This window comes from Momordica charantia (genome assembly GCF_013281855.1).
Source record: "Momordica charantia cultivar OHB3-1 chromosome 7 unlocalized genomic scaffold, Mcharantia_2.0 BLBB01000007.1, whole genome shotgun sequence".
Classification (NCBI taxonomy): domain Eukaryota; kingdom Viridiplantae; phylum Streptophyta; class Magnoliopsida; order Cucurbitales; family Cucurbitaceae; genus Momordica; species Momordica charantia.
Genome location: NW_028275165.1, coordinates 7,652,150 through 7,770,858, shown reverse-complemented (window position 1 = coordinate 7,770,858; position 118,709 = coordinate 7,652,150). Strand labels below are relative to the sequence as shown.

Below are 118,709 nucleotides of genomic sequence, written 5' to 3'. Positions count from 1 at the left end.
ATGCAAAATTTTAACATTTATTTTATATTAAAAAAGTCATTTGTTTCTGTTGACGCTGAATTTTGGAGAGGTATACGTACGTGTCCCTCAGATGAGTGTGTTTGTCGAGGAGCAAATGAGCCTGCAACCAAAAAACTTGACATCGATGCAGTGTCCCGTCTAATACACTCCAACCATCAAGTCAGTAATCAGAGTAAAAGAACATAGGAGTAGATCGTAAGATTTAAGTAACACGGTTTTCACTCACTTGGTGTTGATAGGGGTCCTTCCCTTTTATAGGTGCAAGCGGTCGACCAAAAAGGACGACGATTTTGGGCGTAGGTGCGCGTCAAGTTGTATGAGGTTTTGATGGAAGAGTAGACGCCTGCAACAGCCATTGGGTGGCACCTCTGTCTACAAGCTTGTCCCCCTACACCTACAGGTTGTAGGTTGCAATCCTCGACATCTCCCCTATACAACTATGGTGGTGACGTGTCCATACGCGTGAATAGGGTACGGTGATAACCATCTGTGGTCCCGTTGATAGGACGTTAATCCCGTAGCGGAAACGAGGAACGTGTTCATGAATTTAAGGGAACAAATTGACAACACAATAAACAAAACAAGGAAGAATTGGTATCTACCTTTGAAGTTCTCTGTTAATCCAATCGACACCACCACGAGAGCCTTCCCTGCTATATCTCCAGTGAGAATCCGGCTTGTGGGAACCAAGAAAGAGATTGGAAAAGGGAGAGAGATTCTTGAGAGAGTTTCTCTGTATTTTTCTTTCTGTAGGTTGAAGAACAATAGAGAACCTTTGCGGAGTCCAATGAACGGGAAGGTGACATAGGGAGAGTTACCCCACATCACAGGAACTATGCACTCCCCTACATTATGCAAAGGAGTTAATTAATTATTAATCTTATTAATTATTAATTTAATTAATTAAATCTATATATTAATTAAATGAATTATTAACACTTAATTATTCAACTTTATTTGAATCATATTCAAATGCATTTATCTTGTTATAACCTATAGTTTTAATATGAACCCAATTCATATTAATTATTGTTTGAATCTCATTCAAATAATTTCTCTCATAATATATAGTTTTAATTTAGAATTAACCATATATTATAATATATCAACATACATATATATAATCCCTTGAGTGATTTGAACATTTCAAATCATTCCAAGAAACTTGATTCTCGTTTTACCCGTTGTGAGCTATAAAATGGACCTAATAAACCTATAGATCAGAAGCTCCAACGATATGAGATTTATCGTTCAAACTCATTAACCGAGTTAAGAAACATTCGTTAATTGCTGGTCACTCCACTAAAGACCTGTAACTGCACTCTTCTAACTGCAGAATATTTTTGTGTCCACAGATATACGACCATCAACGACAAGTCAATCATTCATGAGTGCTCGTAATTGTAGCTGGGTCAAATTATCGTTTTACCCCTGAGTTACATCTTGCTCTTTAAATACCACTGCTCCTCTAATGAACAACCCGGTTATAGTCCGACCAATAACCGAAAGTCCCTCTCGAGCCAGTGAGAGGGTGGGACCCCTTGTTCAAGTCCCAAAGTCAGCAGTTAAGGGAACTCTCATCTACTCCCATAAAGTCTAGAAGGAGTGAATTTCATCTTGTGTAGTTATGTTCCAAACTCCCCACTTAGTCTCATCCTTAAAATGGTAGGAATGTTGAGTCGACGACTCGGGCAACTCTCACCCATACAGATCAAATGACGAGCCCTCACGAGCAGGAGTCCATAACTCACTCAGGATTAAGAGTGAGTTGTCTAGTCATCCTATGAAATAACAATCTATTAGTCAACGATGTTACATCTAAAGATTGACTATTTCGCGGTCCGGTCTTATACAAACTCATTATATATGATGCCTCCAATTGCATGTCTCCACACAAACGACTTAGATCGAGCCGTTTGCAACATTTACAAAGTGAGTCGTATCCATAGTGTTGCTAGGATAAGGTACCCAACCTTATCCATATACTATAGACCCTAAAGGTTATTCCCGGAACATGATCCACTTGTATATCGATGGTATATCAAATATATATCCAGTATATATACTGTTTCGACTACATGATAATAACCTTGGATGGTTAGTTTATTGGATTTGGACAATAAATTCAACAACAATTTGATTGAATATGAAAACATAACTTTATTGAATATAAATTTACTACGAGTTTAGGGCAACACCCAACAATCTCCCACTTGAACTAAACTCTAGTGGGGTGTACAAGATAATAAAGCAAGCGGACAAATACAATAAACTAGGCATACACTATACCCATTACATTTCTCCCACTTGCCCTAGATTAATCGTACAACGCTCAAAGACCAAGACTTTCTAGATGACCCTTAAACACTTTAGCCGTGAACGCCTTCGTAAAAGGATAAGCAATGTTGTGCTCTGAAGCGATCTTTGTGACGATCACATCCCCTCTGCACTATCTCCCGTATAAGGTGGTACTTCCTTTTGATATGGTTGTCCCTTTTACGGCTTCGATGTTCTTTATAATTTGACACGACATCACTATTATCACAATAAAGTGTGATGGACAAGTTCATGTTTGGAACGACTTCCAAATCGGTTAAGAACTTCCTAAGTCAAACCGCTTCTTTTGCTACTTCACAAGCTGCAATGTACTCAGCCAACATGGTGGAGTCTGCAATGCATCCTTGTTTAATGCTTCGCCAAACTATTGCTCCTCCATTAAGAGTGAATACTGACCCTGACGTGGATTTCCTAGAATCCTTATCTGTTTGAAAGTCAGGGTCAATGTATCCTGTAAGGATCAAATCCTTATAGCCATACACGAGTTTGTAGTCCCTCATTCTCCTAAGATACTTGAGGGTTCCTTTAACATCAGTATAATGATCATATTCTGAGTTGGATTGATACCTACTGACCATGCCTACTGCATAGCAAATGTCAGGCCTAGTACACAACATAGCGTACATCTGGCTGCCCACTACTGAAGCATAGGGTATGTGTCTTATATTCTCAACTTCTCGAGGTGTCTTAGGACATTGTTCCTTAGACAAATGAATTCTATGCCTAAAAGGCAATAAGCCATTCTTGGAATTTTACATTGAATATTGAACAAGCATCTTATTGATATAAGTTGCTTGAGACAAGACTAACGTTTTGTTCTTGAGATCCCTTAGAATTTGGATGCTAAGAATATATTTAGCTTCTCCCAAATCCTTCATTTGGAACTCGGTAGCTAGCCACTTCTTTATGTTAGTTAGATATCCTATATCATTCCCAATGAGTAGGATATCATCCACATACAACACTAAGGGGCCGTTTTGTTCAAGGTTTTAAAAAGATTACCTAAGAATAAGATGCCTGGGAATAACAAGCTTGAGAATCATATGTCTGGGAATGAAAGATATCTGTGTTTGGTTGTGCATGAGAATGGTATCATAATCTACTTTCAACAATTAATTTATATGAACTAATTTTAAATAATTAATTGTTCTTAGACAATTGATTTTTATTAGGCAAATTACTTAGAATAATATGAAACAATTAGATTTGAAATTTAATTTTCATTCATTAGTATAATTATTATAAATTAATATATTTTTAATCTTTTGTTTAGAGATAAATCTTAAAATTAAAAAAAGGTTATTTAACAATTTTATTTAGAATCTTTTAATTATAATTAATGAGTACAATAATCAAATTGAAGAATTAATAATCAATGTTATATTTCATAAATAAAATAGAATCTGTATCAAAGTGACTGCTAAACATACACAAAATTAATCATTTTCCTCATAGTCGTACTATCGCAAGAAGAACAAAAAAAAAAAAGAAAACCAGTTCTATTTTCTTTTGTCTGAAAATAACCAAAAGAACAAAGGAAGAGAGAATAGCATAGAATAAATTTGTTCTCAAATCAAAATAACAAGTACAAAAAAAAAAAAAAGAATAGAGGAAGAGAAATTAAAAAAATAACAAAAAAATAGCAGTGTAAAAATGATTCACTTGAAAAAGAAGAAGCTTCGAATGAAAGTGACAAGAAAACTGGAAAGTTACACAACAAACAAGAGAGAGAAATATGATTTCATAAGAGAGAGATTAGGGCTTTCAATAAACCCACCTTTTTCCACGGGATTTCTTGTCCTTCCATTTAACGTATTAATGATGCCTGAGAATATTTTTTTCCTAGGCAAACAAATTTTAATCCTCCAACCAAACATGAGCTTTATATGCCCAAGACTATTCCCACCCTTAAAACCTTGAACTAAACGGCCCCTAAGAAGGCTACAGTGTTGTTGACGATCTTCTTGTATACATAAGGATCATCAACGCGTTGGTTAAAACCATAAGATTTGATCGTAGTATCAAACCTTATGTTCCAAGATCGAGATGCTTGTTTCAATCCATAAGCTTGCAAACATTTTGCTCTTGGTCTCGTGCTATGAACCATTCAGGTTGAGACATATAAATACTTTCTTCCAGATTGCCATTCAGAAAAACAGTCTTGACGTTCATTTGCCAAAATCTCATAGTCATAATATGTGGCAATGGACAAGAGTATTCTTATGGACTTGAGTATATCTACAGAGGAGAAGGTTTCTTCATAGTCCACTCCTTCTCTTTGTGTGTAGCATTTTGCCACAAGCCTTGCCTTATAAGTCTGTACTTTTCTTTCGACGTCTCGTTTTCTCTTATAGATCCATTTGAACCCTATGGGTTTTACCCCGTAGGGTTGATCTACAAGTTCCCAAACAGAATTGAAGTACATAGACTTCATTTCTAAGTCCATCGCTATGACCCATTTGTCCTTGTCCACATCTTCCATTGCCTGTTTGTAGGTCAATGGATCCTTGATGCCATCATCAGGTATGATAACTTGGATTTTAGTTAAACCCACGTAATGGTCAAGTTGTGACACAACCCTCCCACTACGTCGAGGCACCCTCAATTTATGAGGTGGATGTGACTGACGTGATGTACTGGTTCATCAACAACTATTGTTGAAGTGCTAGCATGATCAACAACTCTTATTGACGTGTTTGTAGTCTTTTCAGAAATCTCGTTTATCACTACTTTGCTTCTTGGTTTATGATCTAGAATGTGGTATTCTTCCAAGAAAGTGGTGTTTGTCGAGACAAACACTCTATTTTCTTGAGGGTCGAAGAAGAGTCCACCTTTCGTTTCTTTAGGGTAACCTACGAATAGACATACTTTTGGACGAGGCTCCAGCTTCTTTGGGTTGGTCATAAGCACGTGTGCCGGACATCCCCAAATATGGAAGTGATGTAAACTAGCTTTACGACCCTTCCACAGTTCAAAAGGTGTTTTATAAACACTTTTCGGATGAACTACGTTCAAAATGTATACAGCAGTCTCTAATGCGTAACCCCAAACGAGTTAAGCAACTAACCATAGCTCATCATTGACCAAACCATGTCTAACAGCGTTCTGTTTCTTCTTTTTGATACACCGTTCTATTGAGGTGTACAAGGGCTGAGAGTTGAGACGTGATTCCATGTTCTATCATATAGTCATGAAATCTCAAGTCCATATACCGTCCACCCCGATCGGATTGAAGTGTTTTAATGGTTTTGCCTAATTGATTTTCAACTTTGGTCTTATACTCAAACTTTTCAAGGGCTTCAGGCCTGTGTTGCATTAGGTATGGATAACCATATCTTGAATAATCATCTATAAAAGGTATGAAGTATTCATACCCTCATCGAGCTTTAACATTCAGTGGACCATAAAGATCAGAATGTATAAGTTTTAAGGGCTCTTTGGCTCTGTAACCTTTTCCAGTAAAAGGTCTTTTAGTCATCTTGCCTTCAAAACAAGATTCACATGGTGGTAAAGAGTCGTCTTCTAACTCGCTTAGAAGGCCATTCTTAACCAACATCTCAATCCTATTGAGATTAATGTGACCCAGTCTTAAGTGCCAAAAATAGGTATTTTCTTTTGGAGAAACTTTTTGCCTTTTAGTTTGAGTTTTAACACTTTTAAACAACTCAGTATTTAAAACTGTTTTAGTAATAGTTGGTCATAACACATACAAGTTGTTTTCTTACTTAGCAGAACAAATGTTAACACTGTTTCTAGAAATGAACACTTCATTTAACGAGAAAGAAACATAATACAATTGTTCTAATAGACAAGAAATTGAAATTAACTTCCTCTTATTTTAGGAACAACATATACATTATCTAATAAAATATATGATTTATTATCTAAAAACAACTTTAGCTCTCCTACTGCCACAGCTGAGACAACTTCTCCCCTTTCGACCTTGAGAGTCATCTCACCGACTTCAAGCTACCTCTAGGAACTGATACCTTGAAATAAAGAACAAATATGATTATTGGCTCCTGAATCAAGTATCCAGGCAGAATAATCATCCTCCACTAAACAAGTTTCCAATATAAGTAAATCGTATTTACCTTCGTTGGCTTTCTTCTTTTCGACCAGATATTTCGGACAGTTGTGCTTCCAATGCCTGTCCATGTTGCAGTGAAAACACTTTCCCTTGTCTGCAACCTTGGGTTTGCCTTTCTTGGCAATGGCAGTAGAAGAGGGTGTCGATTTGCTTTCAAAGGTCGAACTTCGATGGAACCTTTTGGAGGTTGCAACGTTCGCCTCCCTTCTTGTCCCTTATTTTTCATAATTGATTGGTAGGTCTGCAGCTCGTTTAAGAGCGTGGTAAGAGTGTATTCTAGCTTATTAATAACTACATTGTTGTAGAATTGCAGGAAACTCTTCAGAAGCAATTCTAGAATGAAGCTGATCTGAATCTGCTTGTCTATGACGACCTCGTTCGTCTCCACCACATTGAAGTGGACCATCAGGTTGAGAACGTGTTTGTTGGGTGTGTTGCCCTAAACTCGGAGTTTGTAATTAATGAAAAAACAAATTGATTAAATAAAAAAACAAATTTATTCAATAAAGTTTTATTTAATCAATTTGTTGTTGAATTCATTGCGTTGCATTGTCTAAATCCAATAAACTAAACATCCAAGGTTATTATCATGTAACCGAGACAGTATATATACTGGGTACATATTTGATATACTCTCGATATACAAGTGGATAATGTCCCGGGAATAACCTAAAGTGTCTATAGTATATGGATAAGGTTGGGTACCTTATCCTGGCAACACTATGGATACGACCTACTTTGTAAATGTTATAGACGACCCAATCCAGGTCGATCGTGTGGAGACATGTGAGTGGGGGTATCCTATACAATGAGTTTGTATAAGACCGGACCACGAAATAGCCGATCTTTAGATGTAACGTCGTTGACTAACATATTGCTATTTCATAGGATGACCAGACAACTCATTCTCAATCTTAAATGAGTTATGGACTCCTGCCCGTGAGGGCTCGTTCTTTGATCTGTATAGGTGAGAGTGGCCTGAGTCACCGACTCAACATTCCCACAATTTTGGGGACGAGACTGACTGGGGAGCTAGGAACATAACTACACAAGATGGAATTCACTCCTCCGCGACTTTAGGGGAGTAGATGAGTGTTCCCTTCAGTGCTAACTCCGGGACTTGAACAAGGGGCCTCACCCCTCACTGGCCCGAGAGAGACTTCCGGTTATTGGTCGGACCTTAACCGGGTTGTTCATTAGAGGATCAGCGGTACTTAAGGTACAAGATGTAACACAGGGGTAAAATGGTAATTTGACCGATATGTGGTTACGAACATTCGTGACGGATTGACTTCCAGTCAATGGTCGATATCCGTGGACACAGAAATATTCTATAGTGAGAAGAGTGCAGCTACGGGTTTTTAGTAGAGTAACTCATAGTTAACGTATGTTGATTAAGGTGGTTAATGAGTTTGACCAATTAATCTCGTAACGTTGGAGCTTCTGATCTATAGGTCCATTAGATCCCTTTGCTAGCTCGTAAATGGATTATATGTATATTGATACATTATAATATATGATCGATTCTAAATTGAAACTATACATTATGAGAGAAATTATTTGAATGAGATTCAAATAAAGATCAATATGAATATGATTCATATTCAAACTATAGGTTAAAAATAATGTGCATGAGATGTACATTATAACTATAGGTTATATGAGAGAATTACTTTAGAATATGATTATATTTTGGGATTGAATAATTAAATGTTAATTAATTATTTAATTAATAATTAATTAATTGTTAATTAGATTTATAATTAATTAATTAATAAGATTAATAATATTAATAATATTAATTAATATTAATATTTATCACTCCCTTGCTTAATTGCAGGGGAGTGGGTGGTTTGTGATGACATGGGGTAACTCCCCACGTCATCTGGTTTTTTGTAGAAATGTTATGCACAAGAAGAACAAACGGAAGAAGAAAAAATTTTCCTCTCATTTTCTCTCTTAAGCTCTCTCAATTTTCTCTGAGCTTCCAATTGTTGTTCCCACAAGCAAAGATCCTCACCAGAGACATAGCAAGGAAGATCTTTGGTGGTGTCAATTGGGTTTTGTTGAAGAACTGTTCATCAAAGGTAATACCCAATTCCCCTGTATTTAACTTTTGTTTTGTGTTTTTGTTCCTAAAAAAATTCAATAACAAGATCCGTATTCACTGTGGGATTAACATCCCATCAATCGGTATCAGAGCAGTGTTTACGTTACGAGTTTTTTGGGATCAAAATCATGCTTTTTGGTGGATATTTATCTTTTTTCTAAACATGGGTATTGCGGGTTGGATGTTTTCGAATTTTGGCATATAGATAGCATTTTTCTTCATGATTCGATCATGTAAGCGCCCGTTGTTTTGGTCATTTTGTTTATGTATTGAGTTTATAAGTCCAGGTCGCTTGAAAGATGTTCGTGGCGTCGGATTGGGCGAATTTTTGCAAAAAATAGCGAAGAAAACGAAGTAGGCCGCGCAGACAGTGTCATGGCGCCTTGCAGCAGCGCCATGGCGCTGCGGAAGAACAGCAGACAGTGCCACAACGCTGTGCTGCGCCATGGCGTTGGCGTTGCAATTGCAGGTTTTTGTTGCTGCAGCATTGCGGCACTGTCCCGGGTGTTTTCCGACGCAGTTCCGTTGTCCCGGTTCGCGGTTCAAGTGTTGTTCGGGCGTTTTCTTCAATTTTTAATTATTTATTTATTTTGCTTTCTTAAATGCCAAAATTTGGTCCAACTTTGCTATTTAATTATTTTATGCATTTGGAATGTATATTGCATAATGCATGCCATATAGTTTTAAAATCTCACTATAGGATACATGCATAATCTGTATATTTGATATATAGCATGTATGTATAATCATGCATCATATAGTTATAAATCTTATAATGTATGAATGTTTGTTTTATTTTCATGATTAATTAATATAAGTGTTATGTTAATTAGATGAAAATAAAGTTGCATTGAACATGACATTTCTTTAGTTAATATAATTGTTATATTAGTGTATGTCGTCAATGCATGTTTATACGTTTAATTTCTAAAATTTTGGTGGATAGAAATTAAAATCTATAATAAAGAGTTGCATGCAAATATAGGATCTAAGTTAATTAATTTTAAAGGGGTTTATAATTAATTAGACCTTAGGTTATATCTTCTAATATGATTAGGGGGTAGTCTTTTATTTTGTTTTAACTAGGTTTAAAATGAAATAATAAAAGACTAAATATAAAATATTGGCTATAAGGAAACCCTGTCTAAGGAAGGTTCTGTCTAGGTTGAGGTATTTAAGCTGACCGTAAGAGAACATCTCTACCTGGGAACCGACCCGGGGGTTAAATTAATCAATATTTTATATACATGCAATAATGTCATTAGTTTATTAAAACGTTTGATAAACTAAAACATTAGTGTACAACTTCCAATATAAATGGTTATATTGGGCCGACTAAAAATTCACTTAGTTAATTTCACTTAGCCGGGATTTAACTAAGTAATATATCCTAGTCTTAGAATACCAAGTGGGAGCAAAAGAGAATGTGTTATATACCACGTATATTTTTTATATACAATGTATATATGACATATTTTTTTCTCTCACGTTTCTCCTTTATATTAACACTATGAGTTCCATGCTCGGCCTCGTGTCGCCCTAGAAGCGGCCTCCCTACGGAAGGTGTTTACATGATTCAATATCGAGGTGAACGGAGATAGGATTCATAGTAAGTGGAAGAATGACGTGTGACAACACATCCTACGGTCTCAACCATTGGTTTGCACAGTGAGAATTCATACATGACCTGCGTGTCGTCCTGGTGCGGCCATCCCTACGGAGGGTCCATTGTATGGAATCGAAACCAAGGCAAACTCCGGAAATGGATAAGGGTTTCTTAGGTTTTGCTCCAATATTTTTCTTCCCTACGGCGGGATTATTGGAGCGAACCTCTGAGATCCAAAAATGATGGGTCACACTTATAGGGAGTTGTTAAGCTAGTTAGAAATTCCCTGACCGAATAAACAATGACTAAAGATTATAGGAATAAGAGTCATTTTGGTGTAAGATTTAGTTGAGAACGTCTCAATTTTGTGAAGGGGTAGCTGTCTATCCTACGGTAGCTATTGCTCTAAATCACTGAAGCATCGTTGCAAAAATTTTTTGTTAAGGTGCTTAATTACTTTTGCTAAAATTTGATTGGGTTTAAAGGATAATGCATTAAACTAATATAAGTTTGTTTTTATTTTCAGCATGTCTACTTCTATTATTGCCTTGTTAGCCGCAAAAAAACTTAACGGCGCTACAAACATAGGAATCGACCTAAACACTATACTAGTGATAGATGATCTTAGGTTCGTCTTGCTAAAGGATTGTCCTCAAGCTCTTGCGCGTAACGCCACTGTGGCGATGTGCAACGTCTATGACAGATGGATCAAAGCCAATGAAAAGGTCAATGTCTACATCTTGGCGAGTATATCTGATGTGCTTGCTAAGAAGCACGAGGACACGGTCACTGCTAAGGAGATCATGGACTCGCTGCAGAGCATGTTTGGACAACCGTCTTTATAGGCTTGACATGAAGCGATTAAGTTCATTAACAACTCCCGTATGAAGGAGGGCTAACTTCCCAGTGCGAGAACATGTTCTCAACCTGATGGTCCACTTCAACGTGGCAGACTCGAACGGGGCCGTCATAGAAGAGCATAATTAGGTCAGCTTCATTTTGGAATCTCTTTCGAAGAGTTTCCTGCCATTTTGCAGCAATGCGGTTATGAATAAACTAGAGTACACTCTTACCACGCTCTTAAATGAGTTGTAGACCTACCAGTCTCTTATGAAAAGTAAGAGACAAGAAAGGAAGGCAAACGTTGCCACCTCAAAGAGGTTCCACTGAGGTTCGTCCTCTAGAACCAAGTCTGCACCTTCTTCTTCTGGAAATAAGACTTTCAAGAAGAAGAAGGCTGCTGGTAAGGGGTCTAAACCTGACTCCACTGATGCCGCTGCCAAGAAAGGCAAGGTCAAGGTTGCAGACAAAGGAAAATGTTTTCACTGCAACGTAGACGGGCATTAGAAGCGCAATTGACCGAAATACCTGGCCAAGGAAAAGAAAGCCAACGAAGGTAAATATGATTTACTTGTTTTGGAAACATGTTTAGTGAAGAATGATGACTCCACCTAGATATTAGATTGAGGAGCCACTAATTACGTTTGTTCTTCGTTTTAGGGAATTAGTTCCTGGAGGCAGCTTGAAGCTGGAGAGATGACTCTCAAGGTCGGAACAGGAGAGGTCATTTCAACTGTGGCAGTAGGAGAGCTCAAGTTGTTTACGAACAAGAATTTGTATATATTACTAGATAATGTGTACGTAGTTCCAAAAATAAAAAGGAACTTAATTTCAATTTCTTGTTTGTTAGAACATTTGTATTTCATTTCCTTTCAATTAAATGAAGCATTCATTTCTAGAAATGGTGTAAATATTTATTCTGCTAAGCTTGAAAACAATTTGTATGTGCCAAGACCAACCATAACTAAAACAGTTTTAAATATGGAGTTGCTTAAAAATGGTACAACTTAAAATAAAAAGCAAAAACTTTCTCCTAAAGAAAATACATATCTTTGGCACTTATGATGCATGACCATGCTTAACCTATAGTGGGATTTTAAACTATATGGCATACTCTTAGGCAACATTTATTTAATTAAACATACATTCACAATGAATAATAATTAAATAGCAAAATTGACCAGTTTTTGACATCCTATAAGAAATGGAAAAAAAAATTCTTCCCGGCACCTATGCCCCACTGCAGCACCTCGGGTTGAGGCAGCAAATGGGCGGCACCTAAGCGCCCTGCCTTCTTTTCTTCTCGGGTCTTCTTAGGCTAGGCGCCACCAACCAGCGCCTAGTTGGGTTAGCGACTTAGGCCACATATTCTACAATGCGAAGAGTGCAGCTGTAGGTCTTTAGTGGAGTGACCTACAGTTAACTAATATTGGTTACTTTGGTTAATGAGTTTAATCATTTAATCTCGTATTATTGGAGCTTATGATCTGTAGGTCCATTAGATCCCCTTGCTAGCTCGCAACGGATAAAACGAGGATCAAGAATTTTGAAGTTTTTTAAATGTTCAAATTATATATAAAGGAATGTATATAATATATATATGTAGATATATGTAGATACCGTATTTCGTCCGATCATTTTAATTTTATTTCATATTTGTTGTGCAATATTTGTTATTTGTTATTAAAAATACTATATATATATATATATATAATAACAACAAAAACTAAAATAATAATATATTTGAAATTAAAATTATGAAATTATGAATTTTGAAATGAGAATTTTAAAGAGAAAATTTAATTTTAAAAAGATAAAATATCTCCCTTTAATTTCTCTCCATATTTCCTCTTCCCTAATTTTCTCCTGGTTCCCTTTTTTTCTCATACACACTCTCACTCTCCCAATTATACATAACTTCCCCCTCTCTCTAAAAAGTATCTCCTTCTCTCTCACATTCTCCCTATTTCGGACTAGTTTTCTTCTCTCCAATTTCCTCCTTCACATTTTCCACCTGTTACATTTTCCCATTCCTCATCTTTTCCTTCCACAAAAAATGTCCCACATTCTTTTCTATATTCCTTTCTTATAAATGGGCTTCACATCAAAAATATGAGGAGAGGAGGGGTATCTCCAAAGAAAAACACACAGGGGGAGAATGAATTGTTGGGAATGACAAAGTGTATTGACAAAAGGCAAAATAAATATTTATTTTAGGGTTTTAAAAAAAAACGTTTTATTTCCTTTTAATTATTTGAATGTTACAAAATTAATTATTTAATGTTTTAATTAATTAATTAATTGTGTTTTGTAACGTTTTAATTAATAAAGTTAAAACGTTTTTCTCTTTTTAAACAAAATCAAGCTTTCTTATGCATGGGGGAGGATTATGAGCTTTTGATAGAATTTTTGAGCGAGTTCTTCGATTCCATCCGGCTCTAGTGAGTGCACGCCTGAGTTCGGAGTTGACACCTTGGGGAGCAACCGGAGTACATACGATTTAGCACCATGGTCGTGCCGAAATTGCTTTTCAAGGAAGTGGTTCTTCCACGGCACAACAGTCGTTTCCATCTAATTCTTCCTCCTATTTCCAACAATTTGAAAGCAATTTTTGGAAAGAATTGGATGAAAAAATAAATAGAAAATTTACCCAAAATCCCAAATTCGCTAGAGGGAACTATCCGTGCTCGAATTCGAATTGGTTAATGTTTGTGATTAAGGAGGGGTGTACCGAAGTCGAATCTGAGATTTTTGGCGATGCTGTTGGTGCAGATCTAGTTTGTGAAGCATGCACTTGTGGCGTTACAGATCTGATCATTGTTCGCGTGTTCATGGATCGGGTTATTGTGTTCGGAATGCAAATCATAGTTGGCAGATCTATGCTGCTTCAAATAGATCAACACGAAAGAAAAGAAAAAGTAAATTAGAAATCGTGGAGATTGCAGTTCTCACATGGGCTATTCGTGAAACACAATATGTGTTTGCTATTTGTGAGATCTGTTCAAATCTGCTCTTCGTAGATTGACTCGGATCGTCGCAGATCTGGATGGAGTAGATCTGTTCGTGGAATGGATGTTCACAGATAGGGTCGGTGTAGTCGAGATTTCATGTGAGTCATTGTCATACGTGTTGGTCGTTGTGTTTAAAGACGCCACCAGAGAAGGGAGGCCATTACAGATGCAGATCTGGTCGGGTCACCATGTTGATGTTCGTGGGCTGCAGATCAACACCAAAATGCTTGTGGTTGTTGCGCCGTTGCTGGATCTGGTGGCTTTGGGGGTTGCAGATCTAGTGCTGTCAGCCGCTCGTGGTTGGTTGATTGAGGATGTCGGAGAATAACAATTAAGTGTCCACTAGCTAATGTGTTTCCATGAAGTGGAGGAACTATATTTCATGAAATCAACAAACTGCCATAGTGATTATTTTATTATACTTATGTGTAGAAATGTATGAATAATTGTTATATCACAGAATATGTTAGGATTGTGGGGGAATTTGTACTAATATACCTTTATTATGATTCACAAGTTGTCATAGGGATTGCCAAAAATAGTATGTACAATGCCAAGAAATGGAGTTGTGAAGCAGTTGCTGAAAGGTGAAGTTATCTCCTTGGAGTATGTGAGATCTAAGAGAAATCTGGTAAATCCTCTCACCAAAAGCCTAACAAGAAGGGTAATTTTTCAGTCGTCAGTATGGGATTAAAACCCTAATGAGATATGTGAATCCATAGCCTTTCTTTTTGGGTGATCTATGCGTAGATTTGATGGATTATTGATGCTGTTCTGTGAATCCATAACCATTCGTTTTTGTGGTCTATGCGTAGACTTGAATTATGTTGTGATATACCGTGAGAATCCATAGCCCTCTATTTGGGTAATCTGTATGGACTTAATGGATAATTTTTCAAGTCTTCATAGCTCAGTTTTTTGAGTGGTTTATCTCTAGATAGACTTGATGAAGCAATAACGTGATTGTGAAGGTGAACCACCTTCTATGAAAGAGTTAAATGGTTTCTTTCTAGAGCTTTCACGATGACCCGAGGTTTTATGTGCATGACCATTAATAGCACTTGATTTGTATCGCGAAATCGAAAAACAAAGGATCTTAAATGTGTTGTGGGGGTCTCAATCATAATTGTTGAAAGTTCAAGATTAACTCACTTTCATCACTTAGATTGTTGCCTCATTCACTACGCGTTAATTCAAATCGAAAGATATTAATGCTTAAGTTTATTTCCTTTATTGCTCAGAATACCTTTTATCTTTACCATTTGTCATTCGTGGGGAATTGTTGGGAATAACAAAGTGTATTGACAAAAGGTAAAATAAATATTTCTTTTATGGTTTTGAAAAAAACATTTTATTTCCTTTTAATTATTTGAACGTTACAAAATTAATTATTTAGCGTTTTAATTAATTAATTAATTGTGTTTTGTAACGTTTTAATTAATAAAGTTAAAAAGTTTTTCTCTTTTTAAACAAAATCAAGCTTCCTTGTGCATGGGGGAGGATAATGAGCTTTTGATAGAATTTTTGAGCAGGTTCTTCGATTCCATCCGGCTCTGGTGAGTGCACGCCTGAGTTCGGAGTTGTGTTAACCTTGGGAGCAACCGGCGTACATACGATTTAGCACCGTGGTCGTGCCGAAATAGCTTTCAAGGCAGTGGTTCTTCCACGACACAACAATCGTTTCCATCAAATTCTTCCTCGTATTTCCAACATGAATTTTCTCTCCAAAATCTAGTCCTCAAGGGAGGGAAGGTCTTATTGTTAGTTTCTCTAGAATATCAAACGTCTCTCTTCTCACCTTCCTCAATTTCCATCTTTTTCTTTTGCTGTAATACAGAAGAATTCTCTCCAAAATCTTTCTCATCATCCATTCCAAGATACTCTCCATTTTCTTTCTCAATACAGAAGGTTTTCTTCCTCAAAATTCTCTCCCAACTTTCTTCGTATGATAGAGGGAGAAATACATAAGGAATAAAGAGGGGAGGAAGGAGCACACAAAACAGACAGATAAAACCGTGAGATTCACCATATCTTTTCATCTCTCCAAGTTTATTTTTAACTAAATGCTCTTTTTATTTCCTCAATTGGTGTATTTTCACTCCTCCAACTAATTTGCAGTTGAACTCAACATTTATTATAAGGTTTGAAATTTCCTTATTTATTTATTCTCTATTGTAAATTGTGGAAATGCATGCCATTATTTCAAAATGTTAAATAAGGGGATTAAATTTCATTTTACATTATTGTATAGGAGATGGTTGTTTGTATTTGATTTTTGTTATACACTGTAACCTGCTTCTATGTAATATTGGTATCATTTATTATTGATTTTGATGGGAAATTTGAAATTTTGACCCATCCCATAATCCACTTTGGATTTATAACCCCATTCTGAAAAAAACTAATCTATGATCCCACTCTTTCCTATTTATTAATAATTTCATAATTTTTAAATGTGAAATTACCGTAGTATCCTCATATTTCAAAATCAACCATCTCTCCCTCCACAAATCTCTTTCCAATCTTTATTCCGTCCACAAATCTCTCACAATAATTAATTACAACCCTAAAAAATCTAACTTTTAAGAAAAATATCTAACTCAAATAGTAAATTAAAAGTTTAATATGGAAAAAATAAAAAAACGTACATAATTACGTAAGATTTGTGCAAATTTAATTACAAAAAAAGTCAAGATTACAAAAATCTCGGGCCAATATTGCATTAAATGCCCGAGATTTAATTGATAACAATAGGACTAAGAGGAGAGAGAATGCAAAAAAAAAAACTGAAATTTTCAGATCTCAGTCCGGGATAGAACAATCCCGGACCGTGATTGCAGAATCCCAGACCTGCTACTATTTGGTCCAGGATTCTTCAATCCCGGTTCGGGATCCGCAAATTTTGTTTTTTTGTTTTTTTACATTATTTCCCCTCTTAGCCTGTGTTGTCAATTAAATCGCAAATCTTTTTTTCACCCTAATTTAGTTATTGGAGGATTTAATCTACATAATTTTTTGTGTGGATTTGTTTGTTAAGTAATTGATTGCTAAATTAATCCATATTAGATTCAAATTAAAAAAAATGGTAAGGGTTGAGAGTAGAGATGTTCACAGGTTTGGTTGGGTTGGGTCGGGTTAGGGGTATTTTTGGGACCAACCCGAATTTTCGGGTTGGCCATATGGGGGAACCGATGAGTTAAAAATTGACGACCAACCCAACCCAACCCAACCCAAAAATTTCGGGTTGGGTCAGGTTGGGTTGTCGGGTTGTCACGTTATGAAATAAATATCAAAAGAAAAAAAAATTAGCTACTGTTTCAAAAGAAAAAAAAATTACATGGCAGATGGTGACAGGCGGAGACAGGACACAGGGGTGACGATCTGTGAGGGGAGTAGGGCGGCGACGATCTGCGATAAGACACAGGGGCGGCGACGGCTACGGGACACAGGGGAGGCGGTGGCCACGGGACGCAGGGGCGACGACGGATGTAGCGGGTAACCGGTGGCTACGGGTGTAGCGTGGAGCTTGAGTGAGGAGACAGTAATGGAAGAGAGAAAACTATGGAGGATGAAAATTAATCAAAGTGAGGTATATATATATATATATAATATTAAATAAGTCTAATTCGGGTTGGTTCGGATCAACACGAATTTTTAAAAGGCTAACCCGAGACCCGACCCAATCCGGTCGGATTGTGAATTTTCCAACCCAACCCAAACCGAGGTTTAATTGAACCCAATCCAACTCAGGGTTGGATTGGGTTCGTCGGGTTCGTTAGGTTGTCGGGTCTTTTGAACACCCTAATTGAGAGAAGAGATTGGTGGGATAATTTTACTTAAAATAAACAAGGATATTTTGGTAATTTTATAAAAGACAAAAAGTGGGAAGGGGTCACAAATTAGAACAGTAGTCACAAATTAGGTTTTTTTAAAAAGGGATAAAAATCCAAACGAGTTATATAATGATGTTAGAAACCCCAATTTCCCGATTTTGATCTTGATTTGCTTTCCATTTTAATTTTACAGTTAGAATTTCAGAGATTGGTTCCTTGTGTTTGAATTTTGAATACCTGACATCTTCTCATTTTGTAGATATTATTAGTTTGAATTTGATTTCTTTCTAATTTTCAAAATTGCAAGTGACAAGAAGAAAATAACTTTTGGATATGTAAATGATTTTATTTTTATTCCATAATTAGCTTTCTAAATTTGAAAATAAATTGATAACAATAAATATTTAATTTTAGGGTGGAGTAGTGTTTTGTTTTATGGTTTTTTAAATACATGAGATTCTTCATCAAAATTAATTTTATAAAAATCTAAAAAGCCAATAAAAACTCAAATTTGAGAATGAGTAGTGTTCTCTTCGTGGATTTTTTTAAAAAAATTCATAAATATATGAAAATTCTCGTAAAATTATCAATTTCCATAATTTTGGAAAAAGTAGTGTTCTCTTTATGAATTTTATAAATTCCATAAATACATGAAATTTCCATTCTAAAATGAATTTCAATAATTAAAAGCAAAATTTTCATTAAACAATTAAAAATTAAATTAAATTTACTCACAAATTTTCTAAACAAATAAGAGGGAGATTGATCAGTGTTTTTTAAAAAAATTATTAAATACATGAAATTTCTCCTAGAAACAAATTTCAATATTTTGAATGACATTTATGTCACCCATAATTATTACCGCATATTTTACTTCCAAAATGTGGATTAATAAACATGGGACATTTAAAAATAAAATAAATAAACTTTTATGAAATTTTAATAATTTAATAAATTGGATAATAAACAAATAAAATACAGGTAACCATTTTCACAGGTGTTGTAGGGTGCTAATACCTTCCCTACACACAAATGACTCCCGAACTCAATCTGATTTGCGTAGATCATTTTAATTTTCTTCTAATTGGGTGACCAATCACACCCTCAACATGATTGGTGGCGACTCCAATTTCTTTTATTTTTAGAGACCCTTAAAAGAGGATGTCAGTCGCTCCACATCGCGATCACGTTGCAACATATTATTTTGAATAAAGATTCAATAATTAAAGAAATATTTGAATAAGATTCAAATATTATTTATATGAATTGGTTTCATATTAAGACTATAGGATAAGAGAGATGCATCTGAATATGATTCAAACGCATGGTTTTAATTAAATATATAATATTTAATTAATTAATTAATTATTAATTAGATTAATAATTATTAAATAAAATAAATTTATTTATTTTTTAATTAATTAATTAATATTAATGTTAACTTCCCAACATAAGTGTTGCAAAAGTTGTTCTGCACAACTCTCTCTTCCCCTATGTTTTTTTAATAGAAATCCTACATCTCAAATTCTCTCTTGCTTCTGCTCGAATTCAATCTCTTCAACTACCATCTTCCATATCATAGACTCTAAGAATACTTTCAAATTATTATTAAGACGCCCTTGGATTCATGAGAGTAGGGTGATAACTTCCACGTTGCATTAATGCTTCAAGTTCTATCAAGTTGGAGTTAGAAAAGTTGAGACTGATACTAATCCATTATTGATGGTAGAATCTCATTTCGCATATGCTAAATTCTATTTGAAGAATGACAAAATAGAAGAAACTATATCGACAAAGATTTCTTTAACTAAGAATTGTACAAACAATTCTAGCTCGAGGCAACAAACAAATAAGATAGAAGAACTTGTTAAAGAGTTAAATGCTTTCGAAGCTATTTCAAATGAAACATCTACTAGTTCTTCAAAAACAAGAGCTTTAAAGAAAGAAGTCTCACATAGCTCTACCATCTCGCGTTATGTCCCTTTGTCCCAATCAAAAAAAGGTGAATCACCGTTCATTGAGTACTCGAAGAATTTTAAGTTCATCGATGTAGACATGCTGAAGGGGAATTACACTTTGCCTCTTACTAAGATATCAAAACAAGAAATTAAGAAGTTTGGAGAACTCCACATGAAACAGATTCTTCCTGAGAAATGAACAAAGGATGGCTTCGATCCTAAAGCATAAAAGTTTCTAGAAAAAGCAGACTATGACTTCACAACTCACACTGAGTTCAAAAGCCAAAGGATTTTCAATGACAGGTGGGAACTTTCCACCGCACAAAAAAAAAAAAAGACATTCGAAGGTTATAACATACATGCATCAAAGGCTTGAATTAATTATAAACCACCAGAACCATTATATATAGCTAAGAAAGGGGGAAAAGAGTCGAGAATGTCAATCATATCATGTTTGACGAGATCGATGACTCAAAGGAAAAGAAACATCACAATAGTCAAATAAATGCTATCTTCAATTGCATTGAAGTTCCGTCTATCCGTGCCTCAGTGTGTCGACATCAAAGGTTGAATACGGGGTCAACGAAAATGGAAAACCGACATTTGAGACATACTCTTACATGACTTTCGACTTTTCAAAGGGTAAGTGTGTTGGCATCAAAGGTGAAAGATCAACAGTCAAGATATGTTTTCAATCGCCTCGAAACAATAGGCGATCAACATGAATGAAAGTAAGTCAAAGACCACGAAAACAAGTCAATTTGGTGAAATGAATAATAACAATGGACTTTGTAGTTATGTCTCATCATGAATGAAAATAAAGCTTTATGTTCTTATAAACATACAAGCTTTTTTTGAAAGTGAAGCGACAATTAATCATTTTAACTTATCTTGCCGAGGAAAACCAAGAGCATGGAGAAAACAATGTGTCAATTTTTGTCACATCTCTTTTGACAAAATGTCGCTGAGACGTTGGAAGATGATGTCGAAGAAGTGTCATCATCACTAGAAAATGATAGTCAATCAACTTTACGAACTTAAAGAGGTGAACCTTAACACGATGAAAGATACTTTTGCTTGGTTTTACAAAGAGATGTAAGGATTCGACGTAAATATAGCAATCCATCACCTTATAATTAAGCAATCGACGAGTAAAACAAGCACAACAACAAATTTGCTAGAATTTATACCTCAAATTGAAATTACGGTCAACGAATTGATAAAGGCATGTTTCATCCGTGAAGTGAAATATCTGACATAGATAAGTAACACTCGTCCAGTTAAAAAGAATAATGGTCAACTTAGCATGTGCATTGACTTCCATGATCTAAACAATGCATGCGCTAAAGATGATTTTCCACTACCCATCATCGAAATTATGGTTGATGCTACTACGGGAGATGAAGTCTTATCTTTCATGGACGGGTCGTCATGAAATAATCAAATTCGAATGACCCTTGAAGATGAAGAAATGACTGCATTTCAAACCTCAAAAAGAATATACATACAAATATGATGACCGTTGGAATATATTATATAATCTAATAGTTTAGTATATATCGATAAAATATATATATTATATAACATTTTGGAGTAGTATATGTATATCATCCCGTTGAAAAAAAAAACAACACAATCGAAAAAATAATGAGGGAAAGAAGATAATTAAAATATGAAAAAAGTATTTTGGAGAAGTATATGTTTATGATACTATTAAAAATAAGATTCCGCTAAAAAAAAATACACTGAAAAAATAAGACATCGAGAAAAATAAGATTTTATGCTTACATTGTTTCGGCAAAACATTATAATTAGCCCCAAATAAACATTTTTAGTACAATATGTGGGGTGGGAGTTCGAACTCATGACCTTTTGACCAGAGATATGTGCCCTTACCTCTCGATCAAATAGATAAATGGTCACATCGTATTGAACTAAAAAATAAAAAAAGAAGAAGAAGAAGCAACATTATAGCTAGGGATTAGTATATTGATAGGCTATTTAGAGACTATAATTCAATGTCATGAAATAACCCTATGGTACCCATCACCAATTTACCATTATATCCTTTTATATTTAAACCTAAATATTAATTAATTGTGGAAATTCAAAATTGGTTATTTGGAAACTTACATTACAAATCCCTTATTTTATGCCTAATTAGACTTTCCAAAAATAACAATTACCAAATCCCCAAAATCTTCCATTATTGCAAATTTTCGAAAAAACCATCCTCCTTCCGCCGTTTCTTCTTCCCGTCTCGTTTGCTCTCCTTCCACAAACTTGTTTCCATCCGTTCGAGCTTCTTCTTCATCGTCGGAGCAGGCCGTTATAGCTTCTTCTTCGTCGCCAGTCGCCCGTCGACCGTTCGAGCACTCTTTTTATCTCGAGGTTTGTTTAGTCGCTGATCGGAAGGCCATAGCAAATCCATCGTAAATCAGTGTGTCATCGAATATGTTCGTTTGTCGCGGGTGGTCTTCAGATTTTTGTAGAGAACACTACCATCTACAAAGGGAACCACACTGCCGCTGGGTCGTCGGATTTGAGTGGTACGAAATTTAGGTGTGAATTCTTCTATATATGCAGATATAATATATATCTACAACTAAGTACCATTTTGGTAGTTATAGGAACTCAATAGTCGAATATATTTTATATCTATCATATAGGTTTATCTTGTAATTGTATTGGATTGCATTTGTTAGGTTAATGTTAATAAGAGAAATTCGTAATAATGAAGCATGTGCTAGGGTGTCTAAATTGATAGAATAGATTAATGTTATATACAGATATAGTATATATCTACACTATATAAGTTTATGAGATTGAAACTTCAATAGTTAAAGATTATATCTAGATATATTTTATATCTATTATTAAATACCAAATTACAAGATACAATCCTGTTGCTTTTTGTTGTTGCTGAAAACTTTTAATGTATACTTCCTAATATCATTAAATCATGAATATATTTTTCAACTATTTTGAATTTGAAATTAAGGATAAATCTACACATTAATTAATTTAGAAATTGAAATAATGATAATCTTTTTGTAATTAATATAGGCTATTCATATACTAATCCCATTAATATATGAATGAGCGAATTAAGGAATTAATGAGAAAATTGGTATGGGACTCACAATAATTAAAAGATTATGACTACAATTTAGGGATTTAAATCAGTTAGATTTCAACCAAAAAAAAAAGAGAAAGAAAAAGAATAAATATAAATGCAATAAATAAGAGTAAAATCGGTATTATAAAAAAATCCTAATATAGAAATCTAAAAATGTAAAATTGGAAAACTTTAAACATCTGTGAAAATAAGTTTTTAAAATAGCCCTCGAAGACATTAACTCTTATAGCTAAAGTTGTACTTTATAATCTATACATAACTGAACTGGTTAAGACATATTTTCAATCATAAGATCGTGGGGTGAGGAAAATAAGTTTTTAAAATAGCTCCCGAAAACATCAACTCTTGTAGCTAAAGTTGTACTTTCTAAACTGCACATAACACTGAACTCGTTAAGACATATTTCTAATCATAAGGTCTTGAGATTGAATCCTCACCCTCACATCGTATTAGAAATAGCAGTCTCAATATATTTTTTTTATTGATTGAGGGAAAAAATTTAATATTGCAAAACTTTAATTCCTCATAATGATAAATAAAGTTAACATGCCTACAATAATAATAATGCTACAACTAAATAAGAGCCTCAACATGATACATAAACATAATCATTCTATTAAAAAGAATGATACAGAACTTGTTACAGAGCCGTACAATCTTCATTCAGCCTATAGTTTCTCTTCCAATGGCTTCAGTTTCCTTCAGCCTATACTTCTTTTTTGCTTTATCAAGTGGTTTTTGTGCCTAAAATCCCGACAAAACCGAAAGATCCGCTATGCCTCTTGGAAGATCTGCAATTCTTTTGAGAAGAGCGAGCCTATTATTACGGATTTTTTCATCATCCTGCATGCAAATGGTAGCAAAAACAAAGACGATCAAATCTCTTTCTATGCATTTTGGTTGGAGTTTGATAAGTATTCCTTCAGAAGTAGAAGAATTTACAAGCGAACTTCGTAAATTCAAGTTAGCAATTACAGATATCATGAAACATATTCACTTTTGAAATTAAAGAAAAAACTAGTGTAAACTTTACTCATGACTCCTTTCGATATACCACCCTAATTATATGTAATTTCTTTTTCCAACTTTTGAACAAAGTACGATTTGTTCTAATTACTACAACCTCTACATGATTGTTTCAGGGAAGCACAATCCATCTTTCAATCTGATCAAAATTAGTAGTAGTCCACTTCATATATGCATTAGAACAACAGGTATAAAATTCAAATCCAGCAATGACTTCAAAGGATTATGGAATTAAGCATCTAGAAATGCTTAATGGTAAAGCTACTGAAACTGCGCAAGGCCATCAAGAGCAAACATATTTTCACTGATTTTTACTGATTTAAATTACGGAGTACACGATTGCATGTAAAAGATATATAACATGGGCATAGTCGCACATCATTTCCTAAAAGTTTAGAATATGAACACAATAAGGACATGTATATTAAATAATATTTTATGTACAAATGATTATTTTTATGAATATAAATGATTCTCCAGGGAAGTTTCCTTTGGTTTATTTATTTAATAATATAAAGGACATCTAAAAAAAAGCAATGAAATATGCAATACTACTTGAAAATAGTTCGAAGAAACAAGATACAGCTCCTTGTATCAAAATATTTTCTAGAAAAATTCAAACCCTTTCAACACTCTAAATGGGTTAACATCTTACTATTTCAAAGGAAATTTAAAGTTAATGATGCATATGTGTATATTCTTTTAGACATTCCAATTTTGCTAGAGCTACATGGCATTAAGGTACAACAAAACTGTCATTTGATTAACTTTCAAACTAGAAATTGAAATCTAATAATGCTTAAAAAAATTTGAAGATTTCAAAATTCGAGTATGGATAAACAACAAGATAAGGAAAAACCAGATAAAAGGATGCAAAAATGTATTAGTAGTTAATGTAGCCATTTATGGCTTTAGGTAGTTTTAAAAGCTTTAATGATATAAGCTTAGTTTTTAGATTACAATCCCTTTTACTGTATAGTAAGTACAAGTTACTATTGTTTTGTTAGATACTGTTAGTTACTTTTAGTTATTGTTAGTTGTAATCCCTATATATATATATAGAGGATACTCCTTCAATTAATGGATAGATTGAGATTCTTCTTACTTTGATCAAGAGTCTCCATCAGTAGTGTTCCATATCTCTTATGTCTACAAATTGTTATATACAACATGTGGGGGCGGGGGATCGAACTCCCAACCTCTTGATTGGAGATATATGTCAATTACTGCTAAGTTATGCTCGTTTTGGCTATGTCTACAAATTGTTATGATGTAATAAAAACATGTTTGTTTCTAAACAAATATCTGCTTGATGGTGGATAAAATACCAATATTACTATAAACTTAATTTAAAGGTAAGGGCAACATACCACCATTACAAAAACATGCTCGAAGAAATCTTCAAGTGGTTCTATGAGCTTTGAAGATATTTCAAAAAACTCATCAACCTCAATGCCTGAGTGAAATGAGAAAATAAATCAATGTTATATGAACAAGAGTTACCATCACCTCAACAATAGTTATGGAAGAAGAAAGATGTAGAATTGCCAATAAATTACAATTAACGAATGAGAATATACCAGGGTGAACTTGGTTTTTAATTGACAAAAAAGTATTCCATAAAGCTCTCTCTTCATTCGACTCAAATGCAGCTTCATCAACCTAAAAGAACATTTCAATGAAGATAAGAATAAACGGCAAAATAGATGTGCAATGTTAAAAATATTAACTTTAAAAATTAAATATGTCCTCACTTGTCAACTTAAATTTTTGGGTGTTGGATTTTGTGAAAATTAATAGTCGAGTCCTCATGTGAGGAAAAATGTCAAGAATATATATATATATAATACTAAATAAACCCCGACCTATTTAAGCTTTTGGGTTTCACGGTAATTTAACATGCATAATCTCTGAGTAAAATATATCACCGATAATATCTCTAGGTAACAATAATTTTGAAGCAATAATGAGAGACGTAAATTTTCAGCTATAAGTCAAAAGAAAGAATTTAAATTGTGTTCTGTAGAAATATGATAGCTATGGTAGCCATGAAGTGTTGTAATGCCTAATAGAAAACAGAAGAAAATAGCATTAAAATGTAGTTCGGCCTTGGGTGAGACTCCTGCATTGTTCCATCAAGCATTATTAGTAATTTTTATTCTCTTGGTTTATGGTGAAGTGTACTATAGTAAATACTATAACTAAAGAAATTTATGACCAATCTATTCATGACGGTATCTTAGACAGAGTCTTATTAACTTGATTGATTCTCACGAGTCAAAGATCTACATTTTGATGGCTGATTTCAATTGTTGCATTCTTTCCATGTTTCATTACTACTTTTCATATTAGGCATTTTTGCCGAGAGACAAATTCAACTGCATCGAATTTCGAATCACGGGAACAGAAAATTGGTATTTCCAAATTCCACCTATTGTAAATTATTAATTGGTTGAAAAATATAAATTTAATCAAGTAACATTCATTTTATGTTGTCCAAAATAGAACCAATAAAGAACAGGAGTTCCTAGAGTGTGAAACAAATTGACCTAATGATTCATAATTCAATAAATGAAGCAAATCCGGATAAACTTCTAATTTTGCAACAAATAGATTTTCCTTATTCAACAGAGAACAGGAACAGGGTACCTCGATAGTATGGTCAACATCCTTCCCATAAATGATTCTTGTCGGACGTGCATATGCTTCTACAATCTTTGGGAACAGATCGCCTTTTGACATAGCATTCATCTAAAATAATACCAGAACCAGAGAAACAATATTTAATCAAGAAAAGTAATTATGAAAAAGAAAAAACGATTATTGGTACTTTCTCATTGACCGTCAACCGTCAATTGTTGAAATATATGATAAATTAATCTCTGTTTGTTCTGACACAAAAAGGTGGGAAAAAAAAGGAAAAAAAAAGAAAAACTATGGAAGATGAAGCACTCTAGTTTAGGTGTCTAGCAAAGGTCATTTTTCTGAGAAGGGTCGCTAGTAGATATGTAACTAAACGAAAGTTTTTATGATTCGTATGATCCTTCAATATTTAATGGGATAGCTCTCAACTGCAATTTTTTGAAAGATTAGTTCAGAATTTGACCTTATAATTGAGTAATTTAAGTTAGTAGAAAGCAAACCAAGTAATGGTACCATTCAAGATGACTATTACAAGTTTATAACAAAATTTCAGAAGTTCAATTTGGCTTAGGTTTGGGATCGTGAGGCTACAAGCAACATCACCTAACTGGAGTTAATCGGCCGCCTAAATCTAACCTTCTTTGGATTAATGGTTTCAAGGCAATTATTTCAGAATTATGGTTCAAGAGGAACCAAGGGTTTTTGAAGATTCTCGTCATTCGTCCTTGAAATTTTTTAATCTCGCCAAATTCAAAGCATCACAATGGTGTGCTCTTTCCGATCTTTTCTTTTCCTACCCTCCTATTATGATTTGTATGAATTGGGAGACATTTATAACTCCTTTCTAGTTTGATGTTACTTTTTATTTTTCTTTTTCACTCCTTTGGGAGTTTGTATCCTTGAACAATTTTGTTCCTTTTCATCTCTCAATGAAAAGTTCGTATCTCGTTAAAAAAAAAAACACAATTTCACAAAAGCAATTTGCACCAAGAATTAATAATATAACTCCAAATAATTCATTAAGGAATATTTACTTTATGAGCAGTCTTTGCTGCAAGACATGGAAAATTTGAACGCTCTGTGAGAACTGAACGAACTATTTCTGAACTTAAATCCTTATCCACCTGCAAACAGATCAAAAGAAAACATCTCAACTTATCTCCTTTGCTATTTAAGCATATGTTGGTGTAAAAGTATATAAAAAGAACGTTCAATTAGCATGAATCATCAAACTTGTGATCAGATAAAGAAAAGGGATGCACAGCATGTCGGATAAAGAAAAAGGAGTAAAAGAATATTCGCATCTTGCATTGCTGGAAACCAAATTTTAGGGATTCTCAACTATAGCAGCTAAAAATGTCAATAATATGATACTATGATTGCTCTTTGTAGACTTCCCGTGACTTGCATTTTACTAATTTTCTTTGGGTGGGATGGGGCATGATTAAGTTCAGAAGTCACTTCCATAACCAAATAATTTGTGACTTTTAAAAATTGTCACAGTTCAAAATCTTCTAGGACAACGGAAATAGTGAAAACAATCTCAAATTAAGAAAATATCTGTTGAGATAGTATTGCTATAGAAAAAATATAGCGAGTAATATGGTGAGCTTACAATGAAAGGACATCTGTCTCGTATTGTGAACTAAAATACAAATAGATGATACTTTCATTCGAAGATTATACATACCAAAAATTGTTCAAGCCTTCGAGTAACAAATATATTTACCTGAAAACAGAACACACAATATTGACAATAGAAACACTTTAGTAAATATGATCATAAAGTTTATTTAATGTTAATTTGCAAGAATAAAAATATTCTGCTGTGTATCATATATGCAACTTAGGTCTCCTTACATAGGAGAAAGATCCACTACAATATAAGGAAATAAATAAATGTCATAAATGGTAAATATTGACCATTAATATTTACACAAAAATATTGAAATATCCAACATTTAATAACAAAAGATATTAATTATACTTAATTTAAACATTTATATTATTCATATTGCAAATGTATACAAGTTGAGCATACAAACTTTTACATATAGGAAAAACAAGCAAGCATCAGCAACAGCATGTGAAATGAAATTCACAGCTACGGCTGATTGCACTTATTTTATATTTCACAGAAGTTTATAGTAAAAGAGTACGACATAACTTGCAAATATGAGAGTAAAAGAATAAGATAACCAATAAAATAAATATCACCAGTTAACCTTTTATTATCATTATTATCACTAACATAACTTTCACGGAGCAAAAAAAAAAAAAAAAAATGCCTCACATTATCAATAATGTCGGTATCAACTTTAATGGGTTGGACATCAGCTGCAAGTCTCAGTGCTTGCGCTAGATCAAGATTTTTATCCTTCTCCACCAATATTTGGACCTACAAATTGGAAGTCAGCATTACCAACTTGATAATACAAGTGTAATTGTTGTATTTCATGATGATTTCTAAATAACTTACAAGGCCATAAGAAATTCTCCGAAGGCCAAATGGATCACTTGTAGAACTAGGCTGACAGCCAACAGCAAATAAGCCAACAAGACTATCTAATCTGCAGCGCAGATAAAAATATAGAACGTTATGTATACTATTTCAGCAGAATAAACCACTATATGTTGTCTTTTCTTTTATCACAGATTTTACCTATTATCTATTTCATATAAAAATGACATATGGAGAAACATCTTTTGAACTATTATATCCTAGTTCAGATCATCAAATTACTAAACATGCAGTGACATATCTATTTCTATGTTTTATTAAATTTCCATTTGCATTTAATTTCAATGTACAATACTACTTAATAGTGGTTTATACTTTCTCTCTCAACACTTGAAATAGTATTTAAAGATGAGAACTAACTCATCAAAAATGTAAATAGTACTCTACCACTTTTTAAATATTGAACTACCCAATTTCTCAAACAATTTGTGACATAAAAGTTACATCAATGCATCTGTCAAAAAGAAGTTTTTACCATCTAAAACTTCCATTTTTTTTAAATCTAGTTACTTCCGTAACATACATATTCAATGAAATATTGACTGTCAGGTTCCAACACGAACAATTACATAGATTTAAAAGGGTATAAATAAATACAAAATACACTTCCGCACATTAAGCAACTGTTACCTTCAGGAATCATCTTATCTGTTTTTCTTCCTCTTTTTTGTAAGTTGTTAGCGTGACACATAATTTACCTATTATATCAAAATTCTTGAGCTAATTGACGTGTGGAACTATTATTTGTTGCGAAGATATATTTACTTGGGTATTATTGCCAATGAAAGGACATTAGTTTTTCTTGAGAATTTTAAAAAGAAAACAGAAGTATGAAGAAAGTTGAAATTAACTCTAATTACTGAAGTTAAATTCAAGCAGCCAAGTTAACTATTTACTAATTTGAACTCTATTGATTCATTTAGCCCTATTGACCTAAATCTACCTACATCTGAAAAATCTGAATGATAAATAATTATGAATAAATGAAAGAATTTTTAAGAAATAAGTCAAGAATAGAATAAATTGAATATAAAAAATTTCAAAGAAAACTGGAAAAAACTAAACCCTAATTACTATTTATTAATCATTCAATTGGTAAAATATGAATTACTACCACTTAAGGTTAATTAAGTCACTTATAATACATAAATTTGATTAATATTATCTACAAAATGCCTATGGGATTAGTTCACATGTGTTACAAGCGCCAAATTATGAAGATAGTAAAAAGGGACATGTAGATGTATTTTGACCTGTCAGCAATAGCCAGAACTATCCCAGCATCACTCTTTGGAAGAATATCTCCAGAAAATCTAGGAAGTGTGATCTCATACAAGGCTTCTGCTATCTGCAAAGAGCACAAAAAAAAAAAAAAGAAAAAAAAAATCCAGGTTAGAATCATAATAGAAATAGGGCTGGCAATATTTATAACAAGCATCTAGAGAAGTCACATTGCTTTGATTTCTTTAACAGGGGGAACTAAGAGAAATATTAGACTCAAAGATATCATGGTTAATTGTTTAACTGACTAGGTAATTAGGTATGCAGCTACCGTGCTTTTTAAAGTGTGACGTGCACTCAAAAAACCCTTGATATCTTTCGGGTCTGGGCCTTGAGGTGGGTGCAAGTGCCCCCGGGTATAAGGGAGGAAAGCTTCTTGATTATCCAAAAAAAAAAAAAAAACGTGTAAGGTGCACTAAAACAGATTATTCTTGAATGCAGAGCACAAAAAAAAAAACAGGATATTCTGTGAGGTGTACAATAGAAAAATGAAAATAATAATTCAAAATATGGAAAAAAAAAGAAAAAAGAAAGTAGTATGGTGATGACAGGAATACCATTGGGGTAGTTGGAAATATTATTAAGGTATTAAAGGCATATTAGTAATTAGCCAAGGAGTTTGTTAGTGGAGTTGATTATAAATAGAGTGAATGGAAGAGGATAAAACTAATAGCAAGACAGTATATGTTTAAAATAGTAGTGTTTAGTTCTTCAGGTAGATTTGGGGGATAGTTGGAGTTATTGTATTCCTTTATCCTTTTTATCTTTAAATATTATTCCCGCAATTTGATTTCTATGAGATGGTGAGTAAGATAATTTGTAAAAGATTGCAGAAAGAAATGAACTTTTTTAGGAGTATTTAGGTAGTATCTAGTAGTTTCTTTATATATATCTAAAATTTAAATATTGGCTTCTGGGTGCCTCGCTTCAACACTTTTTGGAAAGTATGCCCATGTGCGCTTTTTGAAAACACTGACAGCAGCTATCCCCTAAGAATCCCCAAACTTTGACTGTCTATAGAAATTCTGAACTTCAACACATGTATTATTCTGACAATTTATTGGAGGCTAAAATAAAAACACCAAGAACCTGCTCTGAAAAGCCCTCCCGCAAAGCATAATGTCGTGCCATTATTCCTGCAAGTGAAGTAAATTCTGTGACAACAGCAGTAGCAAGATCTGACATGGCAAGGGATGCAGCTTCCTGTATAGTTTGAAGCAAATCTTGATTAATTCCCATTGCCAGGCTTAGTTTCACAACCATAGTTTCCACACGTGTCATCTTGTCAAGCATTGATCCCAGTTTTTCCTGCTTAAAAGAAAAATTCGGCTATTAGAAGTAAAAACACATAGAGCCGAAAAACCTTCAACAAGTTTGTAATGACGTTTTATAAAAGTGACCCAGAACATGTCCACAATTGTATGTAACCAATAATATTTGGTTGACAGTGACAATTTGAGACGGATGAAATTCTGGACTTCGTATCAACAATTTCCCCCACAAACACCAACGATAATACTGAAAAAATAAAAACTTACATGAAACAGAATACCATTAAGTTGACTTCGAAACTGAGAAAACCTTTTACTTGTATCCATCTCATAGAAAAACTTGGCATCTTCATAGCGAGCTCTAAAAAGGTAAAGAAAGGCTTCAACTTTTAGATCTGTGTATGAACTACTAAACTTGGTGAACAGAAATAATGTTCGACATCAAGGGACAAACATGAAGATATTCATGAATCACAAAAGATACTTGTACAACATCTAGACTTGGATACAATCATTGCTCCTGTAACCAATAGCTGGGAACAGACAGATAAATAGAATGATGCAGTAAAATTTCTAAAAGATGGACAAATTGGCAAAATAACCAATACTATGTATTGGAGTTTGAATAGTGAGGGGAAAAATTAAGCTTCTCATATAATCTATTAAAATCTAGAACTTTTAAATTTCATCTCTTGTAACTTCAGTTAAAATCATTTAAAAAATCAACTTTCTATAATTGATCTATTAATTGATATTTTTTAAAAATGAACTACTAAGTATATAAAAACAATAATAGTAAATAAAAAAAATAATTATAATTCTACTTTTTGGGATTTCATTTACAAATTGAGATTTTAGTTATCAACTTATTTAGTAAGGAAGACTATAAGTAATCCTTTATTTATTAAAAAGATTTAAAAAATCCTATTATTTTTTTTAAATTCCCTTTGAAGGACTGAGAAATAGATGACTTTTATGATGAACATGAAATATACAAAAAAAAAAAAAACAATGAAAACTGAAGTAAAATAATAATATTTAAATTTTAAAAATCATTTTTATTAAAATAAATTCAATTTTTAATCATATTTAACATAATTTGTCATATTTTATTTAGATTATTATATCTTATTTAGATATGTTAAAATTAATTCCACTACATAGACAATTAAATTGGCTTTTAAATAATTAGCACATTTATATAAAGCTTATTCATTATTGATAAGTTTTAAAAATAACTTTTCATAAAACTAATAATTAGCAATGGTTTATACAGCATACAATTCACATGACCAAATTACAACTCAAGATAATAAGGAATGTATGTATCAAAAATTACCGAAGTACTGCTTCATTTCCTGTTCTTACAACTTTCTCATCAATTTCTCCATTTGATACCTAAAAGAAAAATCCGAAGAAAAGATGAGTTAACAAGAGGTTCATTTGGGGATGGTGCAATAATGGGATCAAAGGAATGACAACGTGACTCTCACAGCAATGAAGTACGGCAACAGCTTCCCATTAGCATTTCTAATCGAAAAATATTTCTGGTGCTTCTGCATAACCTGCATAAATAGTAAAAAATGAAATTTCACTGCGATCTACAAAAGCAGCATGTACTGAGCATGATAATAGACATAAAACAGAGGTTGAATACTGCAAGAGAGAGATTCCTAAATTTATCATAAAAAGAATGATGAAAATTAAATAAATTTCTATAAGCTGACATTCTTTTGCGTAAGGAAATATAATAAATATTTTATAATTCTGATAGAAAATTAAAGGAGAAAGTAATGGAAATATTCTATTGATTTCAGAGGGAAAATTGCATAGTTACAATTAACAACGAAATAAAGATTGTCAACCAAATTATTGAGCCTACGATAAAAACCTTACCATTGTTAGAAGATCTTCTGGAAGCTCCAAGAAGGAATTATTGAACTTTCCAAGTATTGAAACAGGTGTCTCGATGAGATTGGAAACCTAAGACATTATCTTTAGAGAGTTAATAACATGGTTAAAAGTAGTCAACCTGACCTGATTAAAACGTATATCCTCGACAAAAAGACCGAGGGTTCAAATCCCCACCCCCAGAACATGGTTAGAAGCATGAAATCAAGAACCTCATAAGTACATCACCTCATCAAGTAAGACCTCCTGAATAACAGTTTTCCCTTTGACGCTTTCTGCCAATATGGAAGACTGATCCAAAATTTTTCTTTTACGTTCCTGTGAAAGTAAATAGCCTCTTGATTACAAGAAAAAAAAAACACATAAAATGAACTAATGAAATAGGATGAGATTTCAGAAGCCCCAAAACAGGAAAACATTTTAAATACATATAATAGATTTAGCTGAAACACTAACGTGTAGATTAAAACAAATGGCAGCTTATAAAACTTAAAAACCTGGGCATCTTTTAAAGGAATAAAAAATAATGTTTCCCACATGCACGCGTTTCTGGTGAGAGAGTAATCTAGCTAACTGTATACTAAAGAATGCTTCATGGTCATCAAAATTACTTAATCACACCTCAACTTCAATATTGATTTTAGCATTCTTCATTGCCCCCACATAAGATTCTGCACTATTGACCTGTGACACAAGTCCAAATCCACGATCAAATATTATAAACACAAGAAAATATTGCAATACTTGGATTACGTGATGCATACTAAAACATTGATTAAATGGTCAACAGCTTGTGTGTTCAAAACATCAACCCGATCATAACTTACTATTACTTGATCTAATAATGCTTGGTAATTTAGAAATCACGTAATATATAATATCTTAATTAAAAGGCCCCACAGGATTTAGCACTGAACTCTTGACTCAAGCTGTATCTTCACTATTATGGTTAAACCTTAAATAATTTAAGAGGTATTAAAAGAATTACATCCAAAAGCAGGCAAAAACAAGCCCCTTGAAAATGGAAGTTACAAAAAGGAATCCAAGCCTTTTTGAATGAAGATATTTATGAAGAGACTTTTTGTAAATAATGACAAAACTTTCATTAAGAATAATGGGAAAATTTACATCAAAACGTGGGCAAAAACAAGCCCCTTGAAAATCGAAGTTGCATAAAGAAATCCAAGCCTTAAAATTAAGAGGCTTATGAAATTTTATTGTCGAAATCCAATAACATTAATTGTAGGAAAAAGAATACTTAACTAATGGATGGAATTTGGTCTGGTTGCTTGTTATTGTCACTTCCTATCGGGAGTTTATTTCCTTTATTACTTTTTTCGTTCTTTTCATTTATCGATGAAAAGTTTGTTTCTCATAATTTTTTTTTTCTTTAAAAAGAAAAAAATTTGTCCACTAAAAATATACTCACCTTAACAACAGATGTAGAAGTGTTACGAAGACCATAGGATATGTTCCCACTGGACAGAAAAGTTGAAATGTCAGTATATAGGTATATTGACAAGGCAATATGCAAAATAAACAAATACGTTAACGAAAATACTTGAGAGAATTCAAAAATAACACAATGAAAAAATGTATGTGGAAGCTACTAATTAATTATTGGACAAAAAAAACATTTAAATATACATGTATTAGATAGTTCCCTAAACTTGACCATTCTAACTATTTTTTGAACCAGAAACAAATTTTTCATTACTAATTAAAGAGGAAGAAAAATGTTCAAGAATACAAATTCCCAAAGAAAGCAAAAATAGATGAAAAAGAACCAAAAAAGGAACAAAAATACAAGATAATCGACCAAAAAAGGAAAGCCACAGTCAACAAACTAGAAAAGCAGCCTCAACTTATCTAAAGCAAAAGAAATAGCAAAACACTAAAAGAGTGGAGGCTTGAAAAAGTTTCTTCAACAAAGCTGGCTAGTCCAAAAAGACCATCTGCTGAGGAGAATCCAAAACAACCGTTGAAAAAAAAAACACACAAAAACAAAAACTGAGGAGCTGAATACTTTATGAGTAACTAAAGATGAGCGGAATGCCTCGCTGGTGAATCAAAGGGAAATTGAAACTGAAATCATGAGGTTTTTCGAGAATTTATACAGTAGTGAGGGGAGTCAACGATTTTCCTTGAAGGGTATTAACTGGAGACCAATTCCTATCCAAAACAGTAGGTGGTTAGAGAGACCTTTCGAAGAAGCAGAGATTTTGAGAGCTGTAAAGAATCTTGGGAGAAATAAGGCTCCGGGGCCGGATGGCTACACGGTCGAATTCTTCATACGTTTTTTGCAACAATTGAAAGGAGATTTTATGAGATTCTTTGAGGAATTCTATAGAAGTGGGCGTATAAATGCTTGCATTAAAGAAAATTTTATTTGTCTCATTCCCAGAAAGGAAAATGTGGAGAAAGTCAAGGACTTAAGACCCATTAGTCTCACTACTTCTACATACAAAATCCTAGCAAAAGCTCTTACAGAGAGATTAAAGCACGTAATGCCCAAAACTATCTCCTTAAATCAAAGTGCTTTCATTGAAGGAAGGCAAATTCTAGATCCAGTGCTAATTGCAAATGAATTAGTAGATTTTTACAGAACCCAGAAGAAGTGTGGTTGGATCCTCAAACTAGATATTGAGAAAGCCTTTGATAGGGTGGATTGGGATTTTCTTGATGTTGTACTACACATGAAGGGATTTGGAGGTAAGTGGATCAAATGGATAAATGGTTGCACCCGAGGAAATAAATTTTCAGTATTTATTAATGGGAGGCCGAGAGGAAGAATCCATGCTACTCGTGGACTTAGACAAGGTGACCCTCTTTCACCTTTTCTTTTCATAATAGTCAGCGATGTGCTAAGCGGTTTATTGGAGAACATTCATGAAAAGGGCATCTTTGAAGGTTTCACAGTGGGCAAGGCGGGTTTTCATGTTTCTCATGGTCTCACCTACAGTTCGCGGATGACACTTTGCTGTTTTGTAAGAATAATGATGGGATGTTAGAAACCCTCTTCGATACGATTAAAGCCTTCGAGTGGCTTTCGGGTTTAAAGGTGAATTGGGACAAATCCTCCTTGAGCGGGGTCAATATAGACTCCCAAAAAGTTGCTTTGATGGCTGCAAAATTAAATTGTAAAGCTGAATCCTTCCCTATTTTATATCTTGGAAAGCCTCTGGGTGGTAATCCAAAATCTGTAGCTTTTTGGAACCCTATAATTGAGAAAGTCATGAAGAAGCTTGCAAGATGGAAAAGGTATCAACTTTCAAGGGGCGGTAGACTAACTCTTTGTACATCAATCCTTGGAAGTATCCCTTTGTATTCCTTTTCATTGTTCCAAATGCCGAAAATGATATGTAAGAAATTGGAGAAATGCATGAGGAATTTCTTCTGGGGGGATATTGAAAAAGGTTCTGTGAATCATCTTGTAAGATGGAATATTGCATCTTTAAATCAAGAAGATGGTGGATTGGGTATTGACAACCTTACTTCAAGGAATAATGCTTTGTTGGCTAAATGGGATTGGAGATTCAATGTGGAGCCCTCTGCCTTATGGAGACAAGTAGTGGCCAGTATATATGGAACCGACAATTTTGGTTGGTTCGCTTTTGGGAACAAGACTGGAAGCAATCGTAGCCCTTGGTTTACAATTCAAAAACAGTGGCACCTAGTGGAGAAACATGGTATCTTCAAAGTTAGAAATGGTGAGCGCATTCTTTTTTGGCACCATCGATGGTTAGGGGACTCAATACTAAAAGAATGGTTTCCTGTTTTATTTCGAATTTCTTCTGCCCCTTTTATCTCAGTCCGTGAGGCTTGGGATTCATGCTCTTCTTCTTGGAGAATTGAAACAAGAAGAAATCTTAAAGATGAAGAATTTGATGATTATTTAATACTCTTATCAAGTTTAAATTCAATTATCTTGCAAGAGGAGGAAGATCAGTTGACGTGGAGTTTGAAACCTTCGGGGTCTTTTTCGGTTGCTTCTTTATGCAAGCCTAGAAAGGCTTCTTTCTTGATGACCAATGATCAATGCTATAGGCTATGGCGGACGGGTTGCCCAAAAAGGGTTAATATCCTTTATTGGATTCTTATTAATAGAAAAGTCAACACAGCAGAAGTTCTTCAAAAAAAATTACCACATATGCATTTGCAACCATCCATTTGTTTGCTGTGCATGGCAGATTATGAGTTTCAGGTGCACACCTTCTTTTCTTGTCCATATGCAGCAGATTGTTGGCTCTCCTTGCTCCATATGTTCAATATCTCTTGGGTAATGGATGCGGATGTTTCAAAGATTGTTACCCAGCTGATGTTTGGTCCTTTTTTACCTCCTAATGCGAGCCTTCTTTCGGTAAATGGTGTCAAAGCTATCATCTCGGAGATTTGTGTAGCTTTGTGAGAGGTTATATTTTCTTATTTTCATTACAACCCATTTAGGGGTAAATATACAAGAAGACCTTTCAACAAATAAGGAATTAATCTAAAGCCTGTAAGGAAAGCAATAAAATTACAGAATATACAGAGACATAATGATAATTCTAATAAGAAAAAAACTTAATTTACGGCTTGATTTTCTACACTCCCCCTCAAGCTGGATGATATATGCTTGTCATTCCAAGCTTTGAGATTAATCTACTAAGGCTGGGTCGATGCAATGCCTTAGTTAAAATGTCAGCAGCTTATTGTTGGGAAGATACATATCTCAGATTGATAGTATTTGTCTCAATCTTCTCGTTGATGAAGTGACGATCTATTTCGACATGTTTCATCCGATCATGATGTATTGGATTTCTTGCTATGGCTATGGCAGATTGATTGTCACACAATACGTCTATAGTACCTTCTGTCTTCACCTTGAGTTCAGTGAGAAGACGTTTCAACCAAACTCCTTCACAGATCCCATGGGCTAATGATCGAAACTCAGCTTCAGCACTACTTCGAGCTACAACTTGCGCTTACCTGGGGGTAGGTCTGTAAGGATCCATGTCCCATTTTTCTCCAAAGCCTGCAGCTCTTCTAGAGTAGCAGCCTTCCACTCAGGTTTCTGCAAGGCTTCTTGAACTGTGTTGGGAGTTTGAACCTTATCTAGTGAAGTCACAAAAGCTCTAAAATACGGCGACAGATTAGTGTAAGACAAGTGATACCGCATGGGATGTTGGGTACATGAGCGAATACCTTTCCTGACAGCAATGGGTCTATCATCTCCTGATGTCTCGTGTGCTATTTCAGGGACATTGAGATTTTGGTTTAGATCTTGGCTTTGCTGAACTTGTGTAGGTTGTATTTCGTTTCTCTCAGGTTGTCTTGTTCGTCGCGAATAAACTTGCAGTTCAGCCTCAGAGGGAGATACGTGAGTTGGCTCAGAATGAGGTACAGGTGAACTGTCAGAGAATGGAATTGGCTCAGAATCAGAAGAGGGTACAAGAGAACTCTCAAAGGATGGGTTTAAAGAGAAGTTAGGAATGCAATCCCAATTTTGTGATTCAAGAAAAGAATTCTCCCCCTGAAGGACAGAATTGGGATAATATGGTTGATTTTCAAAAAAGGTGACATCCATGGTATGAAAGAATTGTTGAGTGGGAGGATGATAACACTTGTATCCTTTCTTATTTGGCGAGTATCCAAGAAAGATACATTTTATGGATCGTGCATCAAGCTTACTACGATGCTGAGGATATATATGAACAAACGTAGTGCACCCAAATATTTTTAATGGTAATGGAGACACAAGATGGGATGTAGGATAAATTGAGAGTAAACTTTGTAAGGGTGTGTTGAATTTGAGAATGCGGGATGGCAAACGGTTTATGAGATAGGTAGCAGTTAGGACAGCTTCACCCCAGAAAGATTTTGGAACATGGGATGTGAGTATGAGAGAACGGGCTACATCGAGAAGATGACGATTTTTGCGTTCAACAACACCATTTTGTTGAGGTGTGTCAACACAAGAGCTCTGGTGAACAATACCATGAGATTGAAGCTATGGACCAAGGGTAGAGTTGAAGAAATCACGAGCATTATCAGTTTTAAGTATTTTTATATTGACTTGAAGCTGAGTTTGGATCATTTTATGGAAAACGGTGAATAAGTGGCTTGTTTCAGATTTTTCTTTCATATCCAACTCAAACGTGTGTGATCATCAACAAAGAGAAGAAACCAACGTGCCCCGTTGATATTTTTTACCCTTGAAGGTCCCCAAATATCTCCGTGGACAAGCGAGAAAGGCTGAGATGGAGAATAAATGTGAGGTGAATAACAAGCACGAGTATGTTTGGAGAGTTGACAAATCTCACACTTGAAAAATTGACTCTTTTTATTGAGAAATAAAGAAGAAACAGTCGTTCAAGATAAACAAAGTTGGGATGACCAAAACGATAGTGCAACGTCATGACAAGACTATATTTATGATTTAAAGACTCAGAAACACATGCAGACTCACGATTAGATTGAACTACAAGTTCATTGCATTTCTTTGTTGGTGGAGGACTCGTTGCTTTAAGAAGATACAATCCCACACATAATTCAGCATTGCCAATCATCTTCCCCGATCCCAAGTCCTAAAAAATACAAGAATTTGCAAGGAATTTAGTTTCGCAGTTTAAGTCTTGATTCAACTTACTCACAGACAGTAGATTATACTCTAATGTGGGCACAAACAATACTGATGCAAGAGTTATGGAGCTTGATATATGAATACTCCCAATTCCAGTAACTTGAACAGGTGTACCATTAGCAATTCGAACAGACAGGTTACCCGTATAAATTGAAAATGATGAGAATAAGGATCTATCACCTGTCATATGATCCGATGCTCCTGAATCCACTATCCATTCAGATGGAAGAGTTTGAGTGTGGAGAGCACGAGAATTTTGGTTACCTTGTTGTACATTTCCAGAACCACTTACTGTTGTTGGTGGAGTTGTTCTGTTCAATAGTTGTTGTAGCATGTCCAACAACTCTTTGGTATGTGGTTGTTGGTTAGAAGTTTCAGAGATAACAGCATTGCCTCGAGTTTCTCGCTCTGATTTGGTAGTGTTCGGCTTCCAGTTCGCTGGTTTTCCATGTAATTTCCAACAGGTTTCTTTGAGATGTCCCACTTTATGACAATGATCACACCATGGTCGCCCTTTGCACTGGCGGTTATCGCCATATAGATTCCCCCGAGCAGCAAGAGCGATTGGATCATTAGGATGATCTCGTTGGGAAATGAGCGCAGATCCATTTTGAGTAGGAGGATGTTCGGTTTGTCCCAACATGACTTGCTTTCGACTTTCCTCCCTACGGACTTCGAAGAAAACTTCTCGAAGACTCGGTAATGGCTTAGTACCAAGAATGCGACAACGAACTTCATCAAGTGATTTATTCAGTCCCATCAAAAATTTGAAGATCCTTTTTGTCTCCACAAATTTTCGAAAGAGAATACGATCATCAGAACATTTCCATTCATGAGTTTCAAATAAATCTAGTTGTTGCCAGTAACGAGATAAATTAGAGTAGTACGCTGTAACCGTTGAATCACTTTGTTTAATGTCTTGGAGAGTAGTCTCTATCTGGAACAGCTCAACAGTGTTTTCTTTATTGGAAAATGTATCCTCAGCAGCATCCCAAATTTCTTTGGCAGTAGAAAATAGGAGAAAATTCCCACCAATTTCAGTGGTCATGGAATTTATTAACCAACTCATGACTTGATTGTTTGCAGCCTTCCATTTGCGAAATGTTGAATCATCGGGTTTGGGTGATTCCGCTTTACCGATGATATAGTCTTCCCGTCCACGACCATACATGAACATCATCACTGATTGGGACCACTAAAGGTAATTGTGGCCATTGAGTTTGTGACATGTTATCGGATTATTGTTGCTTTCGAAAAACGATGAGACGTTAATTTGTGATTCTGAACCTGCCATTACAAAAAAAAATGTAAGGAGCTGTGATTCGGAATAAAGAATGGGTTGTAGCGGCGGCAGCGAGCTCGGCGGCGGCGGCGGAGAGCTTGACGGCGGCGGCGGAAAGCTCGGCGGCAGCGGCGGACGCAACAGCAGAGATTATGGCGGCGACACCGAGAGGGAAACCGGGCGGCAGCGGGCTTCTGCGAAAGAAAAGAAAAACCAAATGGGTTGCGACGACCGACTGGAGCTGCGACTTGACGACCGGAGCTGCGACGTGTGACGACAGACGAGATCTGCGACGGCACCTGAGACGAGAGCTGCGGCGAGATCTGGGATCTGTGGCGGAAGCGGCGACACTTGCGCAGGATCGACGGAATTACGAATCTGTGGAGGATCAATGAGATCAACGGTGGCGGAAGGAGATGACTGCCGGAGGTGGATATTGAAGACGGCGGCGGCTAGGGTTTTTTTTTTCAGATTCTGGCCGCTAGGGTTTTTCAGATTCTTGGGTTTATTCCCTGGCTCTGATACCATGTAGCTTTGTGAGAAAGGTTATATTTTCTTATTTTCATTACAACCCATTTAGGGGTAAATATACAAGAAGACCTTTCAACAAATAAGGAATCAATCTAAAGCCTGTAAGGAAAGCAATAAAATTACAGAATATACAGAGACGTAATGATAATTCTAATAAGAAAAAAACTTAATTTACGGCTTGATTTTCTACAATTTGGTTTGAGAGAAACCAAAGGATTTTTGAGGAAAAAAGAAGACCTTCGGTGGAGTGCTTCAGCTTGGCTAAGTTTAAAGTGTCTCAATGGTGTGCTCTATCCAATCTTTTTGCTAATTATTCTCCAAACATGATATATGTTAATTGGGGGCTTTCATTTTCCCTAGTTAGACATACACAAGATGATACTACGTCTTTTTATTTTTGCTATTCTGGATTGTATCTTTTTATTTTATGTTTTTCCACTCCCTTGAGAGTTTGTATCTTTAAACATTTTAGGTTCCTTTTCATCTACCAATGAAAAGTTCGTTTCTTGTTAAAAAAAAAAATACTTTATGAGTAACAGGTATAAAGGTCTTGACCGCTACAATGGAGAAGTAATGAATTTGAAACCTCCCCCACCAATAAAAGAGACCACCTAATGCTGGTCACAAGATCTTCAAAAACTCGGCCCTCTAAAAACCCTTAATGCTCTCCTTTAAAGACTAGAAGAGCTTCAAAAAATCTCATCCCTCAGAACCGCTGCAAAGTGGAGCCAACCAAAAATTTTGTTGCCCTTAATAAAAAGCCTACCTATTTCGTGATTAGAACTAGGGTCTATATGTTAGAAGAGGAGTAATTACAAAAATATTTAGACTTTTTGACCGACATAGACATGAAATAGATCATGTTGTTCGGGCTTATCGATATTGGAGAAAATGCGGTTGTACATTTCCATCCAAAGGACCTAAAGTAGTTTGTGTCAGCAAGAAGCCAAAGCTCTCATTTCTGACACGGAATGGCATTTTGCCAAAAAAATTGGCGCAAAGCTGTGATGATGGAAAATTTTGGGACCCACTGAAGATTGAAACCTGCAAGAACATGATTCCATAGGGATGCAACTAGTGGGACAAAGAAAAAAACGACTAGGTCTTCGATAGCTTCACATGGGCACAACTATACTTCAACTACCCAAGGCAAGGGTCTAGATGATGATTTGCATTTCTTTGGGGCTTTTAGCTTCCAGATCCATCCGCAAATATCAGGGAAAGGATGTGGTCATGAGAGTTGTAGACTGAATTCATAAGAAAGATGAAATTCTTTTCAAGGGTCCAAGATAGTATAAGAATCGATAGAATTTGGATGACTATGTTCATTTGGTGAAGTCCATTCTTCTTGGCCTTTGATGCTCAACTCTCTTATGAAAAGAGGTTTCCAACTGAGATTACGTCATCTCATGGCTTGCTTGTATGATAGAATAGCTCCATGAAATGCGATAGTCTCGAAAAGAGGTTTCTGAAAAGACCTGAGCCATATTAAACTGTCCGCCCAAAAATATTTGTTGAAGGCTCCAACTAGAGTTAGATTCCCTTTTCTACTGATATAATATTTTGTTTTCTTTTATAAAATCTTATCACATTTACAAATATATTTTTGGATAAAAAATACATCTTTACCTATGAGTTTAAGTTTTTTGGTCTGTGGTAATTTAACACTATCAGAATAGGGGTTCAAATCTCTACAATATCACTTTCCTCTCCCAATGATACTAGTAGTTCACGTGTCAGGCTTTATGAATCAAATTAATATCTTAACCCACACATAAAGGGCAACGTTAAGAATATTTTAAAAAATTAAATTAAAAACTAAAGATAGAGACACCAGAGAGACATACACGAGAAAAGAGAAAAGAGAAGAAATAAATTCTCAAATTGATTGATCAAAGATGAGGAATAGAGGCACTATTTATAGGTTACGAGAGGAAACAAAATCTAGGAATAACCTCCTAACTTTCCTAACAAAAAAGGAGATTTATTTGCTAAACTTAAACACAAAATCTAACAACTTTAAAACAACTTCTAACTAAGTCCACATAATCTAAACAACTTTAAAACAACTTCTAACTAAGTCCACATAATCTAAACAACTTTAAAACAACTTCTAACTAAGTCCACATAATCTTAACTTCTAACTAATTCAACATAAATATACACCCTAACTATGAGCTAGCTACATAAAACAAGTATGATATAACTTGATTTAGGAAGTAAACATTTTTCGCGTGAACAAGTTTCACAACTGGATATTAGAGATGCAGGGAGAGATCAAATATCACCTTAAAACACCAGCATATGAAAATGGAACAACTATATCTCCATGAAGGGCCAAAATCCAGCGAATAGGCCTGCTAAACATGACCTACAGATTAACAGTAAAGGGCACTGACATAACCAGCAGAAAAATTTGAAAGAATATGATATTTAACAGAATGGAAAATAATTTCTTAGTCATAGGACATAGACCTGATGATGGATTACTTGAAACTTCGAAAGATTTGCCGAAGGATCCAATTAAGGTTCCTAAGAATGCCAACTAAGCGTTTGGAAAAAAAAAAAAAAGAAAAAGAAAACAAAATCTTGTAACTCTTATTTATATTTAAAGCTCCGTTTTACAGCTGCAAATACCATTTCAATCTCATCTTTTAACCCAACCACAATATTTACCTTCAAATTATTCCTGTGTCAAATGCCCAACCAAATTCAGAAGTCTCTACCAGATTCTGCCAAATTTTACCACCATAAACACAATGGAAAAATAAGTGATCTGGATCTTATGCTGCCGAACAACATAGGCTGCAAGGACTTAAATTCAATTCAGGGTACTTAATCTTAAGCCCATCCGCGGCGTTAAGACTTCCAAAATGAACAAGCCAAACAAGAAGGTTTACTTTTCTAGGACTATTTGTCTTCCAACTACCTTTGATCCATTTCTTATCCGCATTATTGTCAATAAAATTTGATCTTACCAAAGGTTTGACCATGAAATCACCCGTAGAGTCAAATCTCCAAATTCTTCATTCTTCATGAGGGCCCAAACCAACTCCCTCAAATATCCTAATCACCGTATATGGTATATAAACCCAATTTTGTAACATTGTAGTCTAACAAAAAGCGAGAGAGGTTTGAGAGAAGAACTCTGTATTATTCCATTCACTAAAATGATATTTATACAAGAGAACTCTAAGCTACTAGAATGTAAAATTATAACAAAAGACAAATTACTAATGAGTTCATATAACAAAAATGCTTACATAATTCTACAGCAATATACATACTGTAACAATTACAGCCATCTAATACAAGGGCTAGTGATAGAATACAAACATGAATTTTGACGAAGTTCCAATTTGTAACTAGTGCAGAAGTCTTGTAGAGGTGCCTCAACACTCACGTCCATGTCACATAAAATGAAGCTTACGCCTCCATAAGCCAGGCTTAAAAGGCGTAAGCCTCAAACTCCAATTAGTAATTACACAGAAAATTCAAGCGGTGGCTTTGCGCAGCACAGGGCTTATTTAATGCTGTTGGTTTATTTGTGAATATTTGCCATATATTTTACTCTTATTTTTCCTTTTATGAATTGAGTCTTTCTCCTATATAAGAAGGCTTTGTATCTCTTATTTTTAGATATATTGGAATACACATTTTTTATTCCATCAAAATCAAGTTGGTATCAGAGCCAAAATAAACCCTAATATCCTAAGGGCTTGTAGAAACCCCAGCCACCATCCTTACCTTTAAACCCTAGCCGCTGCCATTACCGTTGCCGGAACCCTAGCCGCTGTTATTCTAGAACGGTGCATCCTACTTTCGACACGGTAGGTTACTATTCCAACACTCTAGTTTGCCGTCGCCACCTTCACCGCCGGAACCCTAGCCGTCGTCTTCGAATGACGCATCCTACTTCCGATCGGTCCCGTGCGCGGTGTTTCTCATTTGTAGATCAACGGAGCCATAGTTTTTCAGAGATTGTAGTTGGTGCCGATGTTGGAGCTATCGAGTCGGAGGTTGTTGCTCGGAGCCCATTCAGATCCGCTGCCGTACAAGCCTCAACCCTTCATTTTTTGCCGCCGTCTGCCGTTGTGCGTGTCGCCGCATCATCTGTTCATCCACAGATCTGCAACACTTCCGTTCAACCGCCGTTTGCACTCACCGCCGGTATCCTCTGTTCGTCGTGGATCTGCCGTGATAGAAACCCTCCGCCCCCCTTTCGCAGATCTGGTAGTAGAAGCAAATTTGCTTCTGTGTTCGTGGGCCGTTCTTGTTCTACAAACCCTAGACCGGTTCGATTCGGGTGGTTCGTTCGGTTTGGTTTGGTTCGCAGATCCGGTTTGGTTTTCTACTGGTTCAGTCTTTTTATGGTCCGGCTTTGTCCACCCGGTTCGGTTTGGGCTTTTCTGGTTATCTGTCTATACCCTTTCTAATATCAGATTGTGGTTTGATTTGATTCAGTTAACCTTTATTTGCTATCATGGTTGAAGAAACGGTTGAAATGACTCAAAGTCTAGTGGAATATGAGAGAAACCAAAAGCAAGTTCGCACTAATAGTGTTGACTCAAATTCGTTTAGTAGAGAGCATCTATCACAATGGTTAGAGACCAATTTGTCATTTGGTAATCTTTGTATTTCCTTGGCGCAAACAGGTAATTACCCTAGAGCACTTTCCTGTTTTGGCTCATCTCTGTGGATTATTGATTCTGGAGCTTCTTACCATATGACTAGCTCTTCTAAAATATTTGAATCTTATTCTCCTACATATTGCAATGAAAAAATTAGGATTGTCGATGGCAGTTGCTCTTCCATTGCAAGCGAGGGAACCATCGAATTAACAGAAAATATTACTCTTCAATCTGTCCTACATGTCCTTAAATTAGCTTGCAATCTTTTATCAGTTAGTAAACTCTCTAATGTTACCTTCTACGCATCGCAGTGTTTTTCAGGACCAAACCTCGGGGAAGACGTTTGGATGTGCTAGAATGCTGGATTGCCTCTACTACTTTGATGAGCCTTCTAGTAGTGCTAAAATAACTCAGTGCTTTAGTATTAACGGTTTTATCTCTGTTAAAGAATAAATTATGCTATGACATTTTAGGCTAGGACATCCTAGTTTCTTCTATCTCAAATACCTATTTCCAAATTTGTTTCAAGGAATTGATTGTTCTCAGTTTCATTGTGAAAATTGCATCTTTGCAAAAAATCATCGATCCACACATTTGCCAAAACCTTATAAGTCCTCCGAACCATTCTATTTAATTCATAGTGATGTTTGGGGTCCTTCTAAAGTTTTAACTCATAGTGGTAGACGATGGTTTGTAACTTTTATTGATGATCATACTCACTTGTCTTGGGTTTATTTATTGACAAACAAATCTGATGTGAAGGATATTTTCAAATGTTTTTACAATATGATTGAAACCCAATTTCAAACCAAAATTAGTATCCTGCATTCTGACAATGGAACTGAATATTTCAATGAACATTTGAGTGAGTTTTTGAAAACTAAAGGCATTGTTCATCATTCTACTTGTCGAGATACTCCTCAACAAAATGGTATTGCTGAAAGAAAAAATAGGCATTTATTGGAGGTTGCTCGAGCAATAATGTTTTCTATGAATGTCCCTAAGTACTTATGGGGGGAAGCAGTCATCACGGCTGCCTACCTGATAAATCGAATGCCTACTAAAGTTTTGAAGTTTAAACCTCCTCTTGATGTTTTGAAAGAAAATTTTCCAACAACTCGTTTGAACTCTGATTTACCTATCAAAGTTTTTTGGAGTACTGTTTATGTGCATATTCCTAGTCATTTTCGGTCAAAATTTGATCAGAGGGCCATTAAATGCATTTTTTTGGGCCATGATTTTAGAAAAAAAAGGTATAAATGTTTTGATCCTCAAACCAATAAACTTTATCTGAGTATGGATGTGTCCTTGGAACTTTATGTTATTTCTGATCTTGACGCCCTTATAGCTTTAAGAAAAGGAACTCGAACTTGCACGAAATATTGTCTAGCAAACTATATCTCTTATAAAAACCTATCTAGTAGTCATAAAGCTTTTACGTCTAGGATAACTAACTTGTTCATTCCAAGGAACATACCAAGAAGCTCTAAATGATCCAAATTGGAAACTAGCTGTTATGGATGAGATGAATGCTCTAAGACAGAATTGTACAGGGGAGATAGTAGATTTGCAAAGGGATAAGAAAACTGTGGGGTGCAAATGGGTTTTTACGATCAAGTGTAATGCTGATGGTAGGGTTGAAAGGTATAAAGCTAGACTAGTTGCAAAGGGATTTACTCAAACCTATGGAATTGATTATTAGGAAACTTTTGCTCCTGTTACTAAAATCAACTCCATTAAAGTACTTTTATCTCTGGCTGCAAATTTAGACTGGCCCCTTCATCAACTCGATGTAAAAAATGCCTTTTTGAATGGAGATCTCGAAGAAGAAGTATTTATGAGTTTACCACCAGGTTTTGAAGCTAACCTTGGTAAGGACAAAGTATGCTGGTTAAAGAAATCTTTATATGGACTCAAATAGTCTCCAAGAGCATGGTTTGAACGATTTGGTAAAGTGGTCATGAACTATGGATTTCTTCAAAGTCAAGCTGATCATACCATCTTTTATAAACGTTCTGAAAATAATAAAACTGCAATTGATTGTTTATGTAGATGACATTGTGCTCACAGGTGATGATGAGGTAGAATTGGCCACTTTCAAGAAAAGATTTGCATGTGAATTTCAAATCAAGGACCTAGGCACGTTAAAGTACTTCCCTAGGAATGGAGTTTGCGAGATCTAAGAAAGGTATCTTTGTTAATCAAAGAAAATATATTCTTGATTTACTTGGAGAAACAGGTTTACTCGGATGCAAAGTAGCCGAAACTCCTATTGAACCTAATTTGAAATTGGAAGCTGCAAAAGAAGAAGAGGTGAAGGATAAAGAACGATATCGAAGCCTTGTGGGAAAACTCATTTACTTGTCTCACACACGTCCAGATATTACTTTTTCGGTGAGCATGGTAAGCCAATTTATGCACTCACTAGGATTAGTTCACTTTGAAGCTGCCTATAGAATTTTAAGATATTTGAAGGGAACTTCAGGAAAAGGTATATTGTTCAAAAAACACAACCATTTACAGGTTGAAGTTTATACTGATGTTGATTGGGCAGGAAGTACAGTAGATAGAAGATCTACTTCTAGTTATTGTTCGTTTGTTGAAGGTAACTTAGTTACTTGGCGAAGTAAGAAACAGAATGTAGTGGCCAGAAGCAGTGCAGATGCAGCAGGCCCATGGTATTTGTGAAGGGATTTGGTTAAAAAAGCTACTTGAAGAACTGAGAGACTTTCAAAAGGCACCCATTCGAGTTTATTGCGACAACAAGGCTGCTATCTCCATAGCCCACAATCTAATTCAACATGATAGGACTAAGCACATTGAAATTGACAAACACTTTATAAAGGAAAAAACTGACACAGGCGTGATATGTATCCCTTATCTCCCAACAATAGAGTAGATTGCTGATGTATTGATAAAAGGACTACCAAAAGTACAATTGACAGGATGATTGACAAGCTGGCAATGGAAGATATCTTTAAACTAGCTTGAGGGGGAGTGTTGGTTTATTTGTAAATATTTGCTGTAAATATTAATGATTTGATTATTTTACTCTTATTTTTTCCTTTTATGAATTGAGCCTTTCTCCTATATAAGAAGGCTTTGTGACTCTTATTTTTAGATATATTGGAATACAAATATTTTTTATTCCATCAAAATCAAGTCAACTTTCTTTTTCTTTACTTTGTTTACTACTCACTGTTGTGCTGTTTTACGGTTGTGGCAAGCAACCAACCACCTGATCTTTTTTGTCTATTTTGTTTTGTTTGTTTTTCTTTTCTGTGATGCCACTGCTGCCCACTGCCGCCCACTGCCACCCCAGCATTTTTTTAGTGTTATACGGTTTTTCAGAACTTTCAACAAATACCGCTCCAACAGATATTTTACAATTTTTCTAATTTTATTAAGTATTGTTTTCAGTCCCAACTTCTAGTAAAAATAATTGTTGTGTATTTTCATGTATTTTTCTAATATTTTCCTTTTCCAGACTTTTCCTTGTTTCTTTAAAATATTTTTCTGTACTATTTTTTTTATTTCCTAATTTTTTAGATATTGTTTTTAGTTCTAATTTTTCTTTTATAAAAAAAGGATGTATTTCTTACATTCATATGAACACTAACATATTAAGAATACAATGTCTTACATTTTTATGATTTTTATTATTTTTTCTATTTAAAATGAGACTTACACCTCATATCGTCTCAAGGCTTACGCCTTGCCTCTCCATGAAAAAAGGCCACGGGGCTGTCTTAAGCCTTTCAAAAAATTGTTTCTAGCAACCAGTCTCAGTTTTATCTTACAATGGTGTAATTAGTGCAGAAATCTTGTGGTAACCAGTCCGATATGTTTGGTAAAATTTTCTAGCAACTAGTCTCACTTTTACCTTCCAATGGTGTCATCTACTTTAAATTTAAGAGCGAAGCATTCACAAACCAATACCTTTTCTCCAAGAAATTTTATAACTTTCCATGTATCTTGTACAAGGCTTACATTCTTGATCCAACAAAAAGTCTGTGTAATGTTCCCAATCTGAATCCTTATGTTTCTTTTTCTTTTTTTTTTTTTTAACAAGAAACAAACGTTTCAATGATAATATGAAAAAAGGAATCTGAATCCTTATGTTAAAAAACACAAAGTGATCCTTTCCAACCAAACTCTCCCATGGATAAGTGGCACTGCACATACAATACTAAAGCATCCATAAAAAAGTCCCTTACTGTATACACTTGGTTCGACAAACTTCCAATTTAGGGTAAGAGTCAATACTCTTATTTTCTATCTTCAATATTTTAATATCCAATCATATGACTTTACCAAATAACATATTTTTGATTCCATATGGAGCATTAAGGAGCTTAATCTCCTTTCGTTTTAAAGTGCTCAAATATGCACCGCTATAAAGAATGGAGATATTATGAAGAGAAATCACAAGATAAATTTCTAACCATCCTTCACTTAATTTTTAACCAAGAAAACATTGGATTAAGCAGCTCATTACTTCAAATGGGAAAGAGAAAACAGAGAACTAAAAATCAAGGACCACATGAGATCATCTTAAATATGCTTATTCTACCTGAGAATTCCATCGCATTGACTTTGGGAATGATATTTTAGCTACAATGCCAGGTAAATTTTCAGAAAAAATCTGGAACCAAATAAAATATACATTAGAGAGAAATTTTACGAGGCTACAAACAGAACTACTGTTGTAATATATAATAAATAAATATTCAATGTCATTAAATAAATGCCCAATACCATTAGATCACCGAGAAGTCTAAAAACCTAAGATACGAAGGCTAAAATGACATCATAATTTATTAACAAAAGGTACACTCAAACTATGGACATACATCTAACATGTTTTTTAAATTCTAGAGATATTACACCAGAATCATCTGAATTATTGGTTACATAATTTTTTTTTTTAATAAGAAACCGAACTTTTCATTTAGGTAAATGAAAACAAAAACAAAAATAAGGGCATACAAAAGCAACAGCCCAAAAAAAAGGAAGCTTGCCTATAGAAAGGACTTCCAATCCAAAAGAATAGAACCTAACTGGTAATTACAAAACAAATTCGAAACATACCCCATAAAGAGACATTAAACCTTATGCGGTCTCAAATAGACTCTCAATGTCTCTCCACCCCCTTAAAGATTGTTTTTTCTTTCCAACCAAATCCCCCAGAAAATCGCAAAGAAACAAGCCTACCACAAAACCCTCCCTTTCTCGCGGAAAGGAGAATACAAAAGCACATCCTCCACCATAAATCCCCAATCTCTATGACGAACCCAAGAAATCTCGAAGATCTCAAAAAACCAACCCCAAATGTTTTGGGAGAACTGGCAATGCCATAAGATGTGATCGAGGTCCTCGGAATCCCGCTCGCAAAGAATACACCATTGCGGCCCCAAGCATAAGGAGAGCACTTTTGAATACGATCTAGGGTGTTGACTCTCCCAAGTAAGACCTGCACACGAAACACTTAAACTTCTTTGAAATTTTCACCTTCCACAGCGAGACAAACATTGGGGTCGTAGGGGGAGAATCAAGAAACATAAATGATTAAAGAAGGAGCTAGAGTAGAAACCCCTAGACAGATTAGGGGACCAAGCACGAAAGTCCTTCCTATCACAAAAGAGAGAAACATCAGAGAGTAGATGGAGCAACTCAACCGCTCCCCCAGCCTCTTTGTCAGTAAAAGACCAACTGAGGCCCAAGGAAAAACACAACCCATCCCCACCCATCCCCCGACATCGAGGCCACCGAATGCAACCTCCTATCTGATAAACGAAAAGTGCGAGGAAACAAAGAACAAAAAGGCTTTCCCCCACCCAGATGTCCACCTAAAAATAAGTGTCATGACCACCCCAACTGCACAAGACGAAAATTGAGAGAAAAAAGGACGGCCTGAGGAGATAGCTTTCCAGGGATTATTCAAGCAAACCTTAAGGCCTCCATCGGCGACGCACTCAAAGGGGTGTGACCCATACTTACTCAAGGCATTAGGCTCTTGGAAGAAACGTCACAACCGTTTAGCCAAAAATGCATTATTTCTCTGCCTCAAGTTCCCAATACCTAGACCTACTGCCTCTACCGGCTTGGAAACGATCCCCCAACTAAGTGAGCTCCACCCCCCTCGTCTGCCCCCTCTTACAAAAAGTCTCTCATAATTTTTTCCAAACTCTAGCAAACAGCCATAGGGGCTTTAAAAAGAGAGAAGTAGTACGTCGGAATCCCACTTAAAACTGCTTGAATGAGAGTTAACCTCCCTCCATTCGAAGAAAAGTTTTTTTTCCACAACGACGAACGCTTATGAATTTTCTCCAACACTGGTGCTCAGAAGGAGAGAGTCTTAGGATTATGCCAAGCGTTGGCTATCCTTTTTTCCTCCCACCGGGCTTGAAGGCTGAATGCCCAACCCACCTACACTCTGCTTACTCCGCCCGCCAACACCTCCCATTGAACGACTTAGGGAATTGACCACCGACTGGGCCTTAACATCAAGCCCACTATCCGACAAATGGCCCAAAATCTCTTCCGCCGGCCTTTCTTCTTTTCCTTTTCTACAAGAAATCCCGCCCCCTTCAACCGTACCGAATTTAAATTATTTCCCCAAATTCAGGTCTCCTCACTTGCTGAAGAGGCCACGTCGACGCTTCTCCTTCCACAAGCTTGAACCGCCGAGATGTCTAGCGCACAACTACCTCCAACCCCTTCCGGGATAGCGTTTGCTGCGTTTTCCACCAAAAAAATCTCATCGAAAATTTTGTATCCTAGCGATGAAGGAAGCAGCCTCTAGGGATGAAGCCATCACTTCTCCCCACTGCCTTAAACCACACTTCCGCCTCCTAAGACTCTCCAAATCAAATATTATCAAGAGCTTTAACTAGCCTGCCATAAAGATCGGTCAATCTACTGACCACCTTCATCGTTCTCAGGTGAGGAGGGATATCCAGCACTTTCACCCATCCTTCTTTGAATTCTAAGGCCACGTCGACGCTTCTCCTTCCACAAGCTTGAACCGCCGAGATGTCTAGCGCACAACTACCTCCAACCCCTTCCGGGATAGCGTTTGCTGCGTTTTCCACCAAAAAAATCTCATCGAAAATTTTGTATCCTAGCGATGAAGGAAGCAGCCTCTAGGGATGAAGCCATCACTTCTCCCCACTGCCTTAAACCACACTTCCGCCTCCTAAGACTCTCCAAATCAAATATTATCAAGAGCTTTAACTAGCCTGCCATAAAGATCGGTCAATCTACTGACCACCTTCATCGTTCTCAGGTGAGGAGGGATATCCAGCATTTTCACCCATCCTTCTTTGAATTCTAAGCATTTGTTCGTAGATATGAAGCTAACATCCCAAGCTCGTATTGAAATCACGCAGCCCAACACCACCCCTCTGCGAAAATCTAGAATCTTCAACAGCTTCCCCTATTCAACACGTGAATCACCAACAGATTGCTACAGCAAAGAATGAACCTTAACGAATCCCCAAACATTTTCCTTAAACCCCTTTCGATTTGTATCCTAGCAGTGAAGGAAGCAGCCTCTAGGGATAAAGCCATCACTTCTCCCCACCACCTTAAACCACACTTCTGCCTCCCAAGACTCTCCCAATCAAATATTATTAGGAGCTTTAACTAGCCCGCCACAAAGATCGGTCAATCTACTGACCATCTTCATCGTTCTCAGGTGAGGAGGGATATCCATCACTTTCACCCAACCTTCTTTGAATTCTAAGCACCTGTTCGTAGCTATGAAGCTAGCATCCCAAGCTCGCATTGAAATCACACAGCCCAACACCACCCCTCTGTGAAAATCTAGAATCTCCTCCCCTATTCAACACTGTGGATCACCGACAGATTGCTACAGCAAGGAATGAACCTTAACAAATCCCCCAAACATTTTCCTTAAACCAATTTCGATTTGTAGCAAAGAGTCCCTTGCTCGCTCTCTCACTACCAAGACGCACCGTCAAAAGTGCACTCTACATCATCATCCTCCTTACACAAAAAAACCCCACCCTCTTCTTGACAACCCTTCACTACCTTCGCGAAGGTAGAATCGTTGCAAAACCGAACCAGAAGGACTAGGTTCCACCCGATACGGGTCACTCTTCAACCTAGCAAAGAGGCTCGAGTTCAGCTCATCTCTAAAGGCGCGCCACCCCTACCCCTCAACTCCTTCAAGGACTATAAGCAAAGAACGCTTTCCTTTGTGGGGTTCCACCGCTAACATACAACATCTACCTCTAGGATTAACTACCAATTGGAACCAGACCAGACCTTCGACAAAGCCCATCTTTTGAAGAACATTTCTACCTTCGGACGAGCCCTCACCTCGTTGAAGCAATCTCTTGCTTGAGCAAGAGAACCCAGTTCCAATCTGACCTTAGATGACTTCCCCCTACAAACCTCCTCTATGATAACTTCTTTGGCCGGACCTAATCTTTTAAAAATAAACCTTTTCCTCTCCACCCTCACGATGGAGGATGATAAGTTTCCGACTCTCATGGGCTGAGCAATCACCCTTGAGCAATGATGGAGAGTAGAGGTTTTTAGCTTGAGCCAAGATCAATATTTAAAGTACGTATTGGTTACATAAATGTTGATACTTACCATGAAATTAAACATATTCTTTTAAAGGCCCCTAAGTTCCAAACTATAAACAATTCAAATAAAATGCTAAAAGTATAGTAATAAAGAAATTCTAAAAGTTAATAGATACTAAAATGGGTCATAGGTTAGCATTCAAGAGTTCTTGGGTTCTGGATAATGGTTCATAGGAGAATATTAATCAAATGTTAAGTGGAAACAAGCTCAGAAGTAAAGTAACGTTGGTGTGGATTAATGTGGTTAAAGTTTTCCCTTTAGAGCATTTGGTTTGGAAGAAACCAAAGAACTCTCAAATAAAAATTACTTGATTGGTTTGAAATATGGAATTATTCTAAAAGTCATGCTTATCTTTGGTGTTCACAAGCAAGATTGTTTTCAAATTATTCCTCCAATATTTGGGAACGTTTTTTGTAAGTCTGTTAGTAGGTTTATTTCTTCATGTATTTATTTACAAAAGTATGCTGTAAAGCGGGGGGTAGGTTCATCCATTATTTGTCCATATTTACTTTTTCTCAATACTGTAACTTCTAAAGTATCAATGAAAAGTGTTGTTTCTATTTTAAAAGACGAAAAAAAGGCTCATAGGTATACTATATACAAAAGCAAGGGAAAGGAGAGGACATTAGAACCTCCAAAGCAAGCCGAGAAGACTCCATTATACGAGCATATAGATATTCTGTCTTTCCTGAAACATGGAAAAAAGAAAGAAAAAAAAAACTTAAGAAACCATTATAAAAGCATGACACTGCAAATCTGAGATTAAGAACTCGAGGGTACCAGAGTGAGTACTTTGCAGTAGACTTTAGGCTTAAGATAAAAAAATTGTGTTGGTTTATTTGTGGATATTAGCTGTAATTAGTTGTAAATATTAAATTCTTATTTACATTCCTTTTATGTATTGCACATTTCTCCTACATAAGAAGGTTGTGTACTTGAGATATATTATTGGAACACAAGTATTTTATTCCATCTAAATCAAGTTGGTATGAGAGCCTACCTTGAGAAACCCTAGACTCTAACAGTTAAGCAGCCACTGTCGCCGCCTTCATCGCCGGAACCCTAGCTGCCGTCGTCAAACGACACACCCTACTTTCGGACGATCCCTTCGTGCACAGGTTGCCTACACTGCTGGATTTATTTGTAAATCGTGACTCTGTTTTCGCCGGATCCGTTCCCATTCTCGCCGGTCGCTAGTTCGAAAGGTTATCGTCGTTCCGAGAATATCAGATTCGATAGATTTGGGAGTCGTTTCGCACCGCCGCTTCGCACGTTGCCGTTCCGCTACCTTCCGCATCTGTTCCGCCATTCATCGCAGGTCTGTGGTTGAAGTTCTCGCCATTCTGTCCGTGAGCCGTGGAGTTGGTCCGTGAGTCGTAGTCAATCTTAACCCTAGACTTGCTCGGTTCAAGTCTGGTTCGACTGGGTTCGTCTGTTTGGCTCGATTTGGTCCGGTTCGGTCCGGTTCACAATTTGGTCGGTTCAGCGTGTTTTTCCCGCTTTGGTTCGGTTCTCCGATTCTGCCTGTTTTTTTTACTCTCTGGTTTTCTAATCATTTCTACCTTAAATCAGTTTGTGGTCTGATTTGTTATAGTTTGTTTTATCATCATGATTGAAGGATTCGTTAAAGTGACCCAAAGTCTAGCGGAATATGAAAGTGATCGGGAGCGAGCTCGCAGTAATAACATTGACTCAAAACCATTTAGTAGAGAGCATCTATCACAACGGCTAGAGACCAATTCTTCATTCGGTAATCTTTGTATTTCCTTGGCACAAACAGGAAATTACCCTAGTAGAGCAGTTTCTTGTTTTGGCTCATCTCCGTGGGTCATTGATTCTGGAGCTTCTGACCATATGACTAGCTCTTCTAAAATATTTGAATCATACTCTCCTACATATTGTAATGAAAAAATTAGGATTGCCGATGACAGTTTCTCTTGTATTGCAAGCAAGGGAACCATCAAATGAACCGAAAATATTACTCTTCAATCAGTCCTACATGTCCCTAAATTAGCTTGCAATCTTTTATCAGTTAGTAAACTCTCTAAAGATTCTAACTGTCTTGTTACTTTCTATGCATCTCACTGTGTTTTTCAGGACCAGACCTCGGGGAAGACGTTTGGATGTGCGAGAATGCTGGATGGCCTCTACTACTTTGATGAGCCTTCTGATAGTACTAAAATAACTCAGTGCTTTAGTAGTAGTAATAGTTCTATCTCTGTTAAAGAATAAATTATGCTTTGGCATTTTAGGCTAGGACATCTTAGCTTCTTTTATCTCAAACACCTATTTCCAAATTTGTTTAAGAGAGTTGATTGTTCTCAGTTTCATTGTGAAAATTGCATCTTTGCAAAACATCATCGATCCACATATTTGTCAAAACCTTATAAGTCCTCCAAATCATTCTATTTAATTCATAGTGATGTTTGGGGTCCTTCTAAAGTTTAAACTCATAGTGGTAGACGGTGGTTTGTAACTTTTATTGATGATCATACTCGCTTGTCTTGGATTTATTTATTGACAAACAAATTCGATGTGAAGGATATTTTCAAATGTTTTTACAATATGATTGAAACCCAATTTCAAACCAAAATTAGCATTCTGCATTCTGACAATGGAACAAAATATTTCAATGAACATTTGAGTGAGTTTTTGAAAACTAAAGGCATTATTCATTATTCTACTTCTCGAGATACTCTTCAACAAAATGGTATTGCTGAACGAAAAAATATGCATTTATTGGAGGTTGCTCGGGCCATAATGTTTTCTATGAATGTCCCAACGTACTTATGGGAGGAAGCAGTCCTCACGGCTGCCTACCTAATAAATCGGATGCCTACTAAAGTTTTGAAGTTTAAAACTCCTCTTGATGTTTTGAAAGAAAATTTTCCAACAACTTGTTTAACTCTGATTTACCTATTAAAGTGGTGTACTACTTATGTGCACATTCCTTGTGATTTTCGGTCAAAATTAGATAAGAGAGCCATTAAATGCATTTTTTTGGGCTATGATTTTCGGAAAAAATGGTATAAATGTTTTGATTCTCAAACAAAAAAGCTTTATGTGAGTATGCATGTGTCCTTTTCAGAAAATCAACCCTTTTTTACCCAAAATTATCTTCAGGGGAGAAACTAAATTTAGAGGGTAAGGATGATAATTTTTGGGATATACCTGTGGATATACATGTTCCTCCTCCTAATGTTATAAGTCCCAACTTTACTAGTCCTTCAATGCCAAGTGTAGAAAATTCTCAGTCAGGGGGAGAATTACTACGAAATGATCAAATTGATCCAAATCCTGAGTTTAAGGTTTATACTAGAAGAAGACTCAATCAAACGAATGAGGACCAGATAGCTGACTCATCACAGATCCAATCTGAAACTCCGAGGGATGATTCTCAAAGTCCAAGTAATCCATCTTCCATCCTTGTTACTCCAAATATTGAAAATGTCTCATCTGTTGTTTCTGATCTTGATATCCATATAGCCTTAAGAAAAGGAACTCGAGCTGTACCAAATATCCTCTTGCAAACTATATCCCTTATAAAAATTTGTCAAGTAGTCATGAAGGTTTTGCGTCTAAGATAACTAACTTGTTTATTCCAAGGAACATATAAGAAGCCCTAAATTATCCAAATTGGAAACTAGCTGTTATGGAGGAGATGAATGCTCTAAGACAGAATTGTACGTGGGAGATAGTAGAGTTGGCAAGAGATAAGAAAATTGTGGGGTGCAAGTGGGCTTTTACAATCAAGTGTAATGCAGATGGTAGTATTGAAAGGTATAAAGCGAGACTAGTTGCAAAGGGATTTACTCAATCCTATGGGATTGAGAAACTTTTGCTCCTGTTGCTAAAATCAACTCCATTCGCATACTTTTATCTCTAACTGCAAATTTAGATTGGCCCCTTCACCAACTCGATGTAAAAAATGCTTTTCTGAATGGAGATCGTGAAGAAGAAGTATTTATGAGTTTACCACCAGGTTCTGAAGCTAAAATTTGGAAGGACAAAGTATGCAGGTTAAAGAAATCTCTATATGGGCTCAAGTAGTCTCCGAGAGCATGGTTTGAACGATTTGGTAAAGTGGTTATGAGCTATGGATTTCTTCAGAGTCAAGCTCATTTACTTACCTCACACACGTCGAGAAATACTGATGTGCAACGACCACACGGTAGCGTTTTAGGGTTTTTTTTTTGTAGTTTAAGTTTTTGAGATTTCAGCCAAACTTCTTGGACTTCCAAAATTAGGCTAAGGAAACAATATTTTTTTTATCTGGCGTGTCCCTCCCGTGTCCAAAACGTGTCCCCACGTGTCCGACACAGACACTCCTTTTTTGCCGTGTCCGTGTTTTATAGAAACAGCCTCTTCTTGCATTGAAGATGATTCAAAATCTCTTTGCAATATGTAACTAAAATTCAAAAATTGAGTGAGGGGTGGAAATTTTTCATGGCAATGCAACTTTTGTCAAGCCATCAAGAAAAGCTCTTACACAAGAGTTAGAGCTCACTTGTTAAAGATACATAGTCAAGGAATAGGGATATGTTTAAAAGTTACTCCTAAAGATATTGCGCATATGGAGAAATTGGAAGAAGGATGATCGTCACACTGACAAGGATGATATGGAGACTTGAAATGATAGCTTTAAAACTTTGGTACTTCGTTTTGTCACTATATTGGTCATTTGGGACTTTGTTTTTGTAACTTTTGTTGAACATTGGATGTAATTGACTTCATATTTATGCATTTATTGTATTTAGCATTTTTTGTGTTAAATTTACATATATCCTAAAAAATATTAAAAAAAATAAACGTATCCCCAACGTGTCCGTGCCTAAGTTTTTAGGAATTGACGTATCGCCGTGTCCTATCGTGTCTGTATCCCGTATCCGTGTCCGTGCTTCATAGACGACAAATCTGCGAAGACAGATGTAGATCTGTGCGGATAGACAACTGAGAGGGTCGACAGCGACAACTAGTTGTCGTGAAGAGATTGTCAAACGTAAGATATCTGATGATCACTAAGGTTTTTTAGAATTATGGTTTATTTCCCATGCTCTGATAGCATGAAGCTTTATGAGAAGAGATTTTTCTTATTGACCTTAATATAATAGGATGAGATACATATACAAGAGAACCTCCAACCAAAGCTCTGGAAATAAGGAATCAATCTAGATCTACAAGAAAAAGATAAATTATATGGTATAAAAATAAATAATTTTAAAGTAGTTCCAAATTTGAAAAACCGAATCTTCAACTTGAATTTCTACAATAATTGTATTTATTAACTCTTTCTCATTTCTTTTTTTGTTTTTTTGATTTGTCGTTTTTTGAACAAGAAACGAACTTCTCATTGAAATAATGAAAAGGGACAAAATTTTTCAAAGATACAAACTCTCGAAAGAGTGAAAGCAAAACTTGAAACAATAAATAAAGCTAAAATAAATGTAAAACTTAAAACACTACCGTAAAAACTTCCCAATTAGAGTAAATTACACTAGGAAAATAAGATTTAAATAACGGAGATAAGGAGCTCCATTGCGAGGCTTTGAATCTAGCAAGGTCGAAACGATCTGGAGGGGGCTGCCTCTTTTCTTCAAGAATCCTAAGGTTTCTTTCCTACCATACTTCATACACCACTGCCTTCACCGCATTAATCCATAATAAGGAAGCTTTTGTATTTAAGATAGGCCTCAAAAGGATTTGAACCAAGTTATCCGCCACATTATTGCCAAAAACCCAAGCCAAATTAAATTCTTCCATGATAGCCCTACAATCCCTAGCACGGACCCAAGACAATCCAAAACATATAAAGAAACGGTGCCATAAATCCTGCGCAAACTGGCAAGTCTACAACAAGTGATCGAGGTCTTCCGAGGCACTCTTACAGAGAACGCACCACTGCAGACCCAAACATAAGGAGAAAATCCTCTAGATACGATCCAAGGTATTGACTTTCCCAAGTAAAACTTGCCACTCAAAGAACTTGATCTTCTTCGGGATTTTAATCTTCCAAAGAGAGGTGAACAAAGGGGTCGAAGAGTGAGAAGAAGACAAAGGAGCTCAAGATATGGTAATAAGAGCTACAAGAAAAACCTTTCGAAGGGTTAGGGGTCCATACCCTCACATCCTCCCCCCTAGAGTCTAGGGACCTCGGACACCAAAACAAGAAGAGTGGACACCTCTAAGGTTTCCCGATCCGTTAGAGCTCGAGTAAAGCCCAAGGAAATGGATAGGACATCCCCCGAGGATTCAAAACCTCAGACACCGAATTAAGCCTCTTTTCAGAGAAAAAGTAGAGTCGAGGTAATGCAATGCAAAGAGGTTTATCTCCTACCCAAGTATCCTTCCAGAAATAAATGTTACGACCCTCCCCCACCACAGAACATAAAGATTGAGAGAACGCAGGGAAACCCAAAGCAATAACGTTCCAAGGGTTATAATTGTTCACCTTAGACCCACCTGTCAACTCAATCAAAGGGATACAGCCCATACTTGCTCACTATAATCCTTCGCCACAAGGCACTGGAGTCATGGATGAAATGCCACAACCATTTAGCCAAGAAAGCCTCATTCCTCAGCCTTAAGCTCCCAATGCCCTGACCCCCCAATTCTTGAGTCTTAGTAATCTCATTCCATCTGACTAGATGAGCGCCACCCCCCTCTTCCACACCTTCCCAAAGGAAGTCCCTTATAATCATTTCTAAAGCCTCACTAACTGCACCGGGATCTTGAAAAGGGAGAGATAGTAAGTCGGAATACCCCTCAAGACAGATTGGATTAAAGTGAGTCTCCTTCCTTTAGAGAAGAGAAGGCCTTCTTCCACGAAGAAGGCGCTTCTGAAACTTCTCACGCACCGGTGACCAAAACATCACACTTCTTGGGTAACCTAATGGAAGACCAAGATAAGAAGAAGGAAACTCACCGACTTCACACCTAATCAGAGTCGCCCACTCTCTAAGCTTATCATCGTCACAAGTAACCCCCAACAACGAACTCTTGCCCCTGTTGATCTTAAGGCTCGATAAAGCTTCGAAAAAACCTAGAAGGCTATTCAAATTCTTAAAAGCACTATCCTTACCAGAGCAAAAAAAAATGGTGTCGTCTGCAAACTGAAGATGTGAGAGGCACACGTTCTCCTTTCCCACTCGAAGGCTTCCAGAGCCTCTTTCTCCACGCCAACAGAAATTAATCAGCTAAGAATGTCCACGACCAACATAAAGAGGAAAGGAGAAAGATGATCACCTTGCCGAAGGCCTCTTCAGGCAACAATTTTTTCCCTAGGTCTCCCATTCACGAGGATAGAGTAATTAACGGATCTAATACAACCCCACATCTAAGCTTTCCATTTGAACCAAAAACCTTTCTTTCCCAGACCTTGTCTAAAAAATCTCAGTCCACATGATCATAGGCCTTTCCGAAATCAATCTTAAAAACCACACCCTCCTTGTTGCTCTTTCAACATTTTATTTTCTAATAAAATAAAATACCAAATAAATCCTACACTATTAAATGTTTTGTAAAGAAAGAAACTTCAAAATCAAATAGTTCAAAAAAACATGGCCAATTATTCACACTTAAATTGCATTATTTTTTCTTCAATATTTATTTTCTTAATGCATTAAAAATTATTTATTAAAAAGATAAAAATAAATAAATAAATAAGTAAAAAAGGTCAGTGCACAAAACAGTACAACTAGTGTGGAACACTGTTGGGATTCCCATTATTGGTAAAAGCCTCTTACACCAATAGCCGTCCAGACTATTGGTAAGAAAAACAATTGTAAACGATCAAATACTAGTACCAGTGTGAAAAGATGGTTGGAATGCCCCAGTACAAGTCGAACAGGACTTATGACCTCAGTGGAAATGTCAACTGAGGTCATATTATATTAGAAGGAAATTTTCAGATAATATTCAAGCGTTGCATTTTTTTACAACTAGTGTGGAATAAGAGTTACTAATAAAATTCCCTTCTAATATAATATTTGTTACTCAATAAGAAGATTATTTATTTTAAACACAAGTCTGGAAATCAGGGTTCGATAATTGGATGAGATAAAAGTGTACTATACTTTTTCTAGCAACTGGTTTTTTACAATTTTATATGAAAATTTTTCTTTGATAATTTATGGAATGATGTTACATAGATTCAGAGAATTTAAATTTCTCTATTTATAGGTTTTGTTTTGTAATCTTGAGGTTTAACTCACTCTATATGGACGACATTTTATCTTCACACCATCAGCTCTGAAAAACCAAAATCTCATTTGCTTGTGAAAACAGAAAGAAAAAGTGCACCTTTTCAGTCTAATACATGTTAAGCTAGGACTGATGCGGTGGTTTTAAGATATAGGGAATCTAAAAAACAAGCCATCTAAATACAAAGAATTTTTTGCATTTTTTCCTTAAAGGTTAAAGAAATTTTTGTGTTTTAAAAGAAAATTGAACATCAAATGAAGATTTGTGCTTTTAAATAGGAAACTCTAGTGACTTACCATCGATCTTCTTGTACAATGATTCACACGGTATAGAGTATCTGCGACAAAAGCCCTCAGCAGCCTAACACAAAATACTTAGTCTCATAAGCTATGTTGGCGACGATAGGATATTTCAATAAGAGACAAATGACTATCAGTCTGATGTGGCATTTAATAAGTTAAAAATATCAGTTTGATATTTCTTCTTCATTTTCACTCTTTCGAGAGTTTGTATCCTTGCACATTATTGCTCATTTTCATTATTTCAATGAGAAGGTCGTATCTTGTTAAAAATAATAATAAGAAAAATAATAATATTTATAAAAAAATGCAACACTTGAAATTAAGAACTCTGATGCCCAAATAAAAGGAAAATAAAACAATGTATATAGACAAATTTTATTCGTTTTTTGAACAAGAAACATACTTTTCATTAATAGAATATGAACAGGAACAATAATTGTCGTACGACAGATATATGAAATGGATATAGACAAATTTTATCCATCTTATCAAATTCATTCAAGAGTTACAACCATGGGGTAAATTTGGTAAATGAAAATACACAATAACACAAAGACTAGTACTAAATTAGCACCTAATTTCCTCATATATATGTGTATCATTGAAGGATTATAGGTATTGTTATCATCTAAAAGTTCTTTAATTAGATTGTTTGAAACCATCTACTATGAACAAATAAATGGTAAATAATCACATATCCTCCACTGCATGGGGAAACCTAACAGAAATTAAAGAACGTTCAAAAGATTATCCCAAACAGCTTTTGCTAAAGGGCAATGAACAAACAGTGGTTCATAATTTCCTCATCATTATTGCAGATCACACATCTTTGAGGGCTAAAGAGGCGAAGCAGTTTTGATTTTAGATGATGTCTTTACATTTTATCTTCCACACTACTATTAATCTGCACACTCAGCAAGCATGTATTGTGTTTAACATTAATTCTTAACGTATTTGAAATACAATCCATACCTTATTCCACGATGCTACTCAAGTAATTAAGCACCATCATGAAAGAAAATGAAAATTCTTTGACTAAAAAAATATCATAATAATGAGAAAACGTTCACCTTTGTAGGATTTCCTTGGTCATCAAAAGCTTTTGAAACAGGAGGTCCTCTAATCTCGACCTCTTTCTCAACTTGTTTAGAGCACAGACTCTCGACTATGACCTGGAAAGTTTTAAAAACTTTGATTATGAACATTAAAATATTGAAATTAATAGAATACTAATAAATTGAGAGCCATAAGGATATGTAGAGTTTAGACAAAGCATCAACATATAATATAATTTAAGAATACGGTGAAAGCATTACCATCCAATTAAACTTTTGCAGTTACGGAACACTTGGTTCTAACGTGATGGAAAAAAGGCTATGAAACATTGCAACATTAAACCAAACCTATCTTAAAGATCCAAACTTCCCTCCCTTAAAGCCTACTTTTCACCGACCACCAAAAAAACCTACTCTTCCCCCTTTGCAAAATGATGCTTTTTCAGCAGTTTGAAAAACCAGATGCCCTAAAAGAATCAATATTCTGGTTTGGATTCTTTTAAACAGTAGTATCAACACAGCAGATGTTTACCGTCTGAAGAAACTTCTTGTTTACCGTCTGAAGATGACTCATTGCAAGAGTTATTCAACGATCGTTCTGTCCCCAAAGATTTGTCAGATTTTTCAACCAAGTGGGCATTACTCTTGTTCCAGTAGACAGAGCTTTAACTTCTTCCGAGACGTTACGTTGTTCTTAGCTATATTTCTCATCTTTTTTTGAGGTTTTGGTTTGCTGTTCTTTTGTTAGGTTTTGTTTAGCTGGAGTTGTATTTAGTTCTGGTTAGTTTGGTGGTTTTCCGTCTGGTTTTTTGGTTTGTTTCTGGTTTTTTCTTTTAGGAGCTGTTGTTTTGGCTTTTTTGGTTTAGTTGGTAGTTGGTTTTTGTTTTTCTCCTCTTCAAGGTTGTATCCTTGAACACTTTGTATTTCATCTATTAATGAAAAGTTGTTTCTTGTTAAAAAAAATCAACACAGCAGATGTTCTACAAAGAAAGATTCCTCATTTTTAGATTATGTCATCAGTTTGCTGTCTTTCTTTTGCAGATTCGGAAGATCTAAATATTTATTCTTCGGGTGTTCTTTCTCAAGGGTAGACTAAATAACAGAGAAGAATAAAAAAAGGAAAAAGAAACTCTTACCTATTAGAATAAGGAAACTCTTACCTATTAGAACAAGGAACCTAATAGAAATAAATGCAAAAGGGAAACAAAAGAAAAAATTACTGTATAATATAATTTAACAATTTGTTCAAGATTTTTTGGTTTCAAAGGATATTCAAAAGCAAGTTAGAAGCAATATCATTGATCTATTGGTTGGTCCTTTTTTATCCTCTGGAGCTCATTTTTTATGGTTCCATTGAGTCTGTAAAGTTTAGGGAGAATAACAAAATAGAATTCGATTAAAAATTAAACTCCTTGATACAAACCTAATAACCTATTTATAATACACTAATTCCTAAACATAATAGGAACAGGAATCTAATACAATAATATAAAATATACTAATAAATACTCTAACAAACCTAAAGGCGAAGGGTGGAGAAAACTCTCTCCAAAGGACTATACAATCACAGCTTTCCAATCTTGCATAATCAAAAAGAGACTGTAATTACAAAAAGCTTTTTTGTATGTAGAAGCCCACAAAGAAGCCGTATACTTGATATTCACAAAAAAAAAAAAAATAATCTATCGTCGACTACTTTATCCTCAAAAATTCGACTATTCCTTTCTTTCCAAAAAAGCCAAAGGACCACCCTAGCAGTGCAATTCCACCTGATAAAAGCTTTTCCTTTTAGAGCTTTTCCACCAAAACCTTCTGAAATAAAATCTTCAATATGCCGAGGGAGACAAAAGCATAAGTCTAATAGAGAAGCACATAATTCCAAGTTGTGGAAGCATAAGTACAGTGCATAAAGAGATGGTCCACATTCTCTGAATTCCTCAAGCATAAGCTGCAGACTGCCGGGGAGAGCACCATGTGGGGGAGTTTCTTCTGAATTTTGTCTGCAGTATTCGTACCTCTATAGAACAATGTCCATAGGAAAACCTTCACCTTTTTCAGAACTTTAAAATTCCAAATGATAGCTGTCGTTGCCGAGTTAAGCTTTGGGGAAGGAGTTGTGAGAGCCAAGAAGGCAGAATTGGTGGAAAACGTACCACTGGAGTCTTCTTTCCACAGTATTACTTAGTTTTGATCGAATCAAATTATTTGTATTCCAATATATTAATCATAAGAAATACATGGCCTTCTTATATAGAAGATAGGCTCAAACATAAATGGAAATAAAGATAAAAATAATAATTAATATTGACAACTAATTTACAGCTAATATTTACAAATAATAAACCAACACTCCCCCTCAAGCTGGTTGAAAGATATCTTCCATTGCCAGCTTGTCAACCATCTTGTCAAATTGTACTTTCGGTAGTCCTTTTGTCAACACATCGGCAGTCTGCTCCATTGTTGGGAGGTAAGGGATACATATCATGCCAGTATCAACTTTTTCTTTTATGAAATGTTTGTCAATTTCAATATGCTTAGTCCTATCATGTTGAACTGGATTGTGGCTATGGAGATGGCAGCCTTGTTGTCGCAATAAACTTTTATGGTTGCTTTTTGAAATACTCTCAATTCTTCAAGTAACCTTTTTATCCACATCCCTTCACAAATACCATGGGCCAGGGCCCTAAATTCTGCTTTAGCACTGCTTCTAGCCACTACATTTTGTTTCTTAATTCGCCAAGTTACTAAGTTACCTCCAACAAATGAACAATAACCAGAAGTAGATCTTCTATCTGTCATACTTCCTTCCCAATCAGCATCGGTATAAACTTCAACCTGCAAATGGTTGTGTTTTTTGAACAATATACCTTTTCCTGGAGTTCCTTTCAGATATCTTAAAATTCTATAGGCAACTTCAAAGTGAACTGATCCTGGTGACTGCATAAATTGACTTACCATGCTTACTGCAAAGGTAATATCTGGACGTGTGTGAGACAAGTAGATCAGTCTTCCCACAAGACTTTGATATCGTTCCTTATCCTTTACTTCTTCTCTTGCAGCTTCCAGTTTCAAATTAGGTTCAATAGGGGTCTCAGCTACCTTGCATCCAAGCAAACCTGTTTCTCTAAGTAAATCAAGAATATATTTTCTTTGGTGAACAAAGATACCTTTCTTAGATCTTGCAAACTTCATTCCTAGGAAGTACTTTAACGTTCCTAGGTCCTTGATTTGAAATTCGCTTGCGAGTCTTTTCTTTAAAGTCCTTAATAAACCTCCATTAGGGTTTGGTATTTTTGATGATGGCTAGGGTTTTGAGAGTTAGGGTTTACTTCCTAAGCTCTGATACCAACTTAGTTTTGATGAAATCAAATTATTTGTATTCCAATATATTAATCATAAGAAATACATGGTCTTCTTATATAGAAGATAGGCTCAAACATAAATGGAAATAAAGATAAAAATAATAATTAATATTGACAACTAATTTACAGCTAATATTTACAAATAATAAACCAACACTATTCTATCACCGCCTTGACCCAGAAACACCCCATCCAGCTTGGCTGTTAAGGCTGCCCATCTGTCTATCTCTCTCTCAAACAGGTTCCTCATGCATAGGTCCCATTCCCTTCCTCTCCCTTCCTCTGTGTTCCAGCATTCCCCTATGGCCGAACCTTTCTTGTTGGAAAGGCCGTAGAACTCGGGAAAAATAGTTGAAAGAGGAGATGAATCAATCCATATGTCTTCCCAGAATCTCACCCTATTTCCAGAAGAGACTTTATAAAAGATAAGGTTGGTTAAAGTCGTACCCGTACCTTGGATGTCTATCCAGGGTCTGCCTTTGAATGATCCACTAGTAACATTTGAAAACCAGCCAAAAGTATCCTCCCCATAAACAGCAAGTATCACCTTTCTCCATAAACTATTCTTCTTCGTGACAAAGCGCTATAACCATTTCATAAGGAGGGCTTTGTTTCGAAGAGTAAGCAAGCCCACTCCAAGACCTCTTTGTTGATGAGGTAAAGCTGTCCAAGTCCATTTGGCCAGGTTCGTTATCGGCCTATGCTCACCCCGTTCCAAATAAGGTCCCTCATTAACTTTTCCATCGATGCAGTCACCGATCTGGGGGCTTTAATGATGAAAAAAAGTAAATAGGAATGCTGTTGAGAACGGATTGAGCCAAAGTAAGACGATCCCCTTTAGAGAGCATTAGGGATCTCCACTTTTGAAGACGTTTATGCATCTTATCCACCACAGGATCCCAAAAACTCTCTAATTTGTGATTACCTCCCAACGGGAAGCCCAGATAAGTGAAGGGAAAAGTCTATGTTTTACACCCAAAAATAGAAGCCCAGAAATTCACCTCAGTGGTGCTGCAATTAACTCCAATCACTGCTGATTTAGTAACATTAAGGGAGAGGCCCGAGATGAGTAAGAAGAAATGAATCAGCCCCCACCAATTTTCCATCATCTGTGAAGAAAAAGGGCAAAAAATGAGAACATCATCTACATATTGGAGGTGAGTAATCTCAATCTCAAGAGATCCAATGGAGAAGCCTCTGATGATTTTCTTTTCAAAGCTATAATGTATCAACCTACTCAAGACATCTCCTACAATAGTAAAGAGAAAATGGGAGAGGGGATCCCCTCGCCTAAGACCTCTTTTAGCCCATATTTTACCTCCAGGTCTACCATTCATCATCGCAGAGAAGTTTGTAGTTGTCAAACAGCCATGTATCCAGCTGCACCATTTCGTACCAAAGCCTTTTGCCTTGAGGGCGGCTAAGAGGAAAAAGTTCAAATATCATTCAATGCCTTTTCAAAATGTTACAGCCCATATTTAAAGAGATAAATCCTGCAGTAGAAAGGCTTTTACAGCAGCTGTAAAACTTAACCAAATGCTGTTAACTAACAGAGCTTGTTTGACTAAAATACTAACTAGCCGTAAGCTGTCAACTAACACCAAACTGACTTTGAAGTAGAAAGGGCTTCACTAAAGCTAAAGGAGTTAACCACATCAAGTTAATCAACTCACTACATCAGTTCCTTCCCTCTTAAAACAAAACTCATCCTGGAGTTAAAAAGCAGTGGAGTTAAAAGGCTGTCAACAATCCTCAAAATAAGAACTTGCTTCTTCTTGTGGTTCAAAAATACTCCAACTGAAAATGCCTTTTCAAACTCAACAAAACAGCGATAAAGTGATCAAACTGAATTAACTTCCAATAAATTCTGACGCAGTAGTTCATTGAGACAAAATTCTTCCAAATTATCAACATTCTTTCTCTTGGGATCCTTCTCAAAACTACCCACTTTCTTCTTCATTCTAATACCGTTCAAAATTTTATTGGAATAAGTAGAAATTGAATTGGCCAAATGAGTTTGTATCTCAACTTTCCTGCACATCAAATCTTTCTCCTTGTATCTACGTTGTTGAAGACTTGAAGTATACTTGGAAGTAAGAACTTTCTTGTATTTTCTTGTAGCCTATGTTCTTGAAGTCCAATTGGAGAATCTTCATCTCCTTCAATCTTTTCACTCCTATGAGAATCTTCGTTAGTGTCATCGAAATAATTTACAACAAACCCACAGAAAAACTCTTCTTCTTTGCTGAAAAATCAAATCCTGAACCAAGAACCCTTCATTACTGCTTTCTTGAAGTCTATCGTGATGGAAAAAATTTGTACTACTTTTCGCGGAGTAGTTCCACTGTTTTTGGTTTTGCCTTGTTGGTAATATAGGTCGCTCTTGTCATTCTTGAAGAAGATTATTGTCGTTACCTTTTGTATCATAAAATTGTTGTTGGTTGAGTCTAACCAATCGCATATCTTCCACAAAATCAGGAATCTCATCTTCCTCACTCAAAGAATCCAACTCGATTCTGTTTTGAAACAGAGGATTTTCATTGAATTCTTGTTGAGTGAATCTTGGTTCTTGCCATCGTTTTGTTTGAACATACTATTGGTCTTGAATAATCAGATTATCTTGTTCCCCTAGTTTTTCTTCTTGGTCATTTCTTGCCTAATGTTGCTGAAGATTTAGTTCTTCGAGACGCCAAGCTATTTTACTTAAAAGTTGTTGTGTCTCACCTACATTCCTTTGAATTTTTTTTTTTAAATCCGTGTGTCCGAGCCAACTTGTACGCTCCTCGACTAATCACGAGCCAACCGCCTGACCCTACTACATTTGGTTGACAAGGTAACTCTTAGGATATTAAATCCTAGGTAGGTGGCCACCATAGTTTGAACCCATTCCCTCTAAGCCCTTTGCTATTTACATTGGTCCTTATTGACCACTAGATCATCCCTGGATGGTTACCTACATTTCTTTTGATATATTCTATATATCCTTGTGTTAAATTATAGTTTTCCTATTTTATTTAGGTTAGGGTTTTATTGTTCTAATAGGTAAGTATTTCCTTATCCTAATAGAACTTCTTTTTAGTTTCTTCTTTGTGACTGCTATTTATATAGCCTTGTATCAATCATTCGTGGTAATTAAGGAAGAATTATTTTCTTTTCTTATCAATTAACATGGTATCAGAGCCAAGTTTCCTCTAAAATATTTGTGGGAATTAGGGTTTTGTGTCCATTAGGATTTTGTTCCCATTAGGGTTTGAAGTTTTGAACACGATTTTGCAAGTGTTCATTATACCCACCCACTGTAGCACCGCTGCCGCCGCCGACCACCGGCCGCCGTTTGCTGATTCGCGTGGCTGCTAGGGTTGTTGTCGTAAAGGGTGGCTGCTAGGGTTTTAAAAGGGAAATCTAAACATTTGTTGGTTCGGTTCACGATTTCCGGATCGTCCAGTTTGGTTCAAATAGTCTGGTTCACCTGGTTCGGTCCAGCCAGTTCGGCTCCTTTAGGCTCGGTTCGATTCGTTGTTGGACTGGTTCATCGATTTTCAGTCCGGTTCAATTCATTGTCGGATCGTTTCGATAGGTTTCAGTTCGTTTCAGTCCGATTTGGTTCAGTTTGGAATATTTTTGGTTCGATTCAACTGTTTTTTATTTGGTTCAGCCCTCTTTCGTTTCGGTTCAATGCTGATTTTTCAGTTTTGGATCTCCATTTTTTAGTTGCTGTTCAGTCTTGGTATCAATGTCACAAGCGTCCAAAATTACAAAAGAGTTGGATATAAATGAGATCAAACAATTAAGGAGCTTCTTAAAAACTTTCGATAATGCTCCTAGTCAAGGTACAGGTTCGGTAACTTTGACGAGTACAACTTCTCAGCCTAAACATTGTAACTGGATTATTGATTCTGGTGCAATAGAGCATATGACGAATAGTAGCTGTCATTTTATCTCTTATGGTATTTGTCCGAGCAATAAGAAAATTTCTATAGCAGATGGTACCTTGGTAACAGTAGCTGGTCGAGTAGACATCAAGATAAATTCAAACATTACTTTAAAGAATGTGCTTTATATACCACGTTTAACTGTTAATTTGATATCGGTAAAGAATTTGATCAATCATGTTCAAGATTTAACTTTAAAGATTACTTTTCATAGGATTTAGGAGTCAACTTGTTTTTTCTGTGACACGTGCCATTCTTTTTCAAAGAAATGTTCCTAAATCCTTCTGGGGGGAAGCTATGTTAACAGTCATTTATTTAATCAATCGGTTACCATCTGCTACTCTAGACCATAAAACTCCTATGAATATCCTACCAAAATATTATCCTGATTTTCGAACAACAAATAACTTGACTCCTCGAGTATTTGGTTGTGTAGCCTTTGTTCATGTTCACAGTCATCAGCGAGGTAAACTTGATCCACGAGCACTCAAGTGTATTTTTGTCGGATACTCGAACACTCAAAAGGGATATAAATGCTATCATCCTCCTTCAAAAAGGTTCTTCATCTCTGCTGATGTTACCTTTTATGAAGACACCAGCTACTTTACCTCACCTTATCTTCAGGGGGAGGAACTATTATTGGAAGATAAGGATTTGCCCATTCCCAACCTCACATTTCCTATACCAAATCCTTTACCACCTACCAGGACCATCTAACCCTTCTACTACTACACCATTACAGGTTATTCAAGAAGGAACACTGAAAAAGATAAGCAAGTCCAAGAGTCTGAACATATCCCTGTAATTGAAATAGATAAGCAAGTCCAAGAGTCTAAACATATCCCTGCAACTAAAATTGACGAGAAAATAATCAATGATGAGTCAGACATTACAATATCTGCTAATGATGAGTCAGACCTGGATTTGCCGATTGCTTTAAGGAAGGGAAAACGGACTTGTACTCAGTATCCATTGGTCTGCTAAGGAAGGATTGCGTTATCCTTGAAACCTTTGCGCCTGTTGCCAAGATGAACACAGTACGAATACTTCTATCTCTTACTATAAATCATGGATGGGACATGTTACAATATGATGTAAAAAATGCTTTTCTACATGGTGATCTTGAAGAAGAAATTTATATGGAGATTCCACCTGGGTATCAGCAAACAGGAAATAAAGTTTGTAAATTAAAAAAGGCGTTGTATGGGTTAAAGCAATCTCCTAGGGCATTGTTTGGTAGATTTTCTCAAGTTATGATGAAGATAGACTATAAACAAAGTCAAGGAGATCATACATTGTTTATAAAACATTCTGCTACAGGGGGAGTAACAGCATTGATTGTTTATGTGGACGATATTATCGTCACTGGCAATGATAATAATGAGCAAGATAAACTAAGAAATTGTTTAATCCAAGAGTTTGAAGTTAAAGAACTGGGAAGACAGAAATATTTTCTTGGGATAGAAGTAGCATAATCTAAACAAGGCGTATTCTTATCACAACAGAAACATGTGATTGACTTACTTTCTGAAAAAGGAAAACTTGGCAGCAGACCAATAGGATTGCCGATTGATCAAAACCATAGACTATGTGCATCTGAACAGAGTCCTCCAGTAAATAAGGAAACTTACCAGAGGTTAGTTGGAAAATTAATATATCTTTCTCATACGAGACCAGATATTGCGTATGTTGTAGGAGTGGTAAGCCAATTTATGCATAGTCCAAAAGAAATTCATCTTCAAGCTATGTACTGAATACTCCACTATTTAAACAACTCCATTGGGAGAGGATTGTTGTTTAAGAAAGGCGAGAAACTCAATCTAGAAGTTTATACAGATGCAGATTATGCAGGATTGATAGACGATAGAAAATCCACTTCTGGCTATTGTACTTTCTTAGGTGGGAACCTAGTGACATGGAGAAGTAAAAAACAAAATGTAGTTGCAAGATCAAGTTCAGAAGCGGAATTTAGAGCAATGGCATTGGGCATCTGCGAATTACTGTAGATAAAAATTATTTTAGAAGATTTGAAGATTCCATGGGAAGGGCCTATGAAACTTTATTGTGATAACAAGTTTGCCATCAGATAATCCAGTTCAACATGACAGAACCAAGCATGTTGAAGTTGATAGACACTTCATAAAAGAGAAGTTAGATAGTGGCCTCATATGTACTCCATTTGTACCAACAAACAATCAAATAGCAGATATTCTTACAAAAGGATTGAACAACAACAACTTTGAGCATTTGGTTAACAAGCTGGGAATGGAAATTATTCATTCACCAGCTTGAGGGGGAGTGTTAAATTATAGTTTTCCTATTTTATTTAGGTTAGGGTTTTATTTTTCTAATAGGTAAGTATTTCCTTATCCTAACAGAACTTTTTTTAGTTTCTTCTTTGTGACTGCTATTTATATAGCCTTGTATCAATCATTTGTGGTAATCAAGGAAGAATTATTTTCTTTTCTTATCAATTAACACCTTCAACCGACAACAACGCAGTTTGGTTGTGGCTCGTGGTGAGAGGATAGTGGCTTGATCAGCCTATTTTCCAGCAAATGAAGAATCTCCTACAGCATTGGTGAGAGTTTTCTTGCTTGCCATTACAAAAATGAGCCCAAGAATCTTGGTGCTCGAATACCAATTTGGTGTAAACCAAAGAGAGAAAAGTTCAATTATCATTCTATGCCTTTTCAAGAGGTTACAGCCCATATATATAGAGCTAAAGCCTACAGTAGAAAGGTGATAACTCTCCAAATAGAGAGTTATTTGGGTATAGTGTTGGTATAAATTAGCTAAAGATAGCATCACTTGCACCCTTATTCACTGTTTTTGTGCTGAAAAGATCATAAACACTAGCTTTCTACATTGTAGTATTGTCAATTGCAATTGAGCTAATTTTGGTGCATTTTGCTACAGCTTTGACGATGCTACAACATCAGATCCAGATTCAGAAAGCAGCAAAAAACGACAAGCTGATAGGGAAAGGACTGCCCAACGGGATTTACCACAATACTTGGAGGTTTTACCCAAAAGTGAGAGCTTGGTCTCCCAAGGTCCATGTTGTTACCCTAATATCTGAAGCGGGTATAAATACAAACAAGAGGAGAAGCCTCCAAGGACACACACATCAAGAAACATTCCCTTGTTCATTCTTGAAGGAATCCACCCTCACTCCAAGAAACTCTCTCTAAAAACTGTTCGAGAAAGTCAAGAGAAAACTAATTGATGGGTTATATTTAACATTGTATCAAAGCAAGAGGTCCTCTCAGTTTGAACTCATGTAATATCATTTCCTCAATTAATATGATAACCACTTGTTGGGCCTTCTACAAATTTTCAAGCCCACAAGTGAGGAGGACATAAAAAGAATTGATAAATTATTTTAAATTTACCGTCATCCATCAATTTAAGCTTTTAGTTTCAATAGTTATTTAATAGTAACAAAAATTAAAATATAAATATGAGTCAAATCATTCGTCAACATATTAAAAGGTCCGTGAAGTTATTGCTATACCACTAGCCTGCGAGGTGTGCCGAAAGCTTGGACATTACCATGGCTTAACCTATGCTTTTCAAGCAACTGCAACATGAAAGTTTTGAGCTGCAATAAAAAGTTAAGCATTTAGAAAATTAATTTGTTACATAATGAAAAGAAAATTGTAATAACACACTTGAAGCACAACAATTTTAGCCAAAAAAAAAAAGTACACAACGGGTACTTGGATTGGGGGCCATTTCTGATCATTTCACTCATAAAAAACCCCTTAGCGTTGCTAGGAAGGGTAAAAGGGGAACTTGAAAGGCAGGTTGTAGGCTGAGGGATAGAAAAGGAAGTTTACTTTAAAGTTAGTTAGAATAGGGGTAGTACGGATATGGGGGAATGTATGTATAGGACCCCTCGGTATTGGGGAGGTCAATTTTTGCTTTTTGTGTAAAGAATACAGTGTGGATATTAGGAGAGGCTTCAGCCCTCTTGAATTGGTTGGCGTTTGTAAGCCATAGGGTATTCTGTTTTGAGTATCAAGAAATAGTGAGGAAGATACCTCGCATCCATATAAGTTCATGTAATCATGTCTATATGCAAGTCCTTGATGGAAGAGTTATTTCAGGATCAAAGTTGGTTTTCAAGACCTCGTTTGGTTTTGGTATGAGGCTTGGCTTTTCCCTCGAGTTCTTAATGTATCCAGGCATTTGATAGAGCGATAAATAATACAAAGGGATACTACCCAACACAGCTTGGGTCACAGTCAATCTACCCCCTCTACATAATTGATACCTCTTCCATCTATTGAGCTTCCTTAGGATTTTGTCCTTAATAGGAATCCAAAAGACTTCAAGCTTTGGATTTCCACCCAAAGGAAGCCCTAAATACATAATGGGCAATTGTTCGGTTTTACAATTCCACTTTGTAGCTATCAATGCTACTTTTTGAAGATAAATATTAATTCCACGCAAGGAGGATCTATCCCAATTTACCTTTAGATCGGACACCCATTCAAATGCCTTAATGGTGTCGTAAAGGATCTCCAATATAGCGTCATCATATTTACAAAACAGCAAAGTATCATCTGCAAATTGTAGATGAAAAACATGACCGGAATTTCTGCCCACAATGAAACCTTCAAAGATACCTTTTTCATATAAGCGATCCAACAAACTGCTAGGCACATCACTTATTAAGAGAAAAAGAAAGGGGAGAGAGGGTCACCTTGCCTCAATCCTCTAGAAGCTGAGATCCTTCCTCTCGGCCTACCATTGATGAAAACTGAAAATTTTGTTCCTCTAATGTAACCATTAGTCCAGCTAATCCATTTCTTCTCAAACCCTTTCTTGTGAAGGACAGCAACAAGAAAATCCCAATTCACTCTATGAAAGGCTTTTCCTAAGTCAAGTTTTAATAGCCAACCACTTTTCTTCTTGACTTTACAAAAATTCACAAGTTCATTTGCAATTAACATCGAATTAAGGATCTGTCTTCCTTTGATAAGAGCACTCTGGTTCATAGAAATTGTGCTAGGAATCACCTTTTTGAGACACTCGGTGAGGACTTTAGCTAAAATTTTATAAGTGGAGGTTGAAAGACTAATAAGTCTGAAGTCCTTTACCTTTTCCACTGTATCTTAAGGCATATGAAATTCTCTTTAACACAAGCATTCACGCGGCCATTTCGAAAGAACTCAGCAAAAAATCACATGAAATCACCCTTCCAATGCTGCAAGAATTTAATGAAAAACTCCATGGTAAATCCGTCTGGTCCTGGAATCTTATTCCTTCCCATATTTTTTAAAGCAAAACAAACCTCAGCTTCCTCAAAATTTCTCTATAACCAGCTATTGTCTTGACAAGAGATAGGCCTCCAAGAGATGTCCTTTGGAGTAAATCATGAGATTCCTTCACTACAGTGCATGGCATCAAAAAAACTGATGATTTCCTTCTCAATTTCTCTTTGGTTAACAAGAGATACACCGTTTCCATCCTTAAGCTCAGAAATTTGAGCTTTCCTTTTGCGAGAATTCAAGAATCGATGAAAAGAATTACTATTTTCATCCCCTGCCTTAACCCAATGACCTTGCTTTTTTGTATCAAGTTCTACTCCTCCCTTATATACAAAGTAAGTCTATCTTCAAAGAACCTCTTCGTGCGATTTCATCTGAGGAGAGACCAGAATTTTCATCCTTAATATCCAATGCGGATATTTCAGCCACTATTTTTTCCTCTGCTTCCTTTCGTTGCTTTTAAATCTAAGCATGCATAATTTTAAGGGAAGATTTTAAGTTACGAAGCTTCGAAGATATTACAACAAACTCTGCCCAGTTGTAAGATACATCTTCTGAGAGCTTGAATTTAATTATTCAAACACAATTCTTTATCTTCCAACCAAGAATTAAAGAACCTGAAGGGAGTAGGACCCCAATGAAAATAACCAGCATCAAGAACAATGGGGAAGTGGTCAGACATTATTTGCTCTGCTCTACTTACACTGGAATTGCTAAAGAGAGTGTCCCAATCTTGCGACAAAGAATCTGTCCAATAATGAATGAGTGCTATCGTTGCCCATTTTCAACCAAGTAAATTTTCCAATAGAAAGTGGAATTTCCATCGGTTCTAATTCTTCAATTATACTAATAAACCTCCTCATTTCTTTCATTATTATACCCCCCGAAGATCTGTCTGTAACTCACCTTGTGATGTTAAAATCTCCTCTCATACACCAATATTTGTCCCTAAAGTCGGATATATTTCCTAATTTGTCCATGGATGCTTCCGACTTTTGTAATCAGTTGGACCATAGATGTTAGTTATAACAATCTCTTTTAAATAAGAGAAGGATATGGAGATTTACACTGAGTGACTGTCCTCTAGTACTTCCAGAATCTGTATTTTATTCTCATCCCAAAGGGTAAGAATTCCCCCCGATCGAAGCAGCCACCGGTATGAGAATGATGCACCCAATGCCAATAAAAAATAACCCATCCAATGGTTTTGCTTCAATGGTGGCCCACCCGACATCTTTAGAGCTCCATAAGGATTTAATAATCCTTTTGTAAACCTCCTGTAACTTTGTTTCCTTTAGCATTACCACCTTTGGATTGAGTTTCAATATCATTTTTTTAACTTTTAACATTTTTTTATAATCACAATGGCCCCGAAAATTCCAAGAAAGTCTCTTCATCAATCTTTCTTTACAGAGGAGAGGGCAATTCCAACAGAGTCAAAGATGGAAGGGATCTGAACATCTGCCGCAATATTCGAAAGGTCACCACAATAAACTGACTTGTCTTGCGCAACTGGAGAAATTAAGGGAGGATCAACAGTGTTAATGCCAAAAAGATCAGCCAACTCACCACGCAAGAAAACTTCAGCAAGATGTGTTGTACATTCCATGTGAATATCCAAAGGTGGAGGAGAATCTTGACAGCTGATGCTAATATTTAAACCTTTCTCAATAGCTTTCCAAGAGGCTATTTCTCTCGAAAACTGTGCCAAGTTCCTCACCTTAAACTATTCCCGAAAGATATCCTCCTCCCTACTACCTTTATTTATATCTAACTTACCCCTAACTAATTACCATAATGCCCCCTACGAATATACTAATAATATTCCCAAATTATCCTTAATAAAACTCCTACAAATGGTTATTTGATATCCACCCTAGTGTCCATTTCAAACCGCAGAGGGATTCCTTCGACTTTATTCGAGCCATTAATTATGGAAGTCTATCTCTTCCTGCGCAGGTATATATGTGTCAAGACTATATTTTTTGGTTACTTTATGCCAAGACTCTTTACGAACTGCCATTCAATTGTTTTTCAATTGTAGGGTCGATCTTAGCTGCTAGCAATAGCATACATTGTTCAAAGAGTTTAACCCAATTAGTGTTTAGTTGACTCTCTAATAAATATTCAGCAACTTCTATGTGGAATGCCCTTCGAAAAGCAAGCAAAGACTCTGATATAACATGGTGATATAACACAACACAGTTAAGGCAATTACGTGGAAGTTTTGGTTGGAGAGTAATTATAAAATCTTTGAAAGACATTAAATTTCTAGGATCCTATCTGTGCACTCTTTCCTTCTCTTGTGTAATTATTCTTACGCTTCCATTGCCACCAGTGGGGAAGGTTATGTGTCATCTTCAGTGGCTTGAGAAGTTCATTTTCTAGGATCCTTTTCCCTCTATTACCTTTCTATCTTTTCATCTTTTCAATGTAAAGTTGTTTCATTAAAAAAAGAAAACCAAATTATTAATAATTAAAAAATTTTAAGAAAAAAAAAACACCAAATAAATAAACATTTATTCATACTTGTTGGCTTGCATCCACAACGTCTTTCGGTGGTATTTCTTCAGTTCCAATTTCAAGAACGAACCACCTCGTATCTTCATGGACCTGTCACATATAAGGACAATGTCTTGATAAAACAATAATATACAGGTAATAGTAACATGTATTTTAAAAACTGTTTATTGTCAAACATGATGCGTGAAAAAACTGAGCAGCTTGGTCTGATAATAGTGGCCAGATTGAAATGGACGAGCCCTGTCCAAATTGTTTGGAGAACAGTTTGCCTACTCTACCAAAACTTGTATGAACTTTTCTGTGCTCCTTTCCCAAAACTTATAATAACTTCTTTCTTATTATTTTCACTCCAAGTATTTCCCAATTTATGTATTCATATAATGTGACACATCTCAATCTAGTACTCAGATTTATTTAGGGACTGAACCAAAGTAAATATCATTTTAATTATATGATTGAGCTTTTTACTACAATTTGAAGGATCTTTTTCTTTTTATGAAAAGCCAAGCTTTCATGAGAAAAATGAAAGAAAACAAAGGGGCATACCATTACCCGCCCACAAAAAGGAGCCAAACTAAAACAACAGGCTCCGATCAAACAAAATTAGACCTAGGGAGTAATTACAAAACACTTTGGCCACCAGGGCCGAAAGGGAGACGTTGAACCTTTTTTAAACAACATACCAACTTTTCACTAATGTAAGACAAGGAACAAAAATTGTTTAAAGATACAAACTTTCCGAGAGTGAATGAAAAGCAATTACAAGAAAAAGAAACATAATTAGTTAACCTGGAGTTATAAATGCTCCGAATTATAACAAATCATGCTAGGAGAGTAATTAGGTGATCTTAGTCCTCTGTAGCTAGGCTGCAAAGTATACAGCACCAAGGCCCATGTAGAAAAGAGGAATGCCTCATAATACATTCTGAAGTATTAACCTTGCCATGTTTCTTTCTTTTTTTTTTTTAACAAGATACGAACTTCTCATTAAAATAATGAAAAGGAACAAATTGTTCAAAGATACAAACTCTCGAAAGAGTGAAAATGTAAGCAAAAATACAAATAAAGTTTAAAAACTCGGAAAGTTGCGACAAAAACACCCCAATTCGAATTAATCAAATTAGGGGAATAATGTTTAAAGAAAGGAGATAAAGAACTCTAATGAGAAGCCTTGAATTCAACAATATCGAAGCGTGCTGAAGGAGGCTGCCTCTTTTCCTCAAAAATCTTCAAATTCCTTTCCTACCACAACTCATACACTTATGCCTTTACTCCATTAAGCCATTGGAGAGAAGCTTTAGGATTCAAAACAGGCCCCATCTGAAGCTGATTCAAATTATCTGCCATCTCCTTGCCGAAAACCCATGCTAGATTGAATTCTTCTAACAACAAATTCCAGCACTGTCTTGCATAAGGGCATAAGAAAAAATAGATGTACCATGCTTTCTTCATTGGACAAACAGAGTGCACAGACCGAGGGAAATAGACTGATATTTGGGAGCTTCTTTTGTAGAACATCGATCGTGTTAACCTTCCCATACATAAGAATCCAAGTAGAAGCTAACTTTCTTTGGACTTTTAGTTTTCCAAATAGCCTTAAATAAGACTTTTGGCATTGACTTTGCCATATAATAGAATCTAAACTAACATATTAACTCATTTTGGGCTGCCCGAACTCCAAAGAGAGAATAGAAGAGCTTTTGAAACCCGCAAATCAGCTCTTTGAGGCTTGCACAGAGAAGAAACAGAGAAAAGGCCCAACTTTTCCAATCCCCAACAACGAACATCAGCATTTTCTGAAATAGTAACCGAAGAAATGCAAGAAAGAAGCTCTGAAAGCTCCATGATCTCCTCATCTTTCAATGCCCTTCGAGTTACAATATTCCATGAAGAGGAGCCACTATCCCAAGCTTTCGAAACCCAAATAAGAGGAGAAGCCGAAATGCTATAAATATCAGAAAATCTATCCTTTAAGAGAGAGACACCGACCCATAAATGATGCCAGAAGAGAGTTCTACGACCATTGCCAACTTTGAAAAAAGAGGATTTCTCCACCTGAAGCCACTGTTTGTTGATATTATTCCCAGGACAACGACCCAAACCATGAAGTTTAGGTATCGCATTCCAATTAAAACGGTCAGATCCATATAAACTGGTGACCACCCTACGCCATAAAGCTTCTGTTTCCATGCTAAACCTCCATCCCCCTTTAGATTAGTCAATTTTAGAAGAAGAAAAAATATTATTGTTTTTCTTACTTGAAGAAAATAAAACCCTAGCCACTTTTTAAATAAAGGTGAGAAACTTTCCTTAAACTAAAACATAAAATCCTAATTACATAAAATATAGGAAACTATGAATTCCTATATAAAAAGGGAAAGACTAAATATTACAATAATTATCTAAAATATATAAAACCAACAAGATTAAAGAGCATTGTTGCGCTTAAGAACACAACCAATGCCTAAACCCTCTGCTTCCCACGGGAGGGAGGTAATATCCCATCTCACCAAATGTCTCAAAGATCCTTTCGAAGAATCACCCCACAAAAAGGAACGCATCTTTTGCTCAATTTGTTTACCAACTCTCATTGGGACTTGAAAAATAGATAAGTAATAAAGGGGAATGCTCCCAAATACATATTGACATAAAGTCGCTCTTCCACCTTTTGATAAGTGATACTTTTTCCAACGATCAAGTTTCTTAGAAATTTTTTCTTGAATTGGAGCCCAAAAAGAATCCAATTTAGGATTTCCTCCTAAAGGCAAACCCAAATACAAAATAGGAAGCAGTGTTTTCGAGGCACACCCAGGCGAGCGCCTCAGGCGAAAGGCGAGGCGATTTTGCCTGAGAGCACCTTAAATGGTGTCAAGGCGAGCGCCTTCAACTGGGTGCTCGCCTTGGTGCACCTCCCTGCGCCTAGGCGCGCCCTCGCCTTATGACAAGGCAAGGCCTCGTTGAAGCAAGGCGTTTCACCCTGCTTTTTTTTTTTCTTTTTATCTTAAAAACCCACGAAAAGCAACCCTGAAAATTGAATACCCACAACCAAAAATCAAAATACCCACACCCGAAAGGCTTTTTCCTTCGCTGTGTCCACCACTTTCGTCCTTGTATTATAAGTTTTTCAATTCTTCCTATGTTTGCTTCAATTCTTCTTCAATTTTTCTTCGTCAATTCTTTAATTGAGAAAAGAACCAAACAATAGAAGAATTAAAATTTAAGAAAGAAAAAATCCAAACAATAGAACAGTAGAAGACAAAGAAGAAAAGTTGGAAAACAATAATGTGTCCTCTCTCCTTTTCTTTTTTTTACATTTCCAAGCCACTCTCCTTTTCTTTTTTTATATTTCCCAGCCACACTAAACAAGTGCTAGTGCTAGAAAATACACACCTGCGATAAAATTGCCATATGGTGGCAACACTTCCCAATGACAATAAGCACTCCCTACTTTAATGCATGGTTTAATTTAAATACAAATGTTTTTATATCTTTCTATTTAACCACCGTCTACTAATTTTTTTTTTTAAGAATTTATATTTTTAATTTTTCTTAAATATTTGAACTTAAAGTTTTTAATTTTTCTTAATTATTTAAGTTAAAACTTTATTTGCACATTAAATGGTTGTACAAATATTTGCATCTAGAGTATTTTATTTTTTACCAAAATTACTATAGATAATATTTATTTATTATTTTATTAAGTGCGCCTCGCTTCAGTTGGGCGTCGCCTTTTTATCGCCTCTCGCCTCAAGGCAATCAAAGGACTTGTCGCCTTGAGGTGCGCCTTGCGCCTCGAAAACACTGATAGGAAGACGTTCAGCTTTGCAACAAAAAGAATTTGCAGCCTGCACAACCCTTTGGTCTTCCATATTTATGCCACTCAAAGATGATTTTTCCCAGTTAACTTTAAGGCCGAACAACCACTCAAAGGCCTTAATGGCTTCAAATAGGATCTTGAGCATCTCATCGTCATCTTTACAAAACAATAATGTGTCATCAGCAAATTGCAAGTGGGAGATGTGAATTGAATCCCTTCCCACTACAAAACCTTCGAACACTTCTTTTTGGTGAATGTTGTCCATGAAACTACTAAACACATCGCTTATCAATAAGAATAGGAAAGGAGAAAGGGGATCTCCTTGCCTCAACCCTCTTGAAGCCTTAATTCTCCCTCTTGGTCTCCCATTAATGAAAACCGAAAAGTTATTGCCTCTAATACAACCGTTTATCCATTTAATCCACTTTTTGCCAAAGCCTAACTTCTGAAATAAGGGTCCAATCAACTTTATAAAATGCTTTTTCCATATCGAGTTTCAAAATCCACCCTTTCTTCTTTCTACCCCTATAATCATTCACCACTTCATTTGCAATAAGAATAGGATCAAGAATCGGCCTTCCACATAAAAAAGCACTCTGATTACTAGAGATGGTAGAAGAGATAACCTTATTAAGCCTCTCTGCTAGCACTTTTGCCAGAATCTTATAAGTAGTGGTCGTAAGGCTAATGGGACGAAAGTCTTTTACTTTCTCCACTTTGTCTTTTTTCGGAACAAGACATATAAAAGTCTCCTCAATACACGAGTTCAGTTTGCCATTATCATAAAATTCAGCAAAGAATCTTGCAAAATCAGCCTTAAAGAACTTCCAGAATTTAATGAAAAACTCTACTGTAAAGCCATCGGGCCCCGGGGCCTTATTCTTGCCAAGGACTTTTAAAGCTTCCCAGATTTCTCCTACCTCGAAGTGTCTTTCTAACCAAACACTATTCTGAGCAGAAATAGGTCTCCAATCGAAGCCAATTGGTAAAAATCGCTACTGACCATCCTCTCTGTAAAGAATTTCAAAGTACTGCACAATTTCCATCTCAATATCACTCAAATTCACAAGAGAATTCCCTACAGAATCTTGCATCTAAAAAATTAGAGCTTTTCTCCTTTTTGCTGCCAAGAATCTATGAAAGAATTTGCTATTTTCATCTCCTTCAGCCAACCACCTGATTTTACTTTTTTCGAGAAGATATTATTCCTCTCAAATATAAAGATCAAGCAGATTCTGTTTTAAGGAACATCTCTTCCCCACTTCCTCGATTTCTAACCCCGACTCCTCCTCTTTCCCATCCAGCAAAGAAATTTCTTCAATAAGTTTAGCTTCTGCAACCTTATCCTTCTTTTTATTTTGATTGTGCCATTGCTTCAGAGCAATCTTCAGATTTTTAAGCTTAGCAGAAATAAGATAACCTGCCCACCCATAGGATCTATCCTCCGAAAGCTTGGATTCAATTAAACTGATACAGTCCTTATCTTTCAGCGGACTTTCAGCCAGGGATTAAAGAATCTGAAAGGGCAACCCAAACAAATTCTCCTGAGTCCAGAAAAATAGGATAGTGATCCGATGTAATACGATCACCTCTATATACACGAGAGTTATGAAAGAGGGAGTCTCATTCTAAAGAAACAAAAAATCTGTCTAGTAATGAATGTGTACTGTTATTTCTCATCTTTGACCATGTATACCGGCCATTGGATAAGGGAATTTCCTGGATTTCAAGCTCTTCAATGATTTTATTAAATTTCCTCATTGCCTTCCACCCGAAGACCGATCAGAAGCCCATCTTGAATCATTTCTTACAAAACCTTGTGAGGTGCTGCATCAAATTGGTATCAAAGCACCCAAATTTCTAGGCACTCAATGGCGAGGAAGAAACTAGTAGTGGGAGATCCTTCCCTAGCCAGAAAAGAAACGGAGCAAATTTCAGTCCTCTCACCACGATCATCGACCATACGCTTGCAGTTGGTCGAAGGTGATGTGAAAACCATCCAAAAGGATGTGAGTGAGATTAAACAAATCCGAAATCATCCATGGTTAGTTGGAGAACTTGAGTCTTCAACGAAATCCTACAAGATCCATCCAATCAAGAACCAAGAGGAGTTGATCATCAAAGCAGCTACCATAAAGAACAGCACCTTGTGCAGCCTAGAAGGTACAATGATTATGTGCTTGAACCAAGAAGGCTCCAAGAACCGCGAGCTGTCCGGCAAGACCTCAACCAAAATCTTGGAGTCTGTACGCCAAGAAGGTACCAAGAAGGTTCAAGCAACAATGTTGGAGTTTGTACGAATTTTAACAAATTAGTTTCATACAAGACAGGTATTTTGCCACCAAACTCCAAACAACAGCCGTGAAAATTTTTTTTCTTCTTTTACAAAACTCCCAACAACTAGAGAAAAAAACCCAAGTGATACCTTAACCAAGATGAGAAAATTTTGCCACCAAGAGAGTGAAGACACTTCAAATGATTTCATAAGACCAACAGAACTTTCAAAGGATGCTAAGAGGTAACTCAAATTTTCCTCAAGTTGATGCCTTCGATGTTGATTTCAGAAATTGTGGAATCCAAAACTCTTCTCAGATTAAGGCAATTGAACAAGAGGATGACTTTTTTCTTAAGTTTGACAATTATCTTGATGGAGAAGAAGAGGTAGATAAAGAATTGATAGGAAGAGATGATGATTCTACTTTTTCTTTGGCTACATTGTTCTTTGAAGTTGAAATGCAAGATGTCAACGGGCACAAGAATCAACAAGAATCTTTATTGAGATGTTTGAGTCAAGAATTGTCAAGATGAGCTAATGAAAAGGGAGAATCTTTTACTGGCTTCTGATTTTTTCCAAAGAAAACTCCCTCGGATAAGTTCAAATAACATAGAAGATGAATTTCTTTTGAGTTTTGCTGATTATGTTGATGAAGGAGATGAAATTCTATGGACCGACATCCATTTCAGATTTGGATATTTTTTTTACTAAACAAGAAGAATTAATTGCCCAGAAAATTATTTGCAAATATTTCGGCATTATTTATGTGGAAGAAATTTTTGGTCCACAATTAAATTCCGTATGTGATTTTGCACTCAATTGGATGCTTCACACACTGCTTTATTGGTGCTTTGACGAATTGAAGATAATATTTTCAGTTAAAGTATATTTGAATCACAAAAAGAAGAAAGATTCAGTTTTGAAAGCTTGCTTGCTTTCTCCGTTGACTTCTTTGTAGCAGCATAACTCAAAGACGAGTTGTTTTATTTGGGTCGGGGAAATTGATGTAGTTATAGTTCCCTCTTTGCCTGCGTTTGTCTTTTATCAGTCATAAGCATGTGGCTAATAGGTTGTGATTCTTTTAAGTTTTCCTTTTACTGCCAAGAACTATAAGTTACTGCTAACTCAGAATCCTCTACATATAGGCTTCTCATTCATTAATAAGAGGTAGATTGAATCATTTCCTCAAAAACCTTGTGAGGTGCTGCATCAGTTTTCAGATGAAGGATTGAATGATCGCTCTAGTAGAAGGTGAAATTTAGCGTTCTGGCATGAGTTTGAAAGTAATCTTCCTATTTAGTCAAGTTAGTTTAAAAAAAATCTGTAAGGAATTGCTTCCGCTAATAATTTTAGTTTGTTAAAATTTCTTTGAACATTAAGCTTCCTCATTATTGTTAATCTGACCGTATTGGAAAATTCGGGTGGTTACATAAAACAAAGCTAGTCCTCACCTATGTGAACAAACCTCAAACAAATTTGAAAAGAAATAATAATAAAACCAATGGATTAAAAATATTTGAAAAGTTGTAGTAGTATGAACAACATTTATGATAATGAACTAAAATCACCAACATGTGAACATTAACCTTTTTGACGGCTGCCTCCAGAAGTTCTTTCGGACATACAAGGTCAACAGGATCAGAAACAACACCAAGAGGATGTCCTAGGGATTCTCGGGTTTTCAACCACAGTTGTGCACACTGACGAGCTAAACTGATGGAAGTCGTTTTAGCACATAAATAAAACAAAACAAATTACTTGAGCGAAATATAATGAAAATTGCAACTGAAAAGAAGAGTTTCAAACCCAACGTCTTTCCAAAATCAAATTTTAAGACTAGGAGTAATACCAAGAGATGTAAATAAAAACGGACATTTGTGTGGTCTACTCGCTATCAAAGGGGTACACCCTAACTAAGTAGGAATTTTGCCATATCCAGGGAACCAAAGAGGTAACAGTAAAAAGAAAGCATAGAGAAAAATATAAAAGAAAAAATTACAGCCTAGAGGGACTATTCAAAATAGATCAGAATAATAAAAAGTAATTAGTTGATAAATAACTTGTGGTATTTTGATATGCCAAAATATAACTCGTGTTGTTTTACAAGATAACATTTGTCAAAATTAATAATTTTAGATCATAATAAAATATTATAGGGTAAAATACACTTTTAGTCCTTGAGTTTGAGGATAAGAGTCTATTTGGTCCCTAAGCTTCAAAAATTGACAATTTGGTCACCGACCTTTAGAAAATTGTTTTAAATAGTCCCTGAAGTTTAGAAAATTGTTTTAAATAGTCCCTGAAGTTTATTTGACCGTTAGTTGACTAACGGAATAATGACTTGGAATAATTGAGTTGACCGTTAGTTTACCCAATATTATATTATTATGTTATTTTATTTTATTTAAATAAAACCAAAGTTAGTGTGTTTGTGTATATATATATATATTTGTTCCATAACAGGTTCGTGACTTGGTTTCACAATAACTTCTTCGTCGCTGGTTCTAAGGCTTCAAAGGTAATTTAGACATCTTTTGGTCTGGGTAAGATCTGGTCGGTTGGTCTGGTTTGCATCATCCGGTTCACCTTGGTTCTCTCCGATTCGATTGTTCCGGTCCAGTTTGGTTTTGATCTGATTCATCCTTTGTTTTTGGTTCAATTCATATCAGTTTCTTCAGTTCAGTTTATGCCTTTTCTAGTCCTATTCGATTCACTTTCAGTACTGTTTTTTCTTCCCTCCTATTTGGTACTTCTAACTTTAGTTTTCTGCGTGGGTCTTCATTTTGAGTGGTTCTTTATCAGCATTAATGTTGCAACCCACCAAAAAGTTGGACACAAACGTTGTACCTGAATTATTGATTCTGGTGCAACTGACCAAATGACAAATAGTAGCTGCCATTTTATCTCTTATAGTCTTTGTCCGAGCAATAAGAAAGTTTTTACAGCAGATGGTACCTTAATAACAATGACTGGGCAAGGGGACATATCAAGACAAATTCACACATTACTCTAAAGAATGTGCTTCATATACCACGTTTAACTATTTACTTGATCTCAGTAAAGAATTTAAGCAAATATCTAGGATGCAGAGTAATTTTTTCTAATTCTTCTTGTATTTTTAACACAACTATGCACCTACCGAACAACCGTGGGCAGATATTCTCAACAAGCATTTACCAAGACCTAATTTTGAAGATCTGAATAACAAGTTGGGATTGTATGATATATACAACCCATCTGCATTCTGCATACGCCTTCTCTAGACATACTTGAGCACATCCATATGGTGTGATAGGTGATGCACCATCCTCCTTGGTCGCATCACGGCACTTCTCTCTCGGCCCTCGTCATGGCCCGATGGGCGACATATGCTTGTCGCTGACACTTGCACACTACGTGGGCGTCACAACCGACTCTCTACTAGTATGGTTGTGACACCTTGCGCCTCGAAAACACTGGGATGAGCTTCTTAATCTTCAGTCTTTTTTTATCCTTACTCAGACCTCTAATGTTCCATGAAATCAACTTCATTGTGAACCGGAGATAGGGACTAGATTAATACATGCTTCTTTAAAGAACGGAGGGAATGATGCTATCTCTTCAACTCCGTTTGCCTCACAAAATAGCTTTGTAAATCTTCCTCCACCGATTGTTCACATAACACTTCGTTTGGACTTTCGAAGGAATTTGTAATCGATGAAGATTCCGGACTGCTAATACTAAATTCTGAATCAAAATCTTCTCCAAGAGAAGCCTTAGGAGAAGAAGGTGAAGAGGCTGGAATTTTAGAGTGTTGATAACACCCTGTGATAAGGAAGGAGGTAAAAAGTCATTAAAACGGACAGAAGGATCCGATGCTTTTTTGGAAGAGCGCTTCCTCTTTCTTCATTTAATGCCTTTATTGAGTCTGTCTTTATTCCTTCAGTTATGGCATAATTTTCAACCGGTACAGTGTCTAGGGAATTATTTCCTTTTTCCTCATTGAATGCCTCCAATAAATTTGTTTTCATTCCCTCAACCGAGACTAATTTCTCAATGTCTTTATTAGCCGCCAATTTCTCTTTATTTCTTGAATAAAAAAGCAGAAAATTGGCCACCCAACCGTTTACCTTCCTTTCTACAACTGGAAATGAAGAGCCCTTAATTTGCCTTGGGAGATCAACTGAAGTCTTCTTAAAACTTGAGTCGCATGAAGCCCTGCCAGTAATTCCCACCCTAATAGGTGAGTCCGACTTTTGCTCTCCCCCTTTTGAACCTTCAATATAAATATCCAACTGTCCGAGAGGGGGTGATGGCTGGCAAACCACTTTAGGTAAATCAACCGTTTCAAGTATGTCCTGATCTTGAAAATACTGTTTCATGTTGGAATAATATCGAAACCATCCGGAAGGTATCTTTGAATACCCATAACCATTTGAAATCTAGCTAAATCCAACGGGTTAGATGAATTCTTAAGATCAAACAATGACCCCATTGAAATCGAATAATTAGGTGGATTACAATCCTAAATACAAACTGTAAAAGGACCAAGAACCTTATGACTTATGTTCACAAATGCAGGTAGAAAACCACATCTATTCAGTGCAACTTGGATAAAAGCTTCTGAGGCATCCAAAATATTCAGTGTCTTTGTTGAGATTCCGATTAACCCTCCACAATATTTTCCAATTGCTTCAAAGCATTCCCAATCCCAGAGAAACAGAGGAAAATCATGGATCTTAATCCAACCGCCATAACTTCTTATAAACTCCAATCTACAGTGTCTCTCTTGATTCCATAGTTCAATCTTGATTCTGAATTCACCCACAGAAACCCAATTACTAGATAACTATGTTGGATTTAACAATCTAAAATTGATAAACTTAAGTAGAGCTTTGTCTGCCATAAACGGGTTAAGCACGCAGGGCTGGGAATACTTCCCTTTCAGAGCCATAGCTATTTTAGACCATTCATCGTGAACACAACACTTCGAAACAACCATTAATTTGTTCCACTCCAAGTGAATTACCTCTTTTTCCTTTTGAATCTGGTGCTCAGATGCCATCTTTTGGTTTTTGCGATGCAGACCAGAAGAAATTGGCTCAGAGAATTGACTCCCTTTGGGGATAGACTCAGCACTCACATAATCAGATGAAAAATCTTCTTTTCGTTTAACTACCTCTTCAGGTAAAGGAGGATTGCGCGCTTCCTTCAACCAAATATCTTTTTTAACTGGAGCAATAACCTCTTCAACTTTTGATTTTCTAATATTCACCGCTTCCATCATCTGTTTTTCCGCATTTCTTACCAAAAAATTCCTTAGCATAGACCAAAAATCCTTCCACCCCAACTTATCAGAACAAGCCGGAATCAAAATAAGTTGACAACCTCCAATAAACGGCCATAGGGTCCAGGAAACATACCACCAATTTTTAATTCTCAGCTTGTGAATTTGACAGATTCCAGGAAGCATACCACCAATTCTTAATTCTCAGCTTGTGAATTTGACAGGTTCCATGTATATAACGTTCCTTAAAGAAAAAAAGGCTGAGATTGATTTCTGAGTAAGCACTGCCATATAACTTTCGAACCAAAGAAACTGTGACGGATGAAGCGATAATGCTTCCTTTCTGATGACATCCTCGATCCAAATATAGTCTTTTTCTGCCCACGTACAAAAGTACTTTCCTTCAATACGACAACTACTCACTTCCATTGAACTTTATTTCTGAAGGCCCCAGACTCTTGCGCCGAAGAGGATGAGGGAAGGGGGAAGGGGTAAGAGAAGGAGGAGGATGGAGGAGGGAAGGATGGGAGAAGGAGGAGGAAGGGGATCGGAAAAGGGAGGGAGAAGGGAGGACAGAGGAGAGAGGAGAGAGCTCCAGAACCGCTTGCTGTTAACTACTTCTAGAAGGCAACGGGAAGGAGGAAAACAAGGAAAGCAGAAGGCTATGGCTGGAAAAACTCACCGTAAAGGGGCACCGGAGAGGGGGAAGCTATGCAATGGAGGGAGGAGGATGAGAGAGGAGAGAGCATTTTCCGGGGGGAAGTTGCTTAATACACACCTATTTATAACACTATAATTCCTAAACATAATAGGAATAGGAATCTAATACAATAATATAAAATATACTAATAAATAATCTAGCACTCGTAAGTAACAAATTAGGAAATTATCTTTCTTTTATCTTAAAATATTTTAGGCTTAAGATTTAGGAAATTTTATTAGACCATATTATTTTTAGCTTTCTTTGAGACTCTTTCACATATTTAACTTGGTGCTTTATTTAACTTGGTGCTTTATTGGCTATAAATAAGGAAAAAATTTATAGAAACCGTCGCTATTCAAGCCCGTGGGTTTAGGGTGATGTGGAGACCACTTGACGAACCCTCACCTAAAAATGAGTTAGGCTTAGGATGTCAAAGACATTGTAAGCCTAACCCATACCCCAAACACCGCGAGAGGGAAGAAAGAAAAAGAAAAAAACAAAAACAAAAAAGAAAGGCAGTTAGCATGCATAAATAAAGATATTTCTCTAACCTTCGCATTCGACCAAAATAACGAGCACGCTCTGTTACCCCAATAAAGCCTCTCGAGTCCAAGATGTTGAAAGCATGAGATGCCTTCAAAACCTGATCATACCTATTATGTCGTATGCCACATGCTAGTCAAATTAAAAATAAATAAACTAACATATATCGAGCCTCAGAATACAATTAATGGAAGAAACATACGCAGGGATCGCTAACCCTAAAGCAAGCAAGGAATGAGCTTCCTCCTCAAAAATGTTGAAATGTTTTTGGACCTGATGAACATTGGCATGTTCTAAATAATACGCACTCATTTCCTTCCTGAAATAGAGAGAGAGAGAGTTAACAAATTGAAAGAATTATATATCTCAAGCCTCCTTGTTCAAGTATATATTTATGGAACAAAAAAAGTAAGGAACTTTAAGAGCATTTTGAAAGGCTATAAGATAACAAAAGCAAGCAGCAAGCTAAACTAATAGAGAAGATAAGTCGAGTTCATACAATATAGTAGGCCTTTTAAAGGTATATCAAATCCAATCTACTGAAAAAGAAACTTAAATCAAAGTGAATGCCCATGGAACAAAATTATATTTAGTCACCAAATTGTACTGTCATATTTTTCAATCCCTAGAATTATATAATAATCAGAGCAAGACAATCATTTTAACAGAGAACATATCAAAATAAAAATACCCATGTATGCTCAAATTTTATTTATTAAAATCAGAAACCCATAGTTTCTGCTAGCCTTCTGTTCTTCGTATTTAGTTATATGGATAATTTGTCATTGATTATAAAAAACAAAGAAATTCAAACAAGTGTCATTCATTTACTCGTTCTCCAAGAACAGCTCCCCGTATGTGATTCCATCAGCATACTGAATTTTCTTAAAATGATTGACACCCTGCACAGATAACATCAAGAAAACTCAATGAAGTGGGGGGCAAATAGTAAACACTAGAGAATCACAGGAAAATAGGATTCTTTGACAAAAATAAGAAATAAAGAGTACAATCTTGTCCAAAGCCACTTCTTGATTATCTAACATGCTTAAAACATATGTTTGTTCCTTTCAACCCAAATGGCCAAGGTGCTAAAATTACAAATTTTCAAAAATCCTTCACTCTTCTTCAAATAACTCCAAAAATATCTCCTCATTTAAATGGGCAAGAAAAATATCTCTTCATTTGCACAATCACTTTTTCTAACAAATCTACTTTTATTTCTTGCCAGAAAAATAAAAGAAAGGAAGGAAGAAAGACAGCCACAATGTGTTCAGAACCAGCATTTTTTAAAGCATGAGGTAGACTAAAGTGCAATGGAAATAATTTTTTATATATACAAGAATTAATTTAAAAAAAATAAATTAGAAGTTTCCTTAGAGACTCTTTAGAGAAGAAGACTTTTGAAGGATATTTTTAATTTCTTTACAAAAAAAAATAATAAATTAATTAAAATTAAAAAAATTAAAAAAATAAGAAATTAAAATTAAAAATTAAAAAAATAAAAAATAAAAAATCACTGTGGCATGTGAGGCGTGCACCTTAGAGAGGGCACCTCACTTTTTTAAGCAAGACGCCTACACGTGCTTTTCAAAAATGATTAGAAAATACCCAAAAAAGGGTCATGTCCATAAAGAAACTTGAACCAAAGGTCCAGACCCAATTAGCAAGCCAATAATTAAGAAACTAATTGTCCAAATATTCAGAATAACAGTAAAACACAATCAAGCAACAACGCTGAAAAAGTAAAAAAAAGTCTTTTCAATAAGAAAGAAAACAGAAGTACTTGGCCTTATCAAGGTCAAAGAACAAAGAATTAAGACACACACTGTGGAAGGAACAAGGGTATTAGAAATTTAGAAAAGAATAATGAAAATATGCTGATTGCAGAAGATAGGAAAAGAAAAGTTTTTTACTTTTCATACTCCAAATTTTATTTTCCACTTAAATGATGAAAATTAAGCTAACTAAAGTTGTTCTTTTATGGCATACAACTTCGTTCCAATCGGACTTCAAATCCCCAAGTTTTCTCACTAGACTTATAGTAATTATACTCTTCTCTTCAGATGATAATCATGTTTTTTATATTAAAAGAAAAAAGCCAATAAAGACACCACAACCTGCAGTAACATGAGGATACGTTCAAGACCGTAAGTGATTTCAACAGATATGGGCAACAATTGTTGACTTCCAGCCTGAAAGTTAGAGAAAGAGAGATCAAGAAAGCAGGCAAGAGATATAACTAAATCATTGCAATGAATTTTAAAATTTTAATAACAGTAACCTTGCCTCAAACAGGGAGATGCAAAGATCAACAATATGACATGCTGCTCACAAAATAAAAAGATAAAACATAGTTTTCAATGCATGTTTCATTGAGTTGCTAAACTAGTTTCTTCAACATTTACAATGTATACCATGTTCACAACGTTGCATCTGTATGGAGTTCTTCACTTATATAACACTGATAATACAAATAATATAAAGGACCACTTAGTAAAACCTGCTGAAAGTATGTGAACTGTGTAATCTCCATCCCATCCATCCAGATTTCCCATCCCAATCCCCAGGCGCCAAGTACCTAAAATAGCAGTCCAAATCAAGAAAATGAATTCAAAAGGTGCAAAATAAATATTTATTAATTTCTTAATGTCCACATTTTTCTAGGAATATCCATCGACATCGATATTTTATCAATATTGTTGCAACATGAATACTATATTTCAAATTGATGCAAATGTCTAAGATACAGGAAGTTATTAGTATTTTGTCTTTTATTGTAATTTTACCTTCTATGAGGTGTGTTGGCTCATGGGTTAGCCAATTATAAGCTGGGTTAAAAAGTAGAGTGTGTTTGGTACTTTGAGCTTAAGAGAAATGCAATGAAAAGTGATATTCAAATTCTAAGCATCTAAAACAGAGAACAATAGTTAGTTGAATTATGGAAGTGAGGATTCCTTCTATAGAACTTATTTGCCTTTTTTTTTGTTTTTGATAACTGGGAGTCAGAGCTTTGCTCCCCTATACCCGGGGGCATCATCTGAAGTGAGGATTCCTTCCATAGAACATATTTGCTATATTAATGCCCTCTAGAGGAAGAGTCCAAAGAAAGAATCAAGTCTGTCTTGTTTTCTAACAAGAAACAAACTTTTCTATTTTGATAAGTGAGAAAGTTAGTGTGTTCAAAAAAACTAGCCCTTTTAGGAGTTCCTTTTCCAAATTTGCCCTCGAAAAAGACCTAATACAAATGTCAGCTATACTCGAATGATGTAGTGTAAGGGATCAAGTGGAGAACAAACCCAAAGAGTCTATTCAACACCAATTTATCCTCTAGTAGACTAGGGAAGAAACCTCAATATATAGGAGAATAAAGTAACCATTAATCTCTCTACAATGAAAGTCTTTGGATGCTTAATAGAGAAATCAAGGACTTTCATTCTCTATGTATTATCATATAGATATAGTATTATTCCTAATTAAGGTTGAATTAGTAAGAGATTTTGAACTGATGTTGCAAACTTATCAGAGAAAATTTGATCTAATAGAGAAGCAAAAAACTAGTAGCAGCAAAGCCCAATGCACGGAAGAGTTCAAATCAATGACAAGATATTTATAAACTATATGCCCACACTTTTAATGAAAACTCAAATTTTAGGTTCAAACTTATAAGCTCAATTGAAACACAAAGCCCAATAAGTATTCCTCACAATTGATATCAACAAGATAGAACAAACGTTAAGGATGTGACATGACAATAGGCAACAATGAAGACGGTTGATTTGCACAATATATACTCCTTTGTCTTGAGTGAAGATTTACATCTTTATACGGGGCTATCAGAATAAAAATTGATAAGAAACTAAGAAATGTTTGATGCACTCAAACTAGCTTGCAGGGTATTGTTGAAATAGGTTATACCTGCGCTAGCAACCACATTTTTTGGCAATAGTTAAAAAAATCAGTGGGCAGTAAATTTCCAAATTTCTATCCATAGGATAGACAATCGCCGGACATTCTGGGGTTACTAAATTCGTGTAGTAATCATTCAGTTCTACTATTTTTTTTCCTTCTCTTCATTTCAGCTGTAGATATCAGTTTTCATATTTATATATTGCCTACATAGTGATTTAATTTAATCAGTAATGAAATATTTTATTAAAAAAACCAATAATGATGTACATTTTCCAATAAGAAATGGTAGTATTAACACACACATCCCCTAAGCAAAAAGAAAAGAAAAGATAGAACAATATATGCCAGATTACCGGACTCTCCCAATTGTCCTCTACAAAACGTATATCATGTGCGGCAACATCAATTCCTATAAAGCATATAGAAGAGGCATATGGCATCAGCTCATAGGGACTAGGCAATGCCTTGGTAAAGGCATGACACTAAACCAACAGGTCAGAAATCCCCAATTTTGATGGAATTAGATCTTTCAGGAAGAAGACAAATGAAAGTTTGGTGGAAGAATTACTCACCCCAAGGTGATAAAATTTCACACAAATTATATTGATGATATTCTAATTATCCTTAAGAAGCTCCAAGCACGCATCCATTTAATCATTTTGAAAATTTGTTAATACCCCCCCGACATAATATTATATAAGGTAAGAAGCTGTTTCATGTGTAAGAGTCATGAGGTGTAAGCCATATGATAAAAACACACATAAATAAATAAATAAAATAGAACCTTGTATTACTAAACATTATGACTATATAAACATACAAGAAAAAGTTATATAAAATCCATCAAGGGTCACCTACTTGAATAAAGATTTCGAAAGTCATTCTCAACAGCATCATGATTATTGCTAGTAAGATCTACCTATCCATTTAACTTTTTTCTTCCATGTTATTTTAAGACCTTAATGGTAAAAGTACTAACGGGCTAAATACCACAAACCCTATTGTGTTACAAGTTGACTTTTTATTTTGAAGAATGAGCAGCCAATTGAGTCAACGCATGAGGTGTGTTTGAGCACAGAATATTCGCTCAAACGATCCAATGAATCTCCTCGTAAACATCGAAAAACTGCAATACAAAGGGTGAGCACTGTGATGCTCAAGTCAATACAAGTCAAAATTTGGAGAATAAATTTGTAGTTAAGATTTACACATACCCTGGATAGATTTACCTCCATCTTTATAGGTCTGCGAGATGGGAAAGTCATCAATCCTTCGTTAATTATTCCTAGGATCACGAGATTCTGCGGAGATTGCGTGAGTGTTTAATATCTTCCTTCACAGAGTCATCGACTGCAAAGTGGATGGCATAATAGACTGGGACGAAGATCGATGCCCTGACTGCAATTGAGTTCAGCTTCCCGACCTCCATATGTCGATGGCTCCTTAGAGCACCCTTCGACGTGTTGTTTTGATGGCACAATACGTGGCAATTGCATCTCGAGTCCCCCAGAACATTAGCCTCCACTTTGCGAGTTCGGCACTTCCCAACTCCGCAAAAGATTCCTTGCATGCGCCATGTGGAGGCCTAGGTCCTAGAAGAAGTCGAATCTTCAAAGGTCCAGCCTTGACCATGGACCACCTTCTGTAGAAGAGAGCTCGGTCCCACTCGCTGAACCCACGAAAACATGGACCGAGTGAAAAGATCAGGCTCACCGCTTCACTTCAAAAAATTTGGCGTCTAAGACATTCCTGCAAAAAAGGACACCCACATGACAGCCGTATAGTGAGTCCTGCATGCCTAAACCAAGTAGTGGGATCACTAATCTTCACTTCGCTCAACAGCAGGGAGAGTCACAGTCCTTTAGATTCCCTAAAGTATGAAGCAAGCAAGGCATCCCCTGTCTCTCCTCCTAATGACTACAGCGTTGTCGATGATGGAGAACGCTTCTTTATTGATTGGAGGAACCGATTGAACTACGAAGAAAATCAAGGAAATTGATGATCAGTCACATGCGAGCGGCCTAGACAAGCCAAGGTAGAAAACAGCTCACCTGGAACGCTGAAATCAGTCCCGACTTCACAGATGGGAGTCTAATCAACACTTAAGGCCAACCACTCTCCAAACACGAAAAACCATTTTTCCTGCCATCCTTTTATGGAGGTAGGGCTATTCCCTATGGCATTTAAGCCCTTCACTCTATCGAGACCGTTGATCTAAACACCTAGGCCAGGTCGAGTAGATAAATAGTAGAATCCTTCGTTTTCTGACATCTTCTTGAAAATTTGGGTGGTTATCACTTATCATCTGCTCCACAGTGATGGTGTCGAAATTCTTACCCTGGCTAAACCTCCACCACAAATCCAACAAGGCTCCCCATCCATTGGGCCCTAATTGGGCAGGGACGATATTACACTTGGAGAGAAATTGTAGGCGAATGAATAAAGGGGGGACGACCTAACTCCATAATTTTTTGAACATCTTAGAGTAGAAACCTATGCAACCTAAAGGGGGATTCTCGATGGTCTCTCCCTCGCAGGTAGCCTAAGTTTGACCTTTTTTAGAATGTCGAACTAGAATCTTAGTTGGGTCAAGAACAACTCGGTACACTTAGAGTCAATCAAGGACAACTCCCTAGCAGAGGTTGACGCCACGCCACTCGACTGGGCAACGTCATGTGACGAAGCATCAAAGACCCTAATCCTAACCATAGACTCTCTAGTTCCATGCAGGACAAAGAGAAGTACAAGAGATGGGGTGAAGAGGACAACTGACCTAGTGTGCAAATAACGGCATCAACAAGAAGTCAAAAATAAAGCCTTCTTCTGAGAAATTGGTTGCGCGTGGATTCAACGTTAAGGCAAACTCCAATTTATGTGGAAGAAGGGAATGGTCCCGAATCGCACGATCTAGGAGCCGTCAGACGACCCAAATTGAAAAAGCCTGCCAAGGTTATGAGGGCAAGAACCAACCGTTGATCTAGCGCACGGTCGATGGCCCAGATCGAGAAGGGTTACCGTCGCATTATGGGCACCCTCCACCGTCGCGTAACCGAGCGCCCTGGTCCGACAGTCTGCATGCTAACTGCATGGCAAGAAGCTTCACGTGGCGCATGTAAGCAATCCTTTGCAGAGTTAGGAAGTTATTGCTGAATTCGTAAAGTGGAGGCTAATGTTCTAGGGTACCCAAGATGCGGCTACTACGTATCATGCCATTGGAACAACGCGTCGAAGGGTGCTCTAAGGAGCCATCAACGTATGAAGGTCGACTCGGGAAACCAAACTCAATTGCACTCATCTCCGTCTCAGTCTGTCCTGCTGTCTGCAGAGCACCTGCCAACCCCAAGAAGGAAGGTATTAAACACTCACGCAATCCCTGCAAAATCTCGTGATCCGAGGTAGAATTGACAAAGGATTGATGACTTTCCCATCTCAGGTCACCTATAAAGGCAGGAGGTAAAATCTATCCAATGTATGTGCAAATCTTAGCCACAAATTTATCTCCAAATTCCACCTTTACTAACTTGAGCATCAGCATCTCACCCTCTATCTTGCAGGTTTTCGTTGTTTACGAGGAGATTTGTTCGATCGTTTGGGCGGATAGTCTATGCTCAAACAAGGTTTAAAGCATTTAAGCCTCGATGCATTCACATGAAGGTTTATGCCTCTTTTAGAGGTGTAAGCCTCTTATAAAAAAAAAATAGAGTGTGGGCCTTGAGATAGCCTTGGCGAGAAAAATTTTAAAAAGATAAAATAAATAAAAAAGACAGACATGTCACCAAACCAAGAACAAGAATGCTCTAACAAAGCTAATCAGAAAAAATTAGAGCTTCCCAATTCAAACAAATATCTATAGAATTATAACCCAAAATGAATTGGAGAGAGAACACCATTGCAAGGCTTTTTGTAAAAAGAAAAAGAAATAGAAACAACATTGAGTTGTTTTCATGTGTATCCTTTAGTATTTTCCATGTAACTACATGATTATCCCCCTTTGCAACAATTGCATGATTGTCAAACATGAGAATATTTATGACGCAAAATTCCTCAGAGTGGATCATAAAAGAGCCTATGTCATACCTAATGCAGAGAGACTTCGGATGAAAAGGTCTTGTGAATTTCCAGGATCAGGCTTCAAAATCACCTGTGAGCATATGTAACATGAAAAGAAATTCAAGTGAAAAGGGGCAAACAAAAAAAGAAAATAAGCATAAATATGAAAAAATAGAGAGCCCGGTAAATAATTTAACAACTCCAAAGTTTGACCACAAACTCAAATGTTACCTGAAATTGAGTGTGGCGTTGGAGTCTGTTTGGGTTTTCCCCATAGCGACTGTCATCTGGCCGTATACTAGGCTCCACATACCTTCCATCAAAATTTTCACATTGACAATTAAAAATCTATATTTCCACAAGCTTCTATGCTTCACTAATGCAACAGCTCACAGTAATGTAATGGAAAATCATTATCAAATGGCATCAGGTAGTTAGCGAATTAAATGGTTACTAAAGGTTCAATTTCAAAGTATTATCAAGATCAGAATATCCGTATTTGTGCAATTCTACATGATGACACATCAAAAAGATTATGAATAAACCAGCTTTCAATGAGATGAATAAAAGTATATGACACAAAAATTCGCGAGGTTTGCATGCAATGACCAAAAGTAAAAAATCAGTTACAAGGAATAATGTCTAATGATGTCATGAAACATATCAAAAGAGGAAACTATGCATACGCCATAGCATCCACCTATGCCCACCATATACTTGTGATTAAGTGATACTTAGTGTTACAACATAAAGTGGCTAATGAGTTAACTATATCTTCCATCCACATTTATGCATGCAAACTATCAACCAAAAACTGCCAACTACTTAAGAAGCATACAATTACAAGGTGACATGAATTCATTGGAAGAAATTAATAGGTTTGCCTTCTGAAGCAAAAATTACAAGGTGACATGAGAAGCATCAATCGACAATCTCAGCTGCAGACTAAATAGAAGAAAGCTGAAAAAAGAGGGGGTAATAAGTTTGCTAACTCTTTATCTTTTAAAATTACTTTTTGCTTCCAGATGAAATCCATTCAAAAGAAATCAATAATTTAATTTCAAGAGAAATGGTTCAAAAAGTTTAGTTTTCCATTGGAAATAAGTCATTCCCGAAATATGGTAGAAAAAGAATATAAACAAAAACAAGGAAAAAGTTTTTCATGATTTTTATCATACATAATTAATTTACAAAATTTCCAACAAGAATTCGATTTTGATTTTTGTTCAGGAACTTGATGTTGATAAATCTACACTGCATATATATAAAAGGTACAACAACAACTACGATATAAAGAGGACAAGACATCCCAAATCCCAAAAACTATGATAACAATTATAAAAAGAAAATTTAAGTTCACCTAAAATTAGAATATGAAAAGTAAACATTAGAGAAATTTCTAATGATTTGACATCTTTTTTATGGAAATCACATTAGTAAATTAATAACAATATAATTTTAAGAGAGAAGAGGATGAGAAAACCTCTCAAAAGAAAAATAATAAAATCGGTTTGACATTCCTGAACGAACAGTTAGTGAAGATTTTAACTCAAAATAGACAATCTCAACATCTTCTAAGCTTTATATTTAAAACTTAGGTTTTTCCATCCAACATACCCAACAAATAACTAAGAGACGTAATAGTTGGGAGTGAATTTGAGAGTTTTTTTTTTTTTATAAGAAAAAGACAATTTCATTATCAAAAAGAGGATGTACAAAAGAGCGGGGAAGAGCAAACCCCAATGCCAAAAGTTACAAAAAAGGTTTCCAGTCGGCGTTTAGACTCATGAAACTACAATTGCAAAACAATTTATCAATGAGGCACCAAGAAGAGACAAAAGTATGAACAACTTTCCAGGAGTGATTTTGAGAGTTTCAAATGTGATTTGGTATATTTAAAAGTAATACTCTTAGTGTTAGGTTATACATGTCAAAGTATGGTTTGAATCCAAAATAACTTTGAAGTGCTTTCATTTTTTATATTTATATTATATCTAAATCAACAATCAGGTTTTGAACCAAATGTCAGCCAATTTAATTGACAAAATGTCAATTATTTTCAAATTCTCTCTCTCTTAACTATTATAAATTTTAACTTAGCTCAAAACTATAACAAACAAACATTTAAAAGTTAAAAAAAAAAAAAAAAAAAAAAAAAAAAAAAATTTATCAAGCTCAAGTATGAAAGTTGACCTTGATATCAGCCCAAAAAAACAAATCAATAATCAATAATAAAAAAAAAACACTATCCCTCGTCACCCTTCCAAAAACAAATACCAATATTCTTGAAATCTCCAAGACTCCAAAGGCTATTTACACCACACCCTAGCTTCCTCACAAAAAAGATATATAAACAAATGATCCATGGATTCATAATCAATATAATAAAGGAGACACCCAAAGGGAAGCAATACATAATGAGGCATTCTCTCTAGTAGAATACTTACGCAACATTCCAAGGTTCTGGACCAAGAACTCTCAAGAATGTCAGGGGATTCATGGTTCCCGCACCAACCTGGTTAATAACAGGAACTATATAAAATAACTGGCAACCCTTATCGGGTAAAAACTTCTGATGAACACTAAAAACTCTTAAAAATGAATGTTTGTCAAGATAACAGGAACTGCCTCTCCTTTTTTCTTTTATCGTTTTCTTTTCCTTTTTATTTTTTCTTTTTTTTTTGTCTGGGGGTAGTAGCCGTGTGGGACAGGGTTGTCTACACCAAGCATACCTCTGTGTTACTGCATTGCATCACAGCACATCCAACAGAAGCCCAATATTCCTGAAATATATTATTGAAATAACCATAAAAAATAACGGTTTAATGTGAAGATGATATAAATACGAAATATCTTTAATAAACTTCAGATTTCCAAATTAATACCAAACCGTGAATACTTGACTATAATGGGGAATGGGGATATACTATCGTACCTTACGACTGAGCAAGTAAATCAGGTGGTTAAATCTGACAACCAATTGGATGGATTTCCAGAAACCAACAATTGCATTAAAGATTCAGTTTTAGCCCGTCCAACCCAAATACCATTTTCAAATATAATTCAGCCCGTATCTGTCCATTCATTTATAACCTGTCCAACTAGCTCTCATATTACTCCACCTCATCCAAAATTTTAGTATCTATCAACCTTTTGTGATGGGAAGAAACTTGATGAACCCTCCACCCAGTATTCTACTCCTGTTATACAATTTTCCTTTCAAATAAATACAGGCTCCAGTTTTGCATTCCCTTGAGTCTAGGTCACATGAAATAGTACTCAAAAGAAATAATTATCCAAACACGTCCCAGTTACCAAGTTGTTCTTACTACAAAGAGAACTTCTAAACTTTGAAATCCGGACTACCAGAGTAGATGGAAGCAAAAGCCTCCAATGGAAACCCGGAACCAAAATGGAAAAAAATGTTGTCATAAGATTTTTGCAAATTATGCCCCACAATAACCAGAGCACTGAAAATCATTCTGTTAGCAAGGTGATGACTTCCCATTCATCCAAAATTACTTACCAATCAATATTCTCTGGAACAAGTTCAACTTAATTGTCGATGCTCAACCCCAATTCACAATGCCCACCAATTTCCACTACCCAACACTGAGACAGACAACAATCTAAGAAACGGACACTACCCTTCTCTCGACATACAAAAACCTCCTCCTTACAGAGAAAATGCAAACGTGATAAGAGCACAAATATTCAATTCAACACGCAAACCTCCCCAATCATTCATTATTTAGCAGAAAAGTAAATTAGAAAATGACCTGGAGACGCTGAATGGCTTGCTGAAAAGTAAGAACCGAGGACTTGGAGTCATCGCTCTTGGAATCAGTCGAGGAATGCTGTAGAGTTGTGGAAGGATTAATGGCGGAGACACAGGTTTTGTTGAATTGGCGGCGATAAGGGGAATTGCAAAGGGTAGAAGAAAGCGGCTTCCAAGTGCGAATGGAGAGGCGATAGGTATGGCGTCTGAGGAGGGAGGAAAACAAGGGAAGAGCAAGAATGGCCATGGCCATGGCTATGGCGAGCTTTGATTTTGGTGTCCTCTTCTCACAGGCACAGAGAAGGCCTTAGCCGGTTGAGGATTTAAACAGGGTTTCTCCCCACAAAATAGAGCAAAGTTCACTGAGGATTTATGGCGCGTCGATAAGGTTTTTATTTTGTGTAAATATCTTTATTCCAAATAATTCCATTTGTTACATTCTAAATAAGCAATAATAATACCAACGCAACCAATACTGTGATAATGGGCATATATCTTTTAACTGTGAGTTTGAAAATCACCTTCCTTTTTCTTTTTATTACAGCAGATGTGATTATTGGACCTTTAAAAAATAAGAGATTTAACCTCCAACCTTACCTCAGTCAACTATGTTTATATTTACTAATAGACAAATATTATAATCCATACTTTAATGATTGATTTTGTGCATTAAACAAATTTAATTTTATGCATTAATAGACTTAATTTTGTGTAAAGCTTGATTTCTATTAAAAAGCAAAAAGACTCTCTGATACTTTAATACTCGTAATAATTTGAAGGCTCCACGACTTTACGAATTGGATCGTCCTTTCACAAGCTAGAAGCCCAAATATTCAACATTTATGATTTGAGTTTGAGCCGAAGCTATTTGCTTAGCTTTACAGCCGCCCCAAGGTATCATTTCTAATACATCTGTGGGGCAAGCTCGAACACATTGAGTGAGGGCACCAAGTTATCTTTGCATGTGGTTTTTTATGGGGATATTGCTAATGTTAAATATATAGCGTATATGTCATATGTTGTGCTTGTGTAACTTTTCCCTGGTTAGTTTTAGAGCTTCAATCAGACCATATATTTTGATGATACAAATCAAATGTAAGCTGAAAAGTTTAGTGTTTCAAAGTGTCCTTAGTATAGATCTAGGAAAGACAACCCATACATTTTGAATCACTCAAATGTAGTTAAAAAAAACAAGTTAGGGTCAAAACAAGTTTTGGGATAAAAAAACTATGTGGCAAGTGATGTGATATGATTGACCAATTAGAAGTTGATACGTGGCAATCGTGCTGACTTAGCATTTGATGTGGTGGATAATGGTTATATTTCGATGACGTGGCAGATGACGTGACATCATTGTCATATTTTGGTTGCGCGATAGATGACGTGGGCTCATAGACTAATTAAATAATGATACATAACATTTTGGGTGATGCGGCAGATGACCTGGACCTTTTCATCGTCCTTTCTCTCCCTTTCTCTCTCTGCAAAATTCTATTATTTGGTCTATTATTCTCAACCCTTCACCTTCCCTCACTCAACTCATCCACATTCTCCTCAACTAACTCTCTCTCCCCACTATTCTCTCTCATTAATTTTCTCTCAAATTTAATATTTTTCATAAATTATTTTTATATATTTAATAAGGTTAAGAGCTACAATATAAATAACATATCCAAAAAAGAATATAGGGTTAGGATTGGTAAAGTTTTGTCTCTTTATTTATATTCATTAACTGAAAAAACGTTTGAGTTATTTTTAATTATAATTAATAAGAAAATTTCAAAAATTTAGTAACTCATTATCTATCTCTTACAACTATATAACTCCCTTCTTTTTTTTTCTCAAATATTTTTTCCTCCTATAATCAATATTTTCCCTTTTTGTTGAAAAATCATAGGAAAGAGAATATAAATATTATGAGAATTACATTATTATCTTGTAGGGGGCGTTGGTGACACTTAATTGCTAAAAGAAGCGGGAGCCAATGTAAAGAAGAAAATGATAACCCGTGTTTATGCAAGGATATGCACAACAGTGTATTTCTGATTGCAGCTCGAACTCGGCCTCCGGACCGATCTGAATACTTGGGCAGACTTGCACAAAAAGGTGAGCACTCCGACGATCAAGTTAGTATAGGTCGGATTCCCAGTTTAGTTCGAGGTCAGAAAATCATCGTACCTGATCGTGGAGTGAGGTCCTCTACTTATGGGTGGTAGTCTCATTAATCTCGCGACGGTTACATCCGGTAATCTCGGGACCGACGGTTACACCCGATAATTACGCCGCTGACAGCTGCTCACATCGGACCCGCCGAGCTTCCCGGTAGATCGGACCTTGACCAGGTCGCACCTCGGCCCTCATACTTGGCACCTGCCAACGCCGCTATTGGTAATCTCGGTGGTTCGAGCTGGGCATGACTCCTAAGTCATGTTGGAACACCAATAGTTGTCCTCCACGTGTCCAGGGTATTCTCTTCCCCAAACATTGGCCCCCTCTCTGTCTGGTCCGATCTCGACCTGGCAGAGAAGTTCATTCGACCTGTTTTGGACACGTGGCGGCTTCCTATTCGTGGGAAAACATAACTGTTGCGGTAGATTTATCGTCGGAATATTCAAATATTCTGACGCTTCGGATTTTCGGGAAGATCCCAGCCGCTCGTTGATTACACGTGTACGATGGGGAAATTTTTCCGATGAGCTATAAATACCCCCAATCCTTCAGGTCATACCTTACGTTTCCTTAATTCTTGGAGTTCGATCAGAAGGCAGCTCAAACCCTTGGTAGGTCGGTCTCTTCCCTCACTTTCTCTTTCGAACATAGTTGCCTTGTCGTCCTCTTTTAGCAGCGACTTAGGATCCGATGAGGATTTAGCTCGTAGGTTAGAGTCCGAGCTCGAGGAGATAGAAAACTTTAGGTTCTTTGATGACGGGGAGGATAGTGATGCTTCCACCTAGGGTCAGGGTTTGGAATACCCTTCTAGGATACCCGAGCACTACCTCGGATCCCTTCGTAGGGGGTTCGCTATCCCTGAGAACATCCTCCTTAGGATTCCGGAGGAGAGGGAGAGAGCTGACAATCCTCCAGAGGGATGGGTCACTCTCTACTTCAAAATGTTTGAGTACGGCCTCAGACTTCCCCTTCACCCTTTCGTCCAAGAATTTCTCTTCCGAACTGGGCTGGCTCCGGCTCAAGTGGCCCCCAATGGGTGGGGTGTCATTTTTGCTTTGGCCATCCTTTTTTGGTTACGAGCTCGGGATAGTGAAGAGGCCGAGCTGTTGGACGTAGACCAGCTCCTCGCGTGCTTCGAAGCGAAAATGATAGCTAAGAAGCCTGGTCGGTACTATATGTGCGCAAGGAAAGGCGCAGGCGGTATAGTTAAAGGGCCGACCTCCATCAAAGGATGGGTGAGGAAGTGGTTCTACGCTTCTGGGGAATGGCTTGCAAAGGACGAGTCAGGTCGTTCCTTCTTTGACGTTCCCACTAGGTTTGGGAACCTAGGTACGGAATAGTTCTTACTTTTTGTGATTAACTTTCTTTCTTGTCATTTAGGTTTAACTCGGGCTTTGTCTTTGTGCAGTATCAATCCGACCAGTCCCCGAGCTTACTCAAGCCTCCTTCGACACGCTGAAATATTACAAGGAGCACTTTCCGAGGGGTAGGAAGGTCGGAACCTTGGTGACTGACAAGCTGCTGCTTGAGTCCGGGCTGCTAGATTACAACCCTGCAGTCCGTCCCATTGAATCTTCAAGGCCGAACTCCGAACTTGGTATGTCGAGCTTGCTCCCCCTCCCCTTTTTCCTCTAACTTTGTGTTGACTCATGTTTTTGTTTTGCAGCCATGGTTTGCGGATTTGTAAGCAACGTGAAACGCAAGTCCAAGGGCCGAGCCCATGCTCTCGAGGTCGCCCAGAGTTCGGAACCTGCCACTCCTGCTGTGGCAGGGCCAGCCTCAGAAGATCCAGCCCCAGTGATCGAGCTGGAGTCTTCTGGGGGTCCTTCGAGGGAGAAGCGCCCCAGAGGTCAGACCGAGGCGGTGGACGTCTCGTCCTTGGGCGAGGAAGTGAGGGAGGAGGCCCCTCTGAAGCGAAGGAGGAAGAAGAAGAAGACCACCTCCCCCTTGGAGGTCGGAGCTCGTGGGGCCCTGCCTACGAGCTTCGCAGATCGAGTGGACGATCCTGAGGCCAGGATGGGAGGGACGTCCGACGTGACAGCACAGTTCAGAGTTGAGCCGTCAAGTTCTGGGGTGAGGGACCAGGTGTCCCGCATCTCGGCTGCAAGTTTGGACCGCTGCCTCAGAAGAGCGTCCAAATTTGTAAGTGACCCGGGGTCCGTCCTGCAGAGGACCATCGACTACGCCGCTGAGGTAAGATTGGTGTCTTCATTTTTGCTCAATTTACCTAACAGGTAGCTCGATCTAACTTTCTTCTTTGTACTTTTCTCAGGCGTTTGTTGCTTCCATTCAATCGGCTCTGGCCGTAAAGGCCGAGCTGGATGGGAGGGAAGTTCTGGCAGCGAGGGAGAAAGAGGAGTTCTCTGCTGCCTTGGAGGCTGCTTCCTCCACCATGAAGGATGAGCTGCTGAAGGCTCACTCTGAGGTGGATATTTTGAAGGCCGAGGTGGAGGCCAAGGCCGAGCTGTTGAAGAAAGAAGAGGACAGGCGCAAGGCCCAGCTCCGAGCTGCCCATGCTATCACCAAGGGCTTGGAGAAGGAGAAGTTCCAACTCCTCAAGGAGAAGGACGACATGCTCCAGGCGCTTGAAGCGAAGGATGAGGAGCTGAAGCATGCGACTGCCTAGCTAGAGACGGCAAAGGAGCGTCTCAGCAATGGAGCCCTATTGGAGGAATCTTTCAGGCAGCATCCTGACTTCGACGGATTTGCCAAAGACTTCTCTGACGCGGGTTTCAAGTTTCTCATGAAGGGCATTACTTCCGACATGCCTGACCTTCAGATCGATCTCGGTGGTCTGAAGAAGAGGTATGCCGAACAGTGGGCGTCTGGGCCTAGCGGCACCCCTGGCCCCCAAGCGTTGGTGGATAAGTATGTCAGAGATCTGGAATCTGACTACTCCGATCTGGAAGAGGACCAGGTCGGCACCACTCAGGAGGGCGCTCCTCAAGCAGGCTCTTAGGCGATCACCCTTCATGAGGTCTTTCTCTGTCTTTCTTCCTTTCTTTTGTTTGTAAGTGTTAGGGCAGAGCTGCAAGGTCTATAAGCCTTGGCTCTGCTCTCCATTCAATAAAGAAGCTTCTCATTTGTTTTTACGTTGTTGCTTTCTTTCTTTGCTTTTTCTTTAAGCTGAAGCCAATGTCACCTCGCACCTCGTACTTTTGAGGTCGCGCCTTTAATTAAAATACTTGAACTTTTGAATTCAAATCGATGTCTAGTATTCAATGCATTGCACCAACTCTGGATTTTTTAACATCACACCTTAACTTAAAAACGTTAAAAGGCTAAAATCCTAAGTCCATAACTGTTCTTCATATCGCACCTCGTACCTTCAGGTTCAAAGGCTTGATCATTCTGAACTTTTCACATCGCCCCCTTGCCTTGAAGGTTTGAATTTTAAGTTCACCAATGGTTTTGGCATCGCACCTCGTACCCTTAGGTTTTGGAGGATTGAATTTTAACCGACTGCTGGAATGTGATCGTGTGGGAGTCCGTGGCCCCCATTTAATTTCTGGTCGAACTTGGAATCATGAAATTAAATCATCACATTTATTCCGATCATAATCCTATTGAAACAGTTTTTACATATCCATTGAAAACCATTTTGGTGTTTCAAGGATAATAACGCTTCAGGTGCTCCGCGTTCCATGGGTGCGCGAGGATGTCTCCTTTCAGATCGGCCAATATGTACGTCCCAGGTCGGAATATTCCCTTGACCTCAAACGGCCCCTCCCAGGTCGGATCAATGGCACCCACATGGGTTTGCACCTTCCTTAAGACCAGATGTCCGACTTGGAAGGTCCGAGGTCGAACGCGGGCGTTGTATTGTCTGGTCATTCTGCCTTGATATTCCGCCAGGCGCAGCTGGGCCATTGCTCTTCTTTCTTCCAATAAGTCGAGGTTGAGGAGCAGCTCTTCCCCATTTGCTGTGGGCTCGTAATGCTCTACTCTGTCAGATGGGATGCCGATCTCAACCGGGACTACAGCTTCCGAGCCGAAGGCCAGGGAGAACGGGGTCTCACCCGTCGATTCTCTTTGGGTGGTCCGGTATGACCATAGAACCTCTGGTAGCTCTTCGGCCCATCTGCCTTTCTTGGAGTCCAGTCTAAGTTTGATGCCTCGCTTGATGATCTTGTTGACTGCCTCCACCTGCCCATTTGCTTGCGGATGTGCGGGGGACGAGCTAAGGTGACTTATGCCAAGCTTGCTGCAAAAGTCTTTGAACTTTGCGTTGTCAAACTGCTTCCCATTGTCCGTCACAATGGCCTTCGGTATACCAAAGCGACATACGATATTTGTCCATACGAAAGACGTGACTCTGGATTCCGTTATGTGGGAGAGTGTATCGGCCTCGGCCCACTTTGTGAAGTAGTCACAGCAACCACAGCGAACTTGGTCTGACCTTTGCCCAAATGGAAAGGACCAAGAATATCTACCCCCCACTGCGCGAATGGCCACGGGGCCGAGATGGGGGTGAGCAGCTCGGGAGGTTGGTGGATTATGTTTCCGTAGCGTTGGCAATTGTCGCAAGTTCTAACGAACTTTTTGGCATCCTGGCTGAGGGTCGGCCAATAATATCCTTGTCGGATCACCTTGGCTGACAGCGACCGGGTGCTTGAGTGATTGCCGCATACTCCTTCGTGGGTTTCTCTAAGGACGTATAGGCCCTCTTCAGGGGTTAGGCATCTCAGTAGAGGCAGGGAAAAGCCGCGTCGGTACAACGCTCCACCTCGGACCACGAACCGAGCTGCCTGCCTTGCCAACTTTTTGCGCTCCTTGGGGTCTTGTGGTGAATTGCCCCTAATGAAGTCCACAATCGGGTCCATCCATGAGGGCTCTGGAGCGTCGATCTCCATCAGATCTGGCTCCGAGATCGAGGGATTATCTAAGATCTCGACGGGGACCGACCTGGCCAGGTCGGTCTCGTACGCTGATGCTAACTTGGCTAAGGCGTCATCATTAGAATTTTCTGCTCGGGGAACCCGGCTTACTTCGTAAGTTCGAAACTGGGCGAGGTACGATCTGACCTTGCCCAAATACTTCTCCATTCGGGAGTCCCTAACTTGGTACTCTTCCTTGATCTGGCTCACAACCAGCTGGGAGTCGCTGAAGATCTTAACACAAGAGGCCCCCAATGCTCTAGTGATTCGCAGACCGGCAATAAATGCTTCATACTCAGCCTCGTTATTACAAGTCCGGAAGCCGAACCGCAAGGCATACTCAAATCGCTCGCCTCCTGGTCCGAGCAAGAGGACCCCGGCCCCGCACCCCTTCTCATTGGAGGATCCGTCGACATAGATTGTCCACGGTAGGTCGGACTCGCTCAGCTCGGAAGGTGGTGTGAGCTCGGCTATGAAATCTGCCACTGCTTGTCCTTTTAACGCAGTTCTGGGTTCGAACTGGATGTCGTACTCACTCAGCTCCATTGCTCACTTCATCAGGCGTCCAGAGGCTTCTGGCTTATGTAAGATGTTTTTTAGGGGCAAGTTAGTGAGCACCACCACAATATGGGCTTGGAAGTATGGGCTTGTAGTAGACCGGGTTTTGCCGCGCTTCCTCTTGCCTGATTAGAGCCGAGCTGACGGCACTGTCAGACACTGCTAAGTACAACTGGAGCTTGTCCCCTGGCAGGGGCTTGGCGAGCAAAGGTGCCGAGCAGAGGTAGCTCTTCAACTGCTGAAATGATTGTTCGCACTCTGCTGTCCATTCAAACGGCCCTTTCTTCCGTAGGACTTTGAAGAAAGGAAGGCACTTATCTGTCGATCTTGAAACAAACCGGTTCAGGGCTGCAATCCTGCCATTGAGGCACTGAAGCTGTTTCAGCGTCTTGGGTGCCTCCATCTCGAGAACGGCTTTGATCTTTTCGGGGTTGGCCTCGATCCCCCGGTGGTTCACCATGAAGCCAAGGAATTTTCCCGAAGAGACTCCAAAGGCACATTTAGCTGGGTTGAGCTTCATTTGATATGTCCTTAGAACCTCGAAGGCCTCGGTCAGATCGGAAAGATGCGACTTAGACTGCTTGCTCTTGACAAGCATGTCGTCCACATACACTTCCATATTCCGGCCGATCTGCTTGGCGAACATTTTGTTCACCATTCTCTGGTAGGTCGCTCCTGCGTTCTTCAAACCGAAGGGCATGACCTTGTAACAATACAGACCTTGGTCTGTTATGAATACGGTATGATCTTGATCTGGGACATGCATCTTGATTTGGTTGTACCCAGAGTAGGCATCCATGAAAGTGAGTAGTTCGTGCCCGGCTGTGGCGTCCACGAGCTGATCGATCCTCGGCAGTGGGAAGCAATCTTTCGGGCATGCCTTATTTAGGTTCGTAAAGTCTACGCACATTCTCCACTTTCCGTTAGATTTTTTAACTAATACAACATTGGAGAGCCACTCGGGATACGAAATTTCTCTTATGTATTCAGCTTTCAATAGTTTGTTAACTTCCTCAACAATTACATCACTCCTCTCCCTGTTTATAGGTCTTCTTTTTTGTTTTACAGGTCGGAATGATGGATCTATGTTGAGGCGATGCGTCATAATCTTCGGGTCAATGCCAGGCATGTCCTCATGAGACCACGCAAAAACGTTCGAGTTGGATCTGAGGAAGTGGATTAGCTCCTCTCTGTCGGTAGCCCCCAGCTTAGTTCCTATGCTTACCTGTTTCTCAGGACTAAGCAGAGGAACAAGCTCAAGCTCCTCAGTGGGCGCGGAGAACTCCCTTCGCGGCAGATCGGCTCGAACTCGGGCGTCTCATCCCCACTGTCGTGAGCTTCGAGAGTGCATACCGATGACCCTTTGAGTGCGGAGGCATAGCATTCCCTCGAAGCGGTCTGTTCTCCTCGGACTGTGCCCACGCCATTGGGGGTGGAATACTTCAAAACTTGATGAAGTGTTGAGGGAATGGCCCGAAATGAGTGGATGATGGGTCTCCCAAAGATGGCGTTATACGCCGATCTACCGTCAATCACCACGAACTCGGCCATTTGGGTGACCTGAGTTTTGTCTTGCCCAAATGTGACCGGCAAGTCGATGCAACCCTCTGGGATGACCGATTCTCCAGAGAACCTAACTAGCGGTGTCGGGCTTTTCTTCAATTGCGACCTTGTCCATCCCAGGGTGAGGTAGGTCGGTAGGGACAGGATGTTAGCAGATGCGCCCCCGTCTACTAGTACCTTTCTAACCACCACATGATCAATCAAGGGAGCGATCACAAGTGTATCATTGTGGGGCAGGTGGACCTCCTCCAAGTCGGCACTGTCGAAGGTGATTGGGCAGGTCGGCCTCTACTCCCTGATGATGCACACCTCGCACCTGGCTGCACGAGCTAACTCCTTTCTTTTATGTCCGGACTGGCCCCCGCTTGGCCCTCCGAAAATGGTATTGATGACCGCGGGTCGGTCAGTGTGCCGGGGCGGCGTCCTCGAACGCTTCCTCTCTTCATTTTTCTCTGCCGAGCTGGTCCTGGGCTTCCCCACAAATTTCTTGAAGTAGCCATCTTGAATTAGATCCTCAATTTGACGCTTCAATTCCCAACAATCCGACGTGTTATGGCCGTGCTCCCGATGGAAGCGGCAATACTTGTCCTTGCTACGCCTCTCCGGGGCTTCCCGAAGCTTCTCAGGACGCTTGAGGAGTTTTTCCATTCCGAACTCCTCAATGTTCGTTAGGATCTCGGAAATTGGAATCATGGTCGGGGTGAAGTGTTCGTAAGGTCGGCTCCTGTTAGGTCCGTTCTCCGCCCTTCGATACTCAGCTCGGCCACTAGAGAAAGATCCCTTGTCCTTGGACTTGGAATCCGCCTTTTCTACTTCTTTCCCACTTCTGCCCCGGCCGATCTTTTTCTCTGGCCGGCCGGTTTTGGTTCGGAGGAGCTCCTGCCCATCGATGACTTTCTTCACCTTCTGCAGTACTTCGGCGAAGGTGGCCGGGGCCTCCTCTCCAAGTTTCACCGTGAGGGCTTCGTCGGCTAGACCGGTGAGAAAGTAGCACATGGCCGAGTCGTCGAAGCAGTGTGCGACCTTCAATTGTTCCTCTTCGAACCTGGTGACGTACTCCCACAGCGTCTCACCTTCCCTTTGCCTGATGGTGGCGAGATGAGTCGCTGTCTTTTTGTCATAGTGCCGAGAAGAGAACTTGGCAAGGAACTCCCTTCTCAGCTGAGAGTAGGTCGAGATCGACCTGGCTGGCAATCTCCGATACCACAAACGCGCGCTGCCAGTAAGCGCGATCTGAAAAGCACGGCATTTGATTGCATCTAATGCCACTTGAAAATCCATGAGGCCCTCAAAGACCTCAACATAATCCTTAGGGTCTTTCGACCTATCATAAGGTTTCACGGTAGGAGCTTTGAACTTCGGAGGGATCGGTGCTTCCAAAACGTCCGAGGTGAATGACGATTCTCCCAAGTCGCCATCGTTCAGTGGACCTTCTTTCTGCTCGCATTTGGCCTTTAAGGCCTCAACCTGAGCATCGAGCTTGCCCCTAAGTTGGTCGAACTCCTCCCTCGTGATCACCCCTGCGGGAGTTGCTGGGTTGTGAGAGGATTCAGCCTGCTGGTTGGAGCTCCTGTGTGAGCGGGATGGTGACTGTCCTTTTCGGAGGGATGAACCTCTCTTTCTGTTGAGATGCTCACGGAGGTCTCCCCTCTGGCGAGTGTATCCCTCACTCTCGTTGTCTTCGGGATGTTCCTGCTCGATTGGGCCGAGGTGTGAACCCCTTTGCTCGCGTATGTCAACGCGCGTCACTCGGTTTTCAGATCGGGACCCTGCACCTGCAGCTAGTATCATTTCGTTATACATTTCCTCCATGGACCGTATTTGCGTGCACATTGCCTCCATTTCTCTTTGGAGTGCGTCAAAGTTCTCATTTGTTGGAGCCGGGGCTGGACCCCGGGCGCCCTTCTTAGAGGTCCCACCTCGGCCACGGGTGGCCTTGGATGTCCTTGGGTGCACAGGTGGTAGAACAGGCGCGGTGATTCGTGCCGACCTGCGGAGGGGTTCTGTTGCTAGGCCGTTGTGATCTTGCCCCTCTACCACTGCTGCTCCGACCTCCCTCTGGTGGGCATCGCTGGCAGCTAGAGTCCTTCGATCTGCCGTATTGGTCGAGTTTGCGGGTTGAACCATTTTCGCTCGCGTGTTGGTTTAAAAGAATTGGGATGACCTAGATTGTCGATTTCCCACAGACGGCGCCAAATGTTTATGCAAGGATATGCACAATAGTGTATTTCTGATTGCAGCTCGAACTCGCCTCCGGACCGATCTGAATACTTGGGCGGACATGCACAAAAAGGTGAGCACTCCGACGATCAAGTTGGTATAGGTCGGATTTCTAGTTTAGTTCGAGGTCAGAAAATCATCGTACCTGATCATAGAGTGAGGTCCTCTACTTATGGGTAGTAGTCCCGTTAATCTCGCGACGGTTACACCCGGTAATCTCGGGACCGACGGTTACACTCGATAATTACGCCGCTGACAGCTGCTCACATCGGACCCGCCGAGCTTCCCGGTAGATCGGACCTTGACCAGGTCGCACCTCGGCCCTCATACTTGGCACCTGCCAACGCAGCTATTGGTAATCTCGACGGTTCGAGCTGGGCATGACTCTTGAGTCATGTTGGAACACCAATAGCTGTCCTCCACGTGTCCAGGGTATTCTCTTCCCCAAACAACCCGAGAGTGAGAGGAAGATGAAAAAGTGTGTAACTAATAGTTTAATCTTTTTTTACGTAGGTTTATTTTATTTTACAAAATTGACTGAGTTATTAGACTACAATAAATTTATGAGTTTTTTTTTTTACATTTTCTAATTTGTATTATTTAAATAAATATATTTAATTTAAATTAATCTTTTAACTGACATTTTAATTTAAATAATAACATATCTAGTGTACTAAAAAAATAACATATCTAGAAAATTATAAATGCCTAATTTTATATTTGATTATTAAAAGTATGAAAGATTAGCGGAAGACCTATATGTAATCAATTTATTTGTCTTTTTAATTTTATACTATTCTAATAATTTACATTAAGTTATTTATGAAGTCAATGAACTTTTGTAAAAATGATTTATATTATAATTTGTAACGATGTTATTTTATTTTTTTTATATATTTTTATACTTTAAAATAGAATTACAAAATTTCACATGCATCACACGTGTTACTAACCAGTATATATAGAAGTACGAATGTGGAAGAAATAGTTTTTGGACGATATTAGCCTTGACTTTTTTAATAATACCTAAGTTATCACTCTCTTGCATTTATGTCCACTGGTTAGCAACACGTGCGATAACGAGAAGTTTTGTAGTTATATCTTAAAGTATGAAAAAATATATATATAAGATCGTTACAAATTATAACGAAAACTTCATTTTATATGAGCGACTGATGAAATCACTGCTTAGGCGAACTGTAGTAGTAGTTGATCGTCACTTAAGCTATTGTTGATAGCAACAATTATGCTCAAGATGAAAATATGGATAATATCAAAAAGAAACTGTGAGAATGAAAGAAGAAAAAGTTAGAAAATTTTAATAGGTAATTAGTGAAAATATTTTGAGAGTGCAAAAGATAGGTTTAGCGCAAAAAAAGAAAAAAAATCTAGAGAGAAAGAAGAGTAAAGAATATATATATATATATATATATATATATATATAGTTGAAATTATTGTACAAAGAAGTCATTTTATAGCAGTGAAAAATGAAAGAGTTCCAAAACTCTTGAAATTCTAAAATTTTTTATATTAAAAAATTAAATATAATAAAAGATTATAATTATTACGACTAATTTGAGTTAAAACAAAACTTTCTATATTACATTTTATGATTTAAATTAAATCAATATAATTTAATAATTATTCATAATTAATTATGAGGGACATTTTAAATTTAAAATTTCATAGAGAAATAAAATTATCCAAATATATTTTATAAAAAATAAGTAGATTTTTTTAATCTATTTTAGCTAGTTATAAATTTATAATTATTTTTTAAAATAAATTGACAAAACATTTTTATATTGAAACTTTCACTTCTTTTTTATCAACTCATTTCAACTTATGAATGGATCTTATTATTATTTTAATATATTTCATTTTTTTTATTTGTCTAAACATAATCATTTAACCATTAAAACATAGGAAATTGCAGTGTGTAGCAAAAGTCTTTTATATATTTCAAAATATTTCACTCTGTTTTTAAAATTTTCAAATATAACACAAATTTTCACTCATATCAATAGTATATCAGACATTTATATCAGTATTATATTAGACACTCATATCAGTAGTATATCAAATATATATCACATACATATTACACTGACACTCAAATCAGTAGTATATCAAATGTATATCACATAGATATATCAGTAGTTAGATATATTATAAATATAATATATATATATTACACATGTATATCATTTGGGTAACTCAAATCAGTAGTATATCAAATGTATATCACATAGATATATCAGTAGTTAGATATATTATAAATATAATATATATATATATTACACATGTATATCATTTGGGTAACTCAAATCAGTAGTATATCAAATGTATATCACATAGATATATCAGTAGTTAGATATATTATAAATCTAATATATATATATTACACATGTATATCATTTGGGTAAAGTTATCATTTTAAAATTGGACCTCCGTTTTTTAAAAAATATTATATTTGAAAAAACTAGATGTAATTGCTATTTTACAAATTTTACTAAATGTTTTTGTCATCTTCCCAACTACCTCTTAAAATATTATAACTTTTAAAATTCCATTATTAATTATATAATTAAAGATAAAGTCATAAATTTTTAGAATAAATTGACAACAATTTTATTCAAACTTTTCCATTGTTTTCTCAATTTTTTCCTAATTCATTTTAACTCAAATAAAGGTATAAAAAAGATAAGAAAAAAGGAAAAATAAAAAGAAAAATTTCGAGGGTGGCGTGAAGAAGGAGGGGAGAGAGAATGAGAGGAATTTGAGGGGATTTGGAGGGGAGAAAGTGAGTGGAATTTGAGAGGGAGGGGTGAAATGACAAAATTGTCATCAAAATAATAAAGAAAATATTAAAATTAAAGAACAAAATAGATAGATAAAGTTTTTCCGTATAGCTCCTTTTATACCTAGTGTGTATATATATATATATATATATATATATATAAATTTATAATTATTTTTAAAAATAAATTGAGAAAACATCTCTATATTGAAACTTCACATTTTTGTCATTAATTTTTTTTTA

General features: G+C 36.9%; 2 protein-coding genes and 1 long non-coding RNA gene across 6 annotated transcripts; 1 reads left to right on the top strand and 2 right to left on the bottom strand.

The window, feature by feature from the left end:
* Nucleotides 1–23,401: 23,401 nt before the first annotated feature.
* On the bottom strand, nt 23,402–104,639 carry EDD1 (glycine-tRNA ligase). Of its 4 annotated transcripts, none has more exons than XM_022301279.2 (36): nt 104,281–104,639; nt 103,234–103,284; nt 102,949–103,016; nt 100,733–100,814; nt 100,529–100,592; nt 96,805–96,860; nt 95,043–95,120; nt 94,660–94,734; nt 93,371–93,441; nt 92,742–92,858; nt 92,548–92,649; nt 87,614–87,740; nt 79,942–80,025; nt 75,651–75,737; nt 64,855–64,956; nt 63,779–63,842; nt 55,916–55,971; nt 51,238–51,309; nt 44,322–44,404; nt 35,028–35,076; nt 34,220–34,282; nt 33,827–33,916; nt 33,584–33,670; nt 33,181–33,252; nt 33,027–33,085; nt 31,955–32,048; nt 31,506–31,724; nt 30,389–30,483; nt 29,094–29,184; nt 28,908–29,012; nt 28,305–28,343; nt 27,649–27,738; nt 26,621–26,722; nt 25,552–25,633; nt 25,342–25,427; nt 23,402–23,788 (listed from the first exon to the last, which is right to left on the bottom strand). In XM_022301279.2, exons 1-36 carry the CDS (start codon nt 104,530–104,532, stop codon nt 23,690–23,692), a joined length of 3,213 nt encoding a protein of 1,070 aa, XP_022156971.1. In that variant the 5' UTR covers nt 104,533–104,639; the 3' UTR covers nt 23,402–23,689. The 4 variants fall into 4 exon arrangements, with proteins under 4 accessions (XP_022156971.1, XP_022156973.1, XP_087982521.1 ...); XM_022301281.2 differs by having other exon boundaries at nt 92,757–92,858; XM_088126395.1 differs by lacking the exon at nt 51,238–51,309.
* On the bottom strand, nt 37,981–41,400 carry LOC148210248 (uncharacterized). The gene is made up of 3 exons (XM_088126573.1): nt 40,270–41,400; nt 40,033–40,164; nt 37,981–39,587 (listed from the first exon to the last, which is right to left on the bottom strand). Exons 1-3 carry the CDS (start codon nt 41,398–41,400, stop codon nt 38,550–38,552), a joined length of 2,301 nt encoding a protein of 766 aa, XP_087982699.1. The 3' UTR covers nt 37,981–38,549.
* Nucleotides 56,261–57,823, top strand: LOC111023801 (uncharacterized). The gene is made up of 3 exons (XR_015792191.1): nt 56,261–56,787; nt 56,902–57,033; nt 57,381–57,823. It is a non-coding gene; the product is annotated as an uncharacterized LOC111023801 (long non-coding RNA).
* Nucleotides 104,640–118,709: the final 14,070 nt, after the last annotated feature.

What these genes read in the sequence shown, in the direction of transcription:
- LOC148210248 (XM_088126573.1), bottom strand. Translation starts at nt 41,400, where the DNA reads ATGATGTTCATGTATGGTCGTGGACGGGAAGACTATATCATCGGTAAA. An exon ending in GCTCCATAACTCTTGCATCA is followed by an intron (nt 40,165 to 40,269) that starts GTATTGTTTGTG and finishes TGTATTTTTTAG; the next exon opens with GACTTGGGATCGGGGAAGAT. An exon ending in CTAATCGTGAGTCTGCATGT is followed by an intron (nt 39,588 to 40,032) that starts GTTTCTGAGTCT and finishes CTTGGTCCATAG; the next exon opens with CTTCAATCTCATGGTATTGT.
- EDD1 (XM_022301279.2), bottom strand. Translation starts at nt 104,532, where the DNA reads ATGGCCATGGCCATTCTTGCTCTTCCCTTGTTTTCCTCCCTCCTCAGA. An exon ending in GCACACCTCGCAGGCTAGTG is followed by an intron (nt 64,957 to 75,650) that starts GTATAGCAATAA and finishes AAAACTTTCCAG; the next exon opens with GTCATAGTCGAGAGTCTGTG. An exon ending in GAAGGCTTGAACAATTTTTG is followed by an intron (nt 27,739 to 28,304) that starts GTATGTATAATC and finishes ATCTGTTTGCAG; the next exon opens with GTGGATAAGGATTTAAGTTC.